Source organism: Chroicocephalus ridibundus, chromosome Z (genome assembly GCF_963924245.1).
Source record: "Chroicocephalus ridibundus chromosome Z, bChrRid1.1, whole genome shotgun sequence".
NCBI lineage: Eukaryota > Metazoa > Chordata > Aves > Charadriiformes > Laridae > Chroicocephalus > Chroicocephalus ridibundus.
Genome location: NC_086316.1, coordinates 11,886,874 through 12,031,052, shown reverse-complemented (window position 1 = coordinate 12,031,052; position 144,179 = coordinate 11,886,874). Strand labels below are relative to the sequence as shown.

The 144,179-nt window shown below is 43.8% G+C and overlaps 1 protein-coding gene across 6 annotated transcripts; it reads left to right on the top strand.

Moving 5' to 3' along the window:
- The first annotated feature begins 44,730 nt into the window (after positions 1–44,730).
- Positions 44,731–126,848, top strand: LPAR1 (lysophosphatidic acid receptor 1). Of its 6 annotated transcripts, none has more exons than XM_063320373.1 (5): positions 44,757–44,817; positions 45,219–45,395; positions 68,648–68,816; positions 80,371–81,118; positions 121,167–126,848. In XM_063320373.1, the coding sequence occupies exons 3-5, from the start codon at positions 68,757–68,759 to the stop codon at positions 121,466–121,468; spliced, it is 1,110 nt and encodes a 369-aa protein (XP_063176443.1). In that variant the 5' UTR covers positions 44,757–44,817; positions 45,219–45,395; positions 68,648–68,756; the 3' UTR covers positions 121,469–126,848. The 6 variants fall into 6 exon arrangements, 5 of the variants coding, with proteins under 5 accessions (XP_063176444.1, XP_063176443.1, XP_063176448.1 ...); XR_010069087.1 differs by lacking the exon at positions 44,757–44,817 and having other exon boundaries at positions 44,898–45,395; positions 121,167–121,523; positions 121,605–126,848; XM_063320374.1 differs by lacking the exon at positions 45,219–45,395 and having other exon boundaries at positions 44,731–44,817.
- Positions 126,849–144,179: the final 17,331 nt, after the last annotated feature.

Sequence of the window (144,179 nt, the reverse complement as noted above, 5' to 3'; positions counted from 1 at the left end):
TGATAATTATTTCGTAGCTTTCCTTTGCTAAGCAGGAGTCTGGGGGAAAAGCCTCTGGCAGGGCTGGCCAATTCCCCTTTCTATCTCCCCCCCGGAGGTTTTGGAGGGAGGAACGAGCAGCCAGGCGATGCCACCGCATGCCTGCAATGTCCCTGTCATCGCCCCGGTTCGTCAGGCAGAGCGCTCCTCCAGCTCTGCTGCAGACATGCGCAATCTTGGGAGAATCACAAGCTCCTTCCCATTGCCACTCAATTCCTTTTTTGCAAACCTGGGCTTTGGGTAGCCTCAGTCTTCATTACTAAAAAATTTAAAGATTTCTCTTGTTGGACGGACTGTCCTGCAGCTGCTCTTTCTCCCAAGAGAAGCTTTTTCTTATCTCCAGTGTCTATGACAGAGGTCATCTTCCCCTGCTGCCAAATAATAGACAATAACTTGTTTTCTAAGACCAGAGGAGCCTGGAGGAAGTGCTTGTGTATTTCTTAGAAATCTGATAACGGGATTAGCTTCTAATCATGCAAATACATATGATGTGAAATGTCATTGTGGAATACAGATATTAAGCTCAACTGCTGACCCCAGCGTGTAAGTATTCAAAGGGTTACATATAGGGCATGACCTTTCTTGGGAGCGGTTGTGCAGGTTGTCTTGTAGTTCCTGTGTCTGGGTATGTAACTAAAGTATAGCAATAGATTCTTCAAGAAAAGACAGTATTGCCTTATATGAGACCAAACCAGTCTCATGAACATTGCTAAAATACATTGGCAAGGCAGAAGACCTGTGTCTGGACGTCCTACCATCATATACATCTTTTTTTTTTCATTCTCAGCAAAAGCCTGAATACATGCCTGCACACAAATATACACACACAAACATTTAATGCTATTTCATCTTTAAGTAATAGCAAACACGCTATTGATGTCAATGGGAAGATGATCAAACCTGCTATTAGGAAGAGGAAATGCTTTACCAGTAGAAAATGTAAAATGAACGTGTTTGTTTCACTTCTCACTTTGGTTGTGTGTGTCAGATGTAATGAGCTCTGTGCCACTGTGGAAGTGTCTGTCACTTCAACTTAGGGATAAATCCTTTATGTCCAGGTGTATCTGAAATATGCACATTTCCAGTCAGATTTTGTTGTCACAGAGAATAGTAGTGAAATTTCTGTTAATAGGAACAAGAGCAGGATCCGACAGTGATGTCTTAGTATTTTGCGGTTTGCAATGTAGAGGGTCTGAAAGAAAATAACTCTTCATTACTGTTGTGAATCTGAACATCATGCAGGCAACGGAGACTCGAAACTGCAGCCATCCTCTTGTGTTCAAACAGTGGTCATGGACAGCCACCCCAGACAAAATGCAGCCTTTTTAGGACAAGACTGGAGGAAAATGGTTTTGTCTGAAGTTTGTCCTTTGGTCCCCAGAGGACGATTCTGAGAATGGTTCTGAGCTGTAGGGTCTTCTTCCAAAACTGGTCCGGAAAAAGGTTGATCATCAGTTGTTTGGATCTGATAGCATTCGTCTGACATTGCATAAATTCTTGGGCAGCTGACAAAATGCCATGGCTCAAAATAGAAATCAAATGGTCCGACGAGATGGTCTGTTCCCCATAACTTCTTTCACAGGGCAGTCAGTGGTAACCCCTGAGAAACCCACTGAAACCTATTAATTGAACCACGTACCCGTCCTAGAGCCAGTTTACATTTAGGACTTCGGCCCATGTCTAGATTACACTTCTCTTAGTAGGACAGTTTACATACAAAACCAGAAAAACTCTTTGGGGAGATTCAGCATAATTTTCCAAGCTGGGTTTCCTGAAGCTGCAGAATAACGATGCATAAAATACGCCTGTCTGTTATTAAGCTCGTATGTGATCTCTGATATCCTGCTCAAGCCTCTTACAAGGGAGACCTGGATGCGGGTGTGTTTGCAGAGCTCAGACACTTGAGCCTGATCGATCCCTGCCCTGGGGAGGTTTTCAGGAGCCTCCCAAGGCATCTGGAACTTCCAGGGGGGAAAATATGAAAGTTTTGTGAAAACAGAAGAAAAGGTTGTTATTTCCCAGCTGTTCTTTAGCTTATTTACCATCTTTAGCTTATTTACCATCTGCAAGGGCACGAAACTTCCTTTTTTCTTATTTTTCTTATCTTGCAGATTATCCCACTATTTTTTTCTCCTGTGTTACTTTTTCACTCTTAGACTTGGCAGTTTTTATGCCTGTGGACAATTAAAATTGGTATGTATACTTCTCTTCTGAAAATTGCCTGTTTCAAACATGAGAAATAATACATGAAAAATGAACATGTCGACATAAAATAGCTATTACATATTTCCATTTTTAAAACAATGCTTAAGGGAATTTTTTAACTCATTCGGTTTTGAAAAAGATTCTCCCATACTCTACTGACTCTCCCTCTCTAATGCCAAATTCAAGCTAGCCATCCATAAAGTTGGTATCTTATCTCTGAAAGATCTTCATTTTCATATGTGAGACAAAAGAAAATTAACATTCTTCCTTTTGGCTGTTCAGTACGTTCCCAGATATATTAAACATACGTGTGGCACGTCCACTGGCCAGCTCTCTTTCACAAAATCATGTGTGTTTGGATCCCTGCTGTTACATATGTGTTACTTCAGCATGACTTTGCTGATGATTAACAATGCAAGGTTTACTGAGAGGGATGTTGCCTTTAATTAGACAAACCAATCCCGTACTGATCAAAAACCAGATCAGATGACAGACACACAAGCCTTTCTGTATGTCTGAAACAGGAACAACAGAGTGGAAGTTAAACGCATGTGGAAATGAATTAAATCATCCCATTTCCATAATTAACACATTTTTAGTCTGTGGCACAGAGTGATGTCAACAAGGTTATAAGGACTGTTAATACCTGGGACAGGACACAGAAAGAGAATGTATTAGCTTTTGCCTCTAGACAGTTATTTCTGACTTGGGGAACACTGTACTTTGTTGATAATTTTAATGCTGCTTTAAGAAGAAAAATAGTGTAACACACATTATCCCTGGGTCGCTCCAGTGGCTTCTGTGCTCTAAAGCACATTTGTTTTAAAAGGGAAGCTGAAAAAACACAAGTCAATCAGATAACGTCTCCGGATCGATCATGTTGGTAGGAAGCGGATCATTAGTCATCATTATTCAACGATCTTTGCAGGACACTCCGTTCGCTTCTTCATGCAGGCTGCAGGTTTCATATGGCACGTTCGCTTCTGCACCAGCCCAGGGACGGCATTCCTGCAGGCTAATCGGAACCAGCTGCTTGCCTGCAAAACACGACAGAAGGAAGAGGTCATGAAAGTTAGATTTTTGCAGCCAGAGGAGACATGCCTTTAGAGATGGGTACGGCTTTACCAGCGATATTTACCTCTCCTTTGTCATTAAAACTACTGCATTTTTTTTTCCCCTGGGCAGCTACAAGGTCTAGTGGCCCTGTTTCTGTGAAGAATTAGTGCATTTCAGCCCTTTTTGGCAAATAGCAATGGCTTTTTTCCCTCCAGAAAAGTAAACCAGTTGAACCGCACTGTCAGAGGCCTGATTTTATGCCAGCATTTTTAGAAAAGCTTGAAGGAGGTGTTAACAGTGAGAAAAGGCACTTCAAACTAAACGGATTCATCCCTCGAATTTCCTACTTGGACCTGAGGAGGCCTTGGCAGGAATATGCATTGTCCTTGTCACTTTGTGAAGGGTGGAGCCAAACAAGAGCCACAAGATAATTAGAAAATATTACCCGTGTTCTCCTGCAGACAGCTAGAGGTGCTTAGTTTAGAGAAGATGCAGTGGCACGTAAACCTTCAAGGGGGTCACAAATATTAGAATGATCTGTCGTTTCGTGCACGTGGTAAGGAGCGAGATGGGAGGAAACAATTTTCATTTTCATCCAAAAACTCAAGAGACGAAGCCCACCCCGGGAGGTGGAACAGGGGGCCTAGCAAAGCTGACAGAGGGACTCTCAGAGGCAGTAGGAAGGAAACTGCCATTTCACTGCTTCATAGGAAAGGAACTGCGATGCCACCACAGTGTTTTCCTGCAGTGGCTTCTTGGGGCTTGCAGAGGGTGGTGCAGAGGGTGGTGCAGAGCGTGGTACAGAGGGCCAGGGTGTTTAGAGAAAGTGAAGGTGCAGGCGGTTGGGCTGAAAACCCACATCTTGGAAAGCTGGGGAGAGACCCAGTGTGTGAGGGGAACGGGGAGAAATGCGTAAGCATGGAGGCAACTGGAGCTGCAGCTGGGAAGCAGACGGAGGGAGAGGTGGCCAACATCGCCTCCTCCTCGTACAGAGGAGAGCACAGTGAGGCCCAAGCAGCTCTTGAACACCAGGCGGGGTCCCTGTCGTTCAGGACTGGACTAGAAACCTGTAGACTGTCTCAGAGGGGGAGGGTGAGTGTTCGTCTGCCTCTGAGGCCACAAACCTGTGGTTAGCATCACAAAACACTTGCAGCTGCCCACAGTATAAAACATGAGGTTTTCCAGAGTTGGGCTGTTGCTGGGTTGCATCCCGCCAGGCACTCTGTGGAGAGGATTGGTTGCTCTGACGAGTAGCTCGCTATGGTAGCCTCCTTTTTTTTTCAGCTGCTTACCTTGTGTCCTTACAAGCAATTCCAGGTTTTAATGAAGAAGCATCACTAGTGTGCAGATTTCTTTAAAACTATACTGTATTATCAGAGTCCTTAATGTTATGACACCTATTCAGAAATCTCAGGAAATTCCTAGACAAAGCTTTCAGTGACATGGAATTATAACTGAATTGAACTTTGCTATTAGCTTCAAAAACCTCTGTCCTTGGCATTTTCAGCAAGTTGCAATCAGCAATTACTTCAGCCTTATGACTCCTACCCGTCCAGGTTTCCTAGGAGTTTCACATCAAATTCAGCTTTAGATGAGCACGAAATCCCATGGGAAAGCTTTGTAAACATCAAGCCACACCTAATTTTTTTCATCTCAGCAGTGCAAGCAGGAGCTTATGCTTTGAAAAGAGCATGAGCTATGCTTCCAACAACAGGCCCATGTTTGACCCGAGTCAGATGATGCTTCTGAACTGCAGCAAAAGCATTCATCAATTTGAGATGCCATGGCAGCCCCAAGTCACGATATTTTTGTATCATCTCTGGCTTTCCCTTAAACATTTCCTATTTACCTAAATTGCATCACTCTGTAAATGAACTGTGTAACGTTTTAGAACTTCTCTGTTGCCATTGTGTGTTTCACATGTAGGACGGGGGTTGGTTAGCAGAGATGAAAACTGTGCATCTCTTTGATAGAATAATTTCATACTTATTTAATAGGGAAAAGATTATTTAGCTGTAGAATGGCAGAGGCCTGCAAATACTATCTGCAACCTAAGCAAGGAGTGAATCAAAGCAAATACTATCATTTCTAGATGGACCAAGTATCTTTTCAATATCATTGAGTCTAACCATAGTCTCCCTGCAACAGATCATGAAACCATAGACAACGGTGTCAATTAACAGCTACGTTAATGAGAGGAAAAGTCTTCAACCTGATCTCACCTCTATGACATGTCCCACCATAGAAGAGCCCTTAGGCACTTGTTGATGTTGCAGGTGTGCTCCAGTACAAGGGCAGAACAATCGTGATAACACGCAGTCCTCCCCTGAGAGACACCAAGGCATCTTATCTGCGCTAACCTCAAACTTCACAGGTCTGCCTGATAGCTCTTGAGAAAGGAAACAGTGAAGGAAACAGAGCAAAATATTGACGGGGGAAAGCACTAACCAGGAATGTCAGAAGTGGCTCAAAGCATGTTCCAATTACAATGGAAGTTTTAGAAGGAAGTGAATTAAAATAACTGCTCTAGCATTCTTTAGATTGTCTGCATTATTTGAGAAAGGATACATTGAAAGTATTTATTTTAATTAAAAATAACAAGATTCCAGAGAAAGAAAACCAAATCTTATAGCATCAGCAAAAAATGGAAAAATATAGGGAGGAGGGAGTAAGTCCAGCTGAAGTTTAATATACACCATAGCCTAGGGCTTGATTGCATTCATGGAAGACTGAACTTAAGATAATGTAATGTGTGTAATAACCATTTAAGGGTTTCATAAACTAGTAGTTTTGGAATAAAAAATAATATAAGTGTAGAAATGTGATAAAACCTTGGAGATCACATATCTGTGTGCTTGAACTGCTGAATGCAATGAATTCTTTTTGAAATTTGTGCCAAATGCGGTACGCCAAATGCCCAGAAATATTTGCTGCATTTTCCTCATTATTACCAGTTTAATCCCTGCTTACGCCTTGTGCTTTTGCGTCCCTCAGATGTTTAGACCGTTGGTGCTGACTTCCTCGTGACTGGCAAGGAGGTCACACTTCCAGTTCCACAGGTGACAGTTCCCACTTGTCCTGCTCATCACCCCTTCAGATGCATCATTTCATAAATGGATAACAGGGTGGTGGTCCTCCTCAGGGCTGGCTCATGACCTTTCTGAAGCCAACAGATGTTATACCACCTACCTGGTTATGATGGATGTGACTTTGGGCTGTGTCTGTGTAGTTAAACCATCTGCCAGTGTTTTTTACAAGAGTATTTGTAAATCCAGTGGAACGGAGAGAGACTTTCTTCTTCACCTCACACAGAAGCCTTTGGTGTGTCTCAAGTTACTGTTTATCTTTCTAGTGAGGAGTAGTCCCAGTCATGGGATCAGACCTCCGTGTGCTTGATGGTAATTTCCCACTCAAGCAAAGGCATTTTTGGCACTGTGACTAATGGAAAATCCCAGACCAGGAGTACCCGCAACCCAAGGTGGACATGGAACAAGCGCTTGGCAAATTATGTTGTCCATCATGATGCAAAACCCTGGGAATGGGCTGAAAAAAAAAATGCAATTAAGAGTTGCAACAGTTTCCTAGAAGCTCATGACTGGAGCCCAGTGCTGGACGATGGGGTTGTCAATCACATACCTTCTCCCGCACAAGCCACTGGCTGCCAACAAGGCATGCTACCTCTCCTGGTGGCAGCATGGTTTCAGCCTCACACACTCTCTCTACCACCAACCCTGCTTTTCTTTCCTTAGTGCTCTTGTGGCATGGGGTAAGTTGTGCAACAGGCTGCTCCCTTGGCCGGGAGCCTGCACCTCACGTCACTTAACCAAGGCTTGTGTGGGCAGCTACCTCTCCGGCCATCTCTGCACTGAAACGGAGAGGAGCCAACCCTTACCTCACTCCAGGAGTCTGGAAAAAACATATCTTCCCTCCTCCCCATTAATTACTTGGAAGGAGACGTGCTGCAGCTAATAAGCTTGAGGTAATTCACCTAATTCACAGCTGGCCTGGAAGCGTTGTGATTGTGGGGGCTGGAAGATCCATGTTTGAACCCCAAAGCTGTAAAGGAATCTTTAACAATATAATTTGTGTAGAAGGCTGCATTGATACTTTATAGTGCAGAGTGACGCCAGATCATGACATCAGGAACCCCTCAAAATTGCAGGAAAAAAAAAACAGGCATCAGGCGGGGTGACCTAAATTAAAGCATCTTTGCAGACTGACTCCACCAAATGCATATTGTGTAGAATGAGCTGTATAGAAATGTGCTGTAGTCTCATGGAAAGGACACTCTTAACTGTGAGTGACTACAGGCAAGGACACTAGAGGGCAGGTAAAACAACATGCAGGGTAATAATGTCCATCAGATATCAGCTGATGTGTTCCTTTAGTCTCCCCACATTTCTAAAGTGTCAAAGTCACCCTATCAAACGTGCTGCAGTAGTCATCGTTCCAAAACACCCCAAAATCCTAAGTGAGAGCCTCAGAATGGCTGCACTCAGCTTAGAAGAAAACACCCTAGACAATTTTTGGTACGGTATAGTGGTTACCCTTCTCTTTATTTTACAGTTGCTAACCCTGTAGCAATCATTTTACTTGCATTTCTAAGCTTTTTTCCACCACTGTGAAAAGCAGAAACTCTGGAACATTGCATTTCCTGGAGCTTCATTCACGTTCATTCATTCAGTGCAGCCTCAAGCAAACAGCTGAATGACACACAGGATGAGCAAAAGAAATATAACTATTTGATGGAAAAAATACAGGAAAACCCACGACATTAATGCCAAGTTGATATTTCGCTTTTCGTTTTCAATCTGAATTTTGTAGCAAATCTATTAATTGATTTTTTTCCACCACCGCATATCATTATGAAGGCGACGATGGCAGCAGCAATACATGGTCTTGTGCTACAGCTGTCTGTGGAGTTCAAGAAACAAGTTCATGGGCAGAGTGGGGCTCACAGCTACATGTTGAGCTCCAGAAAATGTGGTAAACTTGCCTTTTGTGATGATGGGCAAACAGCTCAGGGTCAGAGTACCACAGTGTACTTCTGGTGAAATCATGCCAATTTAACCAAATCCATTTCTTATTGTGCCAAAACAGGCATGAAACCTTTGTGACATATTTGACTTTTCTTAAGAGTGTTTCAAATGGATTTGGATCTAAAATAAGCCCTAAAAAGGATGTAGTCTTGCTTGGGATTCTTTTTGGGGATATAATCTAGGAACTGCTGAATTTTCTGAAAAGACTTCTTATTGACTCCGTTGAGTTTTGATCAAACAGTTGCAGGACTGGGGTGAGATTGATGTCTCCTGATTTTTGGTGCCCCTATTAGTTTGTATTCAGCATGAGATAGGCTGTGAAATTCATGAAGTGCTCCAGTTGCACGTGCAAAATTAAAGGTCACTTTTTGGAATGTTGAATCTGGTGGCAAATTCCTCCGAAAGCTTTGGCTTACACAAGGACTATCATGATTATTTTATTACTCAATGCCAGGTTTGCTATTCCCTTAGACCATTTGATCTTAATGAGATCCACATTGCAAAAACCCCATGCAGTCTGTAGGGAATATATACAACCTTGCATGTTTATTTAATGTTGCTTACTTCAAGACCACTTAGGATGAGGAGAAAGAAGAAGGCTTCGTTCCTGCATGTGCAAAAGTAAAGGCAGATACAAGCTGTGTCAGGAAATTAGGGGCACACTTGGAATTAATTAGTTTCTGTATTGCTTTAAGAATATTATATGCTGGGCTCGAGGAGTGCTGCTGATGTCATCTGCCATGAAAGCACAGCTGGAGCGCAGCGTGAAGGCAGCAAATCCCTGAGACAGATTCACTCTCTTGGTATTTCAGCCACAGCCACGTGCAGTTTTCTGGGAACTGATGCTGTCTTACAGACAAGGAAGTCAGTCTGGAAGCAGAGCCATAGATCCGTCCCCACAGGCAGGAGGGATTCCTGCCCAAAGGCAGGGTGGGCTTCAGAGATGGTGTGGCACGGGCCATCCACGGGCTCCCGCACACTCGGCCAAGTCACCGTCATTTGGGTCTGCCTGCACTTGCACACTGACCTCTGCATCAAAAATCATGAGTACTTCTTGCACCAGGCTTACGGAGACGTCTCACACAGCTGACCAAGGCGGTCCCTGCAAAGCACCTGGAGCAATAGGATGAGGCTGGCAAAAGGCAAGAAGGTGAGGAATGATGGGCCCAGTTTAGGGACAGGAAGGGAAGACTGACTGATATGATATAACCCCAAGTCCTGCAGGTTCCTTTGAAGCACAGACTGGTAAATGAGCTCCAGGTCAAATCCCTGCTCAGCTTGTAAATCCTGAGGCAAGCACCCTATCCATTAGGGTAGATCTTAACCAAGGAGTGGAGAGAAAGACCTGGTTGAAATGAAGGCTGGCTATACTCTGATTTCGCTGATGCTGTCATAGTTTAAAACTTGGGAAAAGAGAAAAAGGGACCAGTTTTAGGTCAGGCAGAGCTCGGTATAAATTAGAACTAAATAGGCTCTAAACTGGTTCAGGGCAAAATTACAACTGTAAGTGCAGAAAACTTTTCTACAGTGTTGCCTCACATCTTGTTGCTGAACAGCATACACTTTTCCACTAACTCCCTTCTGTTGTGAAACTGTTGTCATGTGAGTCCCATCTGTGTACGACTGGATTTCTTCTAACCCCAATGCAAACAAGAAGCTCTTGCCCAGGCGCGGGGTAAATTTCCTCCTGCTTCAGCCCTTTTGTCTTCTGGATCTGGGGCTAAGCATTCTCCATGGTATAATGCAAAATGCTGTTAAATTCATGATATTGCAGCTCACTTTACTTGTATTGGCAGAGTTAAGCTTTCCCTTTCCCCATTCCTTAGTAAAAGAGCAGCATCTCATATGCCTTTACAGCTTAGTAAATGCAATGTCATCTTTCAGTTTAAATTTGGCTGCACTGTGAATTGTTTTGCTCTCTTTCTTTTCCTGCACAGCTGGAAATGAATCCCTCTCCAGCCCGTTTTGGGATGGGGCGACGAGTGGAGAGAGAGAGAGGGGAAAAAAAAATCTGGCAAGGAAAATGCTTGTTCTAGATAAAATGAAATAAATTGAAGTTAAACAAGGCAGTGTCACCTCTTCAGGGATAAGCTGACACTTGCGTCAACACCGAGCTGGTGGAGCAGCAGCAAAAGTGGGGGGAGTGTAAGCTAGCAATGCTCAGCAGTTTGGGGAGAAGGGAGTGACTGCTGCCTAATGGTTTGGGCACAGGTCTGCAAAACACACATGTTCTCAGTGCCCTAAAGTGGGGAACAGAGAGAAAGCGCCCTGGTGTTTCACGCAACCTATGGCTGACCCCTCGTGAAGCTGTGTCTGGGTGTAGTAGTGCAGTCACTTTCCTCCCTCCCTGGAAACAGGGAAAAAATTACAGCCCTTACAAGGTATTTGAAACAACTGCAAATGATGAGAGCACGCCACTTGAAATGAAGCCGCAACGCACAAGGCTCTCCCTGAACCGCAGCTTGATACTGCAAACAACTCAGAGCGTGACTCAGACCCACGTCTCCTCCCCGTCACCACCATTAGGGCTTCAGGACAGCTCTGCAGGCAGCAGTAGACAGAGTCACCTTCTCCCCTGCATTTCATGATGCTTGCAGAGGAAGAAAGGTCAGGACGTGAGGCCAGCAAAGTTTTGTTGGGGTTTTGCTTTTGGAAAGTATGCTGTGGGTTTCTCTCAGGCTTCAAGTTTTTCCACTTGTCATCTCAACAGCCTGCTGCCTGCTTCCACCAGGCTGCTCATTGCAGACATCAGTTTGAACACGCATTCTGCTGCCAGCTCAGGAAACCTAAAGCTTCCTACGAAGACTTTAAACCTACAAGCAGCAGAAAACAAAAGAGAAAGCCAGAACCACTGGCCTAAATATGCTGAAGTTGTTTAGATTAATGCTAAGTGACACCAGTTGTGAAGCTTCATGAAGATTAACCACCCACCTCCTAATTGCTTTGAAATTCTTCATTCTCCCTGCAAGAGAGTTCACCTCTGTGAGGGCTGATAGAAAGAAGTGTGAGGAGCCACAAAGAAGGAAACACTATTCTTTTTAAACAACAAAATGGGGGAAACCTGTAGTTTGTGCAAGGCAGGATACAGTAATTCACAGGAACTCCCCAAGGCTCTTGAGAACCCCCGAAATACCAACCCTGACTTTTAGATACAAAACCATGCTATTTTCTTCTGTTTGGCAGCATACTACTTTTTTATCAGGACAAACAGTATCATATGTGTAAATAGCCGTAATGTTGATTTGAAGCTAAATAGGAAAGTGTATTACAGCTGTTTGCTCATACATCAGTTCTTTAGATTGGGACAGTTTTTCTTTCAGTGAATACTCTTGGATCAAAGACTCTTTCTCTGAGTGTATGATGCTTCCTAAGCTTGCTGGGGGGGAATGGGACAACAAGAAAAGAGAAGCAAAAGAACAGACTAGGAGCACAAAAGTTCAGTCTCGAAGTGCTGGGTTTTGCCCTGTTGGGTCCTGTTGGGACCATTCCAAGTGGTGAAGGGAGAATCAGAAAGTTTGTAAGTCAGAGGCTCTCCATCCTTCTTATCTAGACATTCACAAAGGATCTAAATTGATTTAACTTTGTTTACTTAAAAACATTCACCCCTTCACCAAGCGATATTGTCACAATTCTCCATGTGGACAAGACCTACAAAAAGGAAGGCAAAAGAACACGAGTTGTAAATATTAATCTTTTATTAGATTTCCCACAATACAAAATCCTCTAATGGTCAAGAGGAGAGGCAATCAGGGAGATCTTGAAAGGGACTGAGATTCCCACTTCAGTTGTCTAGGCTACCAGTATGTATTGCACCATACATTGATTTCTTGTCCTTTATTAAAGAATATGCCTCACTCCACCCCACTGTGCTCTTTAATACCCCCAAATGAGCCACTGTCACAACGTTTTAGTAGCTTACCTCACCTGCTTCGATATTTATGTGGCCAATTCTGCCTGTGCACCTCAATGTGAGTGGCAGTGGGAAAACCTTCACAAACAGGACAAGGCAAGGGAGAGAGCTGCAGACAGCTCCCAGCACCTGCAGGTTTGCATCTATAGGTAATACCTTCACCCTGGGATAGAGGTGCCCCTGCAGGACTTTGCTGGAAGTTTATAGAATCATAGAATGGTTTAGGTTGGAAGGGACCTTAAAGATCATCTAGTTTCACCTCCCACTAGACCAGTCCCATCCAGCCTGGCCTTGAACACCTCCAGGGGTGGAGCCTCCACAACTTCTCTGGGCAACCTGTTCCAGTGCCTCACCACCCTCATAGTGAAAAGTTTCTTCTTGATACCTAATCTAAATATACCCTCTTCCTGTTTGAAGCCATTACCCCTCGTCCTATCACTACATGCCCTTGTAAAAAGTCCTTCTCCAGCTTTCTTGTAGGCCCCTTCAGGTACTGGAAGGCCACTATAAGGTCTCCCCAGAACCTATTCTCCAGGCCGAACACCCCCAACTCTCCCAGCCTTCTTCTGAGAGAGAAGAGTTCCTTCTCTTTGTAACAGCCCCATTCATTCATGTTGTGTAACTTTATAGCGTCATTCATAATTTCTTCTACATTCTCACGGTTATTTTTTCCTGAACAGATTTATTTCCCTTTTTCCCAGAGCTCTCAAACAAACCACCATCTCTCATTCGCAAGCAGACCATCATACCCACAAGCCCGTACAGTCATATAATGATAATCATAGCTTAGAAGAAATCTAGCAATCACTGACAAGCCTGTGATAGCAGTCTCCTGAATGTCACCCCAGTAGGAAAAGATATCTACTTGCTTCAGTGACCCATGTGTGACTGCCCCACCTCTTATTTAGGGCCAGAAGAAACAAATTTACTCTGCACCACAGAATGTAAAAATGTCACTGTGTGATTTCTTTTTAAGTTCTTTTCCCATGGTCTTAAAATCCTTGCTGTATTTGCAAGAGTGCTTCAGACTTACAATTTCACAGACTATTTCAGTTCCCGTATCTTCACACATAATAGTAGTTTTACAGGTGAAGCTGTTTGCCAGTCACAAAAGCAGAAAATAATTGGCGTCGCCTATGTGTGTGTACTAGGAAATATTTTTCCGGCAGCAGCTGCCATTCCAGTTTGGTGTCGCTGTATGAGTGACACCGGGTTCGTTTCCAGTAGAGGGCAGAAATCAACACGAGGTTCACCAAGCACAAATTTGATGTACTCAGGTTTTGCCAGAGCTACTCAACAGGGGTAGACCCAGACCAAGATTTTGCATCGTAAGGAGATGTTGAGAGAGTTCAGTGCTGTATATGAAGCTAAATTCAGAGTTCCCTGCAGTAGCAGTGCTCTAATGGAAAATTCTGCATCTAAACACCACCAGCCTTTGGGGATATTGGGGTCACAGTTTGAGCTTGACCCCTGTCTTTCAAGCCTTTCTCAGCTGTACGTTTCCTTCTTTCCAGAGGTGTGAAAAACTGTTCTTTTTTAAAGCACACTTCTCATTATGCTTAATGTACTTTGAATTTCTTAAACTTAACGACATTATGTGGTCTGCATGGCATACTGTTCAGTGCTGCCTTTGAAGGCTGTGGTACTGATAGCTTCTAGATTGTGGCAAGACTCAGGAAATAAAGAAGATATTGTTTTTTTGAAAACAGCATCTGTGCAAAGCAGGTTATAGAGGGGCACAAACATTTTTCATGCAAACACCACCTCCCAGAAAGTGAAGTTACAATACATATGTGAGAAACTCTAGTTTGGGAATGAGCTGTGTTTTGAAACCTCTCTTTTTCCTTTCCTTTCCTTTCCCCATGGGATGTTTTTCCCATGTATCTTTGCCACCATCTCCTGCCTAGTGGTGCTGACCCTGTCAGCCTTGCATCAGAAGGATAAAAGAGTTCCACAGAAGATGCTAGTCCTGCCTCCCAGGCCTAGCTAATGGCGTTGGAGAGGCCCAAGATCCTGATATGGTAGATAATTCTCTCACCTTGTTCCTTGAAGAATATTTCTGCTATAATCTGGTTGAAAAATATGCACAAATGGGAACAGGTAACTTCTAAGTATTACCTCAAGAAGCACCATTCTATAAGCAATTTATATTCCTAAAGATTATCACCATTTTCTAAAAGTTAGGTTGTTGTTCTTAACATTGTGTGTAACCTAGAGTCCCCGTGGCCCTTGGTTTTACCTTTCCTGTGACCTCAGCCACGCAGGCTTTCTTTCACAAGAGTACTCTCTTGTTTAGGCTTGGCAAAATACGCGATGAAAGACTAACCAATAGATTTGCTTTGCAACTTCAATTTGGTGAAAGGCTTAACTGCATCCATTTAGCTCTGGTAATGGTGGCTAATGAGAAAATCATTAGCTGAATATTTTTAGAAGTTGAGGCAAGAAAATGTCTTCAGCTAAGAAGAAAAAAAAATAAATTGAAGCTTAGTGTTTAAAAAAATGAAGGAAAGGAACATTTTTCTGTTCCAGAATATACACTGGATTCCTTGGGGAAAATAAAGAGGAAGCATCACACCCTTTAATGAAAATTCTTATTTCTTTATATTTATAATAGCTTTTTATTACTTGCATGCACACAACCACTCGCTGAGCGTCAATAGCAGCCATCACCCTCTGGTATAAAGATGTTCAACAAGACACCTCAGAAGAAAGCCTGGGATGGAGGTTGTCCTTCAGTTGTGTTTCTATAGCCAAAAGCTTATTTCTGACAAGCTTGATTGTCAGTGGGGTGCAGGCTGAGGACTGACTCTTTTGAAATATTTTGCAGATCTGTGGCCCTGGGGACAGCTGCCTTTTGGAAAGGGCTGCGCAGGGAGAGGAACGGAAGGCGTTGCTCCCCAACACCGCTCACCCTCCATCCTTACCCACGGCTTAGAGCTCTCAGCGGCTGCAGCATCCAGTTTTACCAGGAAAAATGCTTCCCCTCCCACCAGGTCAAGCAGTTAGAAGTGAGTGGGGAGGAACATTTTGCCCACATTGACTAACCTTTTTTATTCTATTGGTCTGCACGGTTGAGAAGCAAGGGTTCGAGGTTGCAACTGCAAGCGTGCCTGCCCTGAGAGGAGGGACCATGGAAGCAACACTGATACAGGAACTGATAACTAACGTGGCTTGAGCCCTTCAGGGCTCAGACGAACAAAGCTGCCTTGTGTGGTGTGAAGTCTCACGCTGCAGCTTAGCTCTGTGTGTGGGAAATCCACAGTGTCCTTGCAATAACCACAAGCAATTGCTTGGTCATACCTCATTTTGCAAATGAAAGCCATTTTTGTTCTCTGGTGTTGGTAAGCAAATGAGATGGCAGGTGTTTTACCAGATGATGCTAGCACATTTGGAAACTCGAAGTAGCCTACGGAGTCTGAGAAAATGTACAAAATTCATGGGATGTGGCTAAGGGAGACAGTTGCATGATGTTATTTATCTCTATTTACTGCAGTCAAAGCCTTACTTTCTTCCTCTTGTGGTGGCTGTTAATACATTAGGTTATATGTGCTTAATATCCCATGCATAATTACTTACTTCCCTGCTTCACACCATGTGCCAAACTGGTCTGTCCAAAATTCATACTTGAGGGCTGTTGCCTGTTCCCCTTGCTTCTCTGTCCCCACTGATGTATTTCATCCATCCTCTGGGGTCTCTCCTCTACACGGGTCTGATTCCACGGCAGCCTCCACCCAAGCTGGGAGTCCACCAGGGTTTGCTCCTACACCCATGGGCTGCCTACCTGGCTCGAGGAGTCTGCCAGCACAGGTTATTTACAGGAGAGCAGTTATTTTCAGGGTTGCAGCAGCAAGAAAGAGCATTCACTTGCGTTGTGACCACCCACCTCCTAGGACAATTAGTACTGCAGTAATGACAATTGTAAGGGTGAGCTTCTTACGGTGCTGGAGTGATCTTTAGTAGGGACAGGCTTGATGACAGCAACCTCAAGATGTCTGAAATACCACAGGGATCCTTTAATGGGATTCAGGAATGCCTTTATCCTCATTTACAGGCTACAACTGGAAAGACATATGATTTTAATTTTAGTTAGCTCTCCACCATTTCAGAGAGATATTTACAAGAGTACAAACTGACAGAACAGCTCTGCAGAACAACAGTTCATTGAACTACCCCATAGCATAAAAAAACCCAAAATGCCACAGTATAGGACCTGACAGAATAGACAAAAACAACCATAGAATGATTTCGAGCTTAATACGTGTGCTTTTGTGCATATTTTTCTTCTGGCTGTGTAAGTGGATTTGTGCCTCTCCTGCAGACAGACAGTGGAAGGTAACTGCTGGACTAGGCATCTACAAGTCTTTATTTAAAAAAACATGTAAGCTGCTTTTCCTCTGACCATATTGTTGTGTCCTATGACAGATATTTTTTTTATTTATTTATTATCTTTCTTTTTCTGTTTTAACAGGTGTTTTTGTAGGGCCGCTATGGGATTTGAGCAGCATTTGTTATACTGAAGGAGACAGATCAAATAATATTCACATTTCATGTGGCCAAAGAAATGGAAGGATATGTTGAGGAAAGTGGCCCTACCATTGCAAACCTGAAGGTTTCCGAATACAGTAGTGAAAAGAAGAGAAGTAGGTAGTAAATTAGTAGAATTAAGAGGAGGATCCCAGTTTGAAACAAATTAGGCTAGTTGCATTAGCAGAACAACTGCGTTGATGTATCAGGGGGCCTAGAGAAACCCCCTGAGACAGTTTGGCTTTGGAATAGCTCTTGGTGTCCAGAGCAGCAAGGATACCAAATGCTTTGTGAGTTAGTCCTGGTAGCCAGGAGTGAGGCATGGAAGGGAAAGAGCCTAAGCCCCACCAGACATTTTTCAGATTTTATTGGATTTTATTTTTTTAACTGGCTGTGTTTTGTCTATGTAGCCAAAAGCTACAAAACCAACACAGATTGTTTTTAAATAATGTGTTGAAAGCACCGGTCAGGTCCCTCACTGTAGGGGTTTCCAGCTTTTCAGTCATGGCTGTTGCATCTAACTGTGTAATACGGTATGGCTTGCTTGTCAGGGGCTAAACTCTCTTGTTTTCTAAATAAATTCTGGATGCTCCAAACCTGACACCGGAGGAACCCAGAGCTTCAGGGGGAAGAGGGGGCTCAGTCTGAAAGCTCACACTGGAGCTGGAAGATACCAGGCCTTTGCCCCTGTCTGCTATCTTTTCTTTGGAAAGGCATTTAATTGTCATTAAGCATTGTATTGTGAAGAATATCTTGAAACTGTGAAGGCAAAAAAAGAACATAGCAGGAGGAAACTTGGTTTATGCATCCTTTCAGTAGTTCAGTGTTTTTTTAAAAAAGAAAGCAAACAGGGATAAAGGGGTTTTACTGGTCTTGAATTGCAAAGAGCTCCTCTTCGAGCCCCAAAACCAGCCTTGCCAGCACACAGTTCTTTCTTACCTCATGCATGTACCTGGAAAGAAGAGGAAAAGAAGTGTCTATCAACCCTTTGACACTTTTTCAACAAAGTACCATCCCATCCCTTCCCATCCCATCCCAGGCTTGGCCACTGCAGCAAAACTTGACCTAATGCGTGCTTGGTCGCTGCATGCTGTTGCAGTAATCCTGAGTCTCCATCCAGTACCTAGAGAAGATGTGTCTTGGTTTCAGCTGGGATAGAATTAACTTTCTTCCTAGTAGCGGGTATAGTGCTATGTTTTGGATTTAGTATGAGAACAATGTTGGTAACACACTGACGTTTTAGTTGTTGCTATGGAATGCTTATACAAAGTCAGGGGCTTTTCAGCTTCCCATGCTCTGCCAGCAAGGAGGATCACAAGAAGCCAGACAGCTGACCCAAACTGGCCAAAGGGATATTCCGTACCATATGACATCTCTCTGAGCACACAAAATGGGGGAGTTCACAAGGGAGCTGGGACCGCTGCTCAGGGATGGGATGGGCACTGGCCAGTGGGTGGTGAGCAATTGTACTGCGCATCATTCATTTTGTATATTCTTTTTATTTTTTTCTTTTCCTTTGCTGTCCTATTACATTGTCTTTATCTCAACTCAAGAGTTTTACCTTTTTTTTCCCAACTCTCCTCTCCATCCCACCAGGGGCAGGGAAAAGGAGTGAACGAGCCACTGTGTGATGTTTAGTTGCCCGCTGGTGTTAAACCACAACAAGATGACACGTGGATTGTATATGGCCAAGGTGCTTGCCTACGACATGGACCTGTCAGCTCTTGCCTGTGCGAGAGGGGCTGTGGTGCTGCCCTAGTGCATGAGGGGTTGTGAGATGAGTGACGTTACCAGCATAAAAGCACTCAGCCCCTGTGGTGAGAGAGGTCACAGCGCTTCACACAGGTCAGCTGGGCTGAAAATCTTAAGGGGAATCTTGCCTCATAGAGACTGAAAGGGATAAATACACGAGCGGCTGCAATTTAGCTAGATGTGTGCAGTACCTAAAGTCACATCCCCACCTAAAAAGCAGGGGAGAAAGCAACAAAATACTCTTTGACGTGAGACATCACTTCTTAGCTCAGAGTTGTAACTCCACCAGAGGCTCACTCTGTGAGCGCTGGTTATGCTTTTGTTTTATTTGAATGTGAAGGTTGTGAATGCCCTGCCTTGTGCACACAGGCACACGTTTGTGCATTCAGGAATATACTGGTGCTCCCAGGAAGGCTGTGACTTGCCCAGCGGAGCTGGAGGGTCCCAGCCCACTCCCAGTAGCCCCGTTCAGCAGGCAGCATGAAAGCATGGCAGTGATGCCGGAGGATTTGCTTCCTGGCAGTACGGAGTTACTTGCACTTCACATTCAGGCAAATTTACCTTCCCAAAGTGCCAGTGGAAAAGTCAACAGAGGTGTCAAGGGTTGTGTTAGCTTATGCTCTTTCACAGCGTTATTTGGCACAGCACAGCACCAAGCAGCTGGTTGCCTCCCTGAGCCCAATAGTACTGAACTTCGAGCAGGAAAAGATAACTGAGGTTGGCTGCATAGAGTTTTCTGTTTGCCATATTGGTAATGCTTCGGTCACGATAATGCTCCATCTCAGCCGTTAAATTGCTGTGTTAACTGAACACAAACCACTACTAAAAAACACAAAGACAAATTCACTTTAAGCTTTCGCCACTCACAAGTGTTGATTTTAGCCACAGCAATCTGGCACCGAGTGCGACCATCAAATGAAATCAAATCATTGGCAGCTCCAGAGGTATCTTTGCAGTGCTCATGGTAACGGTTCACTGGGTGCAGGGAGCTGGCTGCAGAACAGGCTCCTGCGGCAGTTAATGGGTGGATGGCCAAGGGAGAGCACTGGCTAAAAGGCAACAAAATTTCATGGAGAAGTTGCTCTTTTAGGGTCCTTTCTCTATGCCTGGTAACAAAGGTGCAGCACACAGTCCTACCAGGGCCCCTTCTGCTGGCTGTCCCTGAATGTCACTCAAAGGACCTCATTTGGCCAAGATGGGAAGCACCTAGATCTAGACGATCCACGGGACCGTGGATCGCAAACCACGGGAAAGCAATTCAAGTCTTAACACAGCAGTGTAGGATCTCATAAGAGTGTAGGAGAATAAATCCATTAGATGCTCAGGCGCTGTAGCAGTGGAAATGCAAAGAAGTGAGTCACGAGAGGATTGACCATCACCCATGAAAACACCACCACCAAAGTACAGCAGGTCTGGATGAAAGTAAGGGGGCAGCTGGAAAACAAATCCCAATGTGGTTTTGGGCATAGTAATCCCTGAAGATGTTAACAAGAAAATTTAGAAAACCTGTTCCATGCATTGTCTCCACAAAAGCAGGGTTTATGGATAAAGCAATATGTTTACAGCTTAGTAAAGTAGCAGCTATACAGTGAGAATCAGACTGCAATTGGATAATGGACCTCAGGTGTACTGAGTACTGTATCCATGAGGTTTCTCAGGGAGAAAATTAGGATTATTGTTCCATAGGGCACATAGATAGTCCCCAGGAGGCTGAAGCTGCAGTTGCCCAGCTACAACTGACCACAGAACAAAATTACATTAGTGAAGATAAGCAGAAAAGACAAAAAATGTCTTTATGAGGTAAACATAGATCCATACTTCCTAGGAAAAAAAAAAAAAAAGAGTAACAAATTAAGTACAGCCACTTGTGATAACACAAATCAATAATAGTGATTAGACAATGAAAAGCCTCCTCTCATCTGGAAAGATATTCTTCTGTCCTCAGGCTCACTGCAAGCTGAGCTTCTCACCAGCAGGTACCTCGAGACCCCTGTTTCCTTTCAGCGAAAGGGAAAGATACAGCTGTAAAAAGACTAGTGATCTTTCCTAATATTTAAAAGCTTCCAGGAATTTAATTACTAAGATTCTTTTCATTCTGTATGTAAAATTATATTTCCTGGCTATTTTTTCATTAAATATCAGTGTTCAGTAACTGTATTCATTCTGTTGTATTCCCCAATTATCTTTTTGAGTAAAAATCTCTCAAAATCAGTTCTTCAGAAGCGAATCACAGCTCATTTTTGAGGCAACCTACATTAGGTTTCTCTGGGAAATGATGAGCGGGTCATTACTTAGGCTATGGCTGGAATTAAGATCAGTTTGCAGTTTGTGAAGGTCAGGGCTGTAGAGCAACAATAAGCGTGCCACTGCAAAGCAGATCCATATTAAGTGTATGAGAGCAGCCACTAGATTTTGCAATCAAAGAAATTACAAATTTTGTTCCAGACTGTATCTCCGGCTCTGGAAGAAGCATAAACCTAGGAACAGAGTTCAGGAAGCGGCAATCAGCATGCCCATCAGGAGACAGCACAGAACGAGCTCAGCAGAGTAAATCTTAGGTCTTACAATAACACAATTAGGAACTATAGTAGGAACTCCATTTGAAAGGTGCGGCATTAAGTCTAACATTACAGCAGAAGACAGTGTGCCAAATCAATGTAGCACGAAGCAGCTCACTTTCAAGAAAGGAACTGCAGAAAATGAAGCAAACCGTATAGCAAATGAAAACATCTAAGGCAGAAAAAAATAAGAAGCCTACAAGCAGGCAGGGAGCTTTTAAAAAATACTGTTTGAAGCCAAAGTAAACTGTGTGCCACAACTCAAAAAAATCTAATAAAGCAAACCAAGCCCTTCATAGTTCACTTCAAGCTCTTCCATGAAGTTGAGGACCTTTCAAAAGGAAAACATAGGCCTTTAAAAAATTGAAAAGTTCCTTAAGTGAGAACAACAGAAAGTTTCAAAAAGGGATTGGAGCAAATTCACGAATGACAGGTTTCTCAGTGGGCTCTATAAGGCATAGAGAAGTGCTCTCAAACATCCCTGACACAAGCAGATATGCTGCGGAAGTAGTGCAAAGGGAATGGACTGCAAATTGGTGCCAGGCTTGCGTGCTTTCCCCAGGTATGCCACTGTTCAAGACCAAGAACTGGGTTAGGTGAACGACTGGCCTGAGCTGGTACCACATTCCTGAAATTCTTATCTTTCCCTAGTTTAGGTTTAAGTTTTCACTATATTAAAACCTACTGAATGTAACAAAAAAAAAAAAATGGGGAATACAGAGAGATATTTTTCTGTGGCAGAAATACATACCCGGGAATAATGTTAAGTCTCACTCTCGTAACTAGCAAAGTTGGGGTGAGAAAACTTGCTCCTTAAATCAAAAGTGAAAGACAAATAATAACAATGACATTTTGAGATGCCCCCAAGCCCCATCCCAAAAAAAAAATAGGAAAGTACATTTCTTTTCTAGAGTTTCTGAGAATCTTCTCATAGTTTTCTGGCGACGAATATGGACAAGGGTTAAGATAAGGGTTACATTCAGTGAAGCTGAGCAAACGGGTTGTATTCACTATGGCATTCTGAGCTGCCCTGTGTAAATTTAGGTCAACAGCTGTTTGCTTTGTTGGTAATAAAACTGGGAATGTCATTTTACGGCTACCACTGAGGCAAGTCGGAACCTAAACAAGGTGTTGGGGTTTGAGTTCATGCTTGAGAAATGTTTGCTAGGGGAAAGCGGAGTCCAGATTAATTTAGGAAAGGGACAACAGCCACAGGACCTCTCAGTGGCAAAACTGGGAAAGCCCTCCCCAGGAGGTTCCTAAATCTACTCTTGACCCAAGGATAGGGTTGGAATGAGAGTGCAATAAAACAGAAGTCTAAACTCTGTTTTATTTATGAGTGGCTTTTGCAAGTGTAGGCCACAGTATATGTAGACCTCTGGCCTAAAGGTCGTTCAAATAGGACAGTTAGAAACTTCATTCTGCAGGGTACCACTGTGCAGTGCAATGCAAAGGTACCACTCGTGCAATGCTGAGCTTGGTATTAATTTTTAGTTCTACTACAGCAGGATCTAAGGAGCTATGGCAGCAATGAGGAGCAAGCAGTGAATTCAAGACAGTAGGTTTTAGCTTCCAAGTGACACAAATAAAAATTCTACATGGTATCACTGAGCTACGTCTAAGCCTAGGGTCAGTCCAGGCGCATTATAGCAGAAGCAGAGTTATGACAGTAAGGATGTTTTAGGAAGGCAGACCCTTAGGTTAAGGGCTTGGGATGAGAGATAGAAGTGATCTATAGAGAAAAAAATTCTCTGCCAAACTCATTTTGTTGACTAGTCCTCAAGCTACGTTTAGAGTAAGTTGTTTCTTGGTATTGTAGGTTTGAAATTGAGTTTCTATTTCAGTTATAAAAAATTAAAGGAGGTATTCTAAGAAGCCACAAGGTTCAGCTGTGGCAGCTTCCAGGGTGGTGTATTTGTGTCTGAGAAGGAGTTATTTTCCATGAGGCATCCAGGAAAGTGAAAACTCACAAAGTGACAAAATGCTCTTTTTAAAAACATGTCTGGGACACATGGATTGATATGGAGCACCCCGTGGACACACTATGTACTCCCCATAAAGAACTCCTAGGACTTCTCTAGGATTTGAAGCAGTACTTTTAAATTGCAGCCAGAGGGATGGCAGTGCGTAACTCCACAAGGGCAAAACTTGCCCTTAGTAAAGTACATCCTCAAAAGTGGGAAAATGCTACACAGCTTCATCATGGAACCACCCCAAAACTGGCATAATTCCCAAAAGACCTGGCTCTAACATTTGCTTTATGTTTCCTAAAGCTGTCTTACCACTCCAAAGCAAACATGATTAAGATGGTTATGATGTGTCTGTATGCAATTTGAGAGCAAAATGCTTTCAGTTGTCTCTCTGCCAATCTGTGACTGCAAAAGTTTACCTTACCTTTACATTTAGCTAAGTCATGAAAGCTCTGTTGCACCTCTCTGAAAGCTAACCTTGTTATTTTTATAAATGAAATGAAAGGAAAACTGAGATATCTCTGACATTTAGTATTGTTATAGGTATACTAGAGGATGGGAATGCCTAGAGATTGATCATTTACATATATGGTTTGTATCAGTGGAGATTACTGGTATCCTCATCTTTAAATAGAGGGATGTCTGTACAGGCCACAGATTCCAGCATGCTGTCTTTCATACAGCCTTCTGTTTTGACCCAGAAGTTTTGGTGTGGACTTTGCATTTCTTCTGTACTTTTTTCCCAACTTCTTCACTGTAGTGTGGCTGCAACAACTTATTGAGATCCTTCTTGAAAGCACTGGTATCAAACGTGCCCAGACTTTAACTTTCAACTCAACAACTCTGCAAGCAATTATGTCCTTTACCGTGTAACATAGCAGGTTAAAACCCTCAGATTTTTTCATTCCTGAAGCCCTTGTTTTCTCTCATTGTTTCACTCCAACAAAAAGTGGAAGCTTTTACCCCTTATCAACATCAGCATCATGAAACTAACTCATTCTCTTTAACAAGTGTCTTCATTTGGCATGATTCAATTGTTCTGTTGAAAATTATTCTCCTCTTGACTCCATGGTGAATGTGAGTTGGATCTTCAGAGTCATTTTTTCATGGTATTGAGAGAAAACTTAATCTAGAGATTAGGATGGAGGGGCCATATCTCCAGTTTAAGGAAGAGTTCCCCTGACTGTTTGCCCTTAGTATCCACTTGAGTCCAGACTAGTCCAAAGGGGACTTGGTTTTGTAGAAGAGATTTGTGTTGAAAAGGTTTGTGCCATACCCATGGGGCAAGAGAATTTGAATGGAATAAATTTTTATTTTCTAAAAATACCCCTTCTTTTCCACAAGGCTTTTTGCAAAAGCACTGATGTAACTGAAACTCTGGCTATAAATTTTAAGGGCTAAATGGGGAGCAAAGAAAGATTCTAGAATATATTAGTCATAAAGCTGCTCATTTGTGGATTGTGAGTGGGTATATTGTTGTTGCTTTCATACTAACATTTTTCTCAGCACTTTCTCTCTCTGAAGCATTTCTTAGATAGAGGCTGCAATTATGTGCTCCTAGCGCACCTCAGACTTTGCAAGACTTTAATTTTGGAGGAAGAGGACTCAGGGAAGGAAAGAGATTTGGACTTTGAGTAGGAAGAAGAGGCTAAATGTACTCGAAGAGACTTCCCATGCTGGAACTCTGGAATTCTTCCAGGGTTTTCTGAATCTTTTGACTAACTTCAAGATGGGGATATGAAGAATGAGAAGGGAGTTGTTTCCATTAGATAGAAGCAATTTGTGCTTCCAGCCAAATTAGCCTTATAGAAAAGACCAACAAGGAAGGATTTGTATGCCACATCCCTAATCCAGTTCCACAGATTTAAAGAATCCATTAAGCATCTGTATGCTTTAGTGCTTTTTCAAACACAACTCAAATGTTTTGAGGTTGCAGATTACTCCAGGCTGTACATAAATCTGTGCTGAAGTCAGAGGGAAACCTCCTGCATTCACCTGTTGTGCAATTGCTCCGTGTCCTCACTGAACTATGCAGCAGCAGGACGTTAAATGGCATGAAAAGCACTTGTGGAACTGTGATTTGTTACACTTGTTACCTCTGACCTGCTCATAATTCAGTGCTGAAGGCATACAGCTCACTCTACTCACGACCCTCCCGTGTGGGACAAGTCTTCTCCACCCTGTGTTTTACATGTTCACCACGTGTTTTACTTGCATGCAACTCTGGTTTTCCCAGTACTTCAACAATGTTGTTGACCAGATGCAAAATATCAGAATATCACAGCTCCTACAAGGCATCTTGTCCCTTACCAAGGAATCAGAGTCTGAAGACTATCCCATCCTTTCTTTTCTTGGAGTGTGACTATAGTCTGGAATATGAAAAATATGTCACCTCCATTCCTCCCTGTTCTGTCCCTGGTCTGAACTTAGAGTCATGTCTGGATTCTTTAGCGACAAAATTATTATTTTTTGTTGGCTTTCATTCTAGCCAGCACTCAAGAGACACCCAGGGTAACTGAGAAGGAGCCATCTTCAATTATTTTCTCTACTTTGCTACACAATAGAAGTAGTGTACATTAGCCAACATTTTGTTACTTTGCTCATGAAATCAATCAGATTCATACCAAAGTGACTGCATCACTGAGACAAACAATATCCAGAGAAACAGACTTCTTACTTTTTTGTGCATGAAAAAATTTGGGCTTGTTTTCCTCTTCTCACTTCTGAGAATACTGAGACAATTTTGGCTAATGCACATGCTTGTTAAAATACTATCCTTCGTAGCTGATGAAAGGAAGAGAAAGGGATGGCTTCTTTGCTGTAGGAAAATGACACATGTCATTAAAGAAGGACATGCAGCACTCTGCTGGGTACAACAGTTCTTCATGCTAACTGGCAGCCTCTTCCTAACCCTCCCAGTTTTTGCCTGAGTATAGAAAATAGTGCTAAGGCATTTGGGCAGTTTTCACATTTTCCTGGTGTCTTGGAATCCTGTTTCAATTCAGCGATGGCACAAAGTTTCCTCGTGAAACTGTGTTGCGCAGAAGGAGCTGAGGTCATGTGAGTACATAAGAAATAGTTCTGCTTGCATGAAATAGGTAAAGCTTTGCTCTTTGAGCTGAAGATCGAGGAAGAAAGAAAGAAAGAGCTTGCTTCTTCAAGCGCGGGATGAGCCAGAGACATAAAATAGTTCTGAGTACGTATTACTGTCCGTGCAGACTCCTGAGTGGCAAAGAGTGGACTCCTGTGGTGCTGTTTGCGTGAAGGACAAGCAGAAGGGATCTCTACATGACTTCTGTTTGCAAGCTGGAGGAAGTTTTTCCTTTAAGAAACCGGGTATTGGAAGATACAAGGAGAGGCTGAGCGATTCAGAGCATATTCTGTTCTAAACAAGAGTTTCCTTCCGCTACTGACTGATTAAATACAATGGTTAAATACGGCAACCCAACTGCTTGGGGTTCTAAGGATTGCAAGGTTTTAATTAACTTTGGGATAATCAGTTATACAACTGCAATGTATAAGTGATAATTAGCCCTTGGCAAAAAGCAGCGAAGCAGAGCAGGAGGAGTTCCCTTTCTTTCTCCCCCTGCTGCATAAGCTTCCACAAAGTGACAAAACTCAAGGACAAGGAAATGTTCATTAGAAAACTTGCTTGCCTTCCCTTGTGATACCGTGTTTGTCCCACCAAGGCCAATCTGTGGCTTATACCTGCTGGTAATGGAAATGGTTGCAATGGCAGCTTTGCCTGTTGCTTTAGCGCGAGCAGAGCTTGCACTCCTAGGCACGGCCCCACTATTCCCTCAGGGTCTGCTGTCCGCACCACAACAAGCTGACAGAGGAAAAAAATCCGTTGCAGCAGAACCACCACCCTCCCCCCCAAGTCCACATGTTCACCACGTGTTTTCCTGCCTCGCCCTTTGAAGACTCTACTGGGAGCATCTGTAAATGTTTCCTGTCCATATTGGAGGAGGCAGTGGAGTCTGGCATCCCTGAGTCAAACTCTGCAAACTCTGCAAGAGTCTCAGCCTGTTGCTGACTTAGACCTCCAGTGGTAAGCAGCACCAGCAGAAGGGTTGAGATAACCTTTCCCCAAGACTACGAACCTTGCAGCAAGTGCCAGTGTGTTGATAAGGAGTTAGTTACCCTGCTGCACTGAAGTGGTTGCAAAATGAATATGAGAGGCTGAACATCATATTCCAAAAGCTGCTCTGGGGAATTACCAAAAAATCACCCAGAAATACCGCCTTGCAAAAGGTGGGAAAAGGAGTGGGATGGATGCAAAAGGAGTGTATCCACACCAATGGTGCTCTGCACCCTAGGTGGCTGAGAGGGCAGTGAGCCTGAAGAGCCACCTTGAAGGTATGGCAGCTCACCTGTCAGTTGCTTGTGGTGAAGAAATCAAGGAGGCATGTTCATGAGAAGCAGCAGACTCCCATCACCCATTCTGGTGGTGGTCTGGGTGGTGGTCTGTGCCCAGCTTTTCCCAGAGGCCTTTCGAAGTATTCAGGAACTTAGTTCTGCCTGTGTGGCACAGTCAACTTGGGGTTACACCGTGGTTGACACCCTTCAGGGGACTACTAGATGTGTTGAACACATAAAATAGGTGTGATCACAGTCACAGACATGGCATAACAACTGCCACCCATCACCTGGCCAGAAAGGATGGAAATTTTAGTATGGTTATTTTTATATCTTCCAAAGAAGAACCTATGTAGGGTGCATGTACTCCAAGCAGCCATGCAAACATCTAGCCTTTCTTTCTTTTTCTGAAAACTCCTGAGAACTTGGACACTGTGACACGTTGTCGCAATGAGCTAAACCTAGGGACATTTGTGCTATCAAAAGTGGAGAGGTAGTGTCTCATAAACAATGTTGGTGCTCAGTGTGGGAACTTGTGTTTCCAGCTTTGCTTTCTCCTTAACCACTGATTCTGCCTCTTCTGAAGATGAGGTCAGGTATCTGTCCTCCCCGGGGAAAATTATTCTTAAAGGTTTCTTCTACACACCCTCCTTTCCCTGTGCCTCTGGGACACTGTTATGTCAAGCTGAGTGAATACTGCAGATACCTTTCTTGTTCTTGATTTCAGATATTTCTTGTGTTTCCTGTTAGCTGCTACTGTACTATTCAGGTAAAATTTTTATCTTCTTGATGTTATCTGCTGAGAAGGCAGTTTTTAAGGATAATCTCTTTGGTATAATTGAATCTGAGCTTTGCCTGGCCTGTTTTTTTCTTTTTCAGGCTTTCAGCTTTTATTCGTCACTCCTTGGAGGTGTTGATCGGTAGCATGTCAGCAATGAAGTCTCCATCATCTCAGCAACTACTGCCAATCCACACTCACTAGGATTTGTATTGTCAGTGCACACATTCATGGTCTGCCCATGGCAAGTCCTGATATCAATGTAAGGGAAATGCTGCCATTTTTTGTAGGAGTGTTAATGACAAATCACTATTTACTCTGTCTCCGATACAGCACTTCACTTTTCTGTTCCTTACTCTTATTAATAAGAGCAGCTGAGCTTCCCTACGACCAAAAGACACTCCATAGCAAAGATTTCCTGAAGTGATTTTGGGAGCTTTGAAAGCCAGTGATTTGATTTGCATACATCTACACAGGGCTAAGTGGATGTATCTGGTCTATACAGTCTATATCCAGACTGCTCCCAAAACTTTCCATCCACAGTTTCTCTCATGGGGTACAGCCCTGGCAGAAAACTTTTCAGATTAAATACAGTTCATAACTCATTTCCAGACATCATGGTTCCTGTGATCCCATTTTTGGGGCGTTTTGACAGCAATTTTGTGTTTCCAGTGTGCTGGAGGATTCTCTTTTCTTTCTCAAGCATTGCTGCCGAGCTTTGCCACGGTTTCTTTTAAGTGGTGGATGTCACATATCATTATCATTACTGTTAGGGCATTTTTTAATGCTGCTCTATTGATCTTCATCCTCTCAATTGCAGCTTGTATTTCTGACATTTCTATTGGAGTGATATTAATGATATCTTGGCTAAGTTCCCATATTTCATTGGATATTGTATTAAGGTGGAACTAACTCTGTTTGGAAGTCCTGTGCCTTTTACTTTTCTTTAATCTTTTCTGTGTTGTTCTACCCAAATTGGAGGCTGTTTTCCATCTTTGCTTTCAAATGGCCCATTTCTTCTTTTGCAGATTGTCACTTGGCAGACGGCTCTGCTTTTCCCCACTTTACTGCAGTTTCTGCTTCAGTCATTAGGTCTTCACTTACCTTTTTTTGCATTGTTTTTCTCTGCTTTGACTGCTTCCTTGGGCACTTCCCCTCCCCACCTGCAGTTTTTCGGTGACCTCTGCAGGAGTTTTCATTGTGGTGTTTTTCTTTCCTGAGAAGTTTTCTGTGTCTCTCAGCTTCTCTGGTTCTTGCTCACTGGGTCAATATCCAGTTGTTCCACATGCAGCTTGAATTATGTTGTCTCTGGATAATGTCAGTTATTCTTCCAGTGTTCCTTTTCTCCTTCCTCTCAAATCCATTCCAGTAAAGTAGGAGCTCCTCACAGCACTGTCTTTCTTTTCCAGCACATGCTTATCTTAATCTGCATTTTCCATGGTGTTTTCCCCTTGTCTCTGAAGGTTTAGATCCTGTTTCAGAAGAAAAGTTGGAGTCATCAAGGTGTGTCCATACCTTTGGTCTGAGGAGGTGGTTAGCATGGCACAGGTCTGCTACCACCTGCTTTGTCTCTGTGCCAAGCAGGTTAAGTGTAGGAACAAGAAGGTGTAACTTAGAATAAATCTGAATGTTGATACTTGAAGCATCTGATCAAGCATTTTCCATGTCTCTGTCCTGTGGAGACATTTTTGGAGGTTAATTTCAGATTGACCTGTGTGGGTGCAATCCTCACGCAGCCACAGCTGGCTGGTGTGCTACTCCCAGCCCCCTCCAGATGTATTTTTCAAGACCAAAAGGGGCAAAAGGATCTGATCCTCAAGGCTTTTTTTCTGATTTTTCTTTTTAGGAGCCTAGCTGCAGCATTAGCTCAGCTCTCTTTACCATTCAAAACTGCTTAAAATAAAGTCACATATTTCTGAGAACTGCCTGTTCCTCTTATTGGGACTGTAGGAACAACAGTGCAACATGATCTCCTTTGTCACAGAAATTATAATGCCTTCTGGCTGCAGGACAGGAGTTCTGTTTCTGCTTAATGGCTCCTCCTGCCAACTTTATTTGTGCTGAGTAGTGTCTTGCTCGGCAGATTCTGCTCTTGAAACCAAAAGAGGAACCTCTGAATGAGGAAGGGCAAAAGGATTGGTCCCACTGTTATATATTTATTCCTAAAGCTTTTGCTCAAAGTGCTGGACAATCTGTGCAAACCTTAAGAAAAAAAAAAAAACAAAACACCAACCACACCAGAAACCAGAAACCAGAGCATTAGGAATCTGTTCCATTAGGAACTCAGCAGGAAGGTGAAAAGTTTAAACAACTGAAAAACAGAGTAATAGACAACAGTTGGAGATTGTGGTGCAGATGCATATGTACAAAAATATTAATGGAGTACGTTGTAAAAGACATAATACCTCTAGCTCAGACATAAGTAAACAGGCATAGCTCCAGGGGAATAAACTAAACTTCACCCACTTAAACTCTGAATTTGTCTTCGTGTGTGTTTGTACACAGAACCTGGGTTTGCGAAAGGAAGGATTCTACTTGTGCATGTTTTGATACGTGTCAAACATAAAACCTTTGGGTCTCTTTTTTAAGGTATAGTTTTATTTCCTTTAGTCAGAGCTAAGCAAATTTTGCACACGTCTAGTTTCTTCGTTCTGGCACTTGGGAGCTCCAGAGTCCTGTTTTCAATTCTTAGCTCTGACAGCAATTACATGCACAACTTTGAGCAAATCACTAAATCCCTCATTTCTTAATGGGGAATATAACTCTTCCTTCCCTCCTGCTCTCCGCAGGTCTTGCTTATTTAGATTGCAAGCTGTAGAGACTATGATTTTCTGTTCTAGTGCATACATATCTGGCACAACACGGTCCTGATCCCCATGGGTGGAGCCTGGGAGGCTGCAGAGAGAATAGGAGGTGCTCCTAGAGTAGAAATAACTTCCAGATCCACCAGTAACGGACTAGGATGCAGTGAAGGGTGGGCAAGAGACAAGCACTTGAGTAGCCATGAGTCACAAGAGCTTTCATGCAACCTACTGCTCACTTCAGCACAAGGCAAGTGCTATATGGTTTAAGATTAAACAAAATAGCAGAGATGTGTAATTACTTCCTGGTGGTTTGTTGTTTTGTTTTTTTCAACCTAGACACACACCCTTTAATACTTTTATGGCTTGTTTTTATTTATGCGTTTATTTGTAGTAAAGGAATAATGGCTTTCCCACCCGTGCCGATGATGCTCCCTTCTTCTGTCCTGTGCACACCTCTCAAAGCCACAAGAAGGTGATAAACCACCCTGGAGAACTTATTACAGGCGATATTAAGTATGACAGTGATGTTTATCAGACTTAGCTTAGAAGTCTTTTACACAGCCTAAACTGACTGGCATTTTTAAGTAGACACCAATGAGGAGACAAAGGAGGTCAGTGACTATATGTACTTTGAAAGGAAGGGACCCCAATGAGGAGGAGGGGTGTGTGTCCCTCTGCGTGTGCATTTCTGCTTCAAGAAGGTGCTTAATTTCTTCAGCACCTCAGCCTTTGAATGCTAGCCTGCCTTTTTTCACTGAAATGCTCAGATACACCAATCTTGTGTTGATCAAATCTTAACATGAAACCTAAAATCAGTCACGGCTATAGGACAAAACATGTCTTTTACTGCTAGCAGGAGAGATGGGGGGTTCTTTTCCAAATTGATGACATCACTGATGACTGTAGTTTTCACAAAAATGAAAGAGAAATATGCTTGCTTTTAAAACATTCATCTTAGGGGAAGTTTTCAGATACAGGGGAAACTTTAAAAAAAAATACAGCTCATCTGTACGGCCCCCTTATTTCTGTAGCACATAGATGACTGTAAAATGAAGAGAGAGCGCCACAGCCTTTGGACTGAACAGCAATATCTGTTCTCCAGATAACATCGTTTGCAAGCGGAAACAATGAAACCCAGGGGATGATACTGCAGACAAAAGGCTTTTTATTATTATTTTATTATGCTAGATGTTTGGTTTTGCAAAATTCAGTTTTCTTCCTGTCTTTTTATCAATTTCTGCTTTATAATCTCAGAACATTATACAGCCTTCCAAGCTTTCTGCTCTATGCCCAGTCTTTTCACTCTGTGTAATTCAATGAAATGCATCTCCCTAGCACAGTTTTTCTGAATGGCGGCAGCCAAATTAATGATGTTGGAGTTAGAAGAGGGTTTGATAACCGGGTTTGCATCTTTGCTGTTCCCAGTCCCAAGCTATCCATATCTCACGCGCTCTGTGGACAAGAGGAGGAGGGACGTTTAAAGTTAGGCTGTTTTCAGACTTGCTGCAGGGTAGAAGGGGGACTTTATGGGTTACAGCTGTGCTTATTTGATGGTTTCCTGGCTTTTAGAGTTCTGCCGCCCGCGAGTCGTCAAGTCTGCCATTGCACAGCGGCGGGTGGAGCTTTTAGAGAGCGGCTCCAAGCTGTGACATGATCGTTTTAAAATCCCGGCACGGGCTTCGTTTTGCTGTTGGAGGTTGGCCTCCTTTCATCCCAGGGGCTCCTGTTTCACCCCCTTGTCCTGCATCCTTGCTCCACACGCACTGTCTTCTGCGTCGCTGGAAGTCAGGCGTGACGTTTCCACCGCCGGTTCGCAAAACAGGGGCACGTCTCGTGGCTACGGTGTCATCAAGGAGCTCTAATTCACGCCCGTGACATTATGGCAGTGAAATGCAAGTTTACACAGAGCTTAAGTGAAACCAGGACAATGTCTGCATCAATAAGAGTGGGTAGCAAGGCATGTGGTTAGTAGTAATGATACTCCATGCAAATCTACTTTTTAAGTTATTTGAAACTCAAACCCAGGAGTCACATGCTTTCAACAGCCCAAGTTGTATGGGATGGCAGTGTATCAACTGCATTTTTGTTATTTTTTTTTAAACTATAACATCGTGAGTTCCACTCAAAACTGTTTCACTCTGCTAGAACCTGTCAAAACCCAGTCTCTGCCCCAGAGAGTTTACAATCCCTGGTGTTGTTTTCACCAAGTTTTGCATTGATGCTTTCAAATGGAGCATTTGAAAGGGGAGTAAAAGGCATTATATCTTTTTTTTGACTGCAGAGATTGATTTCAGAGTTTTTCAAAGCCTCTCTCTGCACCCCACACCCTGAGGGACTCTCTTCTCAGTTTCACCCTCCTCGAAAGCCCTGACCCTGAGCTCCTCCAGAAATCCTGGGAGCTGGTCTGGATTGCAGCAGGTGCCCAGCTCATGGACGGACGGCAGAGCTGCATGTGCCACCCTTCTTCTCCACTTCTCCTCCCTCCGTTCTTGTCTCCATCACTCCTAGTTGACGGGAGTTTCTAAGGATGGTGGTTTTTTTAGAAGACAGATGATTTTTTTACAGGCAACCACCTATTATTTGCCTGAAGATAATCCTCCTCCAGACAAAATCCATGTGCAGATAGAAGAGAAGCAGATTTATTATTCTTGGAAGACTCTGGGAGGCAAAGTGGAAAGTGGAGTGGGATGGGAGACAGAGGCATATTCTCATCATGCCAAGGATGCTGAAAGAAGCTCTTCCTGCTCCGTACAAGCAGCATCCTTACTCTGAGAGAAAAATCAATTGCTTGTACCCAGAATCTTCCCGTACTCCCAGCAACATAAAGCCAATAAATCTTTGGCATAGCAAAACACAAGCTCCTGACTCAGTAGGAAGCAAAATGGGGAAGTCCTGCTGCCTTTTATTCTTAAAACTTCATCCCAGGGAGCACGGGTATTTGTTCTGCCGAACGAGCAGCGTGAGGAGGGTTGCAATTTGAGGAGCAGCACTGTGCACAATCCCTGTTTGACTGACTGACCAAAAGAGCATCTGGAAATCACCCGCCCCGAGCGCATTCCTCCAGGCTTCCCGGGAATGTGACAAAATATGAGGATGTATTCCTATTTTGAAGATGAGGGATTTTTTTCTGTCACACTCCTGTCACAGGTCGAGCTATCTCAGTGTGCAGGCAGTGGCGTGGACCACTTCATGTAAAGCCGCTTAACTTACATTACCCCTTTCCTGACACTAAGAACTTGATTTTGACCTCAACCATTAACTTACCATTGCCTGCACGACCTGTGTATTTTGGGGCAGTAACTGATTTCTGGAGTTCACGGAAGTTTTGCGTGTTACTGCACGAAATGACTTTATGGACGTCTTCTTGTTAGGTATTAGGTCTCCACAAAATGTAATCTTTCACTTACTGCAGTAAATAAAAGCTTGGCTGAATCACAGTAGGGATGAAGAACAGCTCACAGTTCAAAAGGCAAAAAAGATCAATAGGGTGCAGAAGTGTTTGGCTGAGAATATATTCTTTAAGGCATGAAATTTAAAAGCCATCCCAGCAAAGTTCATGAAGGTGTAATAAATCATGGTATTCAAAAGGCTTACTTAGCACATTTTACAGATTGTTACTTAAAATGTAGATTCTATACATGGTATCAGACCTCTCATAAATAGTTTTTCTAAGCATTTTGCCTCATGATTTTTCAGATTTCTCACACAATAGGTAACTTCACTTACTCAATGCTTACAGGACCAGGTAAATTCACCTTATCTGAGTTGCAAGAAGATTTGCTGCCATGCACCTGTGTTTACCCTCATCTGGGAAGAACCCAGGGTGAGGAGTGGATTTCACTTGGCTCATCCACCTGCTCATAATCCTCAAACGTACCTTAAAAAAGAAAGAATGATTCTTGGCACTCACGTAAAGGAAATCCTTCTTTCCTGTCCTTGCAGTCTGGTATTTTCAAACATATATTTTTTACTGTGTGTCAGAAAGTAAGATACAGTGCTGGGATGACGGATCTGTGACCATAAAGCAAGTGCCTCAAAATGATACCCAGAAGATTTTCTCTGAAAAGGTGGTGGATTTCTGGTCTTTTTCAGGCTATGAATCTTGTCCTGTAGATGCCAGCTGAATGGAAAGAGGCACAGTGACACTTCTGTTTCCAGTGATTCAAGCATTATGCCACCTGAGTCAGGAGTCATTTCTATGACCCAGAGGTTGTGTCAAACTGCTGGCTTAAGACGTTCTTCCCAACTAGCAACAATGCCATGGCCTTCAGCAGAAAAAGATTTTTTAAAGATTATGCTTTAAGTAGCTTAAGTATGTGGCAGCAAGCACATGCAATTCTGCTGTAAGGCTCCCAGTATATAAAGCTGAACTGCCTTGCACCCTGACCGACTTCTTCCGCCTCAACCTCAACATTTTACAACTTTAATGAGAGTTTTTGCTGAGAAGGAAAAGAACAAGTAGTTTCAACGTATCCGTTTAGGCTGTAGGTGCTAAAGTCCAAACCTCTGTTCGAGCATTTTAGTAATGTGGTTTTTCTAAGTCCACCTTCCTGCAGGGCGAGTGCAGTTCCCGTTGCCTTTCACAGGGTGTATGGGCCCACCTCAAAGAAAGAAAAAGCCTTTGTTTTCAGCCTTCATGCACAGCTGGTGAGATGGAGACTGGATTTTGGCTCAGGATCTTCTGTGAAAAGGTTCCAGGACAATTTGAATAGATCAACCTCAGCAAGTACGCTTATAGTATTTCTGCTGCCTCTTAACATTGCATCCGCCTGATGATATATTTGAATATACCAGGTGCCTGTCCCTCTTCATTACCTACATATCAAATAATAAAAAAACCCACATTTTTATGAAATTACCGTTATTCAACTGAATAACTGAATTTAAGCTCAAACACTCAATTGCAGGTCGGTCTCCTAATTCCTGTGGGGAAAAAATTAGTGCCTATTTTAATCACTCACTGTTAAATTTCCAATTGTTAATTCAGTCCCCAGACTAGTGGGGACCTTCCTCTATTCTACTGTGTTGAATAGTAGTAGTAGGCAAAACCATACAGCGCAGCCTGTTTCTAATTACACTCTCATGTTTCCTCCTAATGAACAAAAAACCTCCATTCCGTGCATTGCCTGTTAACCTCTGGAAAGGTCAGTGCCTCGCTCCTGTAACGCAGAACACTTTTTGCCCTTCCATTTAACACAGTTATTGCTTTCTGGAAGGCAGGATGTTTCTGGCCCAGGCTGATGCAGAATCAGGCTGGCCCATTTCATTCAACTTACATATTTGAAGGCTCAGGGAAAAGTAATTAAGTCTGACCTTAAGTATAATACTTGCCACAGACATTGTCTTGGCTACTCATCCTTCATGTGCAAAGCTGATGACTGATAAAGCATGTTTTCCATAAAAACATGTACATACTCTTGGCTTGAAGATCTTAAGCCATGTTAGAGCAAGGACTTGAATTCAGGAATTGCTTGTCCTGAGCAGCCTGACATCCATTACTTCCATCAACAGAACTACAGGATTCATCAATCCAGCTGCCTATCAGACAGCTACTTCTTTCTGTCACAGGCCAAAAAAAACAGTTTTGTGTCAGGGAATTTCGACCAATCTAATTTATTGCCAATTAACAAGCTTCTAGTTACCGATTTTAGTATTGAGAAATAAAAAACGGTGAACAAACACTTAGAGAAACATCTCAGCTTTGCTCCTTATGCTTTTCCTCCTCCCTTCTTGCTCTCTTTTCTGCGTCGCTCAGCCCCTTTGGCAATGCGGCGGGTGGCACAGGGGACTGGGTTAATGCATTGTTGTTCTTTTACTTTTGCTCTTCCCCTTTCTGATTCCACTGCCCCAGCATGTGGTCATCCATGGGCCACTGTCCCCTCAGAGCTGTAAGCCTTCCTGAGCCTCCTCCCTGCCCCTGCCCTGCCCTACCTGGGAGGCTTTTCACTCAAACCCAAATTCAAACCCAAAAAGCTGATGGGGCCCCGCTTTTGTTTTATGGCACAGCTCAAAAGCCAGAACTGGAGCTGTTTCTGGTTTCTCTTGGTGCTGAGGAGGTCACCACCAGGACAACTACATCTCCAAATAGTTACCATGGAAATTACCAGACCTCCCTCTGCACTTTGGACACCCTCTTCCCACTAAAAGAAATGAGAATTGGACATCCAGAAATTTTTGAAAAACAAGGTCCGAGACAGCCAGCTTCTGTCAGCTGCTCAAAAAAGCAGATGTGACATCAGGGAAGGTGTGCTCCTCTGTCAAATATATGGGGTTAGACTTTCATCAGGTTTAAAGTGGCTTTAGTTGATGAGGTCAAGGCATCTGTTCCCCCACCCCACTAGCAATAAACAAATAGCTTTCTACTCGTTTTTCATTGTAGCCCTTACTCTGCCTGCCCTGTGAAGGCAGCACAAAGGAACTACAAGAACATTTGCAAACAAATGCTGCAAACATTACGTGTGGCTTTGTGAAAACAAGCAGTGATTCAGCCCTAAATGGCAACAGATAGTAGCAGGCAACCAGGCCTTCAATTATTAACTAACAAGGCTAAACTGACCCCAAGTCTTTCCTCCACGCTTGCGTGAGGCAGAGAAGGGGCATTTCACTGAGTGTGCAGCATCAGCCTGGTTGGAAAGCGGCGTCGTGGCAGCCAGCCAGCAGAGCACTTTTAAGGGTGCAGCAGCTGGGTTTCTGGATTATGTGGTCTTTGCACCCATGGAGATGGGCAAAGCCTTGAGCTGTCTCCATCACCCTGGCCTTCCTCACTCTCCCTTGGTGGGGAACTGGATCCAAACCTACATAGAATAATAGAATAGTTTGGGAAGGAACCTTCAAAAGTCATCTTGTCCAACCCCCTGCAATGAGCAGGGACACCTTCAACTAGATCAGTTTGCTCAGAGCCCCATCTCTTTCCATCTGAAGTGCCCCAGCGCGTCCAGTCCCCCTATTCCAGAAAGCCACAGGAGGGTTTCCCACAGTTCCCCTGTGCATGGAACGCCTGCGGGACAAGTCTCAGATACCCCACAGTGTCCCAGGTGGAACGAGATGGTGGGGAGAACCCCATCCTTACAGCCTGGTTTCCAGGCTGGAGGCCAGCCCCTGCGTTGTATCCCTGAGATAAAATGAAGTCCAGGAGCAGCAAATTGCAGAGCAGCGCAGGAAAAACCTCTGTTCTGCTGAGGGAAAAGGAATGCCTAGAAAAAACGGGCTGCCAGCTCCACTACCTGGTATCCCTGCCTCTCCCCATCCCAGCTTGCCTTTGTACTCCTGAGTTCACGCTAAGGAGGGTGGACACCAAATACCTGACCTCTGCTTCTTTCTCATTGTGGCCCTGCCCCAAAAAGCTGCATCAGAGATAACTAATCCCTACCAACACCAGGGGAGGTTTGTGGGAGGCAGGTGAAAAAGTGGGCACAGGGGCCCCGGGGAACAGAGGAAAGCAGAGGGTGTCTCCAAGGGTCTTGTAAGCAGTCTGCATCCACGCTCCTCTACTTTCCTTCTTTTTCCCCCTGTTTTCTTTGATTTATTTTACTTTATTTTTAGCTTGCTCAGTAAGTACAACCTTAAAAGAACTGAAATGGAAGCAAAAGAAATAAGAAACCTGACTTCACTTCTGGCACTAGGGCCTGGAGCCCCTCCAGCATCTCAAAAGTAGGTGTACAGGAGAAGCCCAGATTTGGTGGGAAGACTTTGCTTGCTGCTAACCTAATATTTATGACTTTTTTTTTTTTCTTTTTCCATTCTCCCTGTCCATAAGCTCTGTTCAGACATGGGGATCAGCAACGAGCCACAGAGATGTGTTTGTCACTTAACTATACCAAGTCTGTGTGCGACAAAGGGTGGCTGCAGAGCCACAGTGGAGACACAGACAGTGTTGGAGTTGAGCGTTGGAACTGAGAGCAAGTTTACAGAGGAGGAGCGTAAGCCAGAAAAATTAACGTGCCTGTGGTAACATATACAAGAAGTGGATTCCTAGACCACTCACTAATTAAACCTGGAGACCAGGAAGATTATTATAATAGGAATTATGTTTAATGAAGTAGGTGTGTGCTCTCGCGGAAGGGAATATCTCCCACTGCCTGACATTTTTCCTGTATTTTCACATATCTGGAAGGAATTTCTCCATATATACACACCCCTATGACTTTTTTAGGTCCTGCATATTCATCACTGAATAACCCTGTTGACTCTAACGGAGTGTCACCTGGAATGAATTTTCCTGTGCCTTAGAAGAATATATTGTGCGTGGGTCCTGCATACATTATTTAAATGGCAGCACTAAGAAAACAGCATGAAATGCATTCATCAGCCTGACTGCCAGAGGTGTTGCACACCTGCAGGTCCCATTTAAGGCCAGTGGAAAGTGGAGGGTGAGAGGCATCTCCTCTTCTGCATTCTGAGGACTGAATAATTTATCAGGAGGTTATTGAAGGTTTTTAATGGTGCAATCAAATCATTATAAGCAAAAAGCTACAAAATCAAATTCAGAACAATGAAAGCATCAGTTCATTAATGGAACAGTTCCAGCCATCTGGCATTCATATGTTCTGCATTGGGGCTGTTATTGTGCAGTCATAAATGACCCAATCTTACCTTCAAGCAAGAGCTTTCATTAACTAAATATATCCAAATTCTTTACCTTTCAGCTAATATTACAGGTCCTATCCTGTGTTTTGGAAGGGGCTTTTTTTCAATTTTGTTCAGTTGAAGCTTCAGTCCCACACCACATCTCTTTTGGGTCCCCATCCCACTGTGGACACAGTACCACTTGAAAAAGTTCTAATGATTCGTGGTGCCAAAGTTCTGGAAGAGAGAGAAGGGGCAAATTATATTTCAGTGAAAATAGCAACACTTAGACACTAATGATAGATACTGTAGCTCAAATGAAATGCAATTCTAATGTAGGTCTGAGTTTTTCAGCCTTCTAACCTGAACCATTCTATGATTATTTAATTTTCTTCAATTGATAGCTCCAGCAGCTTTTCAAAGATCTGACATTTAAATGGGCCAAACTGATGTGCAAAGTCATATACAGTACAGAGGCATCCATCAGTCTTTTTCCAAGTAATTTTTTTTTCTTTTTATCCTGTAAAGAGGATTCAGTTTATTGGTGGAAAAATATCATTCAGTCCCAGGTGAAAAGGCAGCACAGACAGGAAAAATTATATAATTTTTGATCTCTGTTGGGGCAGAATTTTACATCCACTGGACCTTACATGTAGAGCCAGAGGGGTGGGTGATGGAGAGGTGTGCAAAACTGTGCACCCACCAGCTGCTGCTGCACTTGCTGGGGGTAAAACTCTCCCTTGTCTGCTTGTATCCTCATGAGAAGGGGGATTTCAGTCCTTTCATGGCAGACTGGGGCCCTACAGTTGATGAAGAGACAAATCAGAACAACAGTCACCGCCCAGTCTTCCCTAAACGCCCTACCTACAAACAGATGCTGTTTCTTAGAGAACCTGAAAAACAAAAAAAAACGACCGAGCAGCAATGTCCCGGTGGCTACTTGGGCTTTTAAGCATCTTGCATAAATGCACAGCTCTCCCAGAACAGCGGCAGTGACCTAAGGACAGATGCCACGCGGGGCTGTTCATTGCTGCTGCCGTCCCACGGGAGGCGCATGTCCCTAGCCTCCTGCCACTGCGTTCCCCACGTGGAACCTGCACCCATCCCCGTCTCTGTCCTTACCCAAAAACTCATAGCTCCCCCTCACTGTCTTGCCTCCCCCACAGTGGTGACTCCATGACAGTCAGTTTCCTGGTGTTCCCTCCTGCCCCTGTGCCCCCCAAACAAGCACCATACGCTTCACACAGCCACCGACTCTTGTGTGCTCCAGCGCATCATGCCACGTGGGTTGTAAGATTTTAACAGGAAAGCTGAGGCTTAATGGTCCTGTATGAGTTATTACTGGATTTGCCAGTATTGCATTGAACTCCTTTGTGCCTCCGCCAGTAACTTGCCTGAAGCATCTTACAAACACCGGTGCAACCATCTCAGGGCAGCATGGATGGTTTGAGAGTCAGGACAAACTCAAAGCCCCTTTCACAAAGAGATGACACACTGGTCACTTGGACAGATGCCATTCTCCTTTCTGGCATTAGGCTGCTCTGAACAGCCCAGATCTTGACACAGAGAGTGTGGGGAACAACCATCTCCTCTTCTTTTGTGGGCACATCCCTATCCCTCAATATGCTCAGGCACGCATGGGCACCCACTTTTCCTTCAATCATGGCCTTGCAGCCCTGCTATTAGGGGCTGGGCATGGGCAGAAAGCCATGAAAAGCCAAAGCTTGGCTTGCAGGAGCAGTATGGTCATGTTAGCTTTTCAGCATCCAGCTACGCTGGGGAAGGATTAGGACGAGCTCAGGTCCGAGCAGCATGGGGCTGAGCCAGGGACAGAGAGAGACTCTGCATGGAAAAAGCTGCTTTCTGCCTTGAGAGGTTTCCAGGTTTCTAGAGGAGTCGATGGTTCGTAGGACGTGGTGTGCTGCTGCTGTAAATGCACAGCAGGAGGCCAGAGGAGAGGGCAGCAGGGCAGCAGCTCTGCAATGGAACAAAGATGTCGTGGCTTTACAGGCAGGGCTGTTTTCTTTCTGTGGGACTCCTGATGTGTCTGAAGCTGCTGTGGAGAACAGCGTGTTTTCCAACTGCGGGTGCTGTTATTTGCTCAGATTCCTCTGCATCCACATTTCCTCAGATCCCCTACACATGAGCACGGGGCGTCGGATAGTCCATATATAACAAATGAGCAAAAAAGTTAAACTCCAGAGCGTGCTTTATTCTGCACACATTGCTGGAGCTCTTCTCCATAACGTAACACAACACGTGTTCTAGCAATGCACCACTGACGGTGGTATAGTAGGAAATTGGAATATACTTAAAAGCTGATCAATAAAAAGTGTACAATGAAAACATTTTTCAAGTTCTCTAATTATTCCTATCTCAGATAATTCCGAAACTTGCCTCCCCACACCCCCCACACCCCTCCCCAACTAAGATACTGTTAATTGTGGTCTCATCTAACACTGCCTTCAAAGCATCCACTGCACTGAAAGGTTCAGCATATTTCCAATCCGAAATTAAATTATCCTTTGTTAAAAGAACACCACAGTATGCTGCACAGAGAAGTAACAGAGTGAAGAGACATCTTAACTGTAAATTCCCTGAATTTTTATTTTTTAATTAAAAACACCAGAGGTACTTTCCAGCCCCAGACTGAAGAGGAATTAGATGTCTAACTTTTCTGGGTCTGTATGACTAATCTTGCAGACACCCAGTTGAAACTGTATGAACGCTGAGAATTAAATATAAATATATCAATGTGTGTACATGTTAGGGCATACTTATGATTTGAATCGATTCACAAAATCGAGCACATGGAAATTACAGGGTTTGTTCTGAAAACAGACGTTTTTCCAGACTGAGGGATGTGAAAACTACTTTCCTATCTAATGCGATTCAACACATCTGTGTGTGATTACACAAACACGTCTCAGACCGCGGAGCAGCACAGCCAAGTCTCATAGAAGTTACATTCATTAAACTTCGTTGGACCACGTGATCTCCCCTGGACCTTCAATATTTGCCTGTTTCTAGGATTTACTGAAGATTCCCTATATTTTCTAGTTAGAGCAAGAGTGGAGGGCTGAGAATTAATTATATTAGCCTTGAATAAATGATAAGTCACTGTTTCAGGGCTGAGCAAGCATGTCTGAAGTCACTAACAGAAATCAACGCAACTGAACATTGCTGCTTTAACTCCATCACTTCACTGAAGGTGGACTCTGAAATACTTCTTTTTTTAATGTGCGTCATCATTTTGCTTCATATAATTCCATCTCGTGTACAGATCAGCCTTTCCCTGTGAGCACAGGACTGCTATTTTCCTTCAAGCGTCAGTAGCTGCAGTCACTACTGAGAAGGTCCTAGCCAGCAAATCTGAGTAACCATACTAGATGAGATGTTTTTATGGATGCTAGGCAGTGGTAATTCCCAATTCGCAGATGCAGTAGCTGTTCCCACCAAGCATCTTCATATGTGAAACACACTGCTGCATGCTTGGGGTTGTTGGTCTCGCCACGGAGATGCAAGTCCTGTCAGCTCATCCTTTGCTTGAAGCTTTGGTTATGTTTAAGTTAATCTTCATTGTTATAGTGGTATCTGTGCAACTGGCTGAGCACGGGATAGGAATTGTAGACATATGCAGGCAGTCCTGTCCCAAAAAGCTGAGTAAAATCCAGTTTACAATGAAGCTACATTAAAAAAATATATACCCATAGCACTGGAGGAACCATTTTTACATTCTGAAGACCTGCTTTTCAACCAGTGAGTCATGCAAGTCATCCCATTTCTACCACCAGGGGAGGACACGTGCAGTTCGAGCACACTGTTTCAAGCCTGCAGTTGTTGTCCAACCTGGATGGAGCTGCTACATAGACGGGAAACTATTAAGACCTGTCACAGTACTTGGTGTATGGATGCTAAACCAGGTATTAGATAGAGCTTGTAACAGAATTTGTTTCTTGGTCACCCCTTGCAAACACTTGGTACCTTGCCTTGAAAACAGGTAGAAGATGAAATCAAGCTTTTTCGAAAGTTAATGGCCTGCTGAATGCTTAACAAGACTTTTCATCACATTGAAGCCTAATCCCTGTGCTAAATCACAGTGCTGAGTACAGAAACAAGGTCCATTGTTTTGTGGGGACAAAACATCTGTCCTCTTGAAATACGTATACATACACAGCCATTTTTGATACACCAAAAAAAACCCCATTTCACTGCTTCCTAAAGGGAAAGAAGTCCTAATCAGCCATGGCAGCAGGAGATCTGCTCACACTGATGCTGAAAGCATCATTGCTAATAACAATACCCGTGATACAGCAGATATTGTCAGCAGCTATGGAAGCCAGCGTCATCACTGTGTTCATAGTACATAAGCAAAGATTTGTCTTGAGGAGAACTATTTCTGCTGCTTTCTGGTTCCTTGGGAAACACAAGGAGTACTGTAAATGGGCTTGGTCTTTCATTATGGACTTTTGTACTGCTGGAGGCATTGCTGCCTTCTGTGGCTGTAAGTAACCTCTCTAGAAATCTCTCTACAGGGGTTAGAAATGCCTAGCCATTCTGGCCACTGAACACTAAGTGCTGTGCAGCATACACTGTCTTTTCACTTGATGCATGCACATGCAAAAGTGGCCTCTAGATGCTACTGCAATCCAACTAAATCAGATTATTTCACAGTAAAAATTGATGCGGGGGGTGGTGGGGGGGAAGAAGTAATTTCAACCTGTTTTCTGTATAATGAAATAACTCTTCTAAGCCTGGAAAAGTATCCGTTGTGCCACCCTGCCCCTTTGCAAGGGTTTGGTGAACCTACAGAGGGATTCTTCCTACAGCCGGGGCTTGGCCAACGGCTCGGGCCGGCGTCGGCGCGAGGCCCGACGGCGTTCGCAGGAGGAAAATTCGGTCGCTCCGGAGGGACCGGCCTTCGCCCCGAACCCCCGCCGCCCTCGTTCTAGGTAGCCACTGCCACCGGCCCAAGCTGCGGAGAGCGGTGAATCCGCCGGGCGGAGCGGGGCGATGCTGTCGGGCTGCGGCGGGGCGGCCGCGGTCTCCGGCGGTGCGGGGCGGTGCGGGGCGGTGCGGGGCTCACCTGGGCCCCCGCCCGGCGGGGGCGGGCGGAGCGGGGGCGGAGGGAGCCCGGTCCTCCCTCCCTCTCTCCCCGTCCCTCCCCGTCCCTCCCGGTCCCTCCCTCCCTCCCTCCGTGGGCGCCGGCGGCGGCGCCGCGCTCCCTCCAGCCGCGCAGCCCCGCGCAGCCCCCGCAGGTAAGCGCGGCGCGGAGCTGGGGGGGTCCCGCCGTCCCCGGCCGGGAGAGGGTGCCCGCTTCCCTTTCCCCGCGGTCTCCGCTTCCCTGGCGCCTTCTTCCCTCGGCTTTTTGGGTGTTTTCTGTAGCATTTCTGCAACTGGTGCAAACTTCTGCGGGCGCGCAGCAGCGTGAGGAGGAGGCGCGGAGCGTCCGGCGAAGGGCTCGTTAGGGATGGGCTTTAATGGGCTGTTGGTGTCGGGTCAGGCTGCTGTGTCTGCTGGGCTAACATCTCTGAGCTTGGGCCGGAATAAGTAATGGACACTTGTTTGATTAAGGGACACTAACAGTACTGCCATTGTTCGCTTGCTGTCCTGATTTTTTTCTTTTTTTTTCTTCTTTTTTTTTTTTTTTTTCGTGAAGTCTCTTTGGATTTATTTGTACCAAATTAAGGCAGTGGAAAAAAGTCCTACCTAAAAAAAAAAATAAAAAAAAAAAAATGGTTGCCACCTCTCTCTCCTGACTTCTTCAGTCCTTCGGATGAAGAGCCTGCGAAAGTTGGATGGGAGCTGTGTCCGTGTGTCTGCGGTGTTTGCAAAGGTAAAGGACAGGGAGAGGATGAATGACAAGCACAAGGGTACAGAGTATGAGAGAAAGGCCGGGAGGGTGGGGAGCACGAGCGAAGCTTTAGGACAAAAGCCGTTAGCAAACTGAAGTGAGAAGAGAGAGGTGGAACCCGGGGGACCGAGTTTCTTCCTCTCGCTCCTTTCTGCATGTTCCTTTTAAATAGCTCCACAATGGGAACCCCCCCAAAGAGCTTCTTCCTATGGAAACCTGTGAGAAGTTTTCTGGGTAGCCCTTTATCAGGAAAAATGTTGGCATGCCTGTGCTTTTTTTTTCTGGTGGATTTCTCTGTGAAACAAGCTCACACCTTTCTTATTTCAGTTGTCTGTGAATAAATTAGAAGCTGTTCAAATCCCCCCTTTCTTCTTTTTTTTTTCCTTCCTTTTTCTTTTTTTTTTTTTCCTTATTTGCTGTAGCTTTTTTGAAGATTCGAGATAAAATAGCTTGCAGGAGCCTCTGTAGGCAATCTGTGTGCCCAAAGTGCTGGGGAATTGGGGTGGCTGCCGTCTTTTACTACTAAAAACTGCTGCAACTCTATCTTTTCAAAGAAAGTCTCTTGCATGCTAAGTCAGGTTTGGTGTGCTGTACCATTTCGTCTAAAATGAGTCACTCTCAGGTCTGAGAATCATGTTTCAATTTGGCAGCCAGGACTGTGTGCCATGCAGCCTGTTACTCTTGTGTGAGGATGGGGTATACTGTAGTACTAAAATAATATATTCTGGCAATTTCAGCAGCAGACTGAAGCGGTGTTCTGTGTGCACAGGCGTAAGTGAAGCTCTGTCCTGCCGCTCGCTAATACTGGCTGTAGGCATGCCATATGTTTCTCCTTAACTAATACATGCTTGGACTTACAAAGCAACTCCATAGGCCTGTGTTTTACTCCTGTTTTTATTAAATATTAACTACACAAAATCAAATGCTGCCTTTCTCCAGAAAGGATTGACACTGTCTCATCCTGTGCAGTTGTACATGAATTGTTTTTGTTCTGGCTTTTCAGCTGCAAATAATGAAGGAAATGTCGTTTAGGAATACTGGGAAACACTGTTTCATGCTCAGTATGGTGTTGTCCTTATCAGTGCCTATTACAGGTTGCACCAGTTAAGCCCTTGGCTGCTATAAACATTGTTCTGAGAAGTTACCAGTAATGGTGCTGGCTGGAGAAATAAAAATACTGACTGGTGTCTGCTTTCTTTTCCTTCCCTCTTCAAAACAAATATTGAGGGTGGAAAGGTTAAACAGCTTTTGAGACAAAACACATGGGAAATGCAAAGTTAAAGTAATGCTATGCTGTGTACCCCGCTTTAATACACAAACTTAACATGTGAGTAGCAGACAATCTTATCACTGTATGCAAAGATATTTATGGCTGTGTGGTTTTCATCAGTAACTCTGGAAGATTGTAACTAAAATATAATTCCTTCTCTGCTAAGAAACGGGAGAAAATAAAAATCTGTTTTTAACTTGTGAAAGTTTCACACAGGGAAACCATGTGGGGAATTTGGGAGGGGGTGCTGAAGAAAGCGTTTTGCTCTGGAGCTGAAACATAGGTAGGACTTACGTAGGGTTGGCTTTCACATTGCTGTGACAAGCCATTAATAACACCGTCATGAATTTAAGACCTTAATTGTTTCCCAGTAGCCTCTCCATGTTGAGCTTTCTTTGTCCAATGTTCAGAGGCTTAAACCAAAACGCAAGTATTTCTGCTGAGTAGCTTTTGTCTCTGGGAGACCACCACCATCTTGCCTTTGAGTACCCAGCAGGTTTGTGCATTAGCTCTTAGAGGTACAGATGTCTGAAGAGCTGGCTTTGAGCACCTCTAGGTGGTGACCTGCCAGCACTTGCTGAGCTCTGCTCAGCATTTGACACCGCATACTGTGTCATTTGCTGTGTATGTGGCTGCTTTATTGCATGGGCACAGGGGAAAACCCAGTGCAGCTCTGTCGCCATCAGGGCTGGATGGGGAGCTCTCACAGACATTACCTGTGGTCTTGGTGATGTCCAAGGACACCTTGAAGAATATGAAAGTGGGAACAGGTTGAACTGTGCGGCTGTTGTCCTTCCCGTTATCATTTGCCCCCCAAAATTGGAATTTTCTACATCTGTGTGATTTGTTCCCTTTCATAAAGAAAAGTCCACGTAATTTAAGGGACACTTAAATTCAGTTTAAATCCATCTAAATGGGTTATTTGAACTGCAGCTGCTACCAGTAATGCTAGGGAAAAGAAGCATACAACTGTTTTACTGAAAGGAGGATAGAGCAAAAAATATCTGATCCCTTCAGCATCTTTAGTTTGTGGATTAGTTTTTTATATGTAGTGTATTTCACTGCTTCTTCCTTCACAACGGGTTATATTCTTTTTTTCTTTTTTTTAACGGTTTAGTAGTATGAAAAGAAAAGGAAACAACTTCCAAAAAAGTAAACAGTGTGATTGTAAAAAAAAAAAAATAAACAAAACCAGGGGAGTTATCAAAAGGCAATGCCAATAGCTGAAAAAAAAAACTACTTGCACTCTTTCCCTTCCCCCCACCCCCCACCTCCCTACACCTTCATCTGTCCTTTGCTTTAAGATTGCTTTCCATTCAGGTACAGTCCCCATTTGAAGTCTTAGTATTTAATGATAATTTGAAGGGAGAACACTGCCCACTGCTCTCCAGAAAGATCTGATCGTGAGGGACTTGAAGTGGTAATGCCTTGAACTGGTAGCGATTACGTAGCATCCCGTGTGTGCTTTTGCCTTTGCTTTTCCATGTGTCGCGAGGTGATGCTGTAGAAATGTGACACTCCTCAGTGGTGCGTTAGGACTGAGCTCAGCACATTTTGTGTTTTCCCTGAGATTCCTTCATAGCTAACTCAGAAGCTTAAGGCTTCATCCATGGCTCATACAGGTCAATGGTGAAATCCCTGTAGGGACTGAAGAGCTTTGGATCAGCTGCAAGGTTGATGTGCTGCTTTGACAGAAATGCAAAATTATTCCCAAGGCAGAGGAAAGCTCTGTCAAGGGAATAAGAGCTGCTGTTCTGCTTACCTGAATTTTGGTTCTCCTCATTTATCTTTCAAGCTTAGTTTCTTTAAAACAAGTTGAAGTGTTCCCTGTGCGTTCTTGCACCTTCATTGCCACACTGAAGCAAATGACAGTCAACATCTGAAGTGCGTCTGGTGCCTTGTTTTGATTTTTAGTGAAGCTAGGGAAGAATTCTGAGAAGTGCCTGCCTTTGTATATCCAGATCTCTCCTCCTCGCATCCATTGATGTTTCTTGACTGCCTGACACTCTTCTCCCACACCTGAGCTGAGGAAGAACATACCTGGCCTGCAAAGTCTTGGTTATTGTTTGGCTGAAGATTGCATGCTAGGATCAGTTTTCATTTTTAATGACTGGTGCCTCTTATTCTTGAAAATGTAATTTCCATTTGTACAACATTTAGCACTGGTAAGGAAAAAAGCCTATTTAATGCCAGTTTGGGTAGTGTACCTGTGTCCCTATCCCACACGGCAACTCCACGATCATTGCATTTCCCTCATGAGCTCTTGAAAAAGACCTTTTGAGGTCTGTAAGGCATTGCATTGCTATATAGAGGAACAACAGCCTTGCTCAGCACGGTGCAGTCTCCAGCATTTCCTGACAGGCACAGCCTGGAGTAGTTTGTTAAACACATTTTTCTTAGTCCTGCATCTACTTCCTACTGCATCTGGCTCCATGATAATGTTTGATAATGTTTAATAATGTTAGCGCACATAAGCAGGTGAGCGCTGGCGCATTTACCCCAGGGTAAAGAAGCATTTCTTCCTCAAAAGAATCGCGAACCTTCTTTCTTTGCTTCTGGCAGAGGAAAACAGCCAGACTTGCATGGCTGCAGTGGTTCGAGGAGTCTGGGTAAGGCGTGCATGGCACAGCCAGGGGATGGAGACCATGTCCCTCCTCCTCAGGCCTCTCCTGGGATGAACAGCCTGGATGGGGTCCTGGTCTGGTGTGTGGAGAGGGTTTTTGCTTTCCAAACGCCTCGAAGATTATTGCCGGTGGAGCTGGATGATGAGCCGGCAGTCGTTACTGGTGGGGAAACGGGAGGTGAGCGTTGCCCCTCGCCGCTCCTCGCCCGTGGATCACAGCGTGGTCTGCTGCTGCCGTGGTGGCGGATGGCATGGAGCGGCGGCACGAGAAATACTTCCAGGTGCAGAAGTGGGAAGGCTGCATCTCTCTTAGCAGAAAACATGTTTTGAGAGTGCGGGTACTGTGTTGGTGAGAACTGCACTACAGTTTAGTGCCAACTGGATTATTTTTATTTTAAATCACTTTAACTTGAAAGGCACTGGAACTGCTTTTTTTTTTTTTTTTTGGCTTCCACGTGGCATACTCTAGATAAAATTTGGAGGTGCTTTCACCTTCTATTTAAAAATACAAAGGTGCCAAGTATGCAAGCCTAATATTATCTCTCTGCTTCTGAGTCTGAATAACAGGCAAACATCTCCTGAAACTGCTGGGGAAAAGTGCTGGTGAGTTTGATAGTCGTTTATGATAAACTTCAACTCTCTGTAATACACCAGCATGAGGCCTACACACCATTTAGCCTTTTCTGTAGGAATTTACATGCCACAGTGACCTTCTGAGTAGGGTGAATTTCACAGGCACTCTCTAGACAGTGTATCTGTTTCTTTGCCAGCTAGAAAATGTATTGCATACTGCAGTGCTTGCAGGAGCAAGCAAAAAAGCATTGGATTGACATCAAAGGCAAGATCTTTTCTGTACAAAATGCTGGAGATTTTAAGAGTGGTAAAAATCTGGCAAAGGAAATGCATACTGTTTTTCATTGTAAGCCCCTTTCCCTCCCTCCTCCCCCTCTTTTTAGGGCGTGTATGTCAAATACGAAATAGTGCCAGGACATTATTTATGGGAGCAGTTTGCAGAGACTTTTCTTAGAAGTTCTTTGGCCATTTGGGGATGATTGTTTTCAGCCTGGGTGGAAAAAAAAGTATGTATAACTACAGCAGTATCCTTTTTTGTGAAGAAGTTAGCTGCAGCTCTGTTTAAATTTTTTTAAAAAAAGTGTTGGATGAGTATTGAATGATCACTGCACAGAGAGATTTTTATCTTCTTTGGATGTGTGAATGATTATTTAAGAGCACTGAGCTTAACATGAACTCCAGGAAAGACTTACTGGCATCTGAGAAGTCAAGGGAGATGCTGTACAGGTCACGTCTATTTGTTAGGAGCTTATACTTCAGGTTGGTGTTTGCTAACCTCTCAGAAGGAAATAGCTACTTACCTTGCAAGCGTGGCAAGTGTTGTTTTGTCTGTTGCAATGGGGCATCAGTAAAGGCTCTGCAGCCGCTGAATTTCACTAAATGTTTAGTGACGGATAGTGCAATCTGCTTTTGGGCCATCGGGAAAGTCAGACCTGCAGGATGGTGTCCCAAAGCCTTGACCTGCTGCTGGTGATGGAGCGAGCATGCCATCCACAGACACTGCAGGTGTCATCAGGATTCTGGTGCAGAAGACATCCCAAGTTTATTTGCTGCTCGCTTCTGAATCAGCTTCCCCGGTGGTGAGCAAGGTGGAAGGGCTGATCCTGGCCCTGGGATGCTGCCGGTGCCCTGGTCACTGTCCCTTCAGCTCCCAGCACAGCACCCCAGCGGGTGGTGAGCACCTCGGCTCTCCTGCTGCTTTGGAGCAAGGAGAAGCAAATTGTCAAGCAGTGGCACCAGCTACAGCTGCTGGCCCTCAATTAGCTGGCTGAAGGCAGGACACCTCGGTGAAGGACTGCGGGTTAATATCTCAAGCCAACATCTATTTCCAGAGGAGGTCATCTTGCTCCTGGAAGAAGTTGCCTTGCACTGGGAGGGACTTGTGTCAGTAGTTACTGTGGTCAGGTCACAGTATTCCTTCACTTCTCGTGCCTGCATCAGGTGCTCACTCTCTTTCTTGGTGGGATCCCTTTTCTTGTGGTTGCTTTGTTTTTTCCAGTCCCTTACTGTGCAGCTGTGATGTCACTTCTTGGGTCCTAGCACCTTTAGGATTTTGTTGTTATTTTACTAACCATTTTCACAGTTGCTTGTAACCAAATATGAAGTAGTAGCAAACGCTGTCAGGGTTGTATGTGTGTGTGTGTTTGCTTTTCTATCCAGACATTTCTGAGCACTTTCATTGACAGTCCAGCTAGTAGAAGTAAATTACGCACAAATTTTTGTGTAGTTGCTGTTTCCATGCCTATTGTGACAGGTGTGTTTTCAGTCATTCCCTGTAGAGATTGGGTCAGTAGTTTTACAAGGTATGTTCAGTCCTGAGATGAGCTGCCGTGGAGAAGTGTTGTTTTGATGTGGTAATGAAGCTGTAATGCAGGATGCAAAGGGGCAATTTGGCTACTTTGCCTCAGGTTGTGCTTACAGGATTAAATTTTGTGGTGCATTTCTATAGTTGCCTGCAAGTTTTGAACATATATAACTAATTATTGAAGTACAAAAGCATTTGGGAAATTGGTAGGGGAATGTGCGATAGACCAGAATAATAGATTTAGACTGATAAGTCTGTAAGTCCCAAAGGAGAGTGCTGCACAGTAACTTCGGTATTAATACTGTGTTGCATGTCATTGACTGCTGCACTTGGAAAATGTCTTTGCAAATGTGGACACAGCTCTGCTGAAGTGTCTGATTGGCAAATTATTGGTATGGGAGAATAAATTGAATGTTCCCTGGGTCCATGCCAGGAATGTCCCTGGGCAGTTCTGTCTTGTCGGGAGGAGATAGCCAAGGTACTAAGAGCATGTTGTTGTCCTATATGCCGCGGTAACAACTAGAACCTGCTGGGAGTCACATCTGAGCATGTGATTACCATCCACATAATCGTTAGATTTGGTCGAGGAGCAAACCCTTCCCTGGCTTTTGGTGAAGGACTCTTTGGGGCATTCAGCTGTTTCTATCCACATCCCCCCCGGCTTACCACTACGCTCTTGCAGACACAAGGCCAGTGCTCCAACAGGGTCACTGCTCCCTCATTCCTCTTGTCATGCCATGGGGTTCACACATTGTTTTCCTGAGATGGTGCAGTGGGGTAACCAACTTCAAGCAAATTGATGTCTGTGTAGGTACCCAGTGTTCAAGGAATACCATCTTGTATGTGGTGTGTTGTACTTGAAAGATACCATTATAAATGCCTGTTGAGTTTAGTGGTCTTCCCTTTTGCTGCTCTTCCTCCCAAAATGATGCAGACATGGAGATGAGCCAGGGTGCCTTTGACCTGCGCTGTGCATGGTTTCTACGCGGGGTGTTGAGAGCTGTCCTCATGCGGCTGGCAACACATCAGGTTCATTTTTGTTCCTCCTAAAGCTTTGGACGGAATTGATGAAAACTTCACCTCAGAGCAGTGCATTTCCCCAAACGGAAGCCTTGCAAACTGGAGAAGACTTTTGCAAATTCATCTGTTTGCTCATTTGCTCCCCTAGTCTTTCAGCTACTTGTTTACAGCGGTTGCAGTGTCCTATTTCAAATACCCCATGCAAATGGGACTGGAAGCCGAGACTTCAGAGTGTTACTGTGATCAAAGGAATTCTGGTAATTAGTGAATCGACTTAAAACAGGTCTCTAGAATTATTGCAATTTTGCAAACAGTTGATAGGAACAGCATAGCTTAGTGCCTGGTTTTCCAAGAAGTACGGTAGGTTTCTGTTCCCTGCCTTGGGTTGCTGAAGTTTCACACACAGAAGCATCCGAAGAGGTTCAGCCTAGAGAAAAAAAAAATGCAGGGAGAGATGCGCAAGCTGATGACAGCCCGATGACAGGAGGGAATTACATGATTGTAGAACACACAAATGCCTTAAAACTAATACGCCTGAAGAAACACTTCTGCTGTGGTCCTGCATACTTCTGTCCTCAGCATCTCTGCCACAAAGTTTCTTACGAACAGAAGCCAGTTGCCCAGATTTTAATGGTGCAGTTCTGGTTGAGAGACTTGTTTATAGCTTTTTCGGTTCTCCTCTCTAAATTTTTCTTAATATGCCATGAAGACTCTGTGAAGGGGCTCTCGTTACGATTATTGTGGGAAAGGAGTCACTTTTTCCTTCAGGAGAGCAGCACAAAACTGCGGGAAAGGCTTTGGCGTTGAAGCCACACCCTGCTCCTTCATGCTCCAGCATTGGCAGGCATGTGGAAAAGGAGGGAGAGGAAACACTGACCTTCCTTGGAGCTACCAAGATGAGGTGGTGTTTCTTGGTCGGTAGCAAACTGTAACGCGAAGCTGCTGTGCATCTGCCTCCCGTAATGGGGGCAGAAGTCATCCTGTGCCCCGTATCTCCCCTGACGGTTCCCCCTGTGGTTTGATTAACTTCCCCCCGAGACCCTGCAGCGGGGACTCGTAGCGGTGTGAGCTGCGTCTCCACTAGAGGGGGATGCCAGTATAGCTATACTGGGAAACTTTTGAGGATTTGGTAAGCGATACTGCTTTGCCCTTCCCACTGGCAGTGTTGCCTGTTGGGTTAAGTGTGGCATCCTTGGAAGGAGGCAGCAGACGGGACCCAGCAGTGGCCTTATGCAGTGGCTGACCAAGTTGGGTTTCTCCAAAACAGTGCCAATTCTGCCATCACGCTGTGAAGCATGTTTGTGTAAGGTTGGTCAGCCTAGGAGAGGCAGCTCAGCAGCAGGAGCGACCGAAAATCAGACCCAGCAGGCCTAAGTGGGCTTTGTCAGGGGTCAGAGGAGCTCTGCGTGGGCCTTCAGCTTTGGTGTCGTGGACACAGCTGGTGGGTTGGATTGTGGGATGCCTAAAAAATCTGGTTTGTGGGTGGATTTCAGTTCATTCTCCTTTTGTGGCCTGGATCCCTTGGACTTCTTAGTTTATTTGTGTAGTTGCAAAAAAAAGAGTCTTTAGTGGTTCCCGAGTAATGCTTTATGGCTTATGCTTTTGTTACAAACTGTTTTAAGGAGGCTTTGAAGTGTGTGTGCATTTAATGTTTATACCCATGCTAATGTGCACTGAGTTCCAAGGGGAGAGTTTGAGGCAAACTGCTATTTAGTTTTGGTTTTCTTTTTCCTTTGAGAATAATCCATTGCTATTCAGTTGCACTTTTCTCTCATAGGATTGCTTTTTCTTCTTTCTTGGTTGTTAAAAGATGTGCAAAAGTATTGTTATCTGAAAAGTGGTGAGACAGACTAGTGCTTGGACACTAACACATCATATGTGTTAGATTTTTTTTTTTCTTGTTCTGTTCCGACACTGACTGCATTCGGCCTCCTGGCTTTTCATTTTCCTCTTGAATTTTCGGTATCCCCTAAATGTTCTGATTGACATATTTGTTGTTTCTGTTGGGCAGCATGTATGTGGAGGACCTAGTCGGAGAAGCTGAGTAATCACTGAAGTATGGTGTGAATTTACAACAACCTACTTAATTCATGTGACCTCTTGTATGCACTAACAGCTTGTCTGCTAAACACAACTCGGAGTTAATCCAAGTCGATTCTTAAAGTGAATTAGTCAAGCTGCGTGCTAATCCTCTGTGTTTACCTGCTTACTCAGATAGGCAGCAGCCTTAGTTGCATTAAACTTCACTTGATAATTGAGAGGGGGAGAGTCGGAGGGAAAGGTGATGAAATCTTGGTGTTTTCTTCATCTATCTCCTTTCAGGGCATATTTCAGAACTGCTTTGCGTTTATAAACCTTGAATTCATGGAATGATCAGCATGAGCTACCTGAGGCCAAAACCCAGTACTCTGCTGCAGCTCTCTACCCAGCATCCCTGACAGCTGCTGCTGCTCCCAGGGTATTTTGGGGAGCTTGTTACTTCCTGATCATCCCTAAAAACTCTTCCTCCAAAAAAAACCCCAACCAGTTGAACTGGCATGCTGTAGACGGTGGGGAACGTGATGCAGACTGAGGGGATAAGGAAGCCCTTTTGGTCTCTGCCAAGAAAACTAGTAACCAGCCCTGATTTTACAGCATGGACTCTCACATTCTGGGTGTATTGTCCTGAGCACACCAGAGACTCACATGGTGGGCAAGAAGTAATTACCTTTCATTTGTCAACATTAGGATTTTTGTTGTCTTGGGCTACTGGCTTTGCTCCCCCTCCGTCCTGGCAAGATCAAAGGTAAGATCTTATTTCTGGGTCACGGCTGTCCATCAGATAAGTTTGTTTGTGGCCTTGGGAAAAAGCAGTGACGTGAGAATAGGGAATTTAAACCCTGTCATTAAGATAATTCTTTCTTATTGTCAATTCTAAATTCTTTCAAACTTCATTCAGCTTAACTATGCAAAATACAGCACTGCAGAAATTGCCTGGAGAGCAGTCAGTTGAACTGATGCAGATGTTACAAAAATATTTCTGAAGCAGCATGACTGTTATTTCTAGTTTGAGGGGTTGATAAACAGTTACTGTGTCTGCATTGGTGCTCGCCTGAACCTTGTTAAGCTGATGCCTTGCAGTTTTTAATGTACTTTTTTTGTGGGGGGTTGTTGGCAAATTTCTGTCTCAGATAAACTTCATTAAACTCCTGTTTCTGCACTGTTGGTCAGGGTCCGTGTAGATCTATGTTAGGATGGTACATTTGTGATTTAGGGTTTGGGGTTTGGCATGCTTAATTGCGGACTTCCTTGGCTTCAGCATTTCCAGATTATTGTATTTCGTGGTGGTTCATTCTGCCTGAAGATTGAACATCTGTTTTGTGGATGGGGGGGAGGTGGGGGTGGGAAAAGTATTTGGTTTAGTGCTGGCCCCCCTCAAAGCTGTTTAGAGAATTGTGACATTCTGTTATCATCCAGATGTTTTTTATCTAGTGAAAAGGATATTGCCTGAATGTTTAAATATAAACTTGTTTCAGAAGAATTCCAGCGTACTACTACTACTACTACTACTATTATGAGTTTTAAACAAAAGGTGAATCACGTCAGGTAGGGTTAGTCTCTGTTGCTGACCCATGGAAGTGTTGAATTGTATCAGTGTTTTTTCATCTTGGAAATAAATATTAAATGTCTGTTTCTAAGTTGTTGAGAAGATAAGTTCTGGTGCTTTTCCTGCTGAGGTGCAATAGCTGAAGAAAAGCATCCTGATATCTTATATGGTGGTTTATACCTTGATACAAGCGACTTGGCCTATTTTTGTCTCCTTTAATGATACTGATTAGTAAGCAAAATAGTGAGGGGAAGGCACTAAAGAGTTAAATTCTGTCCACTACCAGCGTGAGGCAATGCCTCTGTCTTGCCTCTGTGTCGTGAAAACTGCTTCTTGCAGTCCCGGTGTTCAGAATAATTTTAATGAGCAGCTCCTTGCTTGTTTTTTTTTGTTTATAACAGAGGAGGACAAAAGCATGCTCCATACTTGCTTCTTTTACACACGCACACGCGCAGTGTGCTGGCAACAGTTAATGATGCATCTTAAATGATGAGCTATCCATGGTGACTTTGAACTTTTCTCCCTGTTAGTTAACGTCTTCAAATTTAATGTCTGTCGGTAGAAATAAATAATTTTAAGGGAGTTTAAGAAACTGTTTTGAAATTACTTCTTTTATAAGTATTCGGTACTTTAGAAGCCATTACGATGAAAGTGCAGATTATGAAAACATTGTCATATGACAGCAGCTTCCTTGTGGTTGTGCTATGCAAGACCATCCACATTGCAGTTACTTGTTTACATAAACCTGAGCAGATTGGTGTTATTTTCCAGCAGTCAGTGTCTAGCTGTATTTTTCCTCTTTATAGTCTGGTGATTCTTTCTTGCAGTTTAGAGTAGTGAGAGAAGGTTGAAATTAGATGATGGCATGAACTATTACTCTGGAGTCTTCCTAGTTCACATTGCTTTTACTTGAAACAGAGAAATTAGAAATTCACTTTCAGGGATATCTTACTGTTCTACCACTCACTAATTAAAAAAAAAAAAACCCAGAGGAGCTGCTGCTGCAGTTCTTTCTTGAAGCTGGTGCTGTGGTTAGTACAGATGCATTAAAGCAATTTTTGTGTGTGGGTTTGGTTATTTTATCTTATGCTGACTTGGCCATTCTGTTGAAGAAGCTCCTAATACATCTGAAGAAACATGCATCTACCAGCCGTTACCCTTTGCATTAAGGCAGACGCTCACTCACTCCCCCAAGCGAGAGTGGGAAGAGGTTCTCCAGCCTTGCTGAGTGGTAAAGCAATGATCATCTCCAAGCAATCCTTAACGAGCAAGCACTAATGGAGGTCATTAGGAGAAGCTACATTCCTGATAGACAATGACTGAAATAAGTCTAGAGGTTCTGGATGGTAACGGGAAGGCAACCTGATGCGTTGGCTTTAAAGGGGGAACTGCAGGAAAATGAGAAAACTGAGGAAGCCATGAAGTATTTTTTTGGACTTTTCAGACAAAGCTCAGAAGAAGCTTTAGAGAAGCAGGAGGATTCAAGAGAAGATGAAGTATGATTTCAGATTTAAAAAACAGCAAGAAAATGCTGCCCAAGAGATGGGTATGGAATAGATACAATACAGAAATAATCAGGAAAGGAGGTTGAGCAAGTGAGAGGATTGCACTGGATGGTGCAAACCGACCTAGGCTGGGGAAGTACAAAAAGGATTCCTAAAAAGGACAACTACAGAAAGTAAATGGAAATTTTATCCAATGGTAAATAAGATTTCAAGTCCCTCAATGTCTAGCAGAGAGAGAAAAAGTATCCTGTGTTTAATGGGGAAAAGGAGCATGATTCAGTTATGGACAGCACTGTGGTGGCACTTTCAGCAAAAATGTTGAGATTTGAATAGATAATAATGAGTGCCTTTTTTAAAAAAAAAATCTCACCCAAGCAGTAGGCAGAGAAACCTGGTGTGCTGCTCCATGCCTTGTGCATTAGCCTGCTCCTGATATGTGTCCAGTTTGTACCATAATTGACGTGACTTTGGGTGAGCGTGTTCATGATTTCACATGTTACAATGCCAAATACCATGGGTTTGTCCTTTCAAAATGTGTTTTCTGCTTATTAGGAAAATGTGGCATGTTCTTCTCATAGCAGACAGTAAAAGAAATAGTAAATGTACAAATCCCTGAGAACATCCTGAGGCAAAGGAGTTGTTTTGGACACAGAAGACTAGAAAGGCCAAGAAAAATCTTTTTTATTTTTAATCAGATACGGCAATGTTTAGTTTCCTGCCTTCATGATGAGATGTTTATGTGCCTTAGAAAAGACCTTTTAAGTGAGCATCTTGCTACTGCTGACACAGAGGAGGAAAGATGTTTGTTATTTTCCCTTCAAGATGTTCCTGGTCACTTCCATTAATGAGAAAAGAAGTGTCACAATTAATCCATTCTGCTTCCATCAACATTGTAACGTCATCATCTCCTCAAATACCTTTTGCCATGAGTAACCAACAACAGGAAATCGTGAGAATACGTGCTGGAGAAAGAATTGTGTTGGGGCTCTCAGGCTTCAGCAGGGTTGGACCTGTAGCAAATGCCTGGGGAAGTGGGAGTCCTCCTGCCTGCCACTGAGGTCATCAACAAAATGCATATGAACTTCATGGGCACAGGATCAGACCCTTGGTTTGCCAGAATAAACAAAAAAAAAACCAAACCAAACAAACAAACAAAAAAACCCCCAAACTCAAAACAACAAAAAACACAACCTCAAGACAAAAACAATTCCAGAAAGAATGAACAGCTTGTAATTTGGGGAATAATCTACTCACTGAAGAGCCTTCACAGTGGCCACAGTAAAACATCTGAAGGTCCCTTCTGGGGATAAACATCAGAGCAGGCAAAGGAGAAAGGCAGACATGCATAGGTTAATTACAGGCGCTTGAACTGTCTGCCCTTTGGTGCGACCCAGTGCATAACTGTGGTCTGCCTGCTTTTGTCATCCTCAAAAGGGGCATGAGGCATGATGACAGGCAAAATAGAGTGGCATATGGAAAAGATTTCCCTGCAAGATAAACATTTCAGGGTAGTGTACTATCTACTGATTTTTTTTGCGTTGAAAATCTGTGATTAGAGATTTTTTTCTTTTGTGTATTCAGACTGATGTTGTGCTTTTTGAGGGGGGTGGGCAGGGGCACTGGTCTTGCCCTGGTGGGATGACTGTGAAGGTGTCTCTCCTGACCCACGTGAGAGCAGGTGATTTCTCAGAGGGAGTGCCGCTGCACAGAGGTACTATTTCGTTGTTGTAAATTAGTTCAGTGCATGGTAAATCAATCAGGTGACAGAGCGTCTCCTTAATCTTGCAGTGTGGAAGACAGGACCATCTGACACAGCAGTGCCTCTGCAGAGTTCATGAAACTGGGGGCTTGGGTGAGGACGCTCCATCTGACACGTCTTCGCTGAACTCCTTGTGGGCTGTATTTTGTCATGGGAAGGTTTAGCAGCAGTCTTGTAGTACTCATATTAATTATTGAGGCCAGAACAATGATCTTTCCCTGACTAGCCACAGAGCTCCTATTCAAAAAGGTTTGCCTGATGTCATTTTTTCTTTTTTTTTTTTTTTTTTTGGAAGCACAGGCTGCGCTGTGAATGCAAATGACATAAATTTGAGATCCTCTGTTGATTATTGTGTTGTGGAAGAGTCCTACTGAATGTGAGGGCAATTTTTTAAATTTGTGTTGAAATCATTTTCTTTCTAGCTTCGGATTACTGCTGAAAACTTAATCTTTTTTCCTTGCATAAGGAGAGCTAAGAGCTGTATTGCACTGCTGAAAGTGAAGACTGAGGCAGTGGAAACTGTAAGTCTCTTCTGGCTTCAGGAAGTTGCAAACTTCCCTGGAGCACCTTTTAAAAACTCTTTGAGGTATACAGGTGTGAGTTGGCTGAAGGCAGAAGGGAAAGTAGGAAAGATGAGTTCGGTTTTGGTTTGTTTGTTTTTTCTTTAGTAATACACCTCTGGACTTCTTCATTTTTATTTGATCTCATTAAGTTAGCTCTCTTATTTCTGATGTTTTTTCCTAAGATGCTTTTCAGGTGGCGGAGCAAGTTGAGGTTAAAATTCCCAAGGTGGTGTTTGTTAGTATTTTGCTTTTGTTTGGCTTAAGTAATAGCTAAATGCTCTGGCCAGCTGTTGCTGTTATCAGTAAAGCAGTCTGCGAGGTGATCCGCAGCTGAACATGCTGCTGTCCTGCTTTTAATGCGGTTGGTGGCTAAGAGGAGGTTATGTTATATATTATGCAGAATGTATGCTTTGGCTGACAAATTGCAATTGAAGAAGGCATCATACAAACATAGAAGCAGACGTATTATGTATGTGAGAGCATCGCAATAATAAAATCCCTGATTCTGTGGTGTATCTTTGTGACACTGAATCATTTCCAAGACAGTTGTTTAGGACGTTGCCACTCTGAAGTTGGAGCAGCAGTAGGGTAGACAGTACCTGCGTTGACATCTTCAGTGGCTGTGTTAGATCTGAACTTGGGAAAGTTTTTGTCCTTCTGCTTTTTTTGGCCATCGAAGTCACAAGTGCTCAGATTGGAGGGGGGAACAAAAAGAACCCAAAACAAAACAAAACTGAGAAAAGCCGGAAAGCAGATGATGCACATGGGATGAGAGGAGGATGTTTTTCAACAGCCAGAAGAGGGGATCCCCACTCCTGTGATCTAATCTGCTTAGGATATTTATGTTCATTTACCCTGGTCTCCCCAGAGGTTTTGAGGAGGGTCGGGCAGCACACTGGAGATCAGGTGGCAGGTAGGGATGGCACCTGCTGTCCAGAGGTCTCGCTGGAGGCTGCTCTCCTGATTGCTCTCAGCTGTCTCAGCCCACCTCGCTGCCAACCCTTTTGCAGATGTCTGTAAGCCTTCGCCATCCCACGGGACGTCCCCTGCTAGTGTTCCTGCAGCTCCGCGTGTTGGGATGCGGCCCCCAGCTTGTTGGGTGGAATATTACAAAACCTCATCGCGCTACCATAGAGCCAGGCAGTGATGGCAGGAGAGAGGGGTTAGTACAGACCAATTCTGGTTTTCAGGCCAACCAGCTCAATTGTCCATTGTAGTTGCCAGTTTATTTATTATTAACAAGCCATTTGTTGATGACAGTGAAACATTTAAAATACTGCATTATTCTTGCTGCATGTCTCCGTCCCTTCCTTCTTCCCTCGCTTTTAAGCCTTAATGATATTTTGTTTAGACAGTTTCTTCATTGTTTATCTGTTCTGTCAGGTTGGGAAATTATCCTTTTTTAAAAAAAATAATTGCTCTGGAAATGCTTGTGCCCAAACAGTGCATTACTTCACCAATAACAGAAGTTCTGTGAGCAGAAATTATCTGGCTAGAAGTCGATGCCGTTGGATTAACGCAGTCAGCCTGCGAAAGAAAAGGTCCTATCTCTTAAACAATATATGCAAAGAATTTAAATTTAATGTCAAAGTGAATTAAGCATTGATTGCTGCAAAGAAATGACTTGGTGATTTCTCTGTAAGGATAGAGATTTGATGGAAAAATGTTTCTGGGTACGGATTGGTTTCCAGTTGGCGTTTGGGCAAATGTGCGTGCTGTGTTTTGGGGTTGAGGTATTACTTACATAAGTATTTTTTACTCTGTGTAGTTATTACCTGTCTTGGTGTATGTGAAAAATGATTTTTTTGCCCCTGTGTGATGTGCCAGCATAACAGAAGCATGGAAAATTCACCTCATTTCCTGTTAGGATCTCAATTTCTTCTGCAGAAGTGAATGACAAGCTCGGTTTTGTTGCTTCTTCAGTCTGTGATTGATCTTGGACTGATAAATCTGGCCAGTTTCTTAAGGCTGGTTGTAACTTTTGTGATACTCACTCCTGCTAGTAGGAAAGGGCAGAGACCATCAAGTATGTTTTACTCTGGGGTTTGGGTTTGGTTGTTGATGGGTTGAGTTTTTTGTTGGGTTTTTTTGGGTTGGTTTTTTTTTTTTGCAGTGTTTGCAAGGTAGAGATTTCCTGTTGTGTCTGAACCTTTCCATATGTTAGCAAATTCCAGTAAAATCTATTTTTCTAGACAGTGAAGTTGGACTCGATAAATGTCTGGCTTTACAGGCAGAGGCTGCTTCCAGGGGAGCGACGGTACGGCCCGCACAGCCAACAGAGTGACACTGTCCCTTCCCTCTGCCCCTCCCCTTCCAGACTTCCACGACCCCTCAGTAAAACCTCACAAATCCATTTTCACAGTGAATTTATTCATTCTGATGAAGAGCTTCCAAACGAGCGAAATGCTATAGCTCCGTAGCTCTTTAAAGCAGTCTGTCCAGTTACTAGAAGGAACAGGCAGGCAGGCTTTGGGAGGAGGCATGTCTGTATAACTGGTCTTTACTGGGACAACGGAGGGTAGTGTTGTGTGGGCTGTAGTAACAGGCGTAACTTGTGCAATTTGTTGGCAGCTGGTCTGAAGGCATGCTGGATAGTTGCATCCCCTCCCTCCTACAAGGATGTGTATGAACAGTGGTACAACCCGGTCAGCGCTCACATCAGTCCCTGTGACATCAGAAATCGGTAACTCTCTCCCAGGCTATTATTGACAAAATAATTTCCAACTCCAGCAGCGTAATTAGAGATTCACTGCTATTAAACCTGTCTAATCAGTACTCTATGCTAGATCTATTCCAATACTTATTGCTACAGTAAGAGACAGTGGGTGCGATGACGGCCTTTATCCTGCGTTCAGGAGAGGGGTGTCAGGTGAAAGAGCCAGGCTGATACCAACCAAGCTGCAGAATTTGTACAGTAAAATGTCTGTATTGAAATACACACACTGTCAACAAAGTTTGACAGGGACAGTTAATTTTGTGCTCACTTCCAAACTGTATTGATGCATCCGCTGAGGCAAGAGGGGGGAGGTGTCTCTTTTCTGAGATACCACAAATCTGATGGGGAGACGGTAGGGAAAGTCTCACTGAGTGGAAAAAGACTTCTTGCTGTTGCTCAGAAGGACTTTAAGGGAAGAGTACAACAATGAGCCACACCATCTGTCTGGAAATCTCTTCTTTTGTTTCTTTTTTGTTTCTTTTGCCCAATACTGAATCACAGCTATTAACTTATTAATTGCTGAGCAAGTTAATGCAGGGCGCAGGAGGTTATCTTCATTCGCAGGCAGAATATACCCTGGAACAGAGAGGGAGGGCAGAACTGGGAGGAAATATGTATTGTAGAGATCATAACCACTTAAATTAGCTCAGCTTGTCCTTATCCTTTGGCGGGTCATCCAGTAAAGTTTCACACGCTGTTTGCAGCTCGTTCTGCATATTTTTTTGTTATAGTACACCATGTACCAAATTCACTTCAAGATTCGGCAGTCTGGTCCCTGGTAGTAAACAAGACATTTGCTGAAACACCACTCCAGACATGTCACACGAGGAGAGACCGAGGTGACAGGACAGGGAGCTGGCGTGTGTCTTTTCCCCTCATTTAAACCAGTAGTGAACTGATGAATGCAAAAAAAAAAAAAAAAAAAAAAAAAGAAAATTAAAAAAAGTAAATAGAGCACTGTGCTTATGTAGGGGCTTGCTGAAATTGTTTCAGAGAAGTCAGTAAGAACGTCAGAGTTCGGATCGCCTCACGATTTCATGGAGACCAAGAGCTGCTTATCTGCGTTTCTGTGGTGTGGTGTCCCCTTTGCCAGTCTGCTGAGACTGTTTCGCAGTTGCAGGTATCTCTGCTCACCTGCGGAATCATGTTGACATATCCTGCGTTTTTTTAGGATTTTTTTTATTAATTGCTTTCAAGTATATGTCAAGAGAAGTTTCGCTGCTTGAAGAGTTGCTATTAAATAACTTTTTCAGAACAGTTTTAAGCTGGTGAATTGAATTTGTGTAGGTGAATCTGCACATCTGCTGTTCAAAGTGACAACGTCAGAGGTGGTGAAGGCTTTACCTAAAATAATATAAGGACTCAAAAGAGGTAACATCTTTCTGTTAGGAAGAAGATCTAGTGCTCTGTAACTTGCAAAAGAAAATCCAAATTTTTGCAATAGTTCCTAGCAGTCACTGTAGCAAAGGAAGTTGTAATAGGAAGGTCTCTTCTCTCTTCTTAGCAGCATGAAATTGAAACCAATTTTTCTGCCTTTTGTGTTTATTTTCTTATGTGCTAGAAAGTATATCCGTAGTTGTTCTTTTATTAACCAAGTGATTACCAGAGAGCGGAAAAACACCTTCGTGAGTCCATAAAGGTAACCAAAAATTCATGTTCTCACCATCACTGTGAGAAGTGGTAAAATGAAGCAATAGGCAGGTCAAGTTATTGCTGTTGCTCTTCCCTGCATGGCATTTGTTTGCCTTTTTGCCTTTGTACCACTGCTGTGGTGGGCTCATGTTTTTATTTGTGTGTTGAAGAAACTAAAGCTTACAAGCAGCGGTTGTTTAGTGAAGGAGGCTACCGGAGGTGAGCGATGCCAAATGATTCCTTCCGGATGGCAAGACTTTAGATGCCACATGAAATCTGGAATGTCTCTGAAGTGACATCTGGAAGTGGAACCCTTATGAGAAATCTTTTTCTTACTTTCTTGCCTTTTTACATGTTGTTTGAATGTTTTATTTTCCTTGACGGGTTTACGGGCCCTATGCATCTGGGATCAATTAGGGCTTAAAACTGTCCTCCGAGAAACCATAAGTTAGGCTTTTGTTCACTGGAGGTGTGCAGGGAAAGTAGCTTTGTTTAGCTAAGTCACATTTCACAGCTTTAAGGTCGTACCAAATCGGCATCTTCAGTCCGAGTCATGTAATCCAGAAACTTGAAGTCTGTGAAGTCAGGCAGTGGTACTAAAAGATGCTCTGATAGGCACGCAGGAAAACAAAGTGGAAAGGCAGCAACAATGCAGGACACCTGAAGTCGTCTGACACAGGAGACAGACACAGATTTTGAAAACTGAATTTGCCTTTCAGTCCCAGCACCTCGCTCTAGCAGAGGCACAGTGCTTTTGTGGGCCCAGACAAGATACGCAGTGATACAGAAGTTGTCGGTATTGCTGTATCACTCCTGCAAATCCCCCCCCAAGAAACTGGGGACCAATAAGGGTAATAATTTTTGTCATTGTAATGGATTTTCCGGAAGCAGTTCCTTCAAGATGAGGTTTCTGCGATGCATGATTGCATTTCTCCTGACTACTCCAAGTAATGTCAAAACTGCATGGTTCCTCTTTTCTGTGGTCTCAGACAGCTGATCCAGAAATCATGATGCTTAATCATAGTATTTCGGAGCGCAGTATGTTTTATTTGGGGAGGGTATGTTCCTGCTCCGCATGTTAGATATGTGCTACTCTGCCAAGTGTCAGCTGATTTTATTTTTTTTCTCAGTTAATCAAAATCTCAATGTTTTGGTTACCAAATGTGTTGTAGTTTGTGGTAAAACATAATTTCTTAGAGATGTCACCTTCACAGAGGATAAGAAATTCTATAATCTTCATTTTACAAATTTTAGGTACAGATCCAACGCGTCTCCCCCGTTCGCAGTCCTCTAGATGCAGTCAGTAAAGACGGCAGCATCAAGAGAAGAGTATGTAGAGCGGTATTTGCCTGTGACACCTGCAGTTCCAGTGTTTGGGAAGGATATGTGTGAATCTGCTTCCAAATTTGGGCATATTTCTCAACACTGTGTAATGCAGCAAGCCATCAAAATCTCATCAGTAAGAAGCCACTCCTGTGCTTTTGTGTTTCAGACTTTCTTTTTGGTAGAGATTACGTTTTCTGTCATAGTGCCCTTTAGCAAAGTTCATTTGAGGATCCTGTTCCCTTTATTTGCAGTTCTTGAAAAACACGAGGCTGCACCCAGAACTCACACGGGTATTAAGTTAGGAGCCACCTTTGTTTGCTTGAATGGAGCCGGCCTGTTTTTGCTCTGCTGTGAAAGCACAGTCCCCTCTGTACTTTATTATTGCTGAAGAAGATGAGGCGGGTTGGGAGCCGGGGGCGGGGGAGGAGAGTCCTTTAGTACAGACCAACCTATTTTCAGCTGGAATGCTTTTAGGAGCCTAACCCGTTGGCAGAAAGTCTTAATCATTGTGTACGCTGTGCTCAGGAGGTGGAGAAGCGAGGTGTATGCAGAAGAGCCTTCTTTTCCCTAGCCAAATTGAGGGGTCAGTGCAATAGAAGCAACGACAAGGCAGCTCAGCGCAGAAGGGGAAATGTGAAATGGTCACAGGCTTAGGAATTTTTAACTAATGCTGTATTTTCTGTTTCTTGGAGAGGTGGTAAAAAATGACTAATCTAATCTAACACTAATCAGTGTTAAAGTGCTAGTTGGATTTTATGGGGTTGAGGTTTTTCTGACGTTTATGTTCTATCTGGAGTACACAGAGCTAGTTAAAGGCTGAACAGATTTAAGATTATTATTTTTCCTTAGTTTTTCTCTTGTGATCTGTGACGGTCACTAGTAAAAATGATCATTTTCTCTCCTTTTTATATGGGGCAAACAAGATTCTAAGCATACCTCTGGTTTTTGGTCTAGATAGTCTTCCCTAAAGTTCGCTGCTTCTGTAATTTCTTCCCCATCTCCATTATTCAAGAGTGGCAGCATTTCAGGATTAAGAGAAGAGACTAGATTTTAAAAGAAACTAATCATGCACTGATGTAAAGTACGTGCAGTGACCCTGCCGCTCTTAAGCGTGCTTTGAGAAGAACAGAAGCAAAGGTCTTATGAGATCTTATTTAAGTTACATTTGCGACAGCTCATGAGACAGTGATGAAATGTGCTAGTTGAGGATCTTGAGGCTGTTCATGGGGTTTTACTGAAAATCAGTCTCTTACTGGTCAAGTAGCAAAGCTTCCCTAAGTCAGAAAAGCCGTAGTTTCAACTTGATGCTATTTGTTTCCTTCATCTGTCATGCAGAGTGAAAAAAATAGCGAATCTCGGAAAACAGGCAAAACTCTGTTTTTGAAAAGAAAACAGAAAGTCTGAAGGATGTGTAGCTCGGTTCGTTGGCTTCCAGTGAAGGCTGTCTTGGAGGAATGTGAAATCTCCATTTTCTGTCCTCTCTGTGAGTATAGTAGTAGAAATTTGGAGCAAGGAGTGGAAAGAATGAAAGGTTACTACCAAGAAATGAGCAGGAAAGAATAGGGGTCACTGGAAAGCCATATAAAGATGGAAAAAGTGATCCAAGAGCTTGGAAGATGAGACAGCTACATGTGACGTAAGGCATGTGGGGATGTGTTGAAATGTGAAGCAGGCATTTCGAGATGATGCTTTTTAAGGAGGAGTAATTTCCACAGTGGCGTGCAAAGACTGAGTTTAAATGATCATTTAAAAAAAAAAAAAAGGACACAAGTGACTCAGAAAAGCATGTGGAGTGCAACTTTCCTACAGCACTTATCTGTTCTTTCTTGGCTTGGTAAGTTAAGCGTTGCCTTTGAAAAAATGAACTGGAGGTCAGGAAAGTTATTAGCATTGTCTGTATGACTACACCGTTGCCTCAGTTTGAAAAATACCATTTAGGTTTGGGGTCATTTTTGGTATATTTGTTGGCCGCCGAATACACTTAGCACAAGTGGTTTTCTGACATAATTGACAGAATAGGAAGTGGTAGATACAGAGACCAAGAGGTGTCTCTCCAAAATCCTTTCTGTGGTTGCTAATTTGTGGGTTGTGTTGTATATGTCTGGGGAAAAAAAACTACAGTAGTCTTTGACTGAAATTTTTAAATGGGCTTAATTTCTTGGACACTTAAGAGTTTTCTCCCCTTTTTGTTAGGTTTTTCTTTGCACAAAAGAATAGAAACATATGCAAACACTGATCTAACCTTGATAAACATGGTAGTTACGGAAATAACTTCATTCTGTTGGATCCTCTGATCAAACTTTACATGGCAATTCAGCCTGTTCACCTACAGCAAATCTGTGCCTAACTAGCACAAAAATAAGTACGGTTAAAATAAATCAAGAGTAAGGATGTCATAATGTTTAAGTTATTTTTCTTAACACAGAAGAAAAGTTCATGTGATCACTGAACTGTAAAACAATAGTTCTTGAGGAAATAAATGTATCCTAAATTCCAGCAAGTAATTCTACAAGTACTCTTCTGTGAGGGCTTTTTTCTTTTGGTGTAACATGATTCCGGTGCTCTGTAGGTGACCATATTGCAAATGTGTACGCGGCTTATGCAGTAGCCTTCTTGCGGTATTCAGTTTGTATGAATTCTAGTTTGCGTCGTCGAGTGAATTGTTTTGCTGTTCTGAACCAAATTCTAATGTGCCCTTTGAAACTTCTCCTGCAAATCTGTTGAGAATGGCCATGTAAGCGGGTTGGGTTGTGCAAACTTACAGGCTGGTTTTGCAGCAGCTGAGGGGCTTGGGTGTTGATTGCATACCCAGCTCTCTTATTTTCTCAACTATTTTTTTTTTTTTCCTTCCTACTAGGAGCAAATGCCAGCATGACTAGGGTCTGAGGAAGTGCTTCTGTGTTCCGACCAAGGGTTCGTGGGTGCAGAGGAAGGGTGCAAGGACAGCAGGGACACTCTGAGCTACCATGGATATCCCCACCGATTTGGTGCCGTCCTCCATGATGTCCCAACCTGAGGTGACTGAGGTGAGTAGACCCCAATGAAACTCTGGCAGCTGAACTGACTGAACCTCTTTCTTACTTCCTCATTGCATCCTGGCTTTTTCTCCTGTCTCGCTTCTGAGTCATCGAGGGAATTTTTCCTTAAATATTGTATTATAGACACTTATCATGTTGCTATACTTTGGGAAATAACATTGCTGTGTTATACTACTATTTGTAGAAGAAAATATACGGCCAAATATGATCTTTATTGACTCCACGTAGGTGGTCCCTGCACTATAGTTTGATTTTTACTGTGCCTAATGAATACAAAGCAGAAGGAGGTCATAATGTGGTTCGGTTGGAATAGTATGGCAGGAAACTTCAGGTTCAGTGTTCTTATCAGAAAAGCTAAAGTTTTTGCCAAAAGCAGCAATAAAATTAATAATATACTTAAAATTACTAACAGACTAATCTTGCTTTAAGGAATCAAAGTGTGTGTTTCAGACTTAATATTTATAAATACCTAAGTGATTTCTACAGCTTTACGTACTGAACACCAAGTACTTGTGTTTTCCGATGAAGTAAATATTACAAACAGAAAAGGAGATGTTAGTCAAGATTTCATCTCAGAAAAGCATTTTCAAAGTCCCTTTGACTTCATAGAGACCCAAGTATCTGTTACAACTTAAAGCCTTTAAGACATGTATTTTACTGAAGAGGACACCACAATTGATTAAGGTAGATGTCAGAAAATGGGAGAGCTAATGTTTATTTTGCACTTTTTTTTGTTTGCTGGAGATTCTTTGGCTTAGGGGACTGCATCTCTTAGCAGTGTGCACTTAGAAGTGCAGTAGTTCAGAGATCCCTGGACCTTGTGAAGTTACAAAAAATAGGTCCACTAAAGGGCAGTGACGTGAAACGAGCTAAATCTGAAATCGGCTTTGGAGAAACTTCTTTGTGCTCCTCTTCCTCCTGTGTTTCAAATGGAGAACGTTTGTTGCTTTTCAAGTCTCTGTCACTCTTAGGGTCAGAGAAGGATTTTGTGTCTTTACAGCTGAACAGAATACCTGGTAGGAGGTGGATGCCCTATGCTTGCATCCCAGCCTGCCTGGCTGCTGCCGGACTGTTCTCCCTTTCTGTAGAAAGGCTCCCTCAGGTCATCTCCTTGCGTGCTCTGAAAGGCATTTGCACCCCTGTCGTCATGGGTTCTCTCTTCATAGTCTTCTTTATGTATGAGAAATTTGTGTATCTAGGGGTTGCTATTCAGGATAAATGCCTTCTCAAAGGGAAAACAAGGTTAACTGTGTGGTGCAAGAATGAGTGGAAGAAAAGCGATCACTTGTAAAGGACTTTGATCAGCATAGTCACCATTCTGTTGTAATTACGGGTAAAGAAACATACGTGTCCTGTGTTTGCAGGGAGTTTCTACTGAACAAATCCTGACCTGGACTTACATTGCTATATCAAAGACTAGAGATAAATGGATGATTCTGGTCACTGACTGGTAATCCAGACAGTTTCGCTCCACGCTTGGGTTTTAGAGACTGTGGTACAGTGAAATTTGACTTGGGAGCTGAAAAGAAATGGCATCAGGAAGCAAAGGAAAGATGTGGGAGTGTCAGTGTCTCAGTGTGGGAGATTATGGTAGAAAATATCATTCTGTCAACCTTGGGTTGTAAAAATTGACTCAAATTTGATATTCATGTGGGCATGCATGAATTCCCACAGACTTCAGTAAACATTGTGGATCTGATAGTTGATATAAGGCTTCAATCCTATGTAAAGGTGTAACAGCTCCAAACAATCAGCTGGGAGCCATGTATATGTTTCTGAGGGTAAGGAAGAGCTTTTTTAACAGGCAGGGATGTAGTGAGACACATAGCTAAGGAGACGAATCATTAGATGGAAGTACTGAAGTAAAGCACTTCTCAGACTGGGACTGCATGGGCTTGCCTTTAACATTTGTGTTGACATACAAATGAACTTTGGATATAGTTTAGAAAACTATAGTCATTAAAATACATTTTTTTTCTGGAGGACATTATTTTGCCTTTTGAAACTGAGCAGATGCCACAGCGTGCTGCAGAAGACATTTAGAGACTAATGTTTTAAGAAAAGGGTTTTTTTTAAAACTTGGAAGTAGCCTTGCATGCCTTCTGCATGAGCTAGATGGCATCTCAGTTACAAAAAGAAGTGTTTTGCTACTTTACTTTAAACTTTCTCTAATCTTTTTTATCTTTTATCTTTAAACTTTCCTTTAGCATTGCCAGGATAGTTGGTTTTCTTCACATTTGTTCAATTTAGTCTTAGAAATAAATATTATTTATCGTGTGTACATGTGTATGTACATATATGTATGTGTATGTATGTCAGTAATAAATATTCCTCTGCCTATCATCAGTCCTTTAACTGCAGAGGACAAACAAGAATAGACTGTTATTTACCACAGGGGAGAATTCCAGAGACCTCAGCAAGACCTTTTGCAATCCAGAGCCCACCCTGACAGGTTTTTGCTTGGACTTGAATCCTACAGATTCTTGTAGTGGCACCATGACGAGGGAAGTTCCTACTAGTTTACTTGCAAATACTGTCTTTCTCAAGATTTGTCTTCTGAACCAGCTAACAAAAAAGATTCACATTTCAGAAAAGTTTTTGAAAGTCACTTCTTGATGCCAGGTGTGAAACTGTTGTTACTGTTCTAAAATATTCTTATTGCTAGTGTGTCAATACAGGAACTGCTTTTGGTGCTCTCTACAACCCTCTACAGAAGCAACACATTTTCCACAGTCATGTCTTTTCATACAATCCATATGCACTGACCTGTCTGAAGCTCTCTGGTGCAATCTGGTTTCCCCTCCAGCATCCTCTTACCAGACACACAGAGTGAGATTTAAGGCATCATTTGAGAGCACAGACTTAAAGCGTGTTGGTCATATTTAAATGTGAAGGATAAATAAAGTTTCAGGGTAGTTCAGCTATCCATAGCTGAAATCTGGAATAGAAACTAGTTCTGGAACAATATTCACAATATGTCAAGGAAGTCAATGAAATGAAAAATTTCCAGAACAGTGTCTGAGGTTTTGGCAACGGGATTTTATTGTAAGGCAGAATCTAGCGATTTCAGATTAGGTAAGCCATCCTGCTCCTAAAGAGAGAGAAACAAAATGTAACAGAACTTTTTAATTTTTATGTTGGGGATATTTTGCGGTACATGTGATGACTTCATACCTCAGCTATGTATAAGCAAAATTCTGTCATAGAAATGTGATTAATTGGATAATGTAGTAAGCGGAAGGTTAAATAAGTCTGTAAGAAGCATTTAGCATCCCAGAGGGTTTTGCTGTTTGCAAAAAGGAAACGTAACAAGTGGTGATCTAAACTGATTAATGTACTCTGTGGAGTGATTAGTATCTTCTCTCTTTGTGAATGGCATGAGATGAATTCCACAGTAAAAGCTTTGAAGAAGAAATGATTTGAGCTCCAGTTGCTTAATGAACCAGGGACTTCCAACAGGGCTTCAGAAATGCATAAAATAAGAAAACAACAAAAATTCATCATTCTCTCTTTGCTTTTGCCAGCAGTGGATCCTACCCGCCAAACACTAGAAGTAAATGAGTACATTTAAATAGCTGCCTTGCAGCTGTTCCAAAGAGAAAGCCAGAGCAGTTTCCATTATAGTGGCTTTTCATGGTTGTGTGGTTAGCAGAGCCAAAAAACACTTCTCCCACTCTGTGCCATTGAATACTTCTCTATTTTTTCCTTCTCCTTTGTTTGAACTAGAGTGGAAGAGATTTAACCTATCCTTGCCACAGAATGGTCACCCTCAATAGGTTTTTCCTCTTTATAATGGTGCTTGAGAACCAAATCTTGTGGGGTGGCACAGCTGTTGTCACCCCTTTCCCCAGTAAAGCCCAACACAGTTTGTGTTTTGGATTTGGTGCCCAAATTTCTGCTGCCAACAAATGTGTGGATTTTTCTTCTCCCCTTCTAGGTGAGTAAACAAATTAACCTCTTTACCAAAACAGACCTCTGGCGGTGGTGAATAAGAGAACAAAAGCAAATTGTGAGACTGGAAGAAACAGTTTGTGATTACAGGTATATCCACCCAGTTACAGACATGATAGCAGAAACTTAAATACCAGCATGCTTTTTTTTTATTATTCTTATACGAGATGAGATTATCAGGGGTTCAAAATACATCTCTGTTGTGTTCAAAGGAGAGCAATTCTGCCTTATGGGCAGCTGATCAATACTGTATGAACAAGTTACTGAACTGTCTGATGTATATTTCCAGAAAAAAAAATGTATTTGCCATGGTAAACACAGGATAGTCTTTTTATTTCTATTTGGAAATCTCAATTTCCTGCCCAAAATGAAACTTGCTCTGCTCATTAACATGATTTTGAATAAGCATTTTGCTTGTAGGCTAAACTCTCCCAAGTGCTCACTTTGCTGGTTTGCTTGGTGAGGAGTGATGGAAGGTGTGCCCTGGAGACAGAAGTAGCCCCAATAGCCTACAGCCTTTTTTCTGCATAAAAGACCAGTCTTTCAGCTGCTAGAGCCAAGAATTAATTCCCAGCTTGGCTCACTGAGCACCAAACTGTGCCCAAAGGACGCATGTTGCAATTCATTAGGCGTGGAAACTCACTTGGGATGTTAGAGATGCACATTATTTTTTTTCCTCCTGTTTTTTCCACCCTGACGGCTCCTAAAGTGACACAGATAGGGGACTGCGTGCTGCATCTCCCTCCGGAAAGATCTTCCCGGGGTTGCAGTCTTTGGGGAAGGTCTGTCCTGCACCACAAAAGTCAGGAGGTGTTGAGCCTATACCCGTGTTTGGCTAATGTTTGTGAATCTCAGCTTGTCATGAAAGCTCCCCAGAAGAAAACGAAACTTGAAGGGCTTTGCAGAAACCTCTTCTGCATGGGACATTCGAGCTCAACTACCCAATTTGGGCTCAACATGCCCAAACATGTCTCTCCTAGTGGCAAAGCCAGTTAGCTTATTTTTGCAGTACCTCCCCATTGCAGTGGTGGCCTCCCTTTGAGAGGAGCTTGGAAGGCAGGAACAGGGCAGCAGAGAACCGCTGTGCGGTCTGGGAACAAATCTTTAGTAATAAAAGTGTTCAAGCCATCCTAGCAATGTAAGGGGGGGAAGCGTTGATGTAGAAGTATGCCCTGATTCAGACTATGCGCTGTTTCAGACTGACTGTGTCCTTCATTTCCTCCTCAATGGGAAAGCATTCACCAGAACATGTAGGTAGTGCTTGCGAGGGATGCAGCTCATCTGAAAATGCCAGATCTGTGTAAAAGGAACGATGATACAAGAGTGTCTGAATTATTGGGTAGGTTTCTGGAGGGATGGGTTCACTCTCTGCCCTTCCTTGGGTACTTTTTTTTCCAATTCTACCATTTTATTTTCCTAAATCTCCTTTTGCTTGCAGAATTCTGCAGTGAAGGAGACTTCACGTGCATGTACACCGTGCATGTATGCTTCCTTTCTGCAGCAGTAGAAAGTGCAAGAAGTTGAAACCACAGAGCTGGCCATCTGGGGCCCTGTTGGGCCAGCTCAGTATGCTCCTGACCATTGCTGCTCTTCACTAATGCTCTTGGGTTTGAATAGTGAATTGCATGGCTCCTGATTTATCTGTCCTGAAAAGCTGTAGGGCTGAGTCGAGGTATTTCAGACCTGATAGTTAGCAAATCTGGCATCTTCCAGAAGAAAGACATTTTTAGAGTTAGCTGGACTTCCTGCTCTCGCCCATTCCTTTTTTAGCCCACGGAAGCTATTTTTGAACTTGCTTTTCTAACAGTCGACAGTGAATAAGCACTAAGGAAGGTCAACACCCTCCCTGGTTTTATAATCAATCTGTGGAGGTTGTAATCACAGTTTCCAACAGGATCTGTGTCACTTGTGAATTATACCTTCCAGCAGTAAAATTTCTTCTTCTTTCAGTATTGCTGGTGACTGGGTCTCTTTGGTACACTGAATATCTAGGTATGCTGGGTTACCCTTTTCAGGTATAAACCGTAGGATGCAGAGAACTTCTCCATTCAGTTTCTAGTAGTTAGAACATTTGTTAGTTCTGAGACTGTATGGTAATACAGTCTACCACAAAAGCATCCTAAAAATAAATAGATATGGTAGCTATTGCCACAGGATCTGTAAGTAACTTTATGCTTTATCATGCTATAGCAGAGTTAAAGGGATCCCCTTGCAAAGAGATTCCTTTCCTTGCTCCTTTTCAGCTATCTGAAGGGTAAAATGAGCCTAGTGAAATGAAGAAGTGGCCTTCTGTGACTGAACTGCCACATCTTAGCATACAAGTTTTTCTTTAAGTCTGTTGAACGATTATATTGTGAGATGCAATTCTGAAAAGGGTCTGTTGTATCTTGGTAGTAGGGTTTCGTACTTTCACTGTGCAGATTAAATTATGTCTGTACATAAGGCACAGTATGCATAAAGCTATAATAAATCAGGACCCTTGCCTTGAGGTCCGATATTATTTTTCACTTAAATTTTGCATAAATGCCTCCTCAAGTTCTACTCTTATCTTTAAAGGAAATGCCACCTTTTCCCCTTTATTTTTAAACTTCTTGTTTCTTTTGCGTTCTGCAGTTTTAACAACAGTTTGTGCTTTTCATTAGGTAATGGAGAAGTTTTTCTTGCAAATTGGAATTTTTTCTCATCTGTTACAACTTTACTTTCATAAAACCCATGGTTTTGCAGTTGTGGGTTGAGAAAGTATTTGCACATTGATTCAATTATTCCTCTACTTACTTGCTTATGCTTATTTTAAAGATATTCTTAATTGACACCCTTATTTGGGGATTTTAAAGTTGGTGGTTTTTCCCCCATTTTTTCAGTTCTGGCCTTCCTGTTGTTAGAGTACTTAGCTGAGCTGAAGGCAGTGCTACTGCTTTTTGATTCGCTGCTGCTGCACTAAAAACTTTAAGACACCTATTGCTGTTCTGGAGTCCTAGCCTACCATTCCCAATTCTGCATTTCCTCTGAAATATTTTTTGGATTTCTGGGCAGCACTGAGAATGATAAATATTGGGTTTGGGATCCAAGGGGAGCAACTTCAGAACTGAAAGCTCATCCTGTATAGGAGTCTCCTCTCAGTCTCACAAACTTCAAGAAGTTGCATGACTGCTGAAAAATTGAGGTCTCTGGCTTGTACTTGGCATTGCGTTGTATGCAGGATTGTCATCTTCCTCAGACTTCCTTGCCAAATAAATTGCTTTTCGTCTCGTCCTGGGTAAGAAAACAGCAGCATGTCGAGGTTAATTCAGTAAAGGGGAAAAAAGAGAGGAGCAGACTGTGTTTGGAGAGCTAAGGGTTAAAATATTTTTAAGAGTTTTCTTGGATATGGAATCATTTTTGTGGCTTCCAAGTTTTAAAAGCTCTGTAAAAGTCAGACCTTAGTATTCTAAGAATGTTCAGCTCTGTTTCTCTCGGCAAGAAATAAATGCACCCATGCCTGCTGGTGGGCTTAGTCCTTTTTTTTTTTTTTTTTTTTTTTTTTTTTTTGTTAGGTGGACTGTGTAACTCTGCAAACGTCTGGATTGCAGTGGGTTTTCTGATCATTTGCCCATCGGGCACCTTGTGCTAACTAATGATTCGTTTAGACAGTATCCATCAGCGGCGTTTGAAAACTTGTTGGTGTTTGTTTTCCACCCTGTGCATCTCTCCATGCACAGCCCTCACCAGGTGGGCTGTCACTCACCACCATGGTGGCAGGATCCACAGATCCTGTCTCACCTTCACGCTCCAGGCAGGCAGTGCCTTCTCCACGCTGGTCTCTTCCCTGAGAGGGGAAGGGGGTAACGGGCTGCTCACCCGAGAACAAGCAAGCTGTTCCATGCCTTGGATCCAAATCCTCAGCCCACTCTTTAAGCGCTGATGGAGAGGAGGGGCAGCAGCAGGGTGAATCAAGCACAAAACACTCGAAAGCTGCTTACATGGGTTCTTATTCTCAGTCTCCGCGCTGCCACCCCAGTGGCATGGTCCTGTATCATCAGAAGACAGGAACCAAGAGGACAAGTATAGCAGATAGTGGCTCGTCACCCAAGGTGACTTTCTGGCCACAGGATAACTAGATGTTAACTGTAGAAGCAGACTGAATTGTATTTATTAAGCCCTGGTATTGTATTTATCTGTATTTATTGTATTTATTAACTGTATTTATTAAAGCCCACATTTCCTGGTCTGTGTGTACTGCATTATGGTTATAACTACATCTCATGATTTTAAGAGATTTAACTCCACGTACTCAGGATTTCCTTGTTCCCTGGTTTGAGACAACTGTGTCTTGAGTATTAAAGCAACTTCACGTGGTTAGAAGAGGCTTTTCTTTTAGCCTGCTATTATTTCATTTTGCTTTATCTGTCATGTTGGTTTATAATTCAGGCATTTTCTCTTTCTACACAGATGTGTCCTAGAGGTTTAGTTAACATGAGCAATTTGCAGCTCAGTTTGTTTTAAACTTCTGTTGAGATATACTAAATGGATGAGGTAAATCCTGGGGCACTGCACATCTGGCTTACCCAGGCAATGAAACACACTGAGTGAAACTTCAGGAAATTAAAATATAAACTTCCCTGCCCCTTTTCCTGCAAGGGCAGGAGAGGGGACGGGTCTGCCTGCTTGCATAAGCCATTATGGTATGTTAACGCTTTCAGTACTCAGAGATACTTTATATTTCCCTCCTGCTTAAGCCTTTCCAGTGAGATAGCAGCATCACAGGTAAATGTGATGCCTTGGGATTTGTATGTTTCTGACCTGTGAGGTCAAAACCTTCCTGTAAGGTATACACTGGCATCCGAGAAACCTGATCATCTGGAAGTCTCCTGTTTGAACTCTTGTCAGCAAACTCTCCCTTCTGCTGCTTTTCTTTCCCTTGGGACTGAAAAGATTGCTTCTAAAGGAGATCCTGGGTTTTAGATAGCACACCCTAAAAACAAAACTTCTCCCAAATCCCTTATGTGAACAGAGCATTTTGTTACTGTGTCTTCAAAAGGAGAGAAGACACCGAGCCTCATGCTATTCCTCTGAGACTGCTCGAGTGCTGTCATGCTTTTAAACTTAACAAGTCTGACTCCGTAGCATTTTACGTATTCTTATGTGTGTTGCCCTGGCTTGGCATTTTGTGAATAAGACAAATTTTTTTATCATCTCTTGTTTCAGATTTCACATGAAGAGGCTGGGTAGGATATTACAAAAATGAGGGATAATTCACATCCTAATCCCATGTGCAAAACAAACCCGCAAAAAAAAAAAAAAAGTATCTTCCACATTTTAAATTTCTGAATCAAAAATATGTGTTCTGCCAGGTGTAGCTGGCCTCCCTCCACGGGAGCAACAGTGGAGCAGGAATCGTTACGTATAGGTAGCAGCCATCTGAAAGAAAATTTTAGATCAACAAATATATAGACAAAGAGAATTAGTTGAGAACCACAAAAGTGCACTAGATCCTGGAGTCCTAACCTTCTCTGTAATTCAGACTGTAAGACTGCATCCAGATATTCCTACAGAGAGTAAAAAAATACAGAGCATTCACATAATTAATGCGGATGTTGGCAAGCTTTTATAAGGGCCACTAATTCATTCGTATGACTTCCTCTCTCCTTCAAGGTTTCTTATACTTGACCTGTTATTAGCACACGGTCTTTAACCAAAGAATTAAAGCCAGATGTCTTGTAGCTAGGTCTCCCTTTGTTAAATATCCCTTATAAATTGTTTTTTCTATGCAACAGAGAGATCCTACATGAGAACTTTTTAAAATTCTTAAATAATTAAGGCTGAAAGGTTTCTAACCTAAGAGTTGATGTATCCTAGAGGAATAATAAAAGTTTTATAGTCACTGTGCTGAGAAATACTACTTACTTTAGCTTTTTATTATCCTGGGTCTGCAAATGTTCTGATCAATGTTTAGGTTGGAGGTAAAATAATTCTAAAAAGACCTTTTTCTTTCACGTAAGTCTAAATGTCATGTAATGCATTTGGGATATAGGTGGAAAGTTTTCTATGTTGCTTTATTTGGAATTAGCTGAATTGTGTTGATGAACAGAGGGAAATGAAACAGCAATAGCATTGGGTAATTCTAAGGAAATCTTTATTAGATACTATTTTCACTTGAGTCCGGTAACTAATTCTGTTTACCAATTCTGTACATTTTTGGTTTTAACATGAAGCTGCAGTGTTTCCTGAATGGCTGGAGCTGTCCAAAACACGGGACATTTGTTTGCATGTTTTAATGGGCAGAAATTCTTATCCTTTAGTGTTGTTGATCTGTTCTTTGATTGGGCTTATTACCCAGGTTCTTCCTAAAACAGTAGAGCCAGTAGGGTTTCACAGCCATAAAAGCAAGGTGTCAGAGCCAGGTCTCCTGAGTCTCCTTCTAAAGAGACTTTTTTGACACGAGTTTCTTGTTTTATTTTGGTTTTTTAGTATTATTTTTACATCCTCGTTGTTAAGCCATGCTAAACAAGGAACCAGGATGTTATTCAGAGGGGTTTCTTTTCCCAAGGTTTGCCTTTTGGGAATTGCACCTTGAGTAATTGATTATGGCTGAGGAAGGAAACTCATTAAGCATTTTCTTGTTAGCCAACAGTTTTATGCAAAACTTCTACATTCTGGTGAAGTGTAGGCCTTGTTTCTTGCCTCCGTGGCTGTGTTCAGATGAGTACTCTGCACGGAAAATTAATCATGTATTCCCTGACATAGCCATAGTAATACTTAATGCAAGAAATCAGGTTTGAAGCTTTTAAGACTAGTTAAGTCAAATATTGATTTTCTGATTTCTTGCCTCACTCCTTCTATTTCAAATTGGAATAAGCCAGTGCAGATGAGTTATACATAAAAGCATGGTCTGTTTCCAACCCTATTTAGAAAGGCGGCTGATGGAAAAAGAAGAATGGTCATAGAAATACAGTGGCATGCTTCTTTTATTGTTTATAAATGCACTTCATGCTTTATGGACAGACATAGTCCCTGGCCCTGGCAATTCACAGTCTTAGAGCATATTGACAATCTTAATTAAAGGTATGCTTCCCAATTTTTAAGGTAGGACAAGATGGAATGCCCCTGATAGAGACCTGAATGAGTCAACACCTGCTGGGAAATGTAATCCACTTTTCCTCCTCTTTGAGGGGCTCTTCTTTTAACGCTGCTACAGACAAAGAACAGATTTATGCACTGATAATGTAAATAACGTGTCCTGTAACAGAGTTAACTTTTTTTAATTACCAATTGCATGCCCTTCTCTTTTAAGTGAATTTTTCAGCAGGTCTGCTTGGCTGGAAGCTCATTTGCTATGCAATTTACAACTACGTCAAAAATCATGCTAGCTTCCAGAGCAGATGGAAGCATTTCTGGTCATTGCTAAGCTGGTTGCTATTATGAGACTCCTCAGAGCAATTGTTTGCGAGTTGTGGAATGCCATTTAGTCTGAAAAAATAAATTTGTTCTGAAGCGTGTTCCTTTCCTGTCCCCCTCCCCACTCTCTGTGCATGTCTTGTCTGTGGAGGCAATCATATGTTTTTAGTTCTGATGTCATTGGGTTTTTTTTCTCTCTTTTCCCCTCTTCTTTCAGTCCACAGCCATGAGCGAACCACAGTGCTACTACAATGAAACCATTGCCTTCTTTTATAACCGAAGTGGAAAATATCTAGCCACTGAATGGAACACTGTCAGCAAGCTTGTAATGGGACTGGGGATTACCGTCTGCATCTTCATAATGCTGGCCAACCTCTTGGTTATGGTGGCTATTTATGTCAACCGCCGATTCCACTTTCCTATTTATTACTTAATGGCCAACTTAGCCGCTGCGGACTTTTTTGCAGGGCTGGCCTACTTTTACTTAATGTTCAACACAGGACCCAACACTAGAAGATTGACTGTAAGCACCTGGCTTCTCCGTCAGGGTCTCATTGACACTAGCCTGACAGCCTCTGTAGCCAATTTGTTGGCTATTGCTATTGAGCGGCACATTACAGTTTTCCGAATGCAGCTACATACTCGAATGAGCAACCGGCGAGTGGTGGTCGTAATTGTTGTTATCTGGACTATGGCCATCGTCATGGGCGCCATACCAAGTGTCGGATGGAACTGTATTTGTGATATCACTCACTGCTCCAACATGGCACCGCTCTATAGTGACTCCTACCTGGTCTTCTGGGCTATTTTCAACCTGGTCACTTTCGTTGTCATGGTGGTCCTATATGCACATATCTTTGGGTACGTCCGACAAAGGACTATGAGAATGTCCAGACACAGTTCTGGACCCCGCAGGAATCGGGACACCATGATGAGCCTCCTGAAGACTGTGGTCATTGTGCTTGGTAAGTGCTTACTTTGCCTCCTCTGTTCTCCCCACTCAGTTTCTTATCAGATGATTTCAGTCATGCATGCCCAGCTCCTGGGAGGGTGGCAGCATTTGTAAGACACTAGAAGAGGTGGGGGCAATAAGAACCCCCAGCATTCATTACTGTGTTGGGACTATCAAGCTTATTTATGAAAGTGAGTATAAAAGACTTGGTCACTCAGCCTTATAACATGAAACTGATGAAAATCCAGGACCTCGGGATGTAAGGTGGTGGGGGGTTTTGCAGCAATGCAGGTTTAAAACCTATTGTAGCAGCCTGTCCTGTGCAGTGTTCGCCCTTTTGCCTTTGAAGATGCCAAATGGCTGTAACCTTAAAATAGTACGGGGAAGGCTCAGTCTTCCACTGATGTACCTCTAGTCTCCTTTTTGCCACCCAAAAGGTGTTGTGTGTATTCAGGCAGTAATCCCATGTCTGGAGAACAATGAGGGGTTAACAGGCTATTGATGGAAAGATTTTGCATGTTAAGCAGGATTGCATGTACAGTTCGCTCAGGTCTATAACGTTTGGCACATCTGAGTATCTGCCAATTTGCCAGTACAGAAAAGTAGCATGTGAGGCACTGCCGTGCTTCAGCACACTGCTCAGGAGGTGCCTAAGCTCCAGGGCTTGGAAAACAGGGAAACGTGAGGCAAATATCATGATGCACTTTGCAGTCAAAAGGTTCCTGTCTTTTTGTGAATGGCTGTATTTGGTTTTTGTCTGGAGCTCTCAGTTTTCTTATGCAAAAGTGCAGCCTGGATACTGGGTGCCATTCCCTGGTGGTGTTCTTGCAGTTAGTTCTGTTCTTTGTTGCTGCAGATGATAGTGAGCTGCAGGAAGGCAGAGGTGCTACCAGTTGTCTCCTTGTCCCAACCTGTGTTCCCACCCATGAGGTCCTCCAGATTGTACACAAGTCTCTTGGGATCCTAGTATTGTGAAGTTGCCCTAGTAGTCCATAAATGCAACTGTATACAGTCTGCAAAGCCCAAAAGTTAGCCCAGTTCTTGCTTTGACATCCTGATTTCCATGGCTTTACACTGTGACTTGTGCTTTGTAGCAGTTACTGCCTGCACAAACAGGGCAGAATAGTTGCAGAGATTTGATGTGAGTCATTGTGTCAACTCCTATGTTAGATTAAGAATGTATGTGTTGCTCTCTGACCTAGTGATTAGCTTTGTAACCAGAATATAAGATGTGTAGTTGACAAACCTGTTCAGCCATTGATAAGTCATATTCTGCGTGTCCTGATTTTAGACCTTGGTTTCCTTCCTGAAGGAACTGGTGTTCGTACATCAGTGGAGTGTTTCCTGTGAGGTGGAAGACTGGCTCAGATTTAAAAAAAAAAAAAAAAAAAAAAAAATAATAAGGTGGGTGGGACATAGTAAACGCTTATACCAGTGCAATGCAGAGTTGGAGGAATAAATAAATAGTCACTGAATAAATAGTACATGGCTGCTAATACCAAGCATGTAAGGGACTAGAGGTATGTACACAGCTGGAAGGCTGGGTAGTGTCTGCAGGCTCCTCCATTCCGCTCTGAGTAGAGGTCACAGGGAAGATGTACTGGCCACCCAGTGTGGCCACAATGTCCTGGTTTGAGATTTAACAAGGACCATAAAGTAGCCCTTTTTTCTCCCTAATAAGTATCTTATTTTTTCCAGGTATTGTTCTGGAAAGAGTGGAACAACTCCAGAGGTTAGGTAGCATTAGCCAAATTGCAGATGACTCAAGTTTAGCTGCAGATGTATTTCAGTAATATCTAATTCTTCACTGGGGCTATTTGAAGTAAGATTTTTCAGGACTGCAGGTAGCACATGTTGAAGCTCTCTTCAGAATTCAAACCAGACCTTATTTCTTGTTACTGGTGCAGTTAAAGTCACTAAGTGTTCTGTGCATGCTCTGCTTTAGCACCTCTTTTAATCTGCATATAACACCTTTTACAGAGAAGTAATGTGTTATTTTATTAAACCTGTTTGAAGACAACAAAAGCACTTCCAGCCTGTGACACTGTTCATTCTGTATTTGCCTTTCCCACTTCAGTATTATTTTGAAACGGGGTTTTGTTGTTTTGTTTTGGTTTGGTTTTTTTGTCAAAGCAGTGTGGTTTCTCTGGTTGGAGGAGATCAGTCCTATGGCTATAGTGTAAAGGAGCAGCAATGCTTTCACCCCTCTATCACCTATGAGACACAGTTGCAAGATAAAAGTGGCTGGGAAACACCTGTGGACCTTGGTCTTGTGATTTGTTTTCTTTTTTTTATAATAATAATAATAAAAAAAAGTAGCCTGTGGCCACGAATGAGGCATGGGGGCAACCACAGAGACTTTTGGGAGGTTGAATGTTCAGGATGTTAAGGGGCCTGTGAGCTGAACCATGAGAAAAGATCATTAGTTGCCATCAGCTGACAAGTGCCGTCCCATATTCCTGAATTTGCACCTCCAATGGAGGATTGTTCTGTGGTTCTAATAAAAAAAAAAAAAAGCTAAGCATTTCTTCGAATCGCTGATTAGGTGCTATTTCAGCTCGGAGTAGTCGGTGGGGATCAGCCTGTTGATCAGGCGTGTGTCCTGGTGCTCTGGCACTAATTGCAGTCTGCTTGCAAGTCTGGCTTAAAATTTTCACAAGCAGAAGATTTAACTTGAAGTGTCACGCTGCCCGAGTGCCTTCTCGCAAAGGTAATCAGTGCATAGTGCTGCAAGTTTATCTACTTCAGCTTTGGGGAAGGCAGGAAAGGTGGGTGTCTCAGGCTGCCTGGAGCAGCTTGCAGAACATTTATCTCATGCGATCTGGCTTTTTCTGCATCAGTGAACCTCAATAATACAGAGGAAAAGACACCCTGCCTTTCTTAATGGTGCAGATCAGGGTAATACATTGCTGTTTGAGGCAGAAACCAGCTTTTTGCTAGAGAGGGGAAAGGAAGTGTTTCAGTTTATTTTTAAGATCCCTGTCCTGTCCCGCAGCCGAGTGGGGAAGGGAGCTGCTGCGTGTCATCCCACTTACCCAGGAGGAGGCAGTTCTTTCTGGAGGAGAGGGAGGATGCCTTGGGAACCAAGGAAAAACAGAGCTGGGAGTCTGAGTAAACCTATGAACATTGGCAGAAGGAGGCAAACCACTCCTCGTCTTAGGATCTTTGTTAAAATGCTGCTGAGCCATCAGTAACCCCCTTGTGTTTGGGGCAGCAATGAACTGTTCATTTGACTTTTAAACTTTCATAAACGGGTCTTCCTGAAGTCATCCTGCTGCCTGTGCTGCCAGGCAAAGCCCCGCTGCTTGCAAGCAGAGGATCCTCTTTTCCCTATCCATGCTGTGTTTCGGGGGGTCAGGAGCGGGAGGGGATTAACACAAGAGCTTCTTGTTTGCTCGCTGCCTAACACCGCCTGCCCTCCCCACGCCTCGCTGCCTTGCCGCAGGAGGAGGAGAGCTGCTCCGAAGGGGTGCAGGCCTCCCGTTGGCGATGCTGTCAGCGTGCGCGGGGCGGACGCCAGCCCCCTCCGACAAGAGGGCGATTGTGCGGGGAGGGCCACGGCCGCTTGACGCACTGGCTGGAGCGGTCGGGATCTGGCACACTGCGTCATCCCACAGGGCGGGTGGGATGCTGAGTCCTAGGAACAAGTCAAAAGCAGAGAACAGATTTTTTTATTATTTTTTTTTCCCTTTTCATGCCCTTTTGTTGGGTTTTTTTTGTTGTTCGTGAGTAAAATATTTTAAACAGAAGGAAGTGATTTCATAGTCGAGCCCTTTTTTCTTTTAACAAGGCTGCTTTTGAAATCTTTCGAGAGTAACAAGGAACATAAAGCTCTTTCTCTAGAGCAGGCCTTTCCTTTGCGCTGGGGGTGAGGCAGGACTGATCTGTGTACCGCACATAGCCATAAAATCATGTCTGGTTTGGCTTGCAGCTCAATGACACTTTGCCTTTCACCACCACCACCACGTGTTACGTTTAAATGCGCAATCAAGGGAACAGGCGGAAACCTAGCAGATACGACAGCTGAAAGTTGGCATCCTCTCTTCCACCCTCCACATTTTCTTATCTTACATTTAAGGACAAAGCTAAACTGTTTCTCTGGTGGGAGTCATAGTTAGGCTATGAATGCATTTGGCTGGGCCAATTGCAGGTTTGGCCCAAAAATGGTCATGAATATCTAACTACTGTTTTAAGAAGTGGTGAAAGCATTGAAGAAGGATTTTGGAGATCAGGGCTGGAAAAAGTAGCTCTGCTCTGGATTTCCATGGCCTGGAATAAGTCATGAAAGCCTAAGGTCTTTTAGGGGTTCTTATATACCCACATTTATAGATAACTACTGGCTTATATTGTTTCTGTTGGAAAGTTAACCTGTATATTCTCCTGCCTAAATGCTGATTAAACACCCATTCTTAATTTGTCAGTCCCTGTTTTTACAATGTGGATAACTCTTCCGTAGACCTCCATACATGTCTTTGGGCATTATTCTCTGTTTAGATGTTAGACTGTGAGATTATGATACTGAGATTTTATAACTGAATTTTAAATAGCAATAATAGCAACAACCCTTCTTTTGTGTATTTTACCAATCCTGCCAATTAGCCTTCTGTGTTGGGTGAGTTCTCAATGGTGTTTGGCCAAAATTAGGCATGCCTCTTGAGCCAAGCACCGCAGCCAGCCCCCAGGACATAGGGAGAGCAAACAATGAATTCATGATTGCTTACCGTTTATATTCCTGGGAACTAAAAAGTCATTTAGGCCTTTCCTGCCTGTAAGGCCATCCACTTTGTTTGGAGGAATGTGCTTTATTCTGTAAAATTTGGAAACTAATGTGGGCACAGATAAAAAAGTGAAGGTTCTTTTTGTATAAACTGTTTTGATTTAAAGGAGTCTCACTGTGTTTGAAGACAGTCCCTTACTTATTATAAAGAAGCAATAAATGCAAGGAAAACATCTGGAAGTTCTGTGTAAGCATGTGGAAGGATGGAACTGCTCAGCAACAGCTTTTTTCCTGCCCTCTGTCTCTGCCACAGTTATGAATTGCATGACAGACTTATTTTTGTACTTTTGTAGCTTTTCTTTCACAACTAGGTACCAAGCAGGGATGGAAAGCAGCAAACAACTGGTAATGCACGAGTGTCAACGTATGCTGTAGCCAGACAGTTAAAGCAAATAAAGTGCATTATTGATAACTTTTAACTTTTCTGTGTGATTGATTGATTGATATGTAGCACTTCATTCCAAGATCAAAACCATGCAGTTGTGTGGAGGCACATTTTTAAAAAGATGTTTTCAATATCTACACTGTCTCTTCTGGCATGCAGTCTGCATCTTCTCCCGCTTCCTCCCCTCATGCAGTAAGAGCACTTGATTTTCAGTAGAAAATAAAAAGATGGTGAAATGGTGCTACAACCGGAATGACAGCACCCTGTGTTTTGCCAGAGGCATGTCTTTATTTCCATAGTCCTCAGGCAGTGTTGGGTGGTTAACTGGCCTGGCCTATCTTCATCAGCCCCTAAATCGTAAGGCTTTGACCTACCTCAGCCTTATTAACTTATGTTTCACCCGTTACCGAGTGGTCCTGAGCTGAGGTGGAGATGATATTGTCTAAACAGAGCTTGGTTATGGCATCTCTTGAACTTCAGCAGACCTTCCCTGCCCATAGAAAGTCATTCTGGTGAGCCCAAGCAAAAATCAGCCCTGGTAGCACAATGCAACTGATAAGTGGATCTTTTGGAGAGGCCAGGGTTTAACTCTGAGCCCTGTGGCTGGAAGAAGACAACTTCACCTGTTCGCCTCCTCCCTGAGGAGTCCTGCTAGCATCAAGAGAGCTGAAAATGAGGATGTCATCTTAGTTTGGAGATGTCCTCCCACCAGGTAGCAATGGCTCCATTTGGAGAAGAGCAGCATCCAGTTGTTTTTTTTTTCTCCTTGACATTACTACATTTTTCCATAGAGAGCTGGGCTGGGCAGTGAGATCAGGCTGGAGTTCAGATGACAGCAGCACATTTCACAGCTGCTTCTCTAGAAGTGGGGGAGCGTGAAGCCATAAATACCAGGTCACCCTGTGGCCAGCATGGGGGGCTTGTTCAGAGTCACCAACCCTGCCTGACCCCTGCATCACAGTAATGTCGCTTGTGTATTGATTTAGTCCTGACGGAAAAACAGGGCAATAAACTCTGGAACTGGCACTGGCAATACGAGTCTGAGTATCAATGACTTTCTGTTCTAGCACACAGGGTGCAGTTATGTGCAGTCCCAGTGTTTTTAGATAAGTATATTTTAAAAGTGCATAAACTGTGAATTTAACCCACAGTCGAGTAAACTTGGAAATTGTGGCTGATGACTGTAGTCTAAATGGAGCTCTCCTCATAGAGTTTATAAGATGTATTCTTATTACCATTGTGTGGAGGGGGAAGGTTTATAATAAGTGCTTTCAGAGCTGCAGTGTGACAGCAGTACTTTCAAGCTGTCAAGTACTTTCAGACTTTCAGTCAAATATTTGCATGAAGACGTGAAAACGTCATTAAAATTATTCTAGAAGATTGATTTTTTTCATAGCGCACCTTGGATTTCTTTCTCTTTCCTAGTGGAATTCCTTAGGAGTAGTTGTGATTGCTCCTCAGAAGCTTCCTTCACACATACAGTTTGGGATGGGGGTGACTTCCAGGGCTTGCTGTTACTACTTATAATGTTGGGGTTTGAGGGGTTGTTTTGGGTTTTTTTTTTTTGTTTGTTTGTTTTGTTTCCATGCATCTTAATGACATTTTGGTATTGACTTAAAAATACATTGTACATTCAGCTTGCAAGTAGGTGATGTGGAATGGAAGTCCTTATCTTATTACTTAAATTTGTTAGAAGATGCCATTGTGAAATCATTCAGATTTAATAACAAAAAACAGAATTTTCATGATGTCTCTTATCCATAACAAATGGACTAATATTTTTATGTTCAAACATGTAAATGTCCATGTTCTTATTTTCTTGGTAAATATAGCTTGATTATTGTATTAGACAGATCTGGCACTGTTCTATATTATGAAGACAAACTTACCATAGAAAATCATAGAATCAAACTTTCTCAACTATTAAAATCAGTTGCATTTCATCAGCAAAATGGATTTCTGCTTTCGGTTAAAATAATGGGGGCATGAAAACTTGCTAAGGATCTAAACTGTAATCTGTACGTAATTATGCCGTGATTGGACTGTGTGTTAAATTTAAGACCCTTTGGACTTACATAGGATGTTTCTGGCTTGCTTGTTTTTTTTTCATGCTGCTAGTAAAAGCAATACTATGTATGCTCTTTGACACATAATCTATCTAAGTCTCACTCACTGATCATTTTTATTGTCATTCATAGTCCTGCAAATGAATTCCAGTTGATCTTTTTGAAATTTGTCTAGTAGCCCCAAACCAAATCTCTTCCCAGTACTACTTGGCTGGCGAGGATACGGAAAGGGAAAAGATTAAGGAAGCACAGCATCTGGAAATGACACTGTGGTCAGTTTGTTTGTGTGATAAACTTCACAAGTGGCTTTCATTTTCAAAACAAGCTCAATGCAAGCTCTTCTTGCCGAAGCAGAATTATCAGTGCCTTGGATCCAGGCAGCTCCTTCTCTGAACCCAGAGCCTGGTCCAGTGTGTTGGGAGTCATATTCTAAATGTTTTGCTTAATTTCTTCACTGACTCTCCCAATCAAATTTATTGCACCCCCAGCTAGAGATGATATGTCTCTGGTAACTGTCTTTTCTCTAAAGTATTCCAGGTATCCCTGTGTAATTCATTGCTTCACCCTGGGGAAACAAACCCTTTGGAAGTTTCCCTCTTCTTTCCCCCTTCAGCTAAGTATCATTTAGTTTCATTTGGGATCCTTTGAAACTCTGCTTTGAGTAACTTCCATCATTTCCCAAGGCCAGAATGTGATTTTATTTTATTTTATTTTTGAAGGGGCAAAATTCCTCTAGTAAATCCATTCCCTTACATACGATGGAAATGAGGCCTTGTTTAATAAAAGTCTTTCCCCTGACTTCGGTACAATTTATTACCTTTTCAGGAAATAAATAATTTTAAAGGGCAAAGGAAAGCACTCTGCATTCTTCCAAGAATGGTCAGAGAGGGATAAACCTTGAGTAGTTCTTGGTTTGTACTCCTGTTCAGCTTTTGAGTGAAAAAATAAAAATAAAAATTTATAATTGCTTGCATAGGTTGTCTCTTGTTTCCAAAAGGCTTCTAAAATTGAATTGCAATGACAAAAGTAGATATCCTTCTGAACAAGGTCAAAGGAATTGATTTTTATTTTTCTTTATGAATAGTAGGATTTGAAAATCACACCCTTACCCCCAAGCAATAGAATCCAACCTTTTCTGTTGGATCCAGGTGAAATAACAAACTGCTGGCTAAGGAGTGAAATTGACTTAGTGAAAATCCACACTAAACCAAAATGAATTAGTACCATATCTCGCTCTGCCATCTGACTCCACTTAGCAGTGCTACATCTGCGAGTGAGGACTCATCAACCTGGGCCACTCCGAAATAGTGGAGATGGGGACATGTTGTGGGACATTTGCTCTAACACAGAATTCTCGTTAAACTTTGAGAAAAGCTGAAGGCCTGGGGTAGAAATTGTTAACAGGGAAAAAAGTTCAACATCAGTGTGTGCAGGAAGACTTACTTAGATATAAAATGTCAGCACATGACCAAGACCTACTGATCTCGGGTTTTTTGAGCTGAATTTTTTGGAACAGAAGATGGGAATCCATCCTTTAAAAGAGGCAACAAGAGTGCTTTTACAAAATGGCTGCTTGCAAGATAACATTTTTGTTCTCTAGAAAGCACATAGTTGCATAGGGAGTTTGCTTCTAAATGAACGCTTAATTTCTTCACTGACTCCCTGGATAAATTTCTTGCGCCCTCAGCTAAAACTGATATAACCTTGGTAGCTGTTAAAGCAAAGCATTTTGAGTCAGGAAGATCTGGGGTTATGTCCACATCCAGCAACTGGCTGGTGTTTTCATCTTTGAGATACCATTTGTCCTTCCCGTATTTTAGCAAAAACTGCTCAAATGCTAAGCCAAGCTTACTTGAGAAACTACGTGAACAAAAATGCCAGCTGTTCACTTGTCGCACTGCAAAACCGCATTCAATGAGGCACTGAACAATCATTTGTTTTCACCAGTGGAAAACATTGAGAACAAGAGACTGTTTTGTGGGAGAGGAGAAGTGGTGCTCTTCTCGTGCATTGCTTCATCGCACGTGAGCAGTGTGAGTAAGTGCTCTGGGTTCTCTGTTTTTCTGGGGTAATCCATGAAAACAGAATACAATTCTAAACCTCAAATTATTTTTGCTGTTATAGCTTCAGTGAAACTATTGCTTTTACCATGAAAACACAAAGTTATTGCCGGTGGAAAAGCTTGCTGAGATATCTGAGGTGCGGCAGCTGATCAGCGGGGTGGGAAATGGTCAGCAGTAAGTGATATCCTAGAGACAAGAGCCTTTGTGCCTCCCTCCTTCTAGTCTCAGCATGAAAAGCGTGTTCAAGAAAAAGGCTTAGGCTGTCCATTTTTTTAATAAAGGTGTTTTGAACCTAAATGTGAAAGAAAAATTTGATTGTGAGCTCTTCTGGTCCTGGCTTTACTAGCAGCACAGCTTCTGATTTTCCTGTTTCATTGAGCTGGGGTTGCTGTCACTGAGCTCACAGGTGGGCTGCTTCTTTTTCTTTTTTCTTTCAGACAAAGATATTTTTCCTTTTTTCTCTCCTTTTTACTTTTCTTTTCAGCCCTTCTATGAGTAAGTTTCTGTCACACCACACTTACACATCTGATGCCCTTCTTTAAAGCTGAAAGCAACAACAGCAACAGAAAATCCCCATGCTTTCCAGTTCTCATTCACCAAACCTTCGTGCCACCCTGGCATGCCCAGCTTCAAAAAGTCTCTGAAGTTAATATTCCTTGTATCCACATGGAGAAACACTGATACTGTGTTCAAGTGCGCTTCTTGTGCATGTGGCAGGTCCTCTGGCGGACACACACCCTTTCCCCTCAGTGCCTGGAAACCAGATAGAAGGACTCTCAGCTTCTATGCATGAGACATCAGAAGCTAGGACATCATTTGTTTAAATCTGAAGCATTTCTTTTCCGCGCTCAAGTGTTGTCCATCAATCTGTGCTGCTTAATGAAGTACTGGAGCAAGGGGAGCTACCATGAGTGAAAATACTTGGTTTCCAGGCCCATTGGCAAACAGGAGGTGTTCACATGTCCAAGCATGACTGCTTTGAAGTTTGTGGGCAGGGTGACCTTAAGTTCTGCATCTGGGGAAGTGAGAATGTGGTCTGTAAAACTGTCCCAGACATACCTACCACAGGGCTGGCCGTCTGCTGCTGTGGGCTGGTGTTAGGAGAGCAGCCTTGGCGTGCTGCAGTAGGTTGAAATAGTAATTCCTTGATGTTAGCACTAAAAGCCTATGAGGTTTTAAAAAAAACCCCACAAAGGTTCAGATGAATTTGAGGGGAGTGAGAGAGCACACTTTTGTTGCATTTCTTTCTGTTGGAGTAAGAGCTATATGCTTAGGTCTTTCTGCTTTAATAAAGTACTTGGTATTGAAGTACGAATTTGCTAATATAACCATAGATACGCAAGGACAGTTAAGATTTCTGAAATATCTTCCTTCATGAAAGAAGCAGTCGTCTCTTGAAAAGGAGTGAGGGAATTTAGCTGTTACAAGCAGGAAAAGATGCCAAGCTCTTGCATTTATCTTCTGTTCATGGAAATCGTTTCCTCTGACCCTGGACTCAGTACTTTCGTTGTTCTCCTAAAAGCAGTTTTGGGAGCTGTTTCCCATCTTCTGATATTGATGTAACCTCAGAAAGAACTTGTTCTGACATATGGCATTGATAATTCTTGTCTCCCCTTGTTTGAAGTTGCTTTTAAGTGTCCACTTTTTACTTTCTAGAAGTACGAGGAGTAATGCAGAGATAAATTTTCCAAGCAGAAGCTGTGTATATAGAGGGAAAGAAAAAAAGCTGTGTAAATCTATTGCGTATTTGTAGAATTGTTGCCACTTTCTTCTGTTAAACAAACTGAAATTGAAAACTGTAGTTCATAAAAGAAAGATTGAAGGAAGGTTTTAAAAATACATTAAATGGGTTTAGATATGTAACTGGATTTTCTTGATGATGTGTTGAATTTTTTTTTAAAGTTGGTTACCTTCATTAATTTTCAAAATAAACATATTTCATGACATATTTTCTACCATAACTGCATCCTGCTTACGTAAGAGAAAAGGGTGCAGTAGAAACTGCGCTCGCTGTTCCCAGCGTGGAGCAGTTGTACCCCAAAACAGGCATCGGCTGCCGGTCTCCTGTGTGACACGCAGCCCCTCGTAGCCTGCTGGTTTCTCTGACGATGCCGTTGCACGTGCATTTCGGTTAGCTCCCATGAATTGGGAGGAAAAATTTCTACATAATTGCAAAAAAAAAAAAAAAAAAAGCTTTATTTCAGAGTTTGAGCATATGAGGAACAGGCTGTTTTTTTATTTCTCTCTTCAGCTGGCATGCAGAGTGAGGAGTGAAGAGTCTGGTGAATAACAGTATTAAAGTCAATCATGTTGTGCCTGTTAATCAGCAGCTGGTGCTACAAGTTCTACTTTTGATATAGGAGGGTTACAATTAAAATTTTACTTGTATAGCCTTGTGTTTGTGTACATACGTTAAGCAATGAGGCGTCTACCTTCAGGTTACAACCATTTAATGGGGAAATACATTTCTTTCAATACATAGTAAGAAACTGTCAACTTTAAGTGATGTGTAAAACAGTGCCTTTCTCTCAGTTAGCTGGCAAAGGGGCTACTTAACTCCAAGCTGTGAAGAGCTTCGTGGATGGGGAAGGGCCCAGGCTGAAGGAGTAAAGTCGTGTCTTCTTTGCAAATAGAAATGTGTAACAACTCCTGTCTGTGTGTACCATGCTGTAGAAAGCAGGGTGGGAATGATGTGTGGGTGTTTCAAACCCCCGCTTGCGCGGGTCAAAACAGAAATTTGTGATAGAAAAATTGTTTGTCTTGAGCTGTCAGAGCTGCAAAGCATCTCTGCTAGCGTTTGATGTTCAAAGTCGTGTCAGCAGGGCACACCATCATGTTTTGGTTCCTCCTCTGGCAGCAAATAATGAAATGGAGTTCAGTGCTGGCCAGTTCATTTTCCAGCAGATCCCTTGCCTTTGCCACACATGTGCCCAAGACAACGAAGGAAAAAAAAAAAAAAAGAAAATTAAGGATTGCATGAAAGCCAAGGAATATGAAGGCTGCAACAACCCTTTCACCCTGTAAAAACAGGTGTATTTTTAGTGTCCAGTGGGTGATTTCTGGAGTAACATCAATGCATAGAGATATTTGGCTCTTTAATTTCTGAATCAAAAGGCTTTGCTCTGTCTGGGTTTCCTACTGAGGTTAGCCAGTCTCCCCTCCCCAGCAGCTCTCTCGTTTACATGCTGCTGCACACAAAAGCAACTGCTATGTATTTATTGGAGTTCTCATTTGAACTACCTTTTTAGCTTTCCAAACACATATTAACACTTTGCAACTTTAAAACTTTGCCCTTCCTGCTCTCTGGAGGAATGGCAGAGTGCGTCTGAGGAGACCACAAGCTATTCTTCTACCTTAAGGGGACAGGTGAACGTAGTATCTTGTGGTCCTGCTGACACCCCCAGGTGTTTCAATCTCATCCTCCATGTGAGACTGAGAAAATTCTATCATCTTTTCTACCTGTGAAGGAGATGGAGAGGTCATGATCCCTGTTTTAGATAGTTCAGCCTCTATTTTTGTACCTACTGCTTCCCTTCAAGTGTAGGGTTTGTCAGCTAGATGTGGAGGGGTTTTATATAATTTCAGAACAGTAAATTTCAGAATATCTCTTCTGCTGTAGGCTCTTGAGTTTGTGCCGTAGTAAAGCCACAATCTGCATTTGGTAACTGCACTAGCCACTAATGAAACTTTTAAGTTACCTCAGTTGCAGGTGTGAGTGTTGGAAACAGAAGGAGGTTTGCATTGAGATGGATGTACCTTTCCAGTGCAATGGAAGATACTTTTGAAGAAGGTCTTCAACCTGATTTGCCAGAAATCACCTGAAATGTAGGTTGTGCTGGTAGAGGCCACACAGACACCAGTGGGCTGCCGAAAGGGTTTCCCATCTTAATGTGCAGGATGGATGTGGTGGGGTGGTGCACAGGCTTTAAAGGCTAAAAAAAAAAATCTCTAAGATTGACAGTAACAGGAAGGAAAGACTTATGGCAAAGTGAAGATGAAAGAAAAAAGACTAAAGGCAAGATTAATAGGTAAATTGGTTGGGGTTTCATTTGTGTTGTATTTTGTTTCAGAGGTTGGCTACCCATAAGGTTAATGTGAAGCACGCAGTTGCAAGGTGTTTATTTTATTCACCTGTATGCCGGTTCATACCAAGCGGCATTTGGGAAACTGAAGAATCATTTCCCAAGAAAATGTGCTGACTAAAATTCGTGTTCTGAAGCCGACAAGTCAATAATTCATATTAGAGAAAAGAAGATAGCACTCACTGCTAGGTGAGAGTGGAAGAGATGCAGTACCTTAGTCACTGAAGCTGATACACTGTCTGCATTGTGAAATACAGAAGAAATTGGCATTTTTGATAATGCTTGCCATAGTTTCTGGAGTTTGTGTGAGTACTCTGTGAAGATTTATGAGTTTATTTCAATAAAGCATCTTTTGGAAGTATCTTTTGTTGTATACAGCAGTGGAAAGTATTCATTGTTCCTTCAAGAGATCACAATATTTTTATTACTATTTCAGTATATGTGTTTGTTACGTAACGTAGCGAAATGGGAAATGAAGGAAATTGGCTTTTTGCTTGCTCTGCTTTTGTTCTAGTGACAGAATATAGGGTGATCTGCAGGATTTAGCCCTGAAGACATAAAGACACCAGGCAGGGGTCTTCCTTTTTCTTTCTCAGGCACACTATGGGCTTAATGAGATCTCTGTTGAAGAAGCCCCAGGTGGGGAGAGAAGATGCGGACTCCCTGAGAAAGCAGTTGATCCAGCAGCTGGCTCTGGTCTCTGCTCCCTAGGTTTTGGCAGGGTCCCGTGCCCACACTGTTCCCATCCCGGGGGAGGGTGCTCGCCCCTGCACCACAGGGGTACGAAATGGCCACCTGCAAAAACTCCCTCTCCTGCTCAGACGCTCAACGTCGCTCTGCCTGTCCCTGTTGCCTGTTTTTGCACGTTGTAGCCTGTTTCCCAGAGAGCCCTTGCCCCAGGTATAGAAGCAACGTTGGGGGATGTAGGTGTAGACGTGCTGGGCACTGAGGGATCATCGCTTGCTGCGTGCTTGCTGCCCGGTGCTCAGCCTTGTGGGTGGGCTTTGCCTTCCAGTTGCATTTTGGATTTACTGTCCTTCAACAAGGAGGGAGTAATATCAGAGTGTGTTATAGCTCAACGTCTTTCTGATGGTTGTCACACCAAAAAAAAATCCTACAAAGAAAGCCTCAAGGTAAAGGGAACGCATATTGATTAATAGCCTATATGGCTTCTGTAGACTATGGAGATTAAAAATGGTCCTTCACTGAGGGTAATCAGCATGTAATCCTTGGCTGTTTAGCCATCGTTCTGCATGAAATGAGTTGTACTGGTTTCTGTCTTTCCAGTAGAAAAGCTTGGCTTGGTTCGGTCTAGAGTGAGGAAGTGTCAATTTAAATAAACAAACAAAGCAAACTAATTAACTGGAAATAATTAACGTAGCATTCTTTAGACGAACACTTCAGCTTTCAGTCTATTAATCCATCAAATACCCAAGAGCTGCATTCACCGTGTGCTGCTGTGTGGTGGAGTTAAAGAGCAGAAGGCTTTCAGATACGCGGCGCTGGCCTGGCTTGCCCCACCAAGTAAGCGAGAGGTGTGTGTAAAGCCATATACGCTCAAGAAATGTGACCTTTTGAGCACATTCCAGAGACCACAGTAGTGACTGATGCTGTTTCCTGTGAAATTTTTTTCCTTTTATTTTAAATTTTTTCGATTCCTCATCCGCCTCCCCTTCCCCTCCCTCTGTTCCCATCTCTCCACTCCCTTTTTTTATTTATAACTTTATGTCTCTGGCCTTGCCCCCGTTGGGCCGGCAGGCAGGAGCAGCACCTCTGAGAGCCAGCCCAAACGCTGGGTGGTGTACGTTGGAGCATCAGCTGTGGGAGGATGCTGTTGTGGGGCCACAGCAGCACGAACCGCCCTGTCCCACAGCACCGGTGGCCACATCTCGGCTGCCTCTGAGCCGGACCGGGCTGCTGGGCTCTCCTGGCTCATGGCGTAGCAGAGAAAAGCGATTCCAGGCCTATTTCCAGAAAGCAAAGTGTAGCCCCTTCCTTGCAAACCATTCTCATAGGCATAAATATCCAGCGTGTAGAGATTTACTCCTGGAAGAAGAGTAAATTACATTTTTTTTCCTGAGTTTTTGGAAGCTGGCTGTGAAATGGAAGAAGCACTTGTATTTTTAGCCTGCCAGTGGCAATACCATGTTTTTTCCAGTGTGCATTAAAAACAGCTGTATTTAAACTGTAAGAGTAGATCTAATCAAACTGTTTGTTATTGGTACCATCCATTGAGGATTTAACCTCTTACCTTTCTTTGATGAGTATGGAAGTTGATTTTACAAGCAAACATGATTTAATTAATAGGGAGCTCTTAATTCACTATGCTTTTGCTGAATTGTTTAACTTTTTTTCACATTTTTAAAATGTTTTAGGGCTGTTTTTTTTTTTTTTTGTTTTAGCTGAAATTGCCTGTTTCGTACCTTGCAGCCCATCTGCAAGTTGCTTACATTCAGAAGAAATACGGAGTTCCCTAGGAACTTTGAATTGCTAAGAATTAAAGATAAATAAATAAATAATCTCCCCGTTAATTTTGGATATGGAACTTTAAAGTTTTTCCCTTGGAAAGTTTAGACAGTAGTACAATTAAATATTCATCATTGAGCTCTCTTGTTGATTTGTCTCTCTGATGGAAGGAGAAGCCACCTCACTGGAAGGAGCATGCAGAGCTGGGTATCAGGCATTTGCCTCCCAACTTCTTTGGCTGGGCAGGTCCACAGGGGTGCGACAGAGCCCATTGCCCTTGGCCACTGGTTGGCACGGGCCTCTTTACTGTTGCTGCTGAGATTTTGGGGGTTTGGGGGGGGTTTCTTGCCTTGAATACCCCTCTCTGGGTCCAGCAAAGCCCACAGACACTGAGCAGCGCTGGGGCAGGTCCTCCTGCACCGCAGTGGTTACAGGTGCAGAGGACACTTCTTTTCTGAGGCTCCCCAAAATTTTGCTTCTTCTAGGAAGACTATAAACCCTCCTCAGTGCTCTGGGAAACCTGACACCAAAAAGACTTTTTTTTTAAATTATTTTATTTTATTTTAACCTGGTTGCCACATACTTCCAGTTCCTAAGCTCAGGGCCTGCTTGAGCATCAATAATTGAAAAAGTAGATTGCACAGAGATAATGACTGGTCAAGGCTTGATCCAAAAAGAAATTGTGCTCATTTGAGTATCTCCCTTCAGAAGGGATGTTCAACCACAGATGTGGCAATTTTCCAGTGCATGTGGCAATGCCTCAAACATCTAACATCTCCTTCTCCATTTAAAACAAGCGGAGGGAGCTAGATCCAGAGCTGCCTGAAGCACAAGTTCTGCATTTTGCTGCGTTAACACCAAGATTTCACCGCAAAAGTTGATGAAATCTTAGCAGGAAAATGAACCAGATTTTAAAACCTGGCCTTGACCTTAAAAAGGGGTGATGAAATGTATTAAAACTCTGAGCGTGGTCCATGCATAGGCTTTGTACCTGATGCACTTCACTTTGAAACAATATGCTTTTCTTCCAAAAGTTTTAAGAGTGGTCTCCTGCATCAGCAGGATGACTTTCGAGAGTTGCCCTTGATTCATTCAGTAGAGCAAATGTATCTCCATTGCATATTGCGCTACAGAGTGCAGGTCTACAAAAAAATAACAAAAATGACTGAAGAAAATATTATACTTGCCAGAGGTTTTATTAGAGAGACTTTGGCATCCTTCTTTTCATTTGAAGTTTAAGTTCACTGCCTTCCAAACAGGGAAGAAAAATGTCTGTTGGATGCAGCAATTTCACTGAACATCTCTTCAGATGTATGTAAGAAAGCAGAAACCACAACAAACGAAAAGAGTCAGCACAAGCAGAAGGCTTCTGATACTGTTTTAAAGGGTTAAGTTTTTTGTTGTTAAGAAAGTAGTCCTAGAACAGTGCATAGAAAAGGCACTCGTATCCTGATATAATTGCCTGTAAAGCTGCACATATGCGATTTGCAGACAGCATTTTGCAATAGAGTGATACGGTGGAGTTCTGCATGTGCTGAAATCTGTGATAACAAGAGATGTATGCCGCCACATCTTGAAACCATCTCCTCCACTTCCGTGACACGGACTGGCCACTTTCAAAAAAAAAAAAAAAAAAAAAGAAAAAGTCCACATGCTTGGAAGCTTTGGAAGTATATTTTCTTTGTTTAAACACCTCTATCTTTCATGCCTCAGGAAAATAAAACGCAAAGTGCTTGGAAAAGACAGGCACGTTGCCAGCATTTTAAAGAGCTGTGAGAGAAGAGTTGCTAGGCTAGCGATAGGTTTGGAAACTTCCTGAACCAGCATGAGAGATATCAGTAACAGAAACATCTGGAAATCTGTAATTGTTTGGTAGTTCACTTCTTCTTTAATTTAGACAGAGAGGACTTGTATTAGATTATTTTCATCATTGGAGATTAAAGGGTGTGCATGCATATTGCAATTTGTGCCCTTGGCATGAGGTTTTTTTCCAGGGGATCCCTCATTGCTGTGACTGCAGCTGCCCTCTTTGTGGCAGTGTCAGCTCTTGGCTCCAGGACTTGCTTAGAGTTCGTGAGTGCTCAGGAGCTGATAAACGCGCCTTTGGTCCGCACGTGATGCGTTGGCAGGAACTGCCTCCCGTTGTGTCTTGTCCCCGAGTTACTACAAATGCTTGAGTGACAAACACATTAGCCTCGGTGGTGGGTCTGCACTGGGAATATGAGCCCTCAAATTCTGGTCACAGCAGCTGCCTCTGAACCCCAATAGTCGGCCAGGGCAGAGAGTTTGGGTTGGGGCTTGCGTCTGCCTCCGCTGAGCAAGGTTTTTGGCTCGCTGGCAATGCCATGATGTCAGGGAGCTTTACAGAGGGTGGCTATGACTCTCCCTAGGGGAACACTGTGAACTGCATAGCCCTTTTCCCTGAGGAGGCCACAAGTGGAGGCTGCTCTGTCTCCTTCTTCTGATCACCCCAGGGCATCTTCCAGCAAGGACTCACAGAGAGTCCCATCACTTCCCTTGGCATAGTGGCGCACCCAAGCTTTTGCTTTCACCACTCCTCAAAACAAAAAAAAAACCAAAACAGTTAGATGTCCTGGAAGCCAGGCAACACAAACACAATGCCACAGTGGCATCAAATAATTTCTGGCCCTGTGACAACAATAGTGCTAAATGGGCAAGAGAGAGACATCAGTACCATTCCTTAATTCACACTCCTTTCCTTCTCCCTGCTTAGCATGTTGCGGATTGCTTTAAGTATGACTGTTCCCAGAAAAATTACCTAAGAATTGTGGCAAGGAAGGGTTTTGTCAGCAAGTTTTTGCTGCTGATTATTCCGCACAGGAAGGAGACAGCTCATGCCCTTGTGATGCCGGCTCCATGGGACAACTTTCCGTAGTGTCACGAAATTCAGAAGGCACAGCAGGGAGAAGGATGGAGAGGTGGCAGGTCATGTATGGCCCTTTTCTGCTGTAAACAACTTTTGGGGTTGTCTCTTTTCATCTGCTTTACATATGTCTCGATAGAACATTTCTGGGGAAAAGATTGTTTTAAATTGCGTCTATAAATGTTTACATGTGTCTGTTGCAATGATGTGCAATGCTCTTACAGGCATTGGTATACTTTTCTCCACCTTTCCCTTTCGCTGTGCTCGTTGTACTGTATGTGTCATCTTGCTGCTTATCTCAAAGCCCCCTGACAGCGTGTACTGCATTTTGCAGACAAACTCATTTCCTTGCTTTTTGACGCATTTGCTCTTGCCTGCACCCTGCACCACCTACTGTAAAGGAGTGAATTTTCCACTCAAGATGCTTGGCATTGCAGCAACATTCAAGCCCAGACCAGCAGGGTTTGACAGCCACGGCTGAACCCTGGGAGATGTCTGCATTCAACCCTCTCCCATCAACCCTGCACTCCTGCCCAAAGTGACCCTGATGGATACAGGTATTATTATTCTGTGACGCAGGATAAGGAGGAGGAGATGAGGAATATCCAGGCTGTGGATCAGTTACAGGCACCCTGTTTTCTTTTATGAATTTAATGAGCGGCCAGTTGCAGTAACATACAGGGCATCGATGCCAGTCACAGTGACGGGCAACAGTAGCAGACTTTAATCTCTGGAGAGCTTCCCTGGCCAATTTGGAGAAAAAACAAGAGCCAACACTGTCTGAGAAAGAGTGACACTGTTTATGACTTACTGGAGTAAAACTCTGATGGTTTGGGGAGGGCAAGTGGGGTCCAGCGGGGCTCCTGCGTCTTCCCATTCTTGTTCATTCCCTTCCCTAGACACACACAGCTTGGGTTTTGCAGAACCCCCAAGGTTCGGGCGCTGATGTGGGCTTCTCCAGCTGTGGGTCAGGCGGGAAGAGAACAAAGGAGAAAATTAGGAGAGCCAAAGTGCAGATAGAGCTCAACCTAGCTACAGCTGTTAAGGATAACAAAAAATGTTTCTATAAATTCATTAACAACAAAAGGAGGATTAGGGAAAATCTCCCTCCCTTATTGGATGCAGAGGGAAACATAGTCACAAAGGATGAGGAAAAGGCTGAGGTGCTCAATGCCTACTTTGCCTCAGTCTTTAGCAGTGGAACTAGCTGTTCCCTGGGCACCCGGCCTCGTGAGCTAGGAGACAGGGAGGGGAAGCTGAACGAGGTCATCACAATTAAAGAGGAAGTGATCAGTGACCTGCTACACCGCTTGGATGCGCACAAGTCTATGGGACTGGATGGGTTACATCCAAGAGTGCTGAAAGAGTTGGCAGACATGCTCGCCAAGACACTTTCCATGATCTACCTGAAGTCATGGCTAACTGGGGAGGTCCCAATGGAACAGAGGGTAGCAAATGTAGCACCCATCCTCAAAAAAGCAGAAAGGAGGATCCAGGAAACTATAAGTCTGTCAGTCTGACCTCGATAGCAGGGAAGGTCATGGAGCAGATCATCTTAAGTGCCGTTACAAGTCATATAATGGACAAGCAGGGGATCGGGCCTAGTCAGCATGGGTTTATGAAAGGCAGGTCTTGCCTGACGAACCTGATCTCCTTCTATGACAAGATGACCCGATTACTGGATGAGGGAAAGGCTGTGGACATTGTCTACTTAGACTTTTGAAAAGCATTTGACACTGTCCCCCATAGAATTCTCATGGAAAAACTGGCGGCTCATGGCCTGGGTGAACATACGATCTGCTGGATCAAGGACTGGCTGGATGGGCGGTCCCAAAGAGTGGTGGTCAATGGAGTTAAATCCAGCTGGCAGCCGCTCACAAGTGGAGTCCCTCAGGGCTCGGTGTTGGGACCATTTCTGTTTAACATCTTTATTGATGACCTTGATAAGGACATAGAGTGTATCATCAGCAAGTTTGCAGATGACACCAAGTTCAGCGGGAGTGTTGATCTACATGAGGATAGGGAGGCTCTACAGAGAGACTTGGATAGATTGGACCAATGGGCCAATGCTAATGGAATGTCCTTCAACAAGGCCAAGTGCCAGGTCCTGCAGTTGGGCCACAACAACCCCGTGCATCACTACAGGCCTGGGGAAGTGTGGCTGGAGAGCTGCCTGGCAGAAAAGGACCTGGGGGTTCTAATTGCCAAGCGGCTGAACATGAGCCAGCAGTGTGCCCAGGTGGCCAAGAGGGCCAGTGGCATCCTGGCTTGTATTAGAAAAAGTGTGACCAGCAGAAGGAGGGAGGTGATTGTCCCCCTGTACTCAGCACTGGTGAGGCCACACCTTGAGTATTGTGTCCAGTTCTGGGCACCTCAATACGAGAGAGATATCGAGGTGCTGGAGCGAGTGCAGAGGAGGCCAACGAAGCTGGTGGAGGGCCTGGAGAATAAATCTTATGAGGAGCGATTGAAGGAGCTGGGACTGTTTAGTTGGAGGAAGAGGAGGCTGAGGGGAGACCTCATCACTCTCTACAACTACTTGAAAGGACATTGTAGAGAGGTTGGTGCTGGTCTCTTCTCACAGGTAATTAACGATAGAACAAGCGGGAATGGCTTCAAGCTGCAGCAGGGTAGGTTTAGGTTGGACATTAGGAAAAAATTCTTCACAGAAAGAGTGGTTAGACACTGGAATAAGCTGCCCAGGGAGGTGGTGGAGTCACCATCCCTGAGTGTGTTTAAGACTCGTTTAGATGTGGTATTGGGGGATATGGTGTAAGGGAGAACTTTGTAGAGTTGGACTCACTCAACTTTTGATGGTTGGACTCGATGATCCCAAGGGTCTTTTCCAACCTAAATGATTCTATAAAAGTCCACACATAAGTCATGTCAGGAAGGGAGGAGGGCGGGTGAATTGCAACCGGGAGCAACATACCATGCGCTGGAGCACAGAGCTCACCAACCCAAGCAGCTCAGGTGGGATCCCAAGGTGCTCAGCCAGCTTCAGACATGAGAATGGCCAAACACTGATGAAATTAGCAGGGAGTGAGGACTCTGTCCTGCCCACACCATGCTACCTGCCCTGCACCCGTAGCCATGTTCAGCTTCGTTGCGTACGCCAGCGCTGCATCCTTAAAAGCATTAGAGCTGGTGAAACTTGTCATGTGCTTTCTTTGATTAATACTGTTTAAGGCAGGAGCATAGTCAATGATAAATATAAACAGTAAAGTGTTTTCGGAAAACTATCTGCTGGAAATACAGTGGGCTCATCAAACTTGCAGTAGGTCAGTCTGGAAAAGCCGCCTGGTCATTACCCTGTTCCCAGCCCTGTTTCTCACGTGTATAGATATGGAGCATTAATGAACAGTTACAGTACCGGGGTTCAGATGGCAGGACAGCAGAGAGAGCACTGGCGCCAGTAAAAACGCCTGTAGCATCACCAGATGACTAAGAAAGCTGAATGGTGATTAATTTTGGAGGAGGAACAAGTGGACTCATCCCTTGCTGCTCACCTCTCCAAGAAGGTGCCAGAGACAGAAAATCTGTGCTCTTCTCCACCCCTCATAGTTTGCAGAACAGCTAGTAAGAACCCAGCAGATCTGAAGCTTGCTGTGCTGGTTGGTTTGGCGCCTTATTACTTGAGGCACATCTGCGATCGATCAATCCCCAGGCTACAAAGCCTGCCTGTTAAAGACAAGCAGCTGGGGGCATGGACTTTTTCTGCAGCACTGAAATGGTCTCTCTGCCTTGCTGCATTCATCCCTAATTTTGCTAGCCTGGCTTTGTTATGACCACTGCTCTGAACTCTGTCGAAAAACGGTGAGAAGCCAGCAAGTAACCAGGAGCTTTAAATGAAGTCCAGCAAAGGCTGATCTGAGTTTTCATCAGGGCTCCTCCTTTATGCACCTCCCCTACACGCTGCTGCTCTGTTGGAGTTTGCCTCAATGTTGCCTTAATGTTCCTTTCATTGTTAAAACATTTTAAAAGAAAATGAGGTCAGCTCTGATTGGCTTCCTTCAGTATGTTGCTGAATAGTTAGAGGCTTTTATTCTTTTCTGAAGAAGAAAAAAAGCTGTGTATTTCATTTAGAGCAGCAGAGCTACTTCTTAGAAGCAAATACTTTGCTGAGCAGAAGGATTTTGCAAGCAATTTGCTTACAATGTACTAATTGCTTTTTTGCCCTTTTTTTTTTTAACCCAAAAATTCCTCAGTGGAGGGCCTTTTGCCTCAAAGGTCTCAGTTTATCTCATGCAGCTTCCCATTTGCTTTAGGTGCAAGCCCGCAAATATCTGCTAAAGAAAAAGCAACTGCAGAAATCTTGTGAATTTATATATCAGTGTGTCTGTCCTGAAATAATCTGGTTTAAAACTACTGGGAGCGGTGCTGAATTAAAGTATCTGGATGATCTTGCAGGCACTGTTTGGAGTGTGTGCTGGAGGAGGAGTACTCGGTGTAGGTACTTTAATTAGCCAGTATTGCAATAAAATTTATTTCCCGTGTCCCCAGGTTCCATCTCCTGCACATGTGCTGGTACCATTGAGCAATGCCAGTGGGCACAGCCTGTCTGCTTGGTGCTCTGGTTTTTTTTAACATGGAGCAATTCAGAAGCTGGCAGCAGGAATTTGAGGAGGTGTCTTTTTTTAATCATCACGTCTCTCTTTCACCCTTTTTCCATCAATTTGATGCGTCCTCAGCTCCACAAGTGGGCTGTAGACCTGTGCAGCTGCCGAAGGTAATCCGGCTGGAAATTACCTTTATGGTTTGGTAGGAGTCTTGGTCCTTCAAATCCTCTTTCATTGAGGAGCAATGGCTGGTTAGGTTTTCTATTTTGCAGCCCATAGCCATGCTCGCAACCCTGTATTGTTTAAAGCAGAAAGATGCAATAGAGTAGATGGCCTCAATGTACCAAGACCTTCTTTTGAGGACTGATAACCTTACAGAAACTTCCAGTGGTTTTCCACAGAGAGAGTACGGAGGAGCCTTTTGTTTTTCTTTGAGAGGCCTGCTTTCAATGCAGCTGTACCATTTGCGACTGTTTTTACAACTGCTTCTGGAAGTCTGTGGGGTTACAATTCCTTTGATGGCTGGCTCCATGCTTACGTGCCCCTTTGTTTGAGCACACAGCTCAACCCTGCATCTAGAACCTGTTCCCAAGGAGTCATCAAAGCAGCATGCCGTCCAGATGTGGCCGGTGGGCATAGCCCACGGGATCAATGGGAAGGGGTTAGAGGGATCTAAGGGCCATTCAGAGCATGCAGAGCAAATCAGACTGGCATTTTGGATGCCACTGCTTTGTCATTCTCTGCACGCAGCCTCAGGCTTTCCAAGTGGGAAGGAAATGCTTTCACAGCTATCTTCTGCCTCTGGAAGCCATTGGTGTGGCCTGTACGCATCTGTACGCATCTGATCTGCCACATCTGATTGATCTGTTATTAGTGGCCATAATAAAAATCAAAGTACTGCCCTGCCGTACATAATGGTGATGTGAATTATTACCAGATTGGCTCAGTCTGCATCTCAGAGTTGTTTAAGATGTCCTTTGTATTTTGAAAACTTCTAGATGGTTTTGTTTTCAGCTGCCAGAAATTTTACATTGAACGGCCTTTAAATCCCTTGTCCCTCGAGGACTGACGTCCCTGGCAAGCAGAGAGTGCTAAACGGGAAGAATTTTCAGGTTCTTGCCCTGCAGAAGCAGCGCGCTCCCCGGCAGGTCCGTGGGGAGCACTTGGGTGAGCACAGCCACGAGCTCTGCCCTCACAGCAGCTCGCCTCCTCCGCGTCCCCGTGAGAGACGAGTTGGCTTCGCCCTTGGTCTGAAGACAGGTGACAGTAGAAAATAATTGCTGTCGTCTTTGGCAGTCTCATTAGAGAGGCCAAGAGCTCCGTGGGGACAGAGACAGCTCTTTCATGCGCAGTAGCAGAAGACCCAGGACAAAGCCAAGCTGTAGTCAAGGCATGCTGTAGAGAAAGCAGCAATGTTAACGCCTCTTCCTTCCTTGCTTGGTAGATAGGGGCTGGGTTGAAATGACCTTTGTCTGGCACTTCTCATGAACACCTCTGAAAGAGATGAAGGTGGCTGGGAATCAGCCCTGTTTTGGCGTTGAAAGTATTTCAGTATTCTGCTGCAATACAATTGCTCTTTCATGAGTAGGTGGGAGTAAGTGAACTGAAAGAGAAGACTTAGTGCTTTTTTTTTTTTTCCCTTCATTATTATTGTTCCTTTTTACCATAGCCAAAATCTACAGTCTTTTATGAGGACACTGGAGCAAACTGTGTGCCAGAGGTCAAAAGAGTCACATCCTCAGAAACATGCAGATTGAGCAACCTTCAAAATAGTATGATAGTGCTCTTTTCTGTGGTTTCAGAGGCTATTTATGTAGAAATCTTTAAGCCACAGTGACGCAGGATGTGGTACTAACGCAGTAGCTGGAAGGCAAGAATTATTCCTGGACACTTTTAGTTGCCATACTTAGCAGGGGTTAAATTTAGAACAGGAGAGCAGACTGCCAAAGGTACAGCACTGTTCCCGAAAACCATCTGAAACACCAGGATCAGTTCAGCGTGCAGAATCAAACGCACATCTCCGATTAAACACACGAGATGTGGGGAAGCTCGGTCATAGTGAGAGGACGCATCACTCCTAACCCAGAAGCAGTTTTAATGACTAACCCTTTAAGTGGATGAGGCTGGGTTTCCCTCGTTAATAGTGATGAGGGTGTCTAATGCATGCTGATTTTTTCCCTTGTCCTTTGGTTTTTGCCTGCTTGTCCAGACCTAATGACATAAAACAGAACTGTGCAAAGCATCGCTTCCCCAATAGCTGCCTTCCCAGAATTTTCCACAGCTGTGTATTGGTGAGAGAAAGAACCAGCTGAAGATGCACGCTTTTTTTCCCCAATAAAATGCATGGTTTGGCAATGTGATTCTTGAATCCATGAGTGGAAATAAAGGCTAAATTTTATCAATGCTGTCTTCTATGTTTGCCTGAAGACTTTAAATCAATATAGATTCTGTGATGCTAAATACAAATTAAATCACAGAGAAGCTGCCACTGGAATCCAGATATTTACCACCAGCAATGAAACATTTCCAGATTTCTTCACTGTATTTCCCATTTTAATTCCCATTTAATGGGAAATACTGTCATTACCGCAGTAAAATTATATGCTGCAGGACAGTAAACACCCTTCTGATGCGGGGGGGAAGTGCCTACAGTATGCTGTTGCAGTGCTTATTGCTGCATGATAGTATTTTTAATGAATCCAGAGACAGGATTAATAGAAGTTGATAAAATACTAATCTTTCATACTCCCTGACACCCAAGACATAAGTTACAGTATAACGGCACCTTGTCCAGATAGGGAAAATTCGATGTTCCAAGGGAAATCAGAGGCACCTGTGAGAACCGATAGGTAGCTGCATCCCTTTAAACCACATCTCATCTGCAGCGTAGAAGTATAGACCAAAAGCTGTTTTTTCTGCCCAAGTTAACAGCCTCATCTAGACAGGTTTAAACGAGTACATAAAGAATTAAACGCTAAAAGCTGGAATTTACCTTACTGAGAAGCTGTCAGTATATATTTACCACAAGCAGAATTTGGGCGATTCTTCACTCAGTGCTTCTCTCGTGAAGTGCCATGCTGCATCTCCCTTCTCTCGTGAGGCTTCATCCTCCCTCTGCTTTATCGTTGCTATTTGTAAACACCTCGCTGGTCGTCTGATAGCCCGAGCAACGTCTGTGTGGACCTGACACTGCTTGAGTGGTGAGGTGTGCAGGTGACTTACTATAGCACTGTTGTTCATGGACAGTCTGTCCAAGGCTGCTTCTGCTTTACGGCAGTATTTTGATCTGTAAGCAGTCAGAGAAGGATTAGAAGGTCTTTTGGGGGAGGAAGCTATCCTAACATATCCAAAAGACAGCCTGATTTCCCAGGAAGATTTATTCTGGAGTCACATCCCCTTAACCAAAAGGGTTTTTCCCCTATTGTCCACTTCACTCTGGAGCTTGTGCTCTTGGTTTTCCCAGAGGAGCACAGCTGTCACGGTGAATTCTGCTTCTTAAAGCTGTTTTCTGTAACTGGACTTAATGCAGTTGCCTCAAGGAGTATCTACCACAGCTTAACCAGCTAGCTATAATCAGATAAATCGCAGTATGTCTATATAAAAATAAAAGCGCACAGTGTTCTTGCAGTTGAGATGGAGCTGGTATATACAGTCACTTTAAGTATCTCTACCTTTTAGTAGCACTTTCTCCTAGTCACAGACTAGTACTAGCAAGGGAGAAACAAATTTTATTCCTATTAAGGAAGCAGATAGAGGCTAATATTTTTCTTCCAATATTATTAGTTTCATCTTATGTAAGAATCAAAGCAGTCCTTTACATATTAAATTGCATCCACCCATGCTTCATTTGGAAACTTGTGTTGCAACTGGAGCTTATCCAAACATAATACCAGTAACGTTTAATGTCCTTAACAACAAAAGAAAATACAATTAAACAATCTCTTGTACCAAAGTTGTTCGACATCTGCTAAACAAACTGTATTGTTTGAGTGTAGCATTGTGACTGTCCCTGGGAAAGTACCAGAGTTCCACAGGGGGTATATGGATTTCCAAAGGAAAAGTGGGCAAAACAGGGTTTTTTCAACATGGCCGTGGGTAATTTTTCTGTGATTGAAAGCTGCAGGTACTAGAGAAGCGGTGAAACACCCAGGTCCCAAGCATGCTAAATATACCTTGCGGAGGCAGGCAGAACAGAGCCCGGTTTGTGAGCCCTGCCTGCGGGGTGCCAGCTGTCCCACTCCTGCCTCAGATGACCTCTTGCAATGAGCCTTCACATTTGCGTAGGCACGTTTGCGTGGCCACCAGACCTGGTCACATCCAACTGCACCACATCTAGGACCTGAAAGCCTCACCCAGACCCCTAGGACAGGGTCCTCTTGCCATTTAGGGACGGGTCTGTCCCCCACCCGGTATGCCAAGTCGTGACCATGAGCAATCAGTGCCCTTATAGAGAGGATCCTGGCTGAGCTTGGACTAAGGGATGGAAGTAGGTTGCCGTGTATGGACTGAAAGGCAGTTTCTTCCTTCTAGTTTTCCCAAGACATCTGCTGCCTGCTTTTCTTTGTCCTGTGTCATCATGACCCAGGGAGACCAGTACCATGAGCCTCAGGAGCCTCTTATCAGCTGGGCTTTTGTGCTTTTTTTTCCAGCCAGGCCTCTGCCACTGATTTGGGGCTGTAGGAGCATTTGTGTCCACAATAGAGCATAAAGGCTCATCTAGAATGCCTGAAAGTTGAAAAAGACACCAAAATTTCCTCTGTGTGTCAGGTTTTTGGCAACAGTGAAACTCCATGGGGACTACTGTTTGTCTTTACACAGAGATAAATACTCAGATTGCTTTGGCAACAGCCAGGCTTTTATGCAGAGATTAGCTTCACATATCTTTATGAATGTAGAATCAGTTGGAATCCTGACCATTGGCGTTTAATGACTTCCTGTTTTTGTCTAAAATGCTTTTTACAGATAAAAGGCTTACTTACTTCTTCTGTCGGGGGTGATGAGGGGAGCACCATCTCTCTCCTGCAGTCACTAGATCAGTGGCGAATTCCACTTTTCCTTAAAAACCTTTTGATTTGAGGGATCCAAATGGATGCAGACAAATTGCCATGGGCTCGAGCTTTTGCTTTCCTTTTTAGAAACCAGTTTGCCGTCTTTGCAAGGCGTTCTTTAAAACCACAACAAGCGTACATTTGAAACAAGGAGGTATTCAAACACCTTTGGTTTGCAGGTGTCAGTTGAAAAACACTCCTGGTCTCCTCCATTTGCATTAGCACTTGATTTCTCCTTCAGAGATGTCAGCCAAGCAATAGTTGGGGGTGGCTGGATCAGCTGGCCGGAGACCAGCAAACTCATTTTGCAGGACTGCGAGCAGCAGGCAGAGAATGACTCCAAGCAAGTGTTAACCCGGGCTAGACTTTAATGAGCACTCATGAAATAAACAGGTCAGTTCTGAGGGCTTGCGTCTTCCCACATCCCATTTTCTCTTCAGTTTGGTTTGTTTTGTTATCGGTCGTCTCCAGGCTTTTCTGACTGTTGCTGTTTCGAACTTCAAAAGCTTCAGATACTTCAGGGAAACGCAAGGGCTTGGAGAGCCATGTGGTATCTGAAACATCCACAGCTGGTGCCAGGCTCTGTGGAAAGGCCACCCAGGGTCCAGGTGGGAAGACACCCAGCAGATAGGACCTCCAGAAGAAAGCCAGGAACCGAGTGTCAGTGTACCCTACCTCCAACACTTGGCAGCAAGCACTCGGGGGAGGCAAGCTCAACGTGCTGCAGAGATCAAGCTCTTGAGAACTCCCACGGCTGCCATTATGAGTCCTGCTCATTTTGAAACCTGCTGTTCATTTCCTCTGGTCTGGGCTTGCAGACTGAAGCAGGAAGAGAAGACCAAAGGTGTCAGCCACCCCAAGAAACAGGAAGGTGTGATGGCTGTAGATGCAGCCCCACCAACGACAGGCGTTTTCTGTCTGAGAATCTCCATGCTCAGAGATGGTGGTCATGCGGCTAGTGGTGCCAATGGCGTTGTTGGCCAATGGTTGTTGTCAGCACCCTGTGAAACGATGGAGTGGGTCAGGTGTATCTTCAGTTGGCCCTACATGCAGGAGGTGTAGACACAAGAGTGTGTCTGGTTTAAAAGGAGAGCTTTGACCTAAAGATTTCACTGAGGAATTTGTGAGTATTTAAATGATAAATTGTCAGGAGCAATGTGGTGATGTGGTCATTGGAAGAGAACAGGGAAAGCAGAGGCCAGCCTGTAGCAAAGGAGTCTATATGCCAGCAGGAGTATCAGTTGTGATCAAGACTGTATGTCCATTCAGGAAGAGTTTTTTACTTTATTTTTTTCTGAAAAGAAAGAAGGTTATCAGACACAGAGTCCCAGAATAAGGTGATGCTAACACACGCTGGAACTTCATTCTTTGTGGGCAAGGCTTGCTGCTCCTCCCATCTAGGACACAGGCAGAGCCCCAAGGGAGTTTTCATGTTAAGCCACTAGCATGTTTTAAACCAGATAAATGCTTCAAGAGGTTCCTCAGAGAGGGGGAGATTTGTTGACAAAGATAGCCATGCCTTAAACACCGAATAAATTCTGTGCACAGGAATTCAAAGGTGAAGACAGGTGTTTGAAGCAGACACATACTGTATTCCTGCTGGGAAGGGGAAATATGTTTTGAAGCAAGGCATGATTTTAGTGTTCGTACAGGATCCAGACATTATTTTGTGCAATACAGCTCAAAATCCCAGAGCAGGATTCAGAAGAGGTTGGAGTACGCATGTGCATATAGCTGTGGAGAAGACAGGAAATCAGGGAACGGATGCACTACGAGCAGAAATAGTTTATTTTAAAATCCCTTTACAAACCATGGGTGCAGCAGACTGAAAAATCTGTCAAACCAGTCAAATTTTCATGTGGAGTTCAGATACTTGGAAAAGCTGAGGTGAAGATTTTATCTAGCACCTGCACATTCAAAGCTGTTGAGATAATGGGAGACTAGAATGGGGGTCCCCCAGGGTGGGGCACTTAGAGTGTTGTGAAAGACAAGCTGATAGCTCATACCACTCCGTATGCCCCCTAGTCATGTATTTTCTATTATATGCTTGGATTCTCTTGCTCCAAATCATCTTATGAGAAGTACATGTAAGATACTGTTGCATGAATATGAGTGTAGATTTCTTTCTTTCTCATTTCCTATTTTACACTACTGGAGGTATGCCCTCCCTCCTTTTCCACACAGTCCAACCAAAGAAATGTTTGGCTTGAAAACTAAAGGGGCCACTGTGTCAACGTCTCCCAGACACATGTCAGAGAAAGCTTTAAATGAGACTTGGTGGGGTAGAGGGGCGTTTTCAGGCTTGCCTGTGACAAGCCAAGGGACAACACAACAAGGTTAGAGGGATGGGGTGCTGGCAAGGACCCTCAGCTTGTTGTTCCAAGATATGCTGGGTAGACTGCAGAACACTCAAAGTCTTACAGAGGTGAGCCAGGGAGCCAGGGGCTCCTGAGCTGGTAGGAGCTAACGGGAAACAGGGCTGAAACACCTCAAAGGAACGCCACCTGGAGAGCAGCACAAAGGAATTGCAGCCGCTCCAGCCAGTAAAACATTTTCAACAGAGACCCAACTTAAGTGCCTCTACACAAATGCACCTAGCGTGGGGAACAAGCAAGAGGAGTTAGAGACGTTCGGGGCTGTGATCTCATTGGCATCACGGAGACGTGGTGGGATGGCTTCTATGACTGGAGTGTTGGAATGGAAGGATACAGGCTCTTTAGAAAGGACAGGCAGGGGAAACAAGGAGGGGGTGTTGCCCTCTATGTCAATGACAGCTGGAGTGCATGGAGCTCCACCTGGGGATGGATAAGGACTGATGGAGAGCTTATGGGTCAGGATTAAAGGGAGAGCAGAGACAGGTGACATTACAGTGAGGTCTGCTGCAGGCCACCTGACCAGGATGACAGAGCAGATGATGCCCTCTATAGACAGTAGGAGCAGCCTCACATTCACAGGCCCTGGTCCTCATGGGGGACTTCAGCCACCCCAATATCTGTTGGAGGGACAACACTGCAGGGCACAAGCAATCCAGGAAGTTCTTGGAATGCATTGATGACAACCTCCTTCTCCAAGTGGTAGAGGAGACAATGAGGAGAGGAACTATGCTGGACCTTGTCCTTACCAACAAGTAGGGGCTGGTGGGGAATGTGAAGCTCAAGGGCAGCCTTGGCTGCAGTGATCCTGAAATGGTAGAGTTCAAAATCCTTAGGGCAGCGAAGGGTATGCACGGCAAGCTCACCACCCTGGACTTCAGGAGAGCAGACTTTGGCCTTTTCAAGAATCTGCTTGGTAGGGTACCGTGGGATAAAGCCCTGGAGGGGAGAGGGGCCCAAGGAAGCTGGTTAGTATTCAAGGATCACCTCCTCCAAGCTCAGGAGCAGTGCATCCCAACAGTGAAGAAGTCAGGCAAAAAACCCAGGAGGCATGCATGGATGAACAAGGAGCTCCTGGACACACTCAAACACAAAAAGGAAGCCCTTAGAGGGTGGAAGCAAGGACAGGCAGCCTGTGAGTAATACAGAGAAACTGCCCGAGCAGCCAGGGATCAGGTTAGGTAAGCTAAAGCTCAAATAGAATTAAATCTGCCCAGGGGTATCAAGGGCAAAAAGAAAAACTGTAAGTGTGTCAGTGATAAAAGGAAGACTAGGGAAGATGTGGGCCCTCTCCAGAAAGAAACAGGAGACCTGGTCAACCAGGATTTGGAAAAGGCTGAGGTACTCAACCACTTTTTTGCCTCAGTCTTCAGCAGCAAGGGTTCTAACCACACCACCCAAGTCACAGAAGGCTAAGGCAGGGGCTGTGAGAATGAAGAACCGCCCACTGTAGGTGAGGATAAGTACAAGACCATCTAAGGAACCTGAAGGCATGCAAGTCCATGGGACCTGATGAAATCCATCCATGGATGGATTCGGCTGGACAGTCACACTCAAAGAGTTGTGGTCAACGGCTCAATGTCCAAGTGGAAACCAGTGACGAGTGGCGTTCCTCAGGGGTTGGTACTGGGACCAGAGCTGTTCAACATCTTTGTCGGCGACATGGACAGTGGGATTGAGTGCACGCTCAGCAAGTTTGCCGACAACACCAATGCAGGCTGGGTGGAGAATGGATTGAGAGCAGCCTGGAGAAGAAGGACTTGGGGATGTTGGTTGATGGGAAGCTCAACATGAGCCGGCAATGTGTGCTCACACCCCAGAAAGCCAACAGCATCCTGGGCTGCCTCAAAGGAATCGTGGCCAGCAGGTCGAGGGAGGTGATTCTGCCCCTCTACTCCGCTCTCATGAGACCCCACCTGGAGTACTGCATCCAGCTTTGGAGTCCTGAGCACAAGAAGGACATGGACCTGTTTGAGCAAGTCCAGAGGAAGGGCACGAAGATGATCACAGGGCTGGAGCACCTCTCCTAGGAAGACAGGCTAAGACAGCCAGGGCGTTCAGCCTGGAGAAAAGAAAGCTCTGGGGACACCTTATAGTGGCCTTCCAGTATCTGAAGGGGCCCACAAGAAATCTGGAGAGGGACTTTTTACAAGGACATGTAGTGAGAGGATGAGGAGTAATGGCTTCAAACTTGAAGAGGGTAGATTTAGATTAGATATCAGGAAGATATATTTCACTATGAGAGTGGTAAGGCGCTGGAACAGGTTGCCCAGAGAAGTTGTGGATGCTCCATCCCTGGAGGTGTTCAAGGCCAGGCTGGATGGGGCTTTCGGCAGCCTGGTCTAGTGGGAGGTGTCCCTGCCCATGGAGGGTGGCTTAGAACTAGATGATCTTTACAGTACCTTCTAACCCAAACCATTCTGTGATTCTATGAAAGCAGCGTTTTGCACTCAATCAAAAACTGCAGGAGGATTGTGCTACGAATCTCTCTCATTCAAAATTCCTTAAATAAATGAAGAGGCTTTGATAGCACCTTTTCAACAAGACCATTCTTACTGGCATGCTGCGTGCTGCTGTCCCCTGCCTGTATGTTTCAAGGACCATCATTCCCTGTCATCCTCCGTGAGCCTTTTGGAGCCTGTGGATGGAGAGGCAAGCTTTTAATATCTGAAGTTCTGCAGAATTTGCCAGATTTAGCATAGGATTATTTTACATTTGTTAATCTGGTCCATATGTGGTAGACACATTCTGTATTTCACATAAAAATTCCATGGGTGGAAGCAAACCTTACCCCAATGCTGCCTATTTCCAGCAGTAACTGCAAACAAACAGTAACAACTGTGTTTTCATCCACCAAGAACTGTAAGCTATGTTGTAGTAATGTTGTGGCAAAATTGGGGAAAATGATGTCAGACTAGAATTAGAAGAATTACTCCTACACTCTGTATGTTTACAGCATGATAAATTATTTTCATGGATCTTTTGCATATGTAATAATTCAACATTCATTTTAGATTTAATTCTCTAATATTTGTATCTGGGAAAAACAATACATAGCTACAAATAAGCACTATTTCATGCAGTACTTATCTCTAGTCATGCTATGCACAAGATAATACACGGTGTGATAAGGAGGGTTATTGATACAGCTTACAGATGGCTAGGGCATGAAGAAGTGCAGTTGTGTTGCAGCTGATGATCTTGTTCCTCGGCTAGCACAGCAAGTGCCTTTCCCTGCTGAGGGTGGGATTGTATCAGGATGTGGAAAATGCCAGGCATTTCTATAGCCCTTTTTGGTTATGGTTTTGTTAAATAAAGCAAATTGCCTACCCATAGCATTGCTTTCAGCCTGCATAAAGTGCAGCAAGACCCTTCTCCCTGTTGGCAACTGGCGGTGATGCTCAGTGTCCTTTTCTCTCTCGGTCACCGTTGTCCCAATGGAAGAGGTGGTGTAGCCACCCGTCACAAGTGCCACTCTGAGAACAGGAGGGGATTTGGAGGGGACAGTGGGTGGACATGGGGAGGTGGGCAACAGCAGCAGCACAAAAATGTCCCTGCAGTTCAGCTGGAGTGAGTGTTTTCTGCCTTTGTTATGGTAGTGCCTTATCCTGTTTCTGTAATCTTAAAAAAACTGCAACCGCAAATAAGACCTTTTTTCCCCCTTATCTCTTCTCACTCCCTAAAAGAGTATTCCTCATACTTCTCTGTATGAGGAATTTGCAGGGTGAGTGTGGGGCCACGCCAGAAAACAGTAAAGTCAGGATCAATACCCAAGACGGGTGGAAGAGGGCACACAAAGGGGACACAATACGGTTAAGCAGAAGAAAACGGGTGTTTCAGAATAGGTGTACATTGACAAGAGCCACATCCCACTGGAGCCTCTGAGGGACGGCGGTGTGTGACTTGTCAGGAGCAGAAGCACTTCTTTTATTTTCCTGTTGTGAGTTAGAGGAAGATAAACATTCGTGGAGTAAACACAGGCTTACACTGTCTAAGGCAAAAGACAAAAGGAAAAAAAAAAAAAAGTGCTGCTTACGATATGCTTCGCCTGTTAACCTGGGAAGTTTCGCATGTAGCCATCCAGTCTGGTCACTGGGAGGTGGCCATGGGTGGGTCCTTGGTGTACGGGCTGGGCGTTGGAGGTTGAATTGCATCCTTGACCCACTGCCCACCTCCAGGGTGGCAGGGGGACACCACGGCCCCAGGGAGCTGCTGGGAGGGGGACAACAGGTGAGCCTCGGGGTGCTCCTCTGCGCCACCCCCTGCCAAGGCTGTCCCTGAGTGGTCCCCAGGGACTGGGAGCCAGTGTGCCTCCAGCATGTTGTTTGTGAACTTCTTACATCCTCCCCGGAGCAAAGCCTAACACAAAAGTACACTGCAGTTGATCGGTGTCCTGCTAAAACAAGACACCCTTTCCACCTGCAGCAGCAATAAAACAATTTAATCTGCAGCCCTAGGATAAAGCTGGACCAAATGCTCTTGCTGTGCATGTAGAGGGATGGTCTTTTGGAAGTCACTTCTCCAAGCCAGGGTTTGGATCTGTGCAGTGTCCGCCTTTGAAAAACAAAAGAAAGCTTTGCGAGACAAACTGACAGTGTTTTTCCCCCCTCTTCAACCTCTTTTCCACTAATTATGTCAAGCCCGTCAGGTATGTCTGCATCTCAGAAGCAGGGCTCTTACTTGCTTTGGTCCTTACCAAGTTTTTGTAAATTCAAGCATTTAAGACAGTCTCCACCGGCAGGACAAAAAGTCATCCCAAATGGTCAGTGCTTTGTGATAAACTAAACCAGTGGGCATGCTGAGTGCAGTAGCACAGAGGTGATCTGTCACTCAAATACAGCCTTAACTTAATACTTCTATGTTTTAAGAGGCTGTTTCTAGCAAATCCTTTTTTCCTGATTTATCTTCTGTACTGTCTGCAGTTTGTTGTGTTGATTTTGTAAACATTCCTGAGAGGAGCAAGTAATGAGTGACTAGTTTGTCAGTGTTTACTCTCATGTAGCTTGTTTCTTTTCTGCTGATGGTTTTTGGAGTTGTTTTCTCTTTTGTGTCTCTAGTCCCACATTTTTGTGTGATTTATCATGGCTGGTTTCATATGCCTCCTGCCCACAACAGTTTTTACTCTCTTGCAATCAATCTGGCTGTGAGGCCGTGCCACGCTTACCCAGAACTTTCCAAGCCTGCAACTACCATGACAACATAATCAGCACTGGTCCACCAGACGAGGGTTCAAGACGTGTGGTGTAGTCGTATTGTGGTCATTGGAAAGCCTGCAGTGGACTTCTGCCACATGTCAGCAATACAGACTATGCACGAGGAGTTGGAGTTTCAGCCCTGGGTGCGCGGTATCGCGCAGCAACAGAAAATGAGATTAATGTCATGACTACTTTGTTGTACCTTAGATTTCCTGCTGCAAAACATGCTTCTTAGTCAATAGGGACCCTTCCCCTCTTGTCTCCTTAAATATTTTTAAAAGATGCAGTGCCATTTCTCCAGTTCCCACAAGCTTACCTGTCTCATGGGTAGCCATTCGCCCCTCAGCCTCATGGGCGTTTCTTCCTCACCCAGCCCTCTCTTGCCAGACCTGCAGGGCAGACTTTGGCCATGCACCATAGGGATGTTCCTCCTGCTGCAATGGAACAGCTCGGTCAACTTCATGTGGTGCCAGCGCCTCTAAGGAGTGCCAGGGCTGGAGGTGTCACCCCAAGGTGCTGTCTGTCCAGGCAACCGTGCTCTTCAGCCACCCAAGGACATACTGTCAGCGATTTTATTCACGTGTGTTGGGCTTTCCCGCTGCCGTGGCATGGCAATGGCATGCCCACGAAGATGAGCAGATTTGATTCGCTGAATGCAACAGATTTGCCTTGCATGTCATTGTAACACAGCTTTGACCGAGTTTTGAAAATGTTAAGATGCACCTGGAAATTACTCACACTGTGCTTTGGTCTGCTCTCGGTTCTGTTCCTGAGCAGAAAAATAGATCAAGATGTTGGTGTGTGCTTAAGGCTTTTCTGTGTATGGCAGCAGGAAGCTTTTGGATCTCATTGTATTGTTAGATGTGATATTTTTAGATCTTTGTTCTTGGTGAAATCTATGCACAGCAGATTTCTGGAAAGAGAAGAATTTAACCTCACTTTTAGCCTAGTATCACATTACTTTGACAAATATTCCCAGTAAGAAGTAGAAAAAATAAATTTCAAGCTTTTTTTTCTTTCCAGGGAAAGAATTCCATGTTTAACAGATGATGTTTCCTAAATCTAAAGTAATAGGAGCCTGACATTTTTATGTTCTTTGCATTGTACCTAACTCAAACATGCCTTTACGGTGAGTGATGCTTCCCAGTATTTTCCAGGGTACTGACAGTTAAATAACAAGTGAGAAAACCCGAGGCATTGTTTGTGTCACCATTTGCAAGCACTTAACTTAATAAGCCACAGGAGCCATTAGCATGGTGGGAAGTTTTGCTAGGAAAATCCCAGGGGCTAAAGTAAAACAAAACCCACTAGACTGAATGGGGCTGGCTTCAATGGCTTTTACTTCCCAATCACAAATGAGCCGTGGGTTCGGAAGCTTGAGGCTAGCCCTGCTTGCGCAAAGGTGGGGCCCTGGATGCTGTGTGCTCCTCTGCTGCCACCACTGCTGCATGGAGGTCAGGGGCTGGAAAGTCAGCCTGGAGACTCTGTGTCTGGGGGTCAGGGCAGCAGAAAGCCCACCTTACCCAAGTGGGTCTGGAGCTGGGGAGAATGGGTTCCTTCTCCTCTCGACACCTCGCATCATTGACCCAGCTCCAGGCCTGGTGCGAGCAGCAGGGTGGCAACTTGCAGAATAATGACTTCCATTTTCTTCCAGAGCTGGGTGGGAAGGCGACCCTTTGTTTTTACCTTTTTTTCAGTGTAGCATGAGCTGCACAGAGCATTTAGTTGCTTGCTCAACCGTAGTCCACTTTTTCTTGAGTGCAGCCATGTCAAGCCTCAGCATGTGGGTTGTTGGACCTATCCGAGAAGCTGAGGAGCCCAGAGAGGCTCAAAAACTCCACCTGAGACCAGTGTTCAGTGCCATGGGCTGCATGTGGAATTCTGGGGCTTTCTCAGGGGCAAACACCTGCCTGCCTTACCATACTGCTTCTTCTTGTTGCTGGTTTTAACATACATAAAAGTGATAGCAAGGGAATGTTCTGTTTGACATATTTAGTTTCTCAACAAGGGACTTAAAAAAACAGAACAACAAAAAAAAATTGTTGGAAAATTGGAAGCTTTCAATTGCAACTTTGAACAACGCTAGGAGAGCTTTCCTGTCAGCTCCATTGTTCCCACATTGGACTTTTTCTGCTACAGGCCTGGTGAGGATGCTGTCATCGTCTTTTGTCCTTGACTGTAGATCCCATAACTTGCAGTGTTCCCATCTCTGATGTTGTTCTCCCGAGGCAGCCTGTAATGAAGAAAATATATGTTCAAGCTAGAACAAAGTCCACCGCTGCCTCACTAGCCAGGAGGCTGAACACAGCACTCACAGTTTCAGCAGTGAGTGGTTGAATTTGAAAGATTGTCTTGGTTTCTGCAGGAATCAGCTCAGCAGAGCTGCTCTGTGCAAAGGGCAGCCTCTGTATTTACCCGGACAATCCTGCAAATAAAGAGATGCAGTTTTCTACTCTTCTGGGAACAGGTACAAGGAAGGGACAAAAGGCCAAAGTCCTTTGCATGGCTTTAAAGTGCTCTTTTCTAGGACTGCTGGAATATGAAAGAGCTGCAGACAAAAGCTATGAAGTGGATTCATACGTTTGATGCCACCTCGGCGTGGGAGAGTTTCATCTGTATTCTGTAAAGCAGCTGTCAGCCTCTAACAAAGTCATTTGGCCGAAGTCGTTGGCACTTTGTCCTGGGAGCTGGCAGTGCGCTTTCCGGCTTCTTTCGCTTTGCGAGCTTTGTTGGTCAACAATGCAATAGGGATTGAGTGGCACTGTGGCACCATCAGTCGCGAGCAAGCTCAGTTTAGGGATGCTTTTTGGTATGTAGGAAGCCTGTGTGTGGTTGCCTGGTTGGCAACGAATGCCTGTAGCCTGGCACACCCTGCGTGTTTGCAGAGTCCTTTGGAAAATGTTCTTCTGTTTGATCTAGGTGGGTTTGGTATCCAAACAGAAAGGTGTCTGCACAGCTTACAGCCGCCACAGCCCAAGCTAGAAATAACTGGCACCTTCTTGGCAGGCACGGCAAAAAGGCTGCGTGCTGCGGAGACTGACTATAGTCAGCTGCTAGAACTGCACAGAGCATCACTGCACAAAAAAAAAATAATAAAAAAAATGGAGGCAGTATGTTAACAAATAAATAGCATAGGGACAGGAGAACCTGTTTGAAAACAGCAATCACTGGGTAGCGCTGGGAAGCCCTTATTGCTGCTGCCTGCGCTAAGCCTGCCTGCTGATGATAAGACCTTGGTTTCCACCTCAGCCAAGTATGTCAGCCTGGAAAATCTCAGGATCACCATCCTCGTTCTGACACAAATGGTATGTAAGGGCTTCCCCAGTGCTGCTTACATTTAAAACATCTTTAGCGTTGCGAGGAGTTAGCATCTTCATTTAACTCGGTACCCCCGATAAAGTGCAAGGCGTTTGATTCCATTTCTGCATTGAACTCCAAATTTTGTTCCAGGCTTTATCCCCCTCAGAGCTTTGCAAAGCAGAGAAAGGAGGGGGAAGCATTTTAATCAGGGGAAGGCTCTTTGGCATTTACACTATTGAAGCCTGAGGAGCCTCTGAATTTCAGTTGAATAGAGCCCTAAGAAAAGAAGTAGATCTGTTGAAGGATGACATTTCAGTGCAAGAAGGACATGTGTTTAGGACTTTCCATTACATAATGGGGCTGAAATGGATTAACAAGACCCAGGCTTTCTTTTTCTTGAGAATTGCTGCCTGCGCCACTCTTTTTCTATTACTGATGCTTCAGTCACAGCACTCACAAAAAGGTTTCCTTTGTTGTTATTAGTTTGAGAAGTAAATTGCAGCATTGTTTCTCCTGATCAAGAGATTGATTAGTCAGAGGTCTCTAGCTGAAGAGAAAAAATGTTCCTCATTATCAACTTCAAATGCAAATGTATTTGCCAAGCAGAGAACGTTTCAGATGGCGAGGGGTTGCGGGGGGGGATGCCTTGCTCTTTTGATGTTCTGCCCATGACCATTTACAGATCTCTGAAGGGCGGCGCTCTCATCAGGTCAGTGAAGAAATAGTGTGGGAAAGATACTCTTGAAAGAGAAAATTAACCATTGCCGCTTTCAGTTGGATGGTTCTCATAGGGTCTTGATGAATAACAGTACATTAGTATATTTGTGTGTTTTGTGGTGTTTTGTCTGCTCTTTCTCTTCCTAGGTGCTTTCATAATCTGCTGGACCCCAGGATTAGTCTTGCTGCTCCTCGATGTTTGCTGTCCCCAGTGCAACGTCCTGGCCTATGAAAAATTCTTCCTGCTCCTGGCGGAGTTCAACTCCGCCATGAACCCCATCATCTACTCCTACCGGGACAAGGAGATGAGCGCAACCTTCAAGCAGATCCTCTGCTGCCAGCGCAGCGAGAGCGCCAACGGCCCCACCGAAGGCTCGGACCGGTCGGCGTCCTCGCTCAACCACACCATCTTGGCTGGCGTCCACAGTAACGACCACTCGGTGGTGTAAAATCGCAGCCAGCCGTGCGGCCGACGAAGAGCGGCGGGCTGTGCCGCGGAGCGGGGTGGGTGCTCAGCCCCGGGGAAGGTAACCCACTCACAAGGTTTTCTCAAACACTAATGGACTACAAGTGCTTCTTTTGCAGGGAGCCCGACACACCGGCGCGGTCCAACCCCTCCGCAGGACTGGCTGTGCTGCAAGGCCTTTGATTTCTACTTTCAAAAAGTAGAAGGCAGATGCCTTGTGGCGGAGGTCGTTGGTAGCCCATGGAAAGCCTCTCTGAGACTTCGTCGGACTTCGCTGCATCTTGGTGCCAGTCTGAATCAACTCTGATTAATTAAGCTTATACCTGCTTCACTGCATTTACATGTAGCCACTTAGTCTTTTTAAAAAGGGAGTAAAGGGGATAAAAGTATGCCTATCATTTAATAGACATGTAATATTTATCACCATCAGCATGCTTGTGATGAACATTTTCTGTGCAGGGAGTAAAACAGTGCTCTAGTCTTCATATCCTTAGCCACACTGCCATAACTACAGTAAAAACAAAAGTTTTTTTTTCTAATACAGGCATCAGGAAGATGATGGAAACTGGCTCTTCTTACCTTCATTACTGGTGTTAGAAAGCATGCATGTTCTGTGTGTATGCAGATTGTTTTAATTATGAAAAAAAAAAAGCTCGTTGTAATGTCTACAGGAAAGTAGAAAAGCATAGACTGTATTCCAGTGTTTGTTTAGATTATGAAATAAACAGTACTCTAGTCACAAGGTATTTAACGTTCTTCTTTGAAGTGCGGTATGAAATGTGTAACATGTGAGGGGTCCCAAGTTTTTCATGGACAAGTTCTTAAAGTAGGACACATCCCTAAGGCTCTTAAAGGGCTACAGTCAAGTTGGTAGATTTAAAAAAAAAAAAAAAAGTATTTATGGCATTGGAATGCTTTTCTTGTTCATGGCAGAAAGCAAAGGGATTTTTAACATGAAAAAAATATACATTTTTGTGGAACCTTTCTTGTAATTGGAAACAAAACACCCTCTGCATTTTTGCACTGAGAAATATTTGTAGGGTATCTTGGGGAGTATGATGTACCCTTCATTTGAAAAGCAGTGGGCTACTAAAAGCCAAGGTACAACTTCATTTTGTAAAGTTGAGACAACATATATAGTAGTCTGTTGCAGATGACTGTGCTACATATAATAGCCACACTTGCAGATTGTTATGAATAGCTAAGGCAATAGATGGATTTTTTCTTATATGGCTGTTCCGAAGAGAAATGGCACTCATGTGAGTCTCAGTCACCAAGAATCAGTGACATTAATCAAAACTCCTTGACAGGTGTAAATGTGAGCAAAGATGGGATCTTGCTGATAAAAAACTTGGGACCTTTCTCTGAGAAGCTGTGTGTTCTCCTAATAATGTAAAATGTATCAACAGTAAATTCCTGGGGCTGTTTTCCTCGTTGTAATTTGCCTCTATAATGGGAAAAAACAAACAAACAAACAAAAAATCTGTGTATCTGTCAATGTAACATTCTGGAATGTAACATAAGGGACAATATTCTCCCATTTGGGCAGGGAAGAAATGGAGGGGAGAGGGTTAGCCCAGCAAAAGGCAGAGTTTTTAGCATCTCTCGCTTGGAAGAGATGCTTGGATTTTATGCTTCCAAGCATAAAACTGCTTGGAAAAGGCGGTGCCTTGCTGAGGGAGGGAAAAGCAGGAAGCGAGCAAAATGTGTCTCCACTGAGTAAAGTGCCACTGCTTTCAGTAAAACTGAAATTAACCTGTACTGTCAAGCCAAATTTGTGTGGACACTGTGGAAGATGTGGAGTGGGCAGAGGGGATAAACGCAGCATCATCTGCCAGTTGACCAAGGTACTGAATGTCACACTTGCTTTGGAGAAAACAGCTCTTTTTTTCTGACTGTACTTGAGAGCAAGTGAATGTAAATGTTGGCTTGGTTTTTATCCACGTAACTGTACTGAGAAGGAGAAGAACAGACTGTATGAACTTTTTCATGGAAAAGCATCTGCTTTCTAAGCCGCTCATCATTTTTTCTTAGTGCCTGCTTGATGTTTGAGCTAGTGCAGGTAAGCAGAAGAATGAAGAAGGTAAGAGTGCCTCCAAAAAGAGGGGACATCTGACTGAAAAACAATTTCCTTTTCTCAAGAGTGCTTGGAGTTGCTTTCTTGCCTAGATCCAGGGAGGGCACTTTTTCCCTTCCCCAACTTCCCCACAAAAGGATATCAGAGACACTTTATTTGGGGGGTGAAGCCGGGGGTGGGGGCAGTTGCCCTTTGCAAGTGTCCTTTATACTCTGTTTGTATGCTCTTTATTGAATCTCTCCTGCACAGGGGTGGGAGGATGATGTTAAGAAATAGCAGCCAATCATTCACCCCAGCTTAGCGTGCTGAAAGTATTGTGGTTTTGGAGAAGCTGCCGTGGGTGAATAATTTTAAACCAGGGGTGCAATCGTTCGTGAGAGGCGGGTGGGTCCAGAGGCCCCTTGTGAAGGCGGATGCCCAAGGAGGCTTTTCTTTTCTCATTGTAATTGCGACAGCTGGCGGTTGCTGCCCAAGTACGTTGACCAGCCCTTCTCCAGGGAGGCACTTCAGGAAGCTGGACCTTTAGAACTCTGAACAGCAGTTACATTTCAGTCGTGGGGTAGGTTAATCTGGGAGCACTTCTGGCAGCAGGTGGCTTTTTCTTCTGAAAGGTGAAATGCAGGGCTTTGGATCAAAGGCAACAGGATGCAAGCGTTGCTTGTACGATTCCACTAGAGGAACTCACAGAGCGTGTGGCTGCTGTTTAAAACCTTAATTAGTGCTTTATTTGGTTGACATGATCTCCTTATATCCTTGAGAAATCTGATCTGTGGATTGAGTGTTTCTTTGCAAGCTAATGAAATTAAAGCTGCTGTGAGCAAAGAGAATAAAAACAAGAGCTTGGAATAGAAGGATTCATTTGCTCTCTTTTTTAGAGTGGTTCCCTTGCCACTTGGTTTCGTCTCAGATTTTTTTTTAACTTTTACTTCTCTGTTCAGATTTTCCAGATTCATTGTGCAGTTGTAGAACTCACTTCTGCTATGTGAGAACATGGTGCAAAGTACTTAGGGGAAAAAAATTGCTCCACTTATTTTTACTTATCTCAAATCCTTCAAAAGGTTTTAGAAGACTTCTTAAAATACCAACGATCCTCCCACAGTCATTAAAATTCTTCTGTTGCTGGCTGCCTCTGGTCCAAGTAAATCCTCTTGAAGTTAAAATGTAATGGTGTTTGTTTCAGCAACTGTAGCGGTGGGGAGTTGTGTATTAAAAGAAGTACAGTTGATGAAATCATTTGCGGGTCAAAGAAAATGTGTTTTTTTCCTACTTCGTGTTTTCAGTGGAGCAAAAGTCTGAAAACTAATTGAAAAGATTGCTTTTGAGTGAAGAATTACAAAGTAAAGTTCTAACTCCCTATTGCTATCCTATTTAGAGAATCTGGGTGACCCACTGGTCCACAGAGCTGTTAATCACAGCACCTACGTGAAAAGTTGGAAATGTATTCTGTGTTTGATACACTTTGCATTTCTTGTCAAGCTCTTTTTTGCTCCATGTTCTCTGAGATCTCTTGCTAGCTTCAGGCTGGCTGCTAACTGGGATGCCCTAAGCTGGGCAGAGAGCTGGCACACGGAGAAAGGGCAGACCAATTAGCTTTTTCAGTGATTCCCAGAAACAAGCACACCTGTCTGTCCATAGTGCACCAGTAACTGTGTTTTTTAAGTAGTTGCCTCAAGATCCACTGTTGTTTTTTTTAACTCTGTCTTTCCTGGCCAGTCACAGCTGTGACTTAAACAAGCTGGCAGCAAAGGCTTGGCGTAGGTCACGTGGTGAAAAAGAAAGGACGTGCTATGTTCATGGTGCAAACTAAGCCTCGGTAACTTGGGTGTCAAAGAGGAAAGGACATATTTTTATGTTGAGTATCTTAGTTCTGCATCCCCTCCAAAGTAACTTTTCAGTGTCAGCATAAATTCCTCTCGATACAGCATTGCACTGAGGTGAAGCTTTTCAGGTCACTCCGAGGAGCGTGTCTTTTAGTCTATACCTCTGTGGTGGTCAAGGGGGTTGGCCATGGCCAGTCTGGGTCCCAGGAGCAATCTGTCGCGGGAAACTCAAGTGGGCTCTGCTTCTGAAGCAGGTTTTGAACTTTATTCTGACCTCTGCATTGCCCCAGAAGTATCCTACCGGATACCAGGCTTAACTACTGTAAAGACAGCTGGGGTTCCTCTCTGTGACACTGCCACCACCAGCTCTGTTCTCACTGCAGTAGGTGTCCACAGACTAAAACCGTGCAGCTTTTTCTGTACAAGAAATGGAAGCCCACCAGGTGGGATTAAAGAGGACACCACCAGCTGGAGAGGCTTTGAGGCAAACATCCGTAGTCTGTCGTTCAATCACTGTGAATCAGGGTGATGCAAAGCAGAGCTGGCAAAGGTGTTTCTCCAGGGCATTATCCCCACCCCATGCATGACCCTGTCCCTGTTGTACCTGTCATTCCTTTGGGTCTCTCCTGACCGTGAGACAGGAGGAGCTGGCAGAGGTCAGCCTTGGCGGACTCACTTTTTTCTACCTGCTGCAGAAGTAACATAACCCAGATATAGGCTTTTCCTTTCTGGTCCTCTTTAGGGCTTTCCTGTGGAGCAATTTGCGGTTGTTCTACCCATCATGTAGATAGGTAGAGTCTACCTATCATGTCCTTTCTGATCAGTTCTTGCCATTAGCAATCGGCCTGTGCTATACGCTGACGTCTGTGTGGAGGGGCTTTGCAACTGCAATCTCAATTGTTCAGCCGAATTGCCCAGGCTTTACTGTTTGATTGATAGGGCTACCTAACAATAGGTAGATAGCTTAAAGAATATTAACTCTCACACCTGCCCGGCCATGCCTCCTCAAGAAAAGCTGCCCTTTTCTTTCCTCCTATTTTCTTCTCTTAGAAGGTTTTCCAATAAGTTATTCACCCAGCTCCAGTTTTCTAAGACTATCAAAGAGAAAAAAAAGAGGTTGATATAAAAAAAAAAAAACAAAAACAAACAAACAAAAAAGGATATTAAGCTATGCTGCTGTATTCTGTGGTATATGGAAATCCAACCCACTGATAAGCTGCCAGCATTTTAACAAGAGCCTTCATGAAATGTTCCTGTTTGCCTGTGATAAACTTCTGATAACCAGAAGTGTATGTGGGAGACTCAGGAATCTGTTCATTTGTTTTCCTGTTTAAACGAAACCATGTTTATAACTCACAAGTATGGAGAGAGCCAATGAGGTTTGGAAAACAATTTTGCTATTAAGTGCACTTACTGTAAATGTTTGGAGGTTGTATCTAGTACAATAAAGTATTTAGCATGTGTGATATGGAGTGTGCAAGAAATAGCCTTCGTCGGGAGAGCTGGTATTTTGGGTGTGGAGGGGAATTATTCAAAAAGCGTGTCTGCGTGGAGGCACGAGCTGGTCTGTTCCAGGAGATGATAGCGTAGGCCTGAAACACAGCGACAATAAAGGGGCAGGTTATTTCAAGTAAATCACTTAATAATCAGCCCTGTTCCTGACCCCTGCCTGCCCACCTTCCTTCCTTTCAAGTTCACATTTGCGCCTTTTAACCTCAGGCCTTTTCTTGTTCCTATGTAGAAAAATTTTACTGCACAGAGAAAACAAACCTGCTGCTTCTTTTCCCTCTCACTCTTCTTTCTCCCTCTCCTTTCTCCCTTTTACCTTCCCCCTTCTTCTTCCTCTTCCTTTCCCTTTTTGATGTACATGGACATTTTTGTCACAAAATGTGTCCCTACTTTTGATTTAACCATGGAAGGTCATACATTGACTAAAGCAAAGCTGGTTGGCTTATATGTAGAAATGAATGTGTCCACACACAAATTTGCAATGCCAGAGGAAGGAGGAAGAACTGAAAAAAAAGTATTTCAATGCTGTTTGAGCATAGCTGGTTTAAGACTTTATTTTTATTCTAATTCCGATTTTACATTTTGAAGAAAAGAGGTCTTAGAGGTCTTACATAAAGGGTTGATTAATCCCCTACCTTTTGTTAGAGAATCTAATGACTTGTATGCTTTAAAAAACCCAAGTGTCTGCTTCAGCAAAATAACAGAAAATAAAGTTAGCATTCCTAAGGTAAAATTGCAGTACTAATCACTTGGGGCATTATTAAGTACAAAAATGTAAAAAGGGAAGGATTCAATTTTTTACTCTCCCAAAACCTTGGTGATTCATGACTAATGCCCTGGTGCTGGGCTTTCCATGACATGGCACGTGTAATGTAAAGCAGCCCCATAGAGCTTGATTGCTGGACGTAACGAGCAGAAAGCCAAAATACACAATTGCTAAATAAATCACACCTCATGAAAACGCACTGCAATGCCTCTGGGATTTTTTGTTTTAAGCCCTGGATCACCATTTGCTGGCAAAGTCAGCAGTGTTTATATGGCAGTCTGTTAATACTAAATACACAACACTCGCAGGGACGCGGGACACAGCCTCAGCGCGCAGCAGGCAGCACGCAGAGCAGGAGCTCGGAGAGACAGCACGCTTGGGATGATGATGCCCAGAGCCCTCAGCACACTCCCCCAGCATCGTATGGGCCAACTCCACCATCCTGCTTTGTGCCTTTTGAGATCTGGCCCATCAGGCCAGGTGTGGCTGGGCGGAGAGGAGTGCTGCTGATCAGCTGGTCCCAGCAGGAGCACATGTGAATCAACCTCTTCCACTTCTGTCTAAAGCCTGCCTCTTCGTAACTGTTTAGCCTTCACGTGGTTATGGATCTGCTGCTCCCTCCTCCAGTCATTGCACGCTCAACCTCTTGCAGGAATTTCTTGTCGCCACTCCAAAGAGCCCTTCCAGTTCGTCATTTGTGTCACTTTTCTGTGCATCTCCTCCAGGTAGCCTAAACCGTCTCAGAATCAAGCTGCAAGGTGAACACCAGGTGCTTTCCACCACAGATATAGTTTCCTTGCAGTTCCCTGGAGGATGAGATGGGAGATAAATACAATACATAGAGAACAGAGAAGTGAAAAGTTGAGGGGAGGGAGGGACAAGATGGGAGAGAACCCCCTATCTCCTGTGCAGGATTTGGTTTATGATCCTTTCAAAGGCTTTCTGGCAAGTTCAGGAAAGGATTTTGGGTTGTGAGGGTTTTTTTCTCTTGGAAAAAATAATGCCCTTTCCATGGCATTACTTTTTTTTTTTTTTTTTGTCTGATGGAAGACTTTGTTGTTTTAGGTGTATTTCATTTATTAAGAGCTCAAAAGGCCAACTGAAACAAGGAGAAGCCTTCCCATTTCCCACCCACACTCAGTACAAAATTAAACTGTTTTTATATAAATGGTGTCTTACCACTGAAAGATTGAAGGATGCTTCAAGAACTGACATAGGTTATTTTTTTTCACTTCTCTGTTTTTCCAAGGTTCATGATATCTGGATATTTTAATGCTTGTTCTGCCACAGATTTTGAAGTTTGTACATTCTTCTTGTTCTCAAGTGTCTCTTTGCAATCCTGCTTTTTCAAAATATGTAAACACTCCTTAGTTCAAGGGAGTTACTCAAAAATGTGCCTGGTTTGAGCTAGTCCAGCTGCTCTTGCCTTCCAGACCCCTCTCCTGCTTGCTCACAGTGAGGTCTGATTTTAAGCCACAGCTAGATGCTAGCAAGTGACAATTATTTTGTTTAGAAATTCTTCTGTCAGGGGAGATGCCAATATCATGTACAAGTCCTTACAGCTAATGCAATATGCTGCAGGCAAGCCGGCTTCCCCTATGGCATTTCTTAAGAGGGGACATCAGGAAAACAGAGTTTCCGGAGCTGGACTGGGTAAAGGATTTGAAAAAGATAACCGACCTTTCTTTTATTTTTGAAACTTCATTCCTACACCTTTGCATAAGCATGCTTGGGGGTGAGCTGTTGTTCAGTCTTCAGATCATCTGTCCTTTCTCCTGTTGTTCAGAGATACACCCACTCCTGTCTATGGCCTTGGTCCCCCCAGCAGTGTCAGTGGAAACAGTGGTGGGACAAGGGCGGCTCAACCTGGGACAGGAGCAGGAGCAGAAGGAGGAGAGGGTCTGTCAAAGGGCTCAGGAATGGTCCAGGTCTGGCCAGCACAGGCTTGCACTGACCCACTGGTGTCAGCAGTGCCCTGTGGGCTCCTGGACCCCAAGCTTGGCAGTGCTGACCACTCATTTTGGAGGAGGAGGAGGAAGAAGAGGAGGAGAAGGAGGGTTCCCAGCCCATGCCTGAAGAAGTGAAGGGTGAAGCTGTGCTCCTGTGGCATCTGCAGAAGCCTGGTTCTTGGCATTACTTGTACTTGTGGCTCTTTTCCCCTTCCCACATCACATATTTTATCTCAGATGTCCAGGTAGGGACATCCCTCTGGGGGCGTAAAGTACCCAGCACATGGGGGTCCTGCAGCGAACTGAGGCTTTTTTAGTTCTTGGCCAAAGGGTCATGCACTCACAAGCAGGGGCGATGATGGTGCCAATTCAGGAAACAGTGACCTAGTGTGCTCATGCCCTCATCCCTTCTTGGCCAGGAGAGAGAGAGACAACTTCCACATTTGGGGGGGAGGAAAGGCAGGTCCTGCTTGACTAACCTGGTCTTCTTCTATGACAAGGTGATGTGCTTAGTGGATGAGGGAAAGGCTGTGTATGCTGTCTACCTGGACCTTAGTAAAGCCTTTGACACCATTTCCCACAGCATTCTCCTGGAGAAACAGGCTGCTCATGTCTTAGACAGGAGTACTCTTCACTGGGTAAAAAACTGGCTCAATGGCCATGCCCAAAGAGTGGTGGTGAGTGGAGATAAATCCAGTTGGTGTCTGATCACGAGTTGCATTCCCCAAGGCTCAGTACTGGGGGCTGATTCCAGTTAATACCTTTATTAATGACCTAGATGAGGGGATCAACTGCACCCTCATTAAGTTTGCAGATGACACCAAGCTGGGCAGGAATGTTGATCTGCTTGAGGGTGGGAGGGCTTTACAGAGCGATCTGGACGGGCTGGATCGAGGGACCAAGGCCAATGATAATGAAGTCCAACACGGCTAAGTGCCGGGTCCTGCACTTGGGTCACAACAACCTGATGCAGCGCTTCAAGCTTGGGGATGAGTGGCTGGAGAGCTGCCTGGTGGAAAAGGACCTGGGGGTGTTGATCACCAGCCAGCTGAATAAAAACCAGCAGTGTGCCCAGGTGGCCAAGAAGGCCAACAGCATCCTGGCCTATATCAGGAACGAGTAGCACTAGAGAAGTGATTGTCCCTGTGTACTCAGCACTGGTGAGGCCCCACCTTGAATACTGTGTTCAGTTTTGGGCCCCTCACTACAAAAAAGACATTGAGGTGCTGGAGCCTGTTCAGAGAAGAGCAATGAAGCTGGCGAAGGGTCTAGAGCACAAGTCATACGAAGAGAGGCTGAGGGAGCTGGGGCTGTTTAGCCTGGAGAAGAGGAGGCTGAGGGGAGACATTATTGCCCTCTACAGCTACCTGAAAAGAGGGGGTAGCAAGGTGGGTGTCGGTCTCTTCTCCCAAGTGACAAGTGATAGGACAAGAAGAAATGGCCTCAAGTTGCACCAGGGGAGGTTTAGATTGGATATTAGGAAATATTTCTTCATCAAAAGTGTTGTCAAGCATGTGTTGTTAAACAGGCTGCCCAGGGAAGCAGCCGAGTGACCCTCCCTGGAGGTATTTAAAAGACGTGTAGATGTGGTGCTTAGGGACATGGTTTAGTGGAGGACTTGGCAGTGCTAGGTTAATGGTTGGATTCGGTGATCTTAACGGTCCCTTCCAACCTAAACAATTCTATGATTCTATGAAAGGTCATTCTGAGGCCCCAGGTGCAGGAGCTTCTGGGGGCTAGTGCAAGTGGGCTGGTGGCTATACGGCACATGCCTGTGATAGAGGGAAGCCTTGTGCTAGGGAAGGGGCAGCCGGGCTGGGCCATCTGGCACAACCACATCAAGCTTGTGCAGACCCACAGCAGTAGGGGAGCATGCTGAAAATGGCAGGTGCTGGTGGTTCGGAAGTACCGGTCTTCCTTGTGGATTATCATTCCTCAAAAACATAGCTCAGGGGTAAAAAAAAAAAAAAGCAAATTTTCTATAAAGTGGAAATCCTTCTCTTCAGTCCACATGGTTAAAAGCACAAGCCATCCACACCTGATCTACTAGAAGGAGCACACAGGAAAGTAAAGCGGGAACTGGGGCCCTTGGCTGTCAGACCTCTTTTTCTCATCAGCTGGACACGTGCTTAGTGTCTGTGCCGTGATGTCTATTTTGGTCTGGGAACATCAGGCATGTATAATGACTTATTCTAAGTGCACAAATAAAACACAACTAAGACACAGGCAATGATTTTGCTTAGACGAACTCCATGAAAACTTGCAGGATTAGAAGACTTTCACTTAAAACAGTGTATTTTTTTTTGTTATTTTTTATATTTGTGTACAGAAAACTGACAGACACTGGGCAGTGTTACTTTATTTTGTTCTAAGGAGAACACATCCTGAATCTGAGTAAGTGCTTCAAAGTCTTGGAAATGTCCAAAGAGCAAATCTAAAGGGAGAAATGACGATTTTTATTTTTTTTTATCGCCATCCATAGATGACAGCTACCTTTTTAAACACACCATGTAAAGCTAGTTGGTAAAAAAGGATTGTAGTCCTTGAAAACTGAAAGCTTCTGAATCTGCCCTGTCCCCAGTGAGTTGAGGGAAGGGGACGCAGTCGGGGAGGTTTTGTTGACCCCCGGTTCTACCTGGCCACGGCTGCAACATGATATGAAATGGAGACAGGCTGGACTACCCTCTCCCCTGCCTTTAGCGTTTTGTAAAGAGGTGAAATCCCTGTTGGGATACAGCAGAACCTCACTAGATTGGGATGGAAGGAATGATGATTGTAATGGACCCATGATGTGGATCATAATGATTGCAGACCTGTCCCAGAGAGCAAGGATATAAATTTTTGTCTGGGCCAAGGCTTTAAGGGTTGTTGTCAGGAGATGTCAATTGCAGTGCTCCACAGTGAATTCAGGATGGGCTTCTCGGCCCCAGCTTTAACTGATGCTCCATGGCTATAGCTAAGCTAAGAAGGATGTGTCAAAGAACATATATGGCTTCATCAGTATGAGGGGGTCTGCCAGGAGTATGGAAAAAATGACAGCCTGATGGCCCCTCTGCCTCTCCAGTGGCTCCTGGCCAGTGGGCATTTCTGGCTTGCATTGCCTGGCCGGGAGGTTGAGTTGTGGCAGCAGAATCTGCCCCGCAGCAGATACTACCAGCAGGATGTATGCATCCCACCCATTGCAGCAGGGTTTGGGGTTTTCTTTCTCTCCAATGTTTGAATAGCATTTTGGAAGTTTCCTGCAGGACAACTCTAGCCAAGCTAGCTGTTTTATTAGTGAGCAGACACCAGGCAGTGGCAGAAGAAAAAACATCTAAGTCATCTATGTAAAATTCAAGTTCCTGCTTTTTCTACCCATTTTTCAGTGCACAGTGGTATAAAAGAAAACCTTTGTAGCACAGTTTTTTGGGTTTTTTTTAATGTTAGTGCTCTGTCTACTTGCAAGGCTAGCGTTTCCCCAAAGTGTTTGCATAGCTGAGGAAGCGTAGTGTTTTGGTAGAATATTCTGGCTGAAAGCCAAAAGGACTTTTCTTCCCAAGTGGCCTAAGTCACTCACAAATGTGGCTGCATTCATTTTGCTGGGTACAATGGAAGAGACACAACTCCGCTTGCGTCAATGTATCTGTACTAGTCTACCATTTCTTGTGCCAGTCCAGGTTATTCTGGTTCAGGAATCAAAAGAAACTGCACTAGTAAAAGACCCGTTTGTTCCAGTGCCTTGTATTACTGTGTGAAGGTGCAACCATTGAAGGAAAAACATCACATCCAGTCCAGCATGCACCAGTGAAATTTTTCTGGTGTAGGCCATGGGCTTCTAAGTAGCTCAGACACTTTTGAAAATATTACTCTTCATCCAAACAAAGTAAAAGAGCAGCCAATATTCAGAGAAAGTGGATTTGCTAGTAATGTTGGTTAAGGCAACCTCCCACATGCTTCCACCTTCAATGTGTAACTCCATAACTGATAAGTCTGGAGGTGGTCCAAACAAAACAGTGTGTTTTTCATTAAGAGTGGAAAAAAATTACACGGTGTATAAATTTACTATGAAGCCGTGCTGTTTGCTATGAACTAACAGTGACATACGTGTGATTTTAATAAAGAAAACCATGATTTCATTAGTTAACACTGTGTACAAGTCAAGCATGCAATGAAAAACAAAGCAGACCCAGTCATTCATCAAAGAGTTGTTCATCAATAAAGCTACATGAGCCTTTGCAATCACACCACCGGGCTTTGTGGGCTTCTGCCTCCTCCTTCTTCCCCAACCGTCCCCAGCCCATTCGCGGTTGGATGTGCCCTCGCAGCCGGCCATGGAACGCCATGGCTGTGGTCCCGGTGCGTGACCCTCTCCCTGGGCTCAGTGCTCACACACGAGGCCACCACACGACATGATGCAGCGGTCCGGTCGCTGTTCCATCCTATGCCTTCCCTTCTGGTCCTGCCTCTAACCCGGGGACACAGGACACAGTCAACAATTGCAAAGAATAATCAAAAGAGAGAGGAAATACAGCCAGCTGAGTAAAATATTGTGCCAAGACTCCGAAGACAGGAATGATGCCTGGCTCTGCCACAGGCTGTGTATGACTCGGCAATTTCCTCAGTATCTAAGTTTTTCATTTCAGTGAGAGGTAACAGGCTTATTCCCTCTGCTCCCTTTCCACCCTGAATTCCACAGAATGGGGAATGCCTCTTTGTAATGTGTTTTTGCAGAACCCAGAGCAATAAATGAACACCACCATGGGAGAGCATTTCCACTAGGAAATGAGGCCATTTCTGGGGCAGGACTCAAGAGTCCCTCAGTTGAGTAACTCAGTCACCCAGTCACCAGTAACTCAGTCACTGACTCACTGTCAACTCAGGCGTGAGCTCGTTAGTAATGTACTTACCTCATTCTTTGGAGAAGAGTTCGGACAGGAAAGCAGAAAGAGGGAATTACATCAGAATGCAGTTGGACACCAGAAACTAGTAATGAAGGAAGAAGGCGAAATATATGTTCAGTGATGATAAACCAGGCGGAGAAATGTAGAAAAAGTTAAATGTAGCGGTTAAGCTTTGCTGGACCACAGCCAAAAAACTAATGGGACTGCAAGGCTTGATTTTCTGCAGGACTGGAGATGAGGAAGCCATCAAAGGACCTGCTGAAAAGTAGGATGCTGAAGTAGTGTCCAGCAGGAAATGGCTGTATTTCCTGAAAATCTGGAAGGCTTGAGTTAGTCAGCAGGTTTATCATTTAAGCAAACCCAGACCCTTACAGCTGCTGAGGAGGGTTATGGAAAATCCATGGGACCATGTGGACCTGTGGAGTGCTGTTAAAGGTGAGCCTGTGGTGCTTGGGAGGAGAGAGGAGGGAATGGGCTCTGCCTGAAAAACAAGCTCTAAAATATGACTAACAGCACAGAGCGACACTTGTTAGAGCAGACTGACTTGACAACAAGAGGTCCATTATGGAGGATCTTGGCTGGAACCTACAGCATCAAATTCACTAGCGGGTGAGACAGCTGTTGTATGGGAGCATAAATCCACAACACCCTATGAAAAAACATGACCTGACTTTTCCCTGGCCATTTTCCCTGGCTTTCTCTCCTGGGTCTATGATCCTTTCATGCATGGTAATTCCCCAAGGGCAACTAAGAGATTTCATTCATAAATATCAAGATGAAATGTCTCATCCAGGGAGGAGAAGGGCTCCGGTGACCATGCAGAACTGACCCTCTGTGGGCCAGCTGCCAGCTTGCTGGGGCTGGTTTCCATTGGACTTTGTACCCAAGCCATCCAGCTTCCAGTCCCTCTGTTTCCTGTTGTGTTGGGCTTAGTTGGGCTTATTTCTTTCCTCCCCTTTATGACAGCTGGAAATGTGCTTCTGGTTTCCCTCACCAGAGCCAAGGCCATGGCCATAGCTGTGTTTTGCTGAAACAATCAGCCTGACACTCTCTTTCTGAATTTTGTTGTAACAATCAAGTTCAGCCAAGCTGAAGGATGTGGCTTGAAATCATCCTCACAGCAGAGTGCTCACATCTCTGTGTAGAGAGCATGAATTTTCCCCTGCAAGTGCAAGCATAACTGAATTGGGAATATGGCATCCGAGAGTGACAAGGTTGGTGCAATTGGAAGGGACTTCCTTCTGCAATAACTGAAGTTACAGAGTGCAGTCATCTCAGGGCACAAGCAAGCCTTCTCATTTTAGTAATTTTGAAAAATCATTGAGTTTATGAGTCTGCTGCCTTCTCCCAGGCCTCTAAAGGTGATGGAAAGGATGTCCTGCTGACTTTAGAGAGGTTTGGGTAAAGCCAGCACGGATCTTCCCACTCTGCCCAGCAGAACGCCTCAAGGTGGGATGTTCGGGATGTTCAGGATGCTCAGGATGCCAATACCAGGTCAGTCCTTGGACATCTCCTTGGAGGCAGAAAAGAAGGTGCCACACCAGTGGTTTAACTGGAATGCACAATGCCAACCATTTGTGTCCATTTCATAAGAGCATTTGTCCATTAGAGCAAACAAACGCTCTTCAGACAGGCAACAGCATTCCTCTTGCATGAAGTTTCTGTCAGGTTGGCTACAGTGTTCAGTACACTGGTGGGAACTACTTCTGCAATAAGATCATTAATTTTTTTGCAGTTTTGCAGATGGCATACCCTGGGAAAACCAGTTGTTGCAGGTTATGGTTTTCACTTGTTACTAAAATAGATCATCTAAGCTGCTTCCAGGGGCACATGGGATGCAGTACTGAAAGTGGTGCTACTGTTATCTAGACAATCATTATCTGGTCTCATTTCTCTGTAAATGTCTATTGCAGTCAGAAAAGCATCTCCAGATGCATGTCTAGAAAACCAGGACCAAAACCTGGGCGCTGCTTCTACTCTCTTTCAATTTGGAGTTAAACCTGCCTGTGACAATGTGTAATCCCCGAAAATAAAAACAAAGGCTAAAGTCCATATTAATATTCAGGTCAGGGGTGAAGTTTCCCTGTGACAAGGACTGATATTAAGTCTCTGGGCTGTCTCTGTGACAGCAAGTGATCAGGGCATGGAGGGCTACAAGTGTGACTGCGGGACACTGATAATAGTTGGCTTTGAACCTGGATTTCCTACTGTCCTTATCGTTTTCCTCATAACACTTTTGCTTTTGCTTTTTTTTGCGGTAAAGATCATGTTCTTAGTTTGAAATCACACTGATGCAGTGGCTGAGATTTCCAAACAAAAGCTTCCACATTATTTTGAACATCTCAGATAGAATTGGAGCTAATGATGGGGAAAAACTAAATCTTTTTCACAACCAGTAAGAATCCTCCTAAACTGACTCTGTAAATGTGTTTCAGAGGCACATTCCCATCCAACCATCACCTCCTACAAACCTGCCACTAAAATCTGTGAGCCATTCCTGTCATATATGTTTCGGACACTTCTCAGGGTCAAGAGTAAGACAGTTTTCTAGTTGTTGAAAAACTGAAGCTCTGAATTCAGGTAATGATCCATACCCAGTGGGGTAAATGCTTGTTCCCTGGCACATTATCCTGCCTGTAGAAGCAAGTGTGAGTGCTTGGAGACCCGGCAACCCGAGGGCAACCTTGGCAAGAGACACGTGGCTTGTTCATATTCTCAAAGGTAGGGTTTCAGTGTAAATGAAGCAACCTGCTTTTCCTGCAGCTCCTTTTAAACCCTATGGACATTTAAAAAATCATGTTCCTGGAAGCTAACTACTAAAAAGCATTTACCTTACAATTTTTCAAAGGTTTCTCACTATCCATTGTTCTTCTCAGAATCAAAAAAAGAACTGAGGATAAAACTACATACCTGCTGATTTTATCTGCTACCTAACTGGGTACCCAGCTACTATAAATTTTACACTGGTAAACAAAGTGATTTTCTTTAGGATATATATTTTTCAGCAAATAAGTTGACATCCAAAAGAAGAGTGAAAATGAGGACAACCAGAAATATAGGTGCAGTGTTTGACGTGTAAGTCCCTTCGTCACCTGTTCAAAAAAAGCCTCCAATTTGTCTCTGTGGTAGGTTGTTCTCAGGAGGTGTTTGCAAAGTTTGTACATCTGCCAAGGGGCAACTCACTCCCTCGTGCAAAAATCCTCACTGTGTTGTGATGTTTATAATAAACAGAGGTCATGGGGTGGTGAGGAGAGTGGAGAGCTTAGGGAATGTATAGGAGAGCAGCTGAAGGATGCTTTTGGCATATGCTTTATTGGCCAAAAGGGATGATCTTAAACAGCTGGGGAATGCTCACAGCTCCAGGCATGAAGACAGGGCTGTCTTTAGAAAATACCTAGCATTTTTGACCTCCAAGGATTATTCCTAGGAGCTGCAAGGCAGGACCCAGTGTATCGCCAGCCCTTACGAATCTCAGAAAGTGCCTCTCCCATCTCCAGCTGCAGCAGGAGGGCTGAGGAGCCAGAGCTGCTCTCACCACTGGCCATTAGCAAACTCCAAAGCAACAAACAGCAAACTCTGAGAGTGAATAGAAGTAACGTAGTTGAATGAGGACAGGCTGCTGGAGGTCTTTCCAGAAATGATCCATCATATGTTAGCACAGACACGCTAGGAGCGCTGACTGCATTTCTTATTATTTTGTGAATGAGCACTAGTAGCTGATGTGGGAAGACTAGAAATGAGCTGAATGATGACTCTAGGAAAGGGATGGCATGACAACATTCACAGTATGGAGAGGTGTTAAAAGCAGGAAGGGAGAAATTATTGGAAAAAGGAAGTGTGGGGGCTGTAAAGAGGAAATGGAAACTGAAAGCAGAGCCCTCATAGACAGAGAGTTTTCTGTGTGTCTGATCCAGGGAGTGGTGTCACTACAAAGTGGTTTGAGAACTGTTGCCTTGGATATTCCAAACCAGTGCATATGCTTTTTGCACCCAGGTGAATGTCTTTCTCATGCATTTGTTTAAAACAACTTCCTCATAGTTCCTGAGGTGTCGTTTTCCATAACACTGTCTCTGAAATCGATGCTAAAATTCACGATGGCTTCAGAAAAAGAATTAGCCCAACCCTGGGCAGTTCTCAAATTCCCATGCTCCATGCTCTGATTATTTGTAGCCAGTGATATGTTATGACGCTGTAGGCTTCAGTGGTAGTCACAAAAGCCAAGATTTCACTAATGTAAACCCAAACAGCAGCAAAAATGCAGTTGCTGGTCCATTTCTTCTTGGTTTGCCAAAAAGGAGATGATGTCCCCTCAAAATCCTACTCAGAGCCAGTCTTTCAGTGGAAGGTGAGCAGATAGGTACAAGCAGTTTCACCATGAGGGGACCAACCAGTGTCTAAGATGAATAGCCCCACTGTTTGCTGAAAGGCAGCATTTGTCTTCCTGCTTCATGCATATCACTCTTGTGCCACTCTGCTTTGTAGGCATCACTCCTAAGTCTTGGTGATCTTTAAGCAAATCCCGTCCTGCTGGTTGTCTGCCAGTGCTGAGCCTCTGGCAATGTACAAAGCCTTGACAGAGTTCCTTGAGCTCAAACAATGTGTTGAGACCAAAATCCTGTTGGTAACCTCAGCTGATACGATAACTCACCTTAAAGTGTTCTTATGTGTTGGTGTGTAACACTGTTAATAAACCCCTACACCTAGCCAATTTAAAAACTATTATGTGATCATTGCCTAGAGGAGATCATCCAAGCAGCACACTATTTTTCAAAAGCTAAAGAAAAGAAAAAAACCTGAAAAATGGAAGAAAAAAGAAGCAGCCAATACTGATTGTGCCATTCATTTGCCTTTTCGTGGATAACTCGGGGGGTTGTCTCGTTCACTGTATTTTCTAATGATTTATGACACAGCAATCCCTTTCAGAATGACACTTCTCAAGGTTTGGCTGGAAAAAGAGCTTTTGGTGGCTAAAAGGTAGTTAAAAGCAGTAGCACTTGGAGAGCTGGGAGACTCATACATCGCTGCGGGTGAACCAGAAGCAGCATTTCTAGGAGCTGTGTGAGCCGCTGGTCACAGGTCTCCTGATGCCCCTGTGGGTGGAAGTGCTGGAGATGTGGTACTGTTGGTTGGACGCCGTGTCCCTGGGGGCTGATCTCCCTGCCCGAGGAGGGGGCCCCAAGAGCACACCCGCTGGACCCGACCTTGCTCCATCTCTGCCATGCCAGGGTCCATGGCACTGGTCTGCACCGTGCAGGAGAAACAAGAGGGTTTAAGGGCATAAGGCCAAAGATCCAGCCCTTTCTGCAAGCCATAAACACAAAGACTAACACGCAAAAGCATGGAAACAGCATGTCAGCCGCGTTTCCCTAGAAGGAATGACAGTTTCCACTACAGGAGAGGAAAACAGCAAAACCAGCACAATGAATTTTATTTTTTCTTTTTTTTTTCTTTTTTAAAAGTGTCATTCATTGGCTACTATGGGATGGAAATAGCTTTTAACTCCTATGCGGAGACAACCCAAACACCAGTGGTCGGGAAATGCTTGTAATCCCAACTGAAATCTGATCTACCAGCTGAATGAAGAAGGGGAAATGCAGGCAGGCATCTGTCCTGGGGCACCTAAGAGGAAAAAATAGATCTCAGTGCAGCAAGGAGAAAATGTCACCCTCTTCCAATGAGAAGTCCTTGCACCCTAGAGGGGGGCCCAAAGCACTTTATAGAGCATGTTTCTGGATGCCAGTCACCCTAGATGGTAATGCCTGCAGAGCTTGTGAGGAACACACCAGACCTTGTGTGTTGGTGCAGGAGGATCTCTTCATCCACAGCTGTCATGTCTCTGTGGTGAAACGGGAGTCTGGAAATCCATTAACATTGCATATCTTAGCTCTGTGTCCAGAACAGGCATATTAATCATCTAGCCTATCTTCTAAATTATCTTGAAGTGAATCAAAACGTGCTTCTGAGGAAACTGTGCAAAGCACCATAGGTGTGTGAGCTGTGCTGTAAAAAGCTATCCCAGGATTTGGGGCTGCTTGCCTTAACAAGTCTTCCCGCGGCTGGAAAATCCATATTTCAGCAATGCGACGGCCAAGGGATTATTGGAAATTCTTGTGGGATGGATTATTGCAAGAAGGGGTGTTATTAAGTGACCTTTTCTCCGAAAAATATCTAGGGGTGATCTGGAAAAATCTAACTGCCTAGAAAAAACTCAAGGAAGCTAAAAGGTAGCTTGACCATCGCAGATGCAAAGTGTCCTCCACAAAGACAGAGAAGAATTCCTCACTTTCCACGAGCTGGAGATGCTGATTGCTTCATCTCTGTTGCCAAATAACAAGGCCCTTTCCTCTCCACCTGACCTTCTCTTCATCTCTCTTTGACCATGCTTCTCATCTCCCAAGCGCTTCCTGACTTAGCAATGCTCTTCCAGTCAGTTCTGCTCCGTGTTGCATTACCTGCTTTGACCAATGCTCCTCCATGTTTCTTCCCCTTAGCAAATTTCCTCCATTTTGGGGTCACACCATCTGCAAGAGCAGGACCTGAAGATGAAGCAATACCCAATATTACTATCTTTCAGAACTTCTACTTAAGGTACACCTCTCTCCATTTTGAGCTCACCTCTCAGGCTGGTGAGAGAAGCTCTCGACTGTAGCTCTGGATGTCCCAAGCTTAATTCCTCAGGAACATCCAGTCTCAGCATCTCTTTGTGTCCAAGTGCCAGGAGGAGAGCAGAAGCAGTTTGCATGACGAGGAAGAAACACATCTGCAGAAAGTTGACTTCTGATGGCAATCTCAACAAGTCAGCTGCACTTATCTGCATGAAAACACGCTTATATTGCTATCTTGCTCTCTCCTCTCTCTCCCTGCCCTCTTGTATCCCCCCACCAGTCACATGTTGTCATAGATGTGGGGCAAAAACTTCTTTTCTGCGTGGTTCTGAAGCACCTAGCACCATAAAGTCCTAAGTTTACAGAAAGCCCCTGGGCACCACTAAGAATTTTGCAGCAAATTTAGATCTGTTGGGTTAGAGTCAAGGGATATGTTTTGAGAATTTGCTTCAGCAGGAAAAAAATAGAAGTTTGGATTTTTGCACATGTGTAATGATCATAGCAAAATTTTTATATTTTTTTTTTCCTAAATGAACCCACCCTACAGAAAGAAATATCTGGGAGGCTCTGGTCTGCCTATCATTGCATGTTAAAGTGAGGGAAGAAATCTGCTGTCAGAGAAATGGCATGCTAAACTCATGAGCTGCATACTTGGTGGTGTGGAGCGTCGCATATGAAGTTTTGTCTCAATCTGTTGCTAAGCCCTTTAAAATGCATTTGGACAAATATACAGTTACTCCTCCAAGGACATTGATTCAATTATAAAACCGTCTATTGGATCAGTGAATACATGAATCAGGCAAGATGTTTTCTGGTGTTCTCTGGATTCCACAACTTGAAATAATCTTGCTGGAAAAAACAAAGTTAGGACTGTGGGGAGCAGTTAACATGAGTTTGAGAAGATACATGATAGATGTGTATTTCCTGGCCATTTGTTTTTCCCCTTTTTTCACAGTGCTCTGTTCATTTTGTTCACGCACATCAGAATTTCTCCCTTTTCTAGCTCATAAACTTTCCTTTTCTGTAGCTGTATGCTATTAACAAAGAGGCAGCAACAGCAGAAGAAATAGCTGTGTAAATGCTAATACAAATATCCTCCCATTTATCAGACTCCTTTGGCCTGGTCGTCTGTGGCAGTTGGTTGTACTGGTTTTAGTGGGACTGAACGAGCTGGTAATTGTGACGTGGGCAAGGAGAACCAGCTTGTCCTGTTTGCAGATATGGAGTCACTCCTGCCGTCCCAGGCAGAAGAAGGGTGTCTGTGTGCACACAGGGACTGTTCAAATAATATGGAAAGTTTGGGGGTTATTTCATACAATTCATTCAAGACTATTCCCAGCCTACTTCCATCAACAGTCTGGTTAATGAATCAAAACTCTCTGAGCTGGCAACTGTTTTCCACAAAACCGTTCTGGGAGGAATTTTTGACTAGTCACAGAGGCCCTGTAGTCAGAAATAAATTTTCTGAGTGAAGAACTGGTATGGGAATTTTATCATGTTACAGTGGTACAACCATATGCAGAGATGAAAAATTGTTCCCAAAGTGACTCTGAAGAAGGCAAAAAACCAGAATGACCCCATACCAAGTTGTTCCTTAGAGCCACATGCCTTGAAATTAAAACTTGAGGAAATCATTAGCAGGTTTAATAATAATCCCCATTCCTCTTAGTGAAAAAATTCTACAGGGCTACAACCACAATTCCTATAAATCAAGACAGCCCCATCAAAGTCACTTTTCAGTTTCCCAAACCTGAGGTACTATCCTGGAGAACATTACAGGAAAGGTAGCTCACCTTCTCCTGTGTCATCCTAGCGGCCTAGGTCCATTCTGCAGGACACTTTAAATACTTGTCCAGACAGGAAGGGCACCATGCACTCTGGAACAGCTTCAGTCATAACTTGCATGAAAGTTCTGCTGGAAAACGTTTATTGTAGACTAATGCAATATTTTAAATGTTTCATGCCTAATGTATGTCATGGTGGATTTCAGGTAAGTCTGAACTAATGATGGCTACAGGCAACGAGTTCCCCTTTGGACTCCTTAAAAATTGATTGCCAGTGACTAAGGCAATCTATTAAGCCCCCATTAATAACATTTTGTAAGTTATTTGTATGTAAGCCTCAATGAAAATGGTGACCTATGTTTTAGTTCTGAACCTTCTTCATCTGCAAAACTCCCAGTTTTGCAGCAAGCAATTGCTGCCTCTACTTATTTGGAGATCATGGCACAATTTGTTGGTTTCAAAGGAGCTTTCTCCAAGGAAATTACAATTTCTGCTGATCAAGGAAGGCAAAATCGATCTCACAACCCCAGTTATTCTAAAAGAGGAAAAAAAAATTTCCATAAAGAAAGAGAAAATTGGCAACATAGTCATGAGAAGATAGCAAGCAGGAGATGTTTTCAGCCAGTTGCAATGCAGAACGCAGAGCCAGGAGTGGTGGGGCGCTCTGCCCGACAGGCACCGAGGCAGGAGCAGATACACGCTCCTCCAGATGACAAAACCAGCTGCCCCTGCCGCTGGAAAATGCATCTGAACTCTGACTAACTCATTAAAGCTTCCCTGCCTTGTAGTCACTCCTCTGCAGTGAAGTAAAAGCAGACTGACCATCTTTGCAGAAGGAAAGAACATAAAAGAAGGCAACAAGGTAGTTTTCACAGCTTGGCTCACAAAGCTAGGAAAAACCCCAGCACACAATTAGGACATCAGATTTTCTGCACATCAGTTCAGATTATTAGAAAACTCTCTGTGGAAAGCTCATGAAGAGGTGTTTGGGGGTAAACTAGTTTCCACCTTTTTCTATGCACAGCTGGGTGCACTACAGCTTTTTACGGACTAGCTATCTTGAGTTAGCACAGCAGAACACCAAGGATGCAGCTGGCCAGGGAGGACCTTCAGAGACCCACTGTGGTGAGGGAGAAGTTAATAGCACATCTGGCACAGGGGCTGCAGTTTGGGAGGAGAGGTGTGCTTGGGCCTCTTTGGGGAGCAGGCAAGGGACAGGTTTTTCCTCCTACTTGTCTTGCGTTCAACTGTAAGCTGACGAGAGGACTCTTGTTTCATGCTGCTCTCAGCTAAAATTCCTCTTG

What these genes read in the sequence shown, in the direction of transcription:
- LPAR1 (XM_063320374.1), top strand. Translation starts at nt 68,757, where the DNA reads ATGGATATCCCCACCGATTTGGTGCCGTCCTCCATGATGTCCCAACCT. An exon ending in CCCAACCTGAGGTGACTGAG is followed by an intron (nt 68,817 to 80,370) that starts GTGAGTAGACCC and finishes CTCTTCTTTCAG; the next exon opens with TCCACAGCCATGAGCGAACC. An exon ending in GACTGTGGTCATTGTGCTTG is followed by an intron (nt 81,119 to 121,166) that starts GTAAGTGCTTAC and finishes TTCTCTTCCTAG; the next exon opens with GTGCTTTCATAATCTGCTGG.